The following is a 144,179-nucleotide window of genomic DNA, read 5'->3' as shown; positions in this document are numbered from 1 at the left end:
GAAAGGGCATGGCCAAGACCCTACAGTTATTTGATGTGGAAAGGAACTCTCTTGCTTCCCAGGAGAAGGGCATTCCTTACAGTTTAGTAACTTGGTGGGTAGAGCTGTCCAGAATTTTTTTATTGCTGGGGTGATACTGTGTCAATAGTTTTATATCTTTTGTTATTACTATTATTTCTTTTCATTTACTTATCCCATTGCTGTTTCCAGTAAATTGTTATCTCACCTTGTGTTCTTTATCTTTTGTGACACCCATTGGAGAAGGGAGGGGAGTGGCATGTGGTCTTTTTAGTGGGAGAACTCATTTGGAGAATACCATTTCTAAATGACAACAAGAGGTTTCACAGAAATTACTCTGGATATTGCAGTTGCTGGAGTCTCCAAATCATTCCACTTGTCACGAGTTCCTATTCTACTGGAAGCAGCAAAAGCTTTGGCCTATAGAACATGGCAAAAATCAGACACTGAGAAAAAAAAAAAAGGACGAAGCAATTCAATTCAAAATTTTTTAGAAAAGGTACAAAGAACAGCTTCAGTTTGGCAGTAGGGCAGACTGTTTGGGGTCACATGCAATCTGGCAGAATAAAATTGACTTGATGTGGAGGACTTTTATGAATTTGCTACCCTGCTCGACCCTGACATTTTTTGTTGTTGTTTTATGGAATTATTCACCAGTACTGACTTTTTGGAGCCACTATGCTGCAGTTAATGGTAGGGCTTTTCAGCCAGATGTTTATCTTCTTTACTGAAGTAAAAGTGTGGCAGTCATCAGAATAAAACAGAGAAACAAATGTTCCTCACAAATAAGTTCCTCTTGTGTTAGAAACTGGGTAAATTTGGTGTCTCTAGCCATTTTTGGAGTGTTTGGAATTCCTGCTCATGTGCACCTGGTGAGAGGTGGGGCAGGCCAGGTTGTGCTGGGTGAGGCAGTGCCCTGCCCTGCCCTAGACAGCTGCTGTTATACCAACTATTTCTTTGCAATAATTGGTGAAAACAGGATGTCTAACCTGAAACCTGAGCTTCAGTCTGTCCCTAGAAAAATCTCGTCATGCCACATTAGATGAAGAACCTTTGGGATTTTTTTTTAATTTCACTGGGGGAATGACCAGAGTTACAACTAATTTTCCTCTTGCACTTTTTGATCTGGATCAGGTGTCCAATCTGTTCATGTTTCTAACTGCATGAACAATTTTGCTGGTGCACAGAAATGCAGAGTGAGAGGATGAGGAAAAGAGTCCAAGAGGATAAATGAGGCAACTTCTTTTGATGGCAGCACCAGTCTGTCAACCTGGATGTGACACAACCACCTGGAGTGGCGTCACATTGAGAACTGTTTGTGTTTGTGACACCTTGGTCTGAGAGGAAAGAGACACCCAAAAATTCCACACCAAATTTTATGTCTTGACCTGATAACATTTCTGACTTGGGTGTCATTAACTTCTTTGAGAAAACTGAAAAAATGCTTCATGTACTTTATTTTTATTAAATCCCCGTTTTGTTTCCTCTACACTCTCTTTTCCATTGTTTACCCTGCTTTCTTTTAAACGCTGTTTTACTGTTTTTTCCCTTCTGTATTTTTTTTAAATTTTCTGTTATTTTCTTCTTTTAGTGTTTCTGATCAAGAGTGAGGCTTGCAGGTTATTGCAAGTGCATTCCAGTTTCAGCAGCCTCTTGGGGAATGATGTAACTCTGGTGAAAAATTGCTGGAAGACAGGTTTAAACATAGAGTAACTCTTAAACCATCATTATCCTGTAGAGTGAGCTAAAGTTATTGGACAAGAAGCACATGTGCTGTCCATGAGGATTATGGCAGGCCATATATAGGAATAACACCTGATTTTTTTTTCTTGGAGCACAACTGGTTGAATTCTGCTGCTGCATTCTGTAGCATAGAAGCAAAGGCAAACTTGAAAGCATAAAGACAGAAGGGTTCAGTAACAATAGATTGTGTCACTGTCCAATTAAGAAAAGCAAAATAAAGTTCCTGAAATAGCTTTCAATTAACACTTACTGCATCCCATAGTATATCTAGTTTCTTAAAGGGCCATTAATTGTTAATACACTGCAATTAGCCCTTAAGTATGTGATTAATATTCTGTTAGATGCTTATTTAATGTTACTTGGCATTCATTACCAATTAATAGATATTTAATTGAAGGCTGCTTCCTCCTTAGCAGAATTTCTGATCTCCTTTTGCCCCCTCCATGATTACTTTCTGCTGTTTGTTTTTCTTCAGACCATTGCCTTTAAGGCTGTAGAGTTATTATTCTACTTGTGGTTCACTTGGCTAAGCAGAAAAAATCAGTTTTCTGGTCTGTAATACCTATTCATATAAGTGTGCTGGGATTATACATGGATCAAATCACACCAAAATTTATTCAGCAAAATATATCTTGACTCCCAATATAAAAGGTTTGATGAAAGAAAGCAAAAATGTCATAGTGGTTGTTTTCCTGCTTTGTCCCCTTTTGTTCCTTTTTTTTCACACCTTTTTTTCCCCTAGCATCACCAGCTGCAATAGATGTGAGTTAGGCAAATGAGGCAGGGAAGACACAGCAGCAAATAAATATGGTAATATGATTACCTTATGGAGGAAACTTTTAAATTGCTTTCCAAGAAGATGAACCTATTTCAGCTGTGTGGTGGAGAAAGCTGATGCAGATGAAGAAATTGTGTTAGTTACCAATCATACCACCCTCATGAGGTCGGCACCCCATTGGTTGGCATTTGCATTCACAATTGTCCTCTTTCAGTTTAAAATCAGATAGCATAAAAGGAAATTGTCAAGTCAATTCTTGCATGTCCAGCTTGAGATACATAAAAGGAGTCCAAGTATTCAATAGCAGCAATAATCCAAACCTTGAAAATCCAGCCACCTTGAAAGTCTTTCCTGTTGTGTTAGCAAAAATGGCTAATCACTAAGCACAAAATAGTTTTGAAGGACCATTAGCTGCACTCATATTACTAGGTGGTCAATAAACAAGCAAATTCACTTAAATGTGTTCCAACTGCTGAATGAAGTTTGAATATATTAACTTCTCAGATTCATTTATAAGGTTCAGAAAGATGAGTAATAGAACTATCTAAGGAAAAAAAATATGTAGAAATACTTCCAAAGTAAGGATAAAGATTTCATTTTTCAACCAGCTTCTGCTGATGAACAGGATCTCTAGGTTGTGAACCATAAACAGTTAAAATGCATAATGTATTTATTAAAAATGTAATTATATACAAATGTTCTTAAACTTGGTAAAAACAAACCTATTGTTTTCCATCTCTGTTTTTTATGTATATGCCCTTGCACCATGTGAAATGCCTAAGGGAAAGTGAAATGCTGTTTCCATTGGCATTTTAAATTTCTTTATAAAGCACTTTGGTTAATACTTGAAATTTATAACAGTTGAAATTCAAAATTGTGATTTTTAATTAGAATTTTACACCTGAATGCCAGAATGCCCTGCTTTAGGAAGGTACTGCATTAACTCTTTACTTTAATTTTCATGTCCACTTCCTGATTTTTGTTCAGATGTTTCAGATTTTTTATTTCATCAAGCCCTGCTCTTCAATTGAAGAAATCTCAGAAATGTTTCTGATTATTTTTGAAAAATCATGGGATAATAGGATGCAAACATCACTTCTTTCTTTAAAGAGATTGTGGAATTAGGACCAAAATTAAAGTCAGAATTGGAAAACCCTCCAGATATTTCAATACCTCAGAAGAACATGGAACAAATAATTCAGCAAACAATGTGCAAGATGGCCAGGAAAGGAGTAGAGCTAAAGCAATAGAAGTACTGAGGGAGCCAGCAAGGGAAGACGCCCTCTTTGATTTGCTGCTTCTTAACAGAGAGGATCTCACGAGTGGAGCATGGAGGCCGTCTTGGCCAGAGCAACCACAAAGAGATCTCTGTTGGCAGGAGGAAAAGTGCCAGTAAAACTTCACACCTGGACATGAGGAGAGCAGACTTCAGACATCAAACAGACTTCTGACTTCAGGAAGGGTGCTGTTAGGAATTGTCCACTGCATTATTCATTTAGTGGAACACCCATAAGGACAAGTACAGGGTAACCCCTCAAGCTCTTTACACCTAGTTTTATCCAGAAGCCTATGCTTGGATGAAGGATTAGGGAACCACAGGAACTTATGTTAAGCTCTTGGAACCTCTTATTTTTCTTTTTTTCTCCTTTCTTTCCTTTTCTTTTCTTTTCCATGATTAATTATACCAAGAATGCGAACATATGAGGTGCAGGATAGACCTGAATGATGAAAAAACCTAATAGAAAAAGGTATGGTATAAGAACATTTGTTTTATACAAAATGCAGGGCTTCTAATTAATACTTAATTATACATAAACCTTTATTGAGGGAAGAAGTAAAAAAAATTTCAAATCAGGCTTGTAGAGAAAACATTTCAAAAGGAGAGGCTAGCACTTAGTTGAAGATGAAAGCCCATTTTTCAATCAGATTCACCAAACAATTGTTCCTGACACAACTGAATATATGATTAGATGGTTGAACTCGGAAGATTTTAAAGGCTGCCCCATGCATCTGACCATGCAGTCTGGCTCTATCAAGCCAAGGCAGGTGAGCAACTCATCCAACTGCTCTGTTGGTATTTTTTACTCTGAATTATTTCAAACATAAAAATTCATACCTTGAACTTCAGATTAATTTAATCACCAACACTACTAACAGAAGACAATGTGGCTTTGAGGGCCGGTGCAGCCAGAACTACTTTGCCTGTCTGCATAGCCAAAGCCAGTTTATTTGTGGGAAAACTGTTTTTGCAGTGTTTTAAAGAGACTACTCTTTCATGCTTCTGTTTAGGTCCTGCCTCCCAAACCTTGGCCTAGATACATTGTTTTAAGGTGTTTTAAAAATTTACTTTTCTCTCTACTAATAGATTGCTCACAATCAAATTGTTAATTGGAAAACAGAAGGCAGTGGTGTATACATTCTGTTGATTTTTACCTGTCTGCTCTGGGCTAATGGAGTGATTAATAAACTTTTCTTACTGAACTTCCACTATAAAAAAAGCAATATTATTCAGTGACTGACTCTTACCTTAGGCTTAAGTTCAACTCATTCCTGTGCAGCTTATCTGGAAAGGAGAATATTAACCTTAAAAGCCATGAGTAATTATATTTCAGCAATGCGTAATGGTATTTATTCAGTTCTTCACCCCCTTAGCAACTTCCGGCACCTTACCTTGGCATCTCCTTTTTAAGCTTGCATCTGACATTTCATTACCTCTGAGTATTCAAAAAATGCCCCAAATGGTAATGATTTCAGATGATTAGACATTTCAGACTAGGACTTCTAAAGGGCTGCATAAGCTTTGAATGATCTCATGTTGTTGCTTTATAGCTTCCTCTGACCCTTCTATTTTTATCGCATGTTTCATGGCCAAATTCAGCACAAGAATAGAAGCTGCACTTAGCTGTAGCTGTACTGAATTGAGATTTCAGCATCTTTAAGCTACCATTGTACTGACTCTTTCTTATTATATTTTCAGACTTCTTCTCCCCTGATAAATTAGTATTTGCTATGGAGCCTTTTAAAATGTGTCCTTCATAACCGAATCACAACAGAACTCAATTTCCCAGGAAATTATTAAGTAAAGTGGGAGGAAAAAAATTCTTTGAAGGCTGCACCAGTCTAGATTCTGAACTTCTCAACTGTAGCCATGTAAAGTGAGGAAAAAGAAGCCATAGCAGAAAACAATATTATTTTTTTTAGAAGATGTGGATTTTGTTTTGAAAACATTTAAGGAAAAAAAATATTAGGTTTGTATGTTTGCATGACTTTTCCATTTAAGCAAGAAGTACTAGATTTTGAGGAGATATTTATGTATAATTAACAAGATCATTCTGCACAAATCCACAAAGCATGTGTTAATGTAATAAAAGTCTGTTTTCTATACAATTCTTACTTGTGTGACTTGCTCATGCAGTGAAGATGTTACAGTTATACTGAGAGACAGAAAAAGAAAAAGGAGAGTTATTTCATATTATACAGTAGAGCTGAATACTTTGCACTCCAGATTCCCATGGCGGACATTTGGCCATTGACCCATCATTGGAGAGAGTCCAGAGGACAGACACCAAGATGATTAAAGGGATGGAACGTGTCTCCTGTGAGGAAATGCTGAGAGAATTGAGATTGTTCATCCTGGAAAAGAGAAGGGTTCAGAGTGACCTTATTGTGTGTGCCCTTCCAGTACCAGAAGGGTGCCTACAAGAAAGATGGAAAGAGACTGCTTACAAAAGCTTGTAGTGACAGGACTAGGGTAAGTGGCTTTAAACGGTAGGAAAGTAGGTTTAGATTGGATATTAGGAAGAAATTATTTACTGTGAGTGTGGTGAGGCAGGGGAACAGAGAAGCTGAGTCTGCCCCATCCCTGGAAATGTTTAAAGCCAGGCTGGATGGGGCTCTGAGGGACCTGGTCTAGTAAAAGATGTCCCTCCCCATGATGGGGTGTTGTAACAAGGTGACCTTTATGGTCACTTCCAACCCAAGCCTTTCTGTGATCTGTGATTCTATGATGCATATGTACACCAGCTACTCTGTTTTCCCCATAAAAAAAAAACAAAAAAACAAAAAACAAAAAAAACCAAAACAAAAAACAAAAAAACAAAAAACAAAAAACAAAAAAAACCCACCACAAAAAAACCAAGCTCAAAAGATAAGGAATCTCTTCTATCCCATATTTTCCCCATAATGGAGACAATAAATAAATAAAAAAAATGTGATAGTGTAATACTTCTCTTCTAATTATAATGCCCAGCTCTGTTTTTCCTAATGGCAGGCCTCTCCCTGTTAGAAGGGTGGCAGCCACACCCATCTCTCTGCTTGCTCTGTGCTCCTCTGATGGTGGCTTTTTCACTGACAGTTTTATGTCCTTCTTATTTGGCAAGCAGTTACCACCATCCAACAATCCCAAGGACATATGAGCATCTCTGAATTTCAAAATCTAATCAACTGTTTCCACCCACCTTCAAAATCTCAAACAGACAAAATTACAATGAACAATGGCCAGGAGACACTAAACTGCATCAAAACATACACAAAGACAGAAGTTAAAGTCTGCCTGATGCACTACCTCCCCATCCCCAGTATATTCATTATATTGGCACAGTATGGAAGCAAACAACCCTCAGCAGGGCTTTTTTTAAGAGGTCAGTAGGAGCACTGTGGGAAAAAAGAAATACGTATGTCCTTATTGAAGTAGAGGGAGTGCCAGCAGTTGAGTACAATTCATATTCTGTTCCACTTCACCTTCTCACTTCCTATACTTCTGTCTTTCTGCCTAAATAGACTCTCGATTTCATGGCAAGTATAAAATGCAAGGTTAAGGAGAAATGACCATTTAGCCTTCATTTTATTGTGGATTGTTCCAAGAATGTTTGCCTTTGTTCTGCTGTTTGCTTTTGGTTAAGAGCTGAGCTCTTGTGGTTCACCCAGAGGTGCCCTGGAGTCTTCTGTCCTTCCAACTTATCACCTGACAGCAATGATTGTATAGTGTAATTAAAAGTCAATGCTAGCTTTTGGGATATATGGTATAATAAAAGAACCATCTGAAATTAGGACTTAAATAATGAAGGGTTCAGGGACATGTAGTCTGGTATTTGTTATGCATTTTAATAGAGGAAGTTTGCAGCTAATTGGAGGCAAACTAAACCCTTTGGACACATTTCAAGTCACGTCAGTCCTTTTTTTTTCTCCCCAAGGAATCTGATAGGCCATGCAGCTTAGTACTGTCTTTTTCTATCTTAATTACCACATTGAATTGTGCTAATGTAGGTTTACTTTAGAGGCATGTGTTGTGATTATAACCCAGGCAAGAGTTTTCCACTACAGTTTTCGGAATCTAGTTTAAATACCTCTCTCTCTGCAAATAGTAGAAGAAAAAATTTAGACAAATTTGCTTCTCTAACTAATACATTGTAAGCCATGCCTGTGTCTAGAGAAAGCAGGTCACCTGAATTACTCTGACCCACTCCAGCAGCTTGTAAACAAGGTTGTCATTATTCTGTATTTGAGATATTACTAGATCTGTTTTTTTTATAATATTGCACTTTTTATTGTGCTACAAGCATGGTCCTTGCTGTGAACACACATTCTTCATAGTGGCGTTAAAAAGACACATCGCTTTTACATATGCTAAGCCTGTGAATTGAAATCTGTATTATTCAATTGTCTAATGAAAATACTTCATGACAACCCCATTTATTAGCTGCTTGTGGAATTTTTGCAAAGGTTGGTCAGTGAACCTAGTAGGGTGACCTTCATAATTCAGTCTGAAGTTAGGGAGAAGCAGAAACACTTTAAAAGAAAAGTGAAAATCAGACCTGTTGCATTTTGTAAATGTCAGGAGAAAATGCTGAGTAGTTCAAAAATCACAAACACTAACAAATGTCTCATTCTTCACCAAGATGTATGAATGCACGGTCAACTTTTTTAAGGAATTGGCAAAATAGTCAAGTTTAAAAAAAGAATTTTGATCTTGGGTTGTTTTTTTTTGAGGTTAACATACAAAAACTTGACCCAAAATATTAAAATTACCTCATCTCAAGTTTTTCCATGAGCATGGAAGCAAAGTGGTTTGTGTGAATATATACAGGCAGAATTCCAAGTCTGGAGATACTTCTCTATTCTACAGAATTGAGACTCTTTTGGCCAAAAAATCCACCATCAGCAAACATACAAATCTCAGAAATCTTGTGTCTTCCTGTCCTTCTCTTACCTCCATAAAACAAATGAAATTTATTTTAACTATGCATATGTACCAAAGATTTTAATTCGTGGGACTTTCATAGCTACCTAAGCTTATTCTGGTATAAGGAAAAGGCATGGCTAGAGAACATTTTTCTACTTCTACTTTCTTGAATTGTCCATTTACTGCTGCAGTAGTCCTCTGACTTCCAACATCATTGTGCACTGTTGTGCCATGTTGAAAGAGTTTGGATAACCCACATCTCTAGGATCACAAGACATATTTGCTGCATTTAGGTTATTTTAATTTTTTACAAGATCAGGAGACAGCATAAAACCTTAACTCCTTTCCCAAGAGGCTCACACTTCCTTGGCATCTAGGTGAAAAGTCTGAGGAGATTCCTGCCCTAAGTTTCTGTGTTTTAAACCCTCCAATTTTTATGATCATTTTCCTCAAAGAAGGAAGGCTGCTGTTGCTGTGCAGCAGCTGGTGCTTGGTGCAAAAAATATGTTGGATACCCTATTCACATCAATTTTTAGGCAATGTGCAGAAAATGACATTGAATAAAAAGAGGTCTTCTGATTAGTGGATGACACAGCACGTGATCCAGAAGAAACAGCTCTGGACTTGAAGAACTGAAGGACAGGAAAATGCTTTTATTGTTTAACTAAGAAATGACCTCAGATCTTCTCTTGCATTGTTGCTGCAACACGCTGCCTTGCTGTTAAGGCAGCATGATTTTTGGAAAGGGAGGGTAAGCACTTTTTCCTTGTCATCCTTTTCCTGGTTCTTCATTCTCTCTCCCTCTTCTTGTCTGTCCTCTGTCAAGTCCACAGACAGTCTTCCAGTTCTACTGTCAAAACTCTCATTTCATGGCCTCACAGCTGAGTGCTGAATATTTTCAATTTAGAAGTACTCCTTCTGTTACTGCTCTTTGAAAATATTTCTTTCAGGAAGAAACTAGTCTGCTCAAGTGTAAAAAAGGAGACAAATTTACTGGGGAAATAATAGCAAAACAAATGTGCTGGTGATATCTGAAAAATTACTAGCAGCTAGTTCTGGCTGAATTCAAGTAACTATAGCTTGTAGTAAAACATGATAGTTTTAGTATTTAGTCTGAGCTCAAACACTTTTCATACTTAAATCTGATATATTCTACATTTTGGAAAGAACAGTAGCTACCTTCAACACTTCCATAGAGGAAAAAAATACATTTCATTACATATTTTCTATTGATTAAATATAAGAATATAGGCCTTATTTTGATATTCTTTAAATTGAAAGTAATTAGAGATTAATTATTGTTTCCTTTCATGAATTCTTTTTATACTTTATTGGGTTTCCTTATTGTTACATGCGATTTGCGTTCTTCGCAACAGAATTTTTTTCCTGCTACGTAGTTTTTGAGTTAATTTACATATTTTTGACAAGTTAAATCATCCAATGCAGATCTGTTCATGTGCAGTATTTTCCATCATTCTTACCCTTTATTATGCTTACCTTAGCCCCTTGTGCCGTTCCTTCATAATTTGATAGCTCTATAATTCTACAATAATTTATGCTTCCTCCATTTGCATTGCCTTACCTGTTCCATTTTTTCCTTTGATTTGACGTGCAAAATCTGCCTAGCTTTTTCTTTTTTATTCCATCATCCCATTTTAATTTCAACACTGACTTGTGAGGTATAAAGCATTTTATATTTAGTTCTCCTTTTCATCTCTGACTGTAATAATTTGATTTTCTTTAACCAAGTAATATCAATTTAGTTGTTCTTTTGCAGATTAAACATTATTCTGGGTTTGTTTTTTTTTTTTTTTTTAATTTCTTTCCAGGATTTAGCTCAGCTCTCTCTCTGAAGATTAGGTAACTTTTTAGCACATAGTTCCCATATTTTCTAACATTTCAGTATCTGTTAATCTCTGCCTCTGGATTGGAGGCTGAAACTTGACTTTAAATCCTGAAATATAATTAAAGGGTCATGAAGATCAAAGATAATGAAGATGGCAGATATAACACTATGCTGTGAATATGCCTAAACTGTGCTTAGAGGTCATCCTGGAAATGCATCTTTACTTAGAGTGCTTTCATCTGATAGTTGTCTTTTCTACTGAAGTCTCAAAGTCCTCTGATATTCATAATCTTGTTCTTTTAATGGTCATAGAATGAATGAAGGCTGTCTTTCTTCTTTTTCTTTTTCTACTTGTGAAACTTTCTTCCTTTTAAAAGTAATGTATTTAGTCTGAACTAAGTCCAGGTGGCAAGGAAAATACTGGTTTGTATCAGTATATATTTTTCAGGTTATTTCACAGAAATATCTGTTCATAAGTAACAACACCAAATTGTAACTCTTAATTAGAGCTTTATTACAGAGCTCTTATTGAAAGTTATAAGTCTTTCTGAGAGTCTTCATAAGTAACCTTTTGAAAGAGTCACTCCTTGAAAAACAAAAGTTTTAAATTATATTCTCCTGCGTTGCATCCATGCCCACAGGTGCTTTAGGTGCTCATGTTCTCTGTGCTCTGGGGTCACTTCAGTTTTCATTCACATGATTTGCAGAGTGAGGCGTGATTTAGAACTTCAAATCTCTCTAACTGACATTAAGGGGGATTTTTAAACAATCTTTTCTGGATTCTTTTTCTTCTCACAAGTTATCAAAAGGTTGAAGCCCAGTTTCTTTACCCTAGGAAGCGGGAAAAAAAATATCAGAATGTACCTCACACTCTTTTTCTCTTCACTGCTCCCTTTGTGAAGCAGCTCTCTGTGCCAGTCACCTTGAACAGAAAAAGAAGGAGAAAGAACAGGGCTATAGTATCTGATGATTTTTGCCCATTTTCCACCTCCCATTTGCTTAATCTCTGAGAGCTGGGTAAACAGTCTTTACCTTCCTCTTTGTTGATACACAGGCTGAATCTTGCTTTTTTTTTTCAACAGAGCAATGTAAAAGACAGCCTTATTCCTGGTGAACTTCAAAGCAGTTTTTGAGATATCATTACTGCTAAATTTTATGTTTTATTTTCATATCTACTATGCAAACTGCTGGATGCTGTTTTAAAAGCAAATTAAATTGAATGATATTAAGCAGAAGAATATTCAGAAAAATATGTGTTATTGCTTCCCCCTTTTTTTTTTCAGAGAAGGATCAAAAGATCCAGATATCACATGTATTCCCTGGCAGAATGTTCTGAGGCACAGTGGTATGTCACTTTGAAATCAGATGTAAAATATAGCAGTGCTTATCAAATCAATACAATTCAATCTCAGGCTCGGAAGCAGAGCTTTGTATGAAGACACAACAAGTTCATGGAATTGGTCAGATACAGCCTTATATGCAAAAAGTGAGATCTGTAAAAAATCCAATTCCATGCTTGACCAGAAGCAAGTGACAAGAGAAAGAAAAAGAAGAATCCAAGACAGGCAGAACAGAAGAATCCAAGACAGACAGTATATTTGAGATGAAACATAAATTGGACTGGTTCTACCAGGCAGTTCAGCAGAGCGGCATTTTTCCATGGCATGAACTCAATGGTCAGATTCCTAGATATGAGTAATGGCCACAACTTGAAAATACTGTTTTTGAAGAGAAGAGCAAAAACAAGTGTACAGAGAAAATGAAATGAGAGCAACAGGAGCATAGAAGGGTCAACTGTTGGAATAAGGCTCAGTCTCATAATATGATTAGAAAAGGTTTTAGAAGCAGAAATATATACCCTCCCCATTTTAGCCACTACCAGACCTTTCTTCTTCTCTTGGCCTATTTGTGAAGCACCCTGTGTGCTGAAGCACCCTCTGGCAGTGATACTACATGGTGTGGTTTTCGTGTTGGTCCTGAGCGGGGCAAAGAGCTGAACACCACTGATCCTTGTGAGTCTCTTCCAACTCTGGATATGCCATGATTCTATGATATTCCTTCTGTTGGTGAGAACAACAGGATATGGATCAAGGATTAGGGTAAAAATTCTGCCAGTCACTCCAGCAAGGCAAAGCTCTGAAGGCAGCAGATCTGCAGAGATCCAAGGTAAATTGCTACAACCTCACCTACCCTCCAACTCAGCTGGCAAACTTTTGGGAGGACACACAGTTAGCCATGTTCTATGAATGAGTTGGCAAAGTAGCCACTGCAGTATAGACAACAGGGCAAGCAGTCTTTACAGCTTTGCATAATTTAGTTCAAGGATTATGTACAGCGTATATAAAAAAGTGTGACAGATGCAGCATTAAACTTTGAGGACTAAGGGTCAGTACAGCGAAATATACCACCATGAATATTAACCCACTCTCTTGGAGTAGCAGGTTTTTAATGAGTCACTAGCCAGTGACATTAAACTATATAGTAATATGCTATAATATTGTATTTAGGTGATTGTTATATTACTGCAGTGCAACATTACTCCCCAGCAAGACAACCAGAACTGAGACATAGGTGTATACATAGGGACAACGTCCAAGGCAAAATTCCAAATGAAATTTTAATAAATGCTCTTTCAGACGAGCAGTGAGTTTTAAGTGAGACTCCTGTTGACAAGGTCATTCAGTGTGGTGTGGAAGAATGTCGTAATTTGTAGACAGGCAAACTAAACATATTTTGGTTTTGAAAGCAACATTTGCTCAATTCCTCTATCATTTGGACACTACGCTCTTATTTTTCTATACATTATTTAAAAAAAATAGTGTGTCAGCTGTGTCATTTTGAGGTTAAGAAATCATATGCAACGGATGTCCTGAAAAATGACATGGACTAGCAATTTGTTAAATCTATATAGAGAGCTGCCAAGTTTAGAAAATTTGGATCTAGACCCCCTGGCAGAATATTCACAAAAGTGAGATAACAAATACAATTTTTTATTCTCTGTACTGCTATCCTGAATATAAATCAGCAAATATTACTGCAGCAGCCTATTTATTAATGACTGACATAAAAGGCCATTGGATCAAGATAAAAATCTGCTTTCCTTCAGGATTTATATGCTATTAGTATACTCATCACACACATGCCCATCTACTGCACAGGCAGGGGGAAAGAAAGTCTTAGAATTATTTACTAGTACTTAATATTTGCAATAATAGAAATATTTCTGCACAGAAGCCTTAAGATGTTTGTTGTGCTATACAAACAGACATTTGTTCAATTATATAGAAAAGGAAATTCATAAAACCCCTAAGTTAACTGGTTAAAATTAAGTCCATAATGTAAGGGAGTATAAAAGAGCATAAATAAGATTATTTTCCTTCCTTCAGGAAGACCATTGCCAAATGATGTATGCTTCAATGCACTGCAAGCTGTTAACAGAGAACATGGGAAAGACAAAGACATTTCTAAATCCATCAGGCAATCATAGCAAGCAAAAAATCCAACACAGAGGGGAATTATCTCAAATAGGATTCACTTATTTTCCTTTCTGGCTTCATCTCACAGCTACACAGCTGAGGTTGTAAAAGGAGAAACAGTTTCCTACCACTACAGTTAGATTCTGAAAAAGAGTTCAGTAGCATGAAGTAAAATCAACTTCCAAGAGTTTATCATTCAAATGTAATTTTTCACTTTACTTTCTGTACAATCAGGAGTGTCAGGAAAGGAAAAAAGTTCGGCAATGATTTTTTTTTCTAAACAAAGTGGAACTATCATATTTCTTTGGGGCACAGCTTAATTTTTTGATTATGTATATCAGTCTTTTAATTCTGACCCTCAGCAAAACTACTGAGTTTGACTAAAAACACTAACATGCCCCAAGAATTAGATAACATTTTAAAGTATTATCAACAATAATCAAATAAGGAACAAAGTCTGAATGAGAAGTTCCCTATCCAGGTGTTTAATTTGATTCATTCTCACCTATATCCTTCCTCTGGGGGCAAACTGCAGCTGTTGAATAGTATTTTGAATTAATTTTCTTCCTGAAAGCCCAATCATTAAAGTGTTTACCTGCTACTCTGTTTTATATTAGGGTAAATAGGGACAGAATGATAATTTTAAGCTTTAGAGGGAAATTTTTAAGCTTTTGTGACTGACAGAAGGAGTTGTATTTATGGTCTTGAAACATAATCTCATTTGTTTTTTACATGCATGATCAGATCTGGATGTAAACCTGCCCCTTCAAACACCTTTAAATCAGAATTTTTATTCCGACACATCGACTCAGAAACATATAACTATGCATATGTTTTTGCTGAGCATGGAAAAGAATTACAGGGATCAATGAAACAAGGAAGAAGTGGCCTGGGGACCAGAGATTTTACTCATTCTTTGCTCTGTGTTGTATGATAAGTACCCCAGGGCATGCAATAGCAGTGAAGGCAAGTGCCTGAACACATAACACTTGTTATTTCCTAGGCAGTGTGAGCTAGCAGTTCTCCACTGGTGCTGGTGTTCACATGATCTCTTTCCTTCTGCCCCTGAGCAGAGGGGAGGGAGGGAGGTTACAGACATGGGTTTTTTTAATGTCTGAAGAAGACCTTAATATGCTGTCATTTTGAACATTTAGTGAGTTAACACAAAGTATGTTTGAAGTCCATTACTTTTTTATATACTTCTTATTTTCACCCCTGATATGGGTATATTTTTTCACAGAACACAGACTCTCAGGTGAAATGCTACCAAATAAGGAAAAATGTTCAAGAAATAGCACAGCTGAACTATTATAACTGATTTTAAACAATCCTTGCTGGTGCTTATGAAAGTCCTGAAATAGTCTTCTTATCAGGTTTTATTTCCAATTCTCGTGTATGACGAGAAAGTAATAAATTTTTTTTTCCTCAAAGACATATTGACATTTGTAGTCTGTCACTTGGTATTGTCTCCAAAAACAAGGACGTGTTTTGCAATTCTCAGGTTATTCAATTTATTGCTGATAATTTACAGAAGTTTTCTTAATCTCCAACTGCATGAAAGTTCAGTCCCTTTTGTTTGTTTTTTTTTTTTTTTTAATTTATTTAAAAATCAAAACACCTTGAGTGGAGAAGAAATAACCAGCAGAGCACAGTTATTATAAAAGATTCACAAGTAAATCTTGTGAAGCAGCCCTCATGAAGCCCATGATGTAGCTCTCAGGGGGAGATCCTACTGTCATTGATTTCTTCAGTTATCTTTGCGGGGCATAGCATTAATCCATTTGCAAATCCAACTTTTTGGTTGTCAGGTTCCTTTCAAATGTGAGGGTAAACAGCAACAGAAAGGACAGCAAACAGTAATAAATGTAAGCCAGATTTACTTAGCACAGACCCCTGAAGATAAATAAATACACACTAACCGGCCCCTTCAAGATCAGAAGAAGCCATTAGCATAGTATTTCACAAAATTGAATGCAGTGTTGACTTATTTCCCAAAATAATCCAAACTTTTCTCTTTTACAGTGGGGACATACTAGAGTCAGTGCAGAACTGTGACTGCAACTTTTTTTGTATCCTTCAAGCTTTCTTGTGTGAGTGAAGGAGAGGAAGGAAGGCAGCTCATAGGCTATGAGCTAGGATCATGTATTCCTCATTAGAAATCTGTTTTGCTCAGAGAAATGGTCCATAGTAACATCATCATCATTTGTTTGCAGGTTTTATTTGGGAAACTACTCATGCTGACGTTAAAACATTTTCCCCAGTCTGGGAAGAGAGGTTAACACTGAATAGACTGAATTAGGCTAGTCTTGAAGCTGTTTTAGATTAGTTTATGCCATTAGAACAAGCCTTAAATAAGTTACATGTGGAGTTCCATCACCACATCATCTCCTCCTTGTTTTGGTTAAATTTATGAATAAAGTGCCTAATGGTTTCTGTGTCTTCTGAACCTGCAACCACTCCACTAAAATTTTAACTGCCTCTTCATTGGAAAAACAGGTAGATTTTTCTAATAAGATAAGACACCCAAACAGAGTCATTTTTTGAAAATATGGTAGGGACTTTTACAGCTTCACCACAGGAAACTAAGCTCTAAGCCTGCTCAGTTGCTTAATGGAAAAGCAAGTTGGAATTATTTCTCAGATTTGTAATGCTCTGTTAAAACAAGGAAGGCAGTAGCATATCACTTTTACTTCAGTGAAGATAAGATCTTTTCAGTCTATGATTTTATTAAGGAGAAAGCAGCAAGCCTACTATGAAGTCTGTCTGTATTGGCTGGAGACCAGGGAGTTCAGTGTTACTGACACAGAGCAAGGCATCTCAGAGGATAGGAACAGCTGAGATTCTCTGCCCTCTCTCTCTGCTCTAATGTCGTGACTCTAGAGCTGCTGGGACCAGGTCTGCAACTGATCAGTTCAATATTTTCTGACTGCCACTTGCAGTAGACAAGGACAGCAAAATTGCACCGTGAAGATGCAATGAGTTTATCTGAAGTCTTTTTTTTTTTTCTGCTTATTTTATTTGTGGGATTTTGCATATCCTTGAACATGTAATTTCCATTCCACTGGCATGTGCTGTGCATATATACTGAAATGCATTTAATTTTTCTTCAGATATGGATGCATACCCATGTAAGTGGATTAGGATCTTGAGAATTCAGATGGCATTTCATTTAATACCAGTAGCAACTCTGAATTCGTCAAGGTTACTGTTTCTTAAGTTTTTAACAAACTCATTTTTAAGCTGATTCTTTCCCATTCTTTTAAAGACTGTTCATAATTAAGAGAGAGAAAGCTTTTCAACTGAGCTATTTCTGCCCTTCCAGGATGCAAGCATTGCGAGAAAGAGAGAGAAAGAGCAACTTCTACTGTCTATAGATCTCATCTCTACATACTGGCTATCTCATAGATGAGATCAAATGTGCTGACTTAGAAAAGAAGGGATCATTTATAGGAAAGATAACTCTGTTTTTTTTCCGTATTTAATCTCTAATGGGGCCTGTTTTTGCAGCTAATAAAATCCGATAGAAGCATATGCACTAGATTTCCTCCACACACATCAGAATTCAGGTATTTAAATGGGCTTTTGCCCCTCCCAGCATCTTTTTTGATGCTCACTGGAGACAACAGAGGCCACCTGCTGCATGCCACTGCTCAACAGTTCACCCACTAAGACCCCTGAACTTTTCAGGCCAAAACTCTTTCACAATGGGCCATGTGAGTTGGTGAGTCTGCTTCTGCAATGCCTCTACATCCCTCTCTAAATGTGTTTGAGCACTTAAAAATCTTTGTCTTCAGACTCCTCCTGATGTGGCGTATGGGTTGTGAGCAGCACTCTCATAGCCATCTTCTCACAGAATAAACACTTGGATATGTGCAGTGATGTGTTGGGAGACAAGTAGTTTGCAGGGGTCAAGGCCTCTGGCTTGTTTTGAGAGACCATTACGTGGTATTATACATCTCTGAATTTTCCTAAGCACATAAACACAGAGATTTGAAATAAAATGGACTAAACTTTAAATTTTGTGCAAAGATAGTAGGAAAGGCAGAGGTGGGGAAAGGGAAAAGCAGGGAAGGGAATGGAAAGGCATGGAAGGATAAGTAGATTTATTGATTTGAGTGTTTAGTTACAAGGTAAACAACATGTGGGTAGTGTCTTTTTCATAGGATCTGGTCTTTTTTATTTCATGCTCCTCTTCCACAGGGATACACTTGAATAAGCAGGAATGCTACAATTAGGAACTATTGTGAATGAAACCACTGATTATTTTCCAAGGGGCAGGGCAGATAATCCAGAAAAACTCAAGAGATTTTGAGACATGTGAAAATGTAGGTCAGTGCATGCAGAAAGTGAATTGTCAGCAAGTTCTGGATAAGATGGATCTCCACTGCAGTTTAGTCTGAAATGAAGTGATAATGCCATCAAGGTTCCCCTAACACTGTCAGTAAAATACTTGTTCAAGAGAAGCACTCACTAGCACAGATAAGTAATACGTTTTTTACTGTTTCCAGGAAACACAGTAGTTTTCTGCCTATTTCAACCAGCTGAATCTTCTGTGGAACCCAATTCAACTGGCCTGAGGCAAGGGTAAAAAACATCCGTTGTTCTCAATCTTTGTAGTCCATACATTCAGGACCCTTTCTTTGGGATGTTAGAGGATCCTGTGTAGAGCTCTAGCTGGGGTTTAAATATACTTCTAAGCAGAACATGTCCAACCTGACCTCTTACAAAAATGAAAACCCATTGAAGTCTGAGAAATATTCTTCATCTGGAATGAAATGAGCTTGGCAGCATGTATAGCTCTGGCTAGTAATCTACATGTAAATCAACAGCAGCCCCATGATGTGAAAATCCTTCTGTGTCAGTAATACTATATTATAAGAAGAGGACGCTCTTAAGCCAAAAGATGTGGGAGAAAATACATATTGATAAAATTGTATATCTATATTTTGGCAGTACAAGTGCTCACAGTAAAATGGGACTCTGACTCCCATAGAATATGGCTCAGAATATGGCTCAGCCAACACTTTTCATTAGGGTTGCTCTCCCCCACCCTCTGTCTTCTCAAGTAATGATTTTAAACAGAATATTGTGATTTTAAATAAATATTCTCACCTCCCACAAGAATATACTCTTCTGTTTCCTTGTGTAAAGGTTGTAGCTATTGAAGAATTTGTTCTTTTTTGCAGCACATGCTTCACAAATTGTTGCTTTACTGTAATTTTTTCTCATTATCAAAACATAGCCAGTTTTGGGCTTTTGGGGGGGAATTTATGTGAATGTCTTTTACATTTTAAAAGACAGATGACAAGCTTTGCCCTTAAGTTTGTGAGCTTGACTGAATAGTACACTATGTTAGTTTCTTCCAATACATGTACTGTGTTATCAGAAAAAGTAAAATGTACCTGTTGATAGAAAAAAGCAATTTTCCATTTTTCAGTAGGGAGCGTCTTCATGAAGTTATTTTTTTCTTTACATTGCAACTCTGCAGTTAACAATCCTTTTACTGTGGAATAGCATTGACACATTCTTGTTGCTCTCCACAGGGGATGTTCACAACTGTCTGCTTCAGGCATATAAATTAGGCATCTTTAGTTTCCCTGAATTGCCTTCCTGCTTGTGCTGACCTCATTTCACAGACAGCAAAAAGGAGCTATGGCTTTTACCTTTGGTCCTCTGACTGGAGGCTGCATTAATTTGCCCAGGCAAATAGTTTGAATGTCCATTCCTCCCAAGTGAATTAATTACCATCCTTGCTATGAAAAGGTGTCCATGCCCAGGGAGGCTCCACACTGTTCAAACAGTGACCCGTTAGCCACCTGTTTGCTGGGGCTCTTCCTACAGTGGCTACACCACACGTCACAGTCATCACTTTCAGAGTTGTGTGGGCATCAGGTTTTCCCTCTGCTGTGCTTGAACAGAGCAGAACAGGAGAGGGCTTTGTGGTACAGAAATCTACACCTTGTACATAAGCCTATGGGATCAAATCCACCTCTTACTCATCTCATAAAGAATTAGCAATGGTGCTACCTAGACCTAGAACCATTTCATAAATAAGTCAAATTTGCCTTTGCAAATATTTAAAAAGTCTGATGGTATTTTTTTTTCTTTCTCCTTTCTTCTTGAAGCAGAGAATATTTGTTCAGGTCTGCCTAAATTTTTAAAGGGTCAAAAATTGTGTGGAAAGGGATTCCTCTGACCTCAGAGTGTTTTGGGAAGCACAAAAAGATTTCTTCCCTTATAAATTATGACCTACTGCTTCAGCTTGTGCTCAAACCACTTGTTTTTATTTAATATAATTCTCTAAGAACCATTGGGCATGGTTTTTTTTCCCTCTGATAGAGCCTACACTGGGCAAGCTCAGGAAGAAACATCTGTATCCATACATATATTGATCTAGACTGATATAAACTAAATTATTCTAATCTTTTATCTCAGAAAATAGTTACCATTACCTTAGTTATTCTAAGATGAGAAAAATGCAAGTTCTTTATATGTTAGATTTTTTTTTATGACCTCTAATAAAAGTTCCAAGATAACAATGATTTCCTAGTATGTCTGAAAGTGTATTGCACAATCAATTAAATTATTAAAATGGTCTGAAAGTCAGTATCTGTTTAAGCCAAGCAATCTCCTACACCTCACACTAAGGCAAGTCAAATGTCACTTTCCAGAAGTCACTGGAATTAACTTTAGCGAAACATGAGCAAATGAGATCAGACTGGAAACCAATTTCTAAGTTACTGATAAACTTCTGCGATTTTTATTTTCATAACAGGAGAATTACAAATACGCCATTTGCATGTCTGAGGACTTCCACCATATAACTCATGCATGAGAAACATTCCCTCTCACAGCTGCAAAAACAGTACACATCTGAATAATAATAATTCTAAAAGTCTGACTTATTATGGTTCTGACTCAGAGGTGACCTAATCCCTTAGAAAAATAAATCAAATGCAGCCATTGTAAACGTCAGGTGATGGGAATTAAACAGAATGAGTTGGTTCGAATCCTTTAGGTAATTAGTAGAGAATTCTGAGATACCTGATGTTTATAAAATCTTAAATATAAATATTTTTTATTGGAAAACATATTTTTATATTAAGTCTTTCAGTTCACTAAGGACTGAGTTGCCTGGTGATATAAGGTATTGTAAGAGAAATTTGAGCAGGGAAGTACTTCAAAATCAAGCTATGTTAAAACTAAAATATCTGTTCCCTTATGCAGTTTTCACTGGGAGAAAACAACTGAAAGATATATTTTCTTTCATAGTTTTACATTTAAGACTTTGAGGTTACCAACTGCAGCTTGAGATGGCTAGGGACAGATGTAAGTACTTTACAAGTGAGTTAATTTTAGAATATTTCAGGGAAAATCATATTTCTAATGCAGTTTTGTATTTCTAAAGGCAAATCAGAGTTGAAACATTTTTGTTTTCTATATACATATAAATATACCAAGAGAAAGGGAGATAGGGATATCATATATACATAAATGTAGACATAATTACCTATATATTCGTGGTGACACATATTTAAATACACATATATTTGTACACAGATATATATTTAGAGAGACATAAAGGGAGGCAAGAAAGATTCTGTTCTGCTGTTCGAAGTCAATACAAAGATTTTAATGGAGTTTATTACCTTTCATTAAAAATTGGCTGCATTAAATATTTTTATTTTTAAAGCTGAGAGGGGGGCTTAAAGAAACCTCCCCCCTCTAATCATCTCTATTGTCTTTGTTCAGCAGAGGCAGAATGTTCTTCAGGATTCAAGCTGGGTGTAAGGCAGATCTGTTGACATCTACAGGGTTGCAAACGTAATTCCTACGTGCCTTTGCAGAAGAATCCAGTAGAGACTGCTATCACCATCACCAGAGAAATGGTACTGTCAACAACTGCCCGTGCCATCAGACACTTATCTTTTGATGTTCAGTTACCTTCTGCTTGTTAACCTTGTCAAGGAGGGGCACAGAGGGGAGCACCAACCAAATGAAACCTGCAGTAATTACTGTAATTCGGAAAGAAATATATTCACTGGAGGCAGGCTGTTCCACCCTCACAATCAACCTTTCTGCAACTCAAGGAAAACACAAACATGGCCTGGCTCAGACAAATTAGGCATGAATAAATGTTGCACATTAAATGAGTTAAAGGACCTTGCTGAAAATTACAAGGGCTGCTTAGGGAAGCAATGAATCCCATTAAGGCAGAAACAGGCTTAAAAGCAAGTGGGCTTTGCAGAGAGACTTACATATATATTTACTGTACTTGGTTATCTCACCCAAGGCAATTCTGGCCACACCACTGCAAATATATCCAGATGATAATAGTATAATGTTCTTTGGGAGACATTCAGAGGGAGAAAAAGAGATCACCAGCTGGATGCTGCAAAACTACTGCTTCAAATACCAATACCTGGCTTGTCTGTCACACTTTCCATCAATCTAATTTCAGATGATTTACAAAAAGATTTAGAAAGGTCTTAAACAGTTAGATGATGTAGAAAGATAAGAAATATTCAAAGTTAACTTTTAAAAAACCAATCTTCTTCAATCAAACACATAATCTTAAACATAAAGCCACATACTCCTTTTTTTGCTGGCATTCACCAAAGTGCAATCCTATTACCAAACATATGTAAACAACAATAGCTGAAAGAATTGTCAATACATTACTAGTTCTCCTTTTGCTCATCAGTACAAATAAATGATCCTTTCTGAAATATTCTGTTTTAATATGCATTACCCTTTCCTCCCACTGTAATTATGGGAGAACTAGTGGAAATTATTTTGCTTTAAGCAGCAATGACAATGGGTTTGCCCCGTTTCTTTTTTTTTCCCCTCAGCTTTTTAATCAAAGGAATTAATGAAGAACAACACTATGATAGGTTTTGGGGTCTTTTTTGTCTTTATCCTTGGTCCACACTGAAAGAAACACTAAAAGCAGAAACACTAAAATCTGTGCAGCTTCCAATAGTGTTTGAAGGTGGAGTCAGCAGGCGACAGGGCAGAATGTCATATGAATGCGTAAAATATGCATATTTGTAAATATGTTTTGAATACAAAGGTTAAAGAGAGGACAAGCTGAGCTAAGACACAAAAGCATTATGAGAGGATGGTGGAAATACAGATCATAAGGTGCCATGTTCAGCATAAATCATGAGGCGTGTAATACATAATAAGGGTTATTCATCAGGAGCTTTGCAGCAGCCTGTAACATCTCTGCAATCAAGACAACAATAAACTCTACAAAGTGGGAGCAATTTCCATCAGAGCGAGAGTGTCCCCTCCCTCATCTTTATTTTTAAATGCATGATGATCACATGCTAATTGTGTAGACCTGTTACTGTGAATGACAAATAACCACTTCCAAAAGGACATTATGGCTAACAGCTCTTTAGGGGTCAATTTTGTTCCCCATCATTAAAATCCCCATTCTGCACAGAATTAGGAAGTATAGTCTTGCCACAGGAGCTTGTTGTCCAAAGAATAAATAGGGCATGTTGGATTAAGGGTGAGCAAGTGCTGTCGTGAAAGCGATCTGCCGTGCACAGACTGAAAAGCTAGCGAGGGAAGATGCTGCTTGGAGACATGGAAAGATTTGGGAAAGGAGCAAGGGGTTTCAGAGTGGCCAGCCTACACAATGCAAGGGCAGTTTTAAGGATTATTCACCTCTGAATTCACTCCAGGCTCAGAGTTATGTCTACAGAGCTTTTTGCTCTGTGCAGAGCTCGCTCTGCTGGCGCTCTGGGATGGCAGAAAGCTGTGTGCTTGTGTTACCTTAGTGCTGGGTTCCCTGGGGCAGGCTCAGGGCCCCTGCTAGCTATGCCAGCCAGCCAGCAGCTTGAGCAGGATGAGATTGCATCTGCTCTGTATCTGAGGAGACTGCCTGTATCTGCTGAGAAATGAAACACCTGTGGCTTTAACCCCAGCTTAGGTGGTGACACCCTCTGAGCAGTACCTGGCACATCAGAGATGTTTCGGAACTCCTCAGCAGTACACAGGTCCAGTCACCGGTGGACTATGATTTTGCCAGGCTCCCAGCTTCTGAGGGATATCTGGGTAACAAAAAGGAATAAAACTACCTGAGAAAAGAAATACAAAATAGAAAAGTGCAGTTAAATATCCCCTCAGTTCTGAGACTTTAGGACAGCAGAAAACAGTGCAAGCAAGCCTCTGTCGACTGAGGGTAGTATTTTAGGGAATACTAAAGCACTTTAGGGGGCTTCTCTTGCAAAATTTCCTTTAAAATCTGGGAAGTGACTATGAGAGCTAGAAATATGAATATATTCCCCAACATATTTAAAAACAAGGTTGTTGAAGATGGTGGAAACAGAATAAATTCTGTGTCCAAAACAAGATTGAATAACTAGTGTAACAATTTATGTGGCCAGTGAAGGTGCAGTTTATGACTGAGATCTGCACCAAAGTATCATTAATTTTTTTAATCAACCAATGTCATAGCAATTCGAAGTTAAAAGGGGGCCAATGGCCCCCAAGTCCAGACTGTAGCTTGTAAAGGCTGAAAATATGCCACTTTGGAAGGGGAAGAAGATGCAAAATACAGCATCAAAAGGAGTCCTCATCAGGTGGGTGCAGAGTGCTGAGCACATGTCGTAGAAGTCAAAACAACCTCAAGAGAGATAGGCTAAAGCAGCAGCAGATATAATGTCATGCAGCTGTGATGCTAGCCATGGCTTTTGTGTTTGTGGAAGGAGAGCTTTGAATGTAGATTTAAGTTATTGAGAACCCCTGAACTGAGTAGTCTGATTTAGGTACTTGCTCTGTGCTAGATGGAGAGAGTTCCTTACACAGCTGATGGCAAGAGAGCAATACCTGCTAGAGCAATTCATCCCCTCCTATGACACCTGATGAATTATGCATTTATGTTTGTTCTCCTTTGTCCTATGCTAGCCTTTGTCATCAAGTGCATCCAAAAATGTACCAGTTGCAACCTGAATATCAAGCAGAAATCTGTTGGTTTGGGTAGTTTTACAGCAGTCTAGATCCAGATTTTCACAGTCAATGTGATTGAATAAGAACATACATTTACTTACTTAAAAAAGTATACTAAAAGTATTATATAAATATTTCAAATGGTTAATTTCCTAATATCATTCATTTAAATGAATGCAATAGCAGTAATACTTTCATGAGGCAGCATGCTGGGGTCCTCAGCAGAGGAAGAACTTTGACTTGCTTGAGCAAGATCAGAGGAAGACACAAGATGATGAGAGGGATAGAGCTTCTCCTATAAGGAATATGGACTGTTCAGCCTGGAAAAGAAATGGCTTTGAGGTGACCTAATTGTGGCCTTCTTGTGTCTGAAGGAAGTCTGAAAGAAAAATGGAGACAGGCTTTTTGCAAGGGCATGTGGTGAAAGGACAAAGGGGTTGAAATAAAACTGAAGAATACAGATTTAGGCTAGACATTAGGAAGAAATTCCTTAGCAGGAGGCTGGTGAGTCAGTGGAACAGGTTTCCCAGAACAGTTGTGGGTGCTCCATCAGTGGCAGTATCCAAGGGGCTCTGAACAACCTGCTCTAGTGAAAGGTGTCTGTGTCCATGGAACTAGATGATCCTCAAGGTCCCTTTCAACCCAGACCATTCCACAATTATATGAGTCAATGACTACTATTTTATGTAGTTCTGAGGGACACTTTTAAATTACAACAAATTATAACAAGCCAAGTAGTTACTGATGCCCTGTTCAGCTGCCTTTCCCAGAGAATTTATGTGTATAACAGCACACTTCTAGGGTTAAATTTTATTTAGAGTCTTATTTTTAATCTCAAGCCTATTTAAGCAAAAGGATGGGATTCAATCCCACATGTTTTTCTGAAGTTTTAAATTGCTGCAGCACAGGTCTAGTGACAACATTGGAATTCGTACGTGGCAGTGGATTTGTTTCACTATTTAAAACGAAAAGTAGACTTGTCTAATGAAGAAAAAAATACAGTCAAATGTAGACCTTGTCAATCACATAGATTAACTAGGGTGGGAACAGTGCCTTCAAAATGCTGTAAGTAATCAAAAAGATGAGATTCTTTTGAACATTTTAGTGCTCAGGAAAAGCTGTTTTTCTGACAAGAAAAAATATTTCTTTCAAGATTCTTTCACCTCAGAACAGGAACCAGTACATCTTTTATTCATATTATCTGTAGAGCTTGTCGTTCTTGTATCTGTGTCTTCGGAGCATTCTCTCAACCACTGAAATAACCAAAAGTGCTAGCTGGCATTTTTCAGCTGATATCAGGTCAATTAAATGTGGACAATAGGAATTGAATGTTTATATAATAATAGGTAGCAGACCTGACATGTTAGGGTCACTGATTACTGTACCAATTTCCCTTACACTTTCATTGCTACTGCAGAATTCTTCATGCACTTACCTGCATGAAGTCTTTCTAAAGCTGGTGAGTAAGATTTGTTATCACCTCTGACTTGTTTTAGCTCTAAAATATCTCTCTTGGCATTCAGCACTGCCAGGCATCAGTGATTCTCACCTTAATATACACTCATCTTCACAGTTTCTTCAGTGATGAAACAGGCATGCACATTTACTCTCCATAATTTCAGTTCTCCACGTGAAAGCTGTTGGCTATTTGAGATGCTACCTTTTTTTCTAGCTCCTGACACCCTGACACCACTGGAAAGGTGCAAATATTGAACAGTAATAATAGGCCACACCTAGAGGAGACCTTCCCAGATAACTTGGGAATGTGGAGCATACACGGATAAGAAAAGGACATGTGTCTGTTGACCTGATGTAGCACAATACTCAATTCAATAGCTCTCAAGCAGAAGTAATGTAATCCATTAAAAGCAAAAAAAACCCAAAAACTCCAAAAGCACAAATTTATTTGTCTTGTCAAAGATTTCCGCAACGGAAAGAAAAATGAAAAGCAGATGGTGGAAAGGGAGGTCACTAGATTGTTGGATTAAAATAGATATTTTTGAGAGTGGAAAAAAAGAAAATTGCCATATTAAAATAGCTAAAATTTCTAGGGTATAAAACTGAAGAAATTCATATTTATGTCAATAAATAGGCATCCAGAAATTTACTTCAAAAACAGTATTTCATGTGTTTTCCCTGAGACAGAATTTTTTGTGCACAAGGGCAACAAAGTCTCTCTACAAAAGAACAACAAGCCGGTAGCATATGTGATTCCTTATCTTTTCCAAAATGTTAGATTCCAGGATGAAAGCAAAGAGAAGATCTCCCATCAAAAGATTCTCTTTTAATTAAAAATTGGATTAGAAAGCAAATCAAACTACAACCTCTAGCTATCTGTAGTAATAATGAAGGAAACTTTCCTTGGGCAGGAATGTTTAAAGCTGTGGTAATGACAAAGGAAAGAATATATGCAACACTGCATTTCCCCTCAACCTTTTTTTGAGAATTTCTGAGAGACCACATGCTTTTAAGTGAAACAGGCAACTTATTTCCTGTAAGGTTTTAGGGTCTCACAAATGCTTTCAAGAAGGAAGAAAATAGTTATCTCTGCAAAAAGCAAAGTGTTGTAAGTGACCTTATAAACCATTGAGTTTCTTTGTTGCCAAAGAAATCAATAATATAAGAGAGTGTTTGGATATCAGAGAAGCAGCACTCATTTATCTGATCTCTCAGTTCTGTAAAACGAGCTGCTGAGACTGAATTCTCTTGCATGAAGAAATTTAATTGGCTCAAAATGTCTATTTTTGTTCCTAGGAATTCCTTGAATGTTTTTAAATTTCACACAACACAGAACTCTAATATATAATTACATTTTCAAAATAGACATAATTATCTGACTGATCATCTGCCTTTCCGTCATCAATGACATAACTTACAGAACTTATGTTTGAAAATAAGCCTTTTTGAAGCTGATCAAGAGTTTTTGACTGATGAGGAAGATTTAATAAATATCTGGGGAAAATTAATTTATATTGGTTTAAAATATGTTTTTTATGCTAATTAAGTATTGGATGAATTGATTGTTTAAATTACTGGTGCTCTTATGTCTGAAAAACTCTGAAGGTATTTATACTTTTGTGTGACTTAAGTGCTTTTAAAATCCTTATGCTTGTTAAATAATGACATCTGTTTGGTAACACAAATGCAACATTGGAAATTTTTGTCCCATTAATGTAAATTTATATACAGAAGTGAAATTGATGCTGCTTGAGGGACATCTAGGAGATCGGCATGTGATCTTTACAATCATGAAAATATTAGTTGCAATTGCAGAATAGTATTTAAACAAAAATTCTGCATAAGGATTTTTTTTCTTTCATTTTTTTCCTTTTTTTTTAATGTCCCCTAAGTCTCAAAGGGGATTCACAGTGTGCTTTTTCACGGCTATAGTTTACAGTATCATCAGTTTCCACCTGCAGCTAGATCTTATCCAAACAATCACCAAGATTATTAATACACAGAACAAACAAGGAAAGATACAGTATGAATCTCTGCAGAAATTCTTTGGAAATGAATAAATACTCAGAGTAAATGTTGGCTGGTTTGATAATTTGGTAACTAACTTTCATGATATGAAAATATATCCAGTATGTCTGGATTAAGATCTCCAAAATAAATCACAAAAGGACTTCCCAGAGATTTCTGGGGATAATGGTATTTGACCTCTGGTGCAAACCCTAATCAGCAATTAATAGGTTGAATCTTGCTTTGTCATCCTCCTGAGCTATTTATTGATGCATTTTTCAAAGTCATTTATGATTCATATGAAGAGACCTGTTGTCCTTGTCTGGTTAAGATTCATGTCAATAAACTTCCAGTTGTTTCATGACCTTGTTCACTGCTGATCCCATACCACATCAACATTTTGGCAGAAGATCAATGTCAAGCATGTTTTCACCTCACAAACCCAGCTTTACTCGCTTTATTCAGTCTCTGATCTGCTGCCTGCAGATGTTTTGATGTTTGTCTTGATGTTTTTCATCATCTCTACAGGGTCTTTTCTTCCCCTCCAGCTTCTGTATCCTAAAGTATGCCATGCAACTTGTGCACTGGCGAGACCTTTTCACAAGCAAAATTTTATTGTGGAGTGTTTATTTTGCTTCTGATGTACTCAAAACTTGACAGAAAGGAAATAAACAAGCAAAATATGTTAACTAATCAGGTTAATATCTTTTTAGCCCTGGTCAAAAATAGTGAAATAAATATTGCTCCATTTGCCTTTTTGAATAATTACTCCTGGAGCATTTTGGATGAATAGATGTAAATAGAGATGGTGAAAGTCAATTTTAGAGACATACACAAAAAATTACAGCACCCTGCAAAGTCTAATAGCTGCATGGAAGGTGTGTGTTCCATTACTCTTCAAATCTATCGGCACTGATAGGTGGAGGACTAAATAAACACTTGCCAGAGGTTTAAAATGTTAGCTTACACCTTAATTTACTACATATATGTAGTCCATGATCAAAAATTAAGGTATTTCAACTCTTTCTCCACTATCTCATTAAGAGAACCTTTGGTCTTCACAGGGTTGGTGCTTAGCAAAGATTTGGCAGTCCTAACCTGCAGGATGTGAAGGAAATTCTTGTGACAGTTCAGACCCTGTTCAGGACTTAATATTTGCTGACAAGGATTAATTGCTTACAACTCTTTCATTCTTTGAAAATGAAGCAGGTTTTTAGACATTCAGCTCCATTTGGTGGCAAGAGGGGTAGTTTGAGATGGTAAGATAATAGGAATCCCAGCCTGGAGCCTGTATGTTTGAGAAAGGGTATAAGGAAAACATACTGACAATTCCTATTGGAAAGAGCAGAAAAATGTGTCTATTGAGATGACTAGCAAAAACCAGAGAAGGAGAGAGATTTCCATTTCTGTAAAGCTTTAAAATATTATTATAACTATCCCAATATGTATAAAAATATTTCTAGTCATTACCACCCCAAGTCATGGTGAAGGATGGAGTCAAATGGAAACAGAGAGACTGAAACATTGATTTAAAATTAGGTGTCAGTGAAAGCACAGACACTTTTAGAAAAAGCATTACACAGAAGAGCAAATTTTATTTATTATTTTTTAATTACAATGCCTGTAACTCTAAAACACAATACTTTCAAGTATTCTAAATGGTTTTCCTGGCTGTATTCGTTTTTTGGGCTCTGGAAGTCAGGAGGGGTCTAGACCTTCAAAACATGGGTTAGCCCAGGGATTGGGAGTGGGTAAGGTCTTCACCTGCAGAAAGTCAGTGAAACACATTGAAAGTCAGAAGAAGGCATGGATTTCTGTCCCTGTGTAAAGGAGCTTGGTTTCAGTACCATAAACTAACCAGAGGGGAATCTAGTTTTAAATCAGAGAAGATTTTGGCTCCCCATAAAGCAGGAGGGCTATAGCTCCACTTTTTCTCAGGCTGCAGTACAATGTCATTAACCATTCATAGTCTCTGCAAAATCAATGAAGCTTCACTAATTTGCATGAGCTGAGAATCTGGTCCATGTGTTTGGGGTGCAGAAGGGAAGAGTGAGATTAACTGGTGTTTCTCTTTATTATGCAAGACCTCCCTGCACAGTTAGTTAAATAAAAACCTCTTACAATACCTGTGCTTTTCTTGTCAATTAAGGCTTCTCCCAAAACAGGTAGCATCCTCTATAAGTCCTAAGAGCCATTTTCCTAAAAGGGCCATTTAATTTTTAAATCCCTTATCTGTGGAAAATACCAATTTCAGGACAAAGACAGAAATGAGCAGGCAACAATTTTATACTGAATTGCTTGCACTTGGCAGAGCTAATGAAGTATACACCAGCTTCTAACTATAGAAGAGTTGTCAGCTATTCTAGTGTGTATACAAATATATATCTGTGCATATGTATACAAACATTGTATTTGTAGCAAGATGTATACTTCATGTATATTTCTTCATCTTAGTTACCCTGTCTTAAGAGAATAAAATCTGGAACTCACATTTTCTCACACTATTTCATGCATGAAATTTTTATTTTTCTCTTTGCTGTATCTAATGGATTTCCAATTTATTTTTTTTTTTAATATTTGATGGGGTTTTTTCCTATAGAACTGAAATTTTGAATTTTTATATATACTCACAAGTAATTTCTATATGCAAGGTCACCTTTTCACGTGACTCTGGTACTGCATAAGTAAACACCAGAAGTTGCTTTGAAAATTCTCGAGCCTAGCAATAAACTCAATCTTTATCTGAAATTACCATATAATATAGGTGGAATTTGGAGTACAATGTTCTTGCTGACAGTGGGTATTTTGGCACAATTTTATGAAAGAGTGCCTGAAAGGCTGGTTTGTTTTTTTATTATCCATGCTTTCTATTTTTCCTTTCCTTATCGATTCATACTATAATGCAAATCAATGATGACTATTTAGGGGAGATTTAGTAGAATTCTTAACAGCTACTTTATTTATGCACAATTAGTTTAAAGGAAGAAGAAAGTTAAGTAGGCTAAATATGGGAATATTTTCCAGTCCATTTACTTGTAAGTCTCCTCCCCAGGGCATTTCAATAAGGACAATGCCTATCTCATTATTATGGCTATTGATTTCCTGGGTTTTTCTTTTGCCATTCCCATTATTGATGACCATCTACCCTGAATAGCTGGATCAATCCCAGTCTAACTGGAATTCCCTGATAAACCTTTAATATACCATTTTTAGTAAAGTATGAAGTAAATGAAGTAAGTATAGAAAATTGGTGGAATTTCTTGTAGTTTCTTTTGTTTGAGGCTTGCTTTGAAATTTTTGTGTTATTTTATAGTGTCTTGTGAACTTGGCCAAGTTTTGCTTAGATCGATGAGTCATTACTTAGATGAAAATCTACCATCATCATTAAGGACCTTCCCTTGAGTCTGTAAGAAAGATAGATTTAAATAATAATTAAGGTTGCTATAGCTAGTCATTGTTCCTAAATTTGTGTTATATCACAGTAAACTAGTATGCAATCAATGTATAGAGAAATCCCCAATAAAACTTGGATTACCACCACTATATTTTTTCAAAGGGAACATATTTCTCTTTATTTTAACAGGAATTTCTAGATTATATCTAATACCTGCTATATTAATATTTGTGTTCCATTATCACAGGTGGAAAGATGTGCAAATCTGAGGTAGACATGGTTAGGGATTTTTTAGGAATGTTTTCTATCTTCAAAAAATAAATAATATTTTGAAATGAAAGCTTGTGAGAAGCAGCTGGCAAGAAGGAATTTTCCCTTTTTTTAGGTGATAAAAGTTAGAACTTTTGAAAACTTTTCAAATTTTGTAGGTCTATGATTCTGGCTTTGAAGAAAAAAAATCAAAATTATCTATGGAAATTTAATTATAGTCACAAAATTAAATATGAGCAGAAATAAAAATTAAGCCTTTGATTAATCATAAATTGTCTTTTTCTCTCCAAAAGTGGTTGCAAGGGGACTTTAAAATTAGAGCAGAAAACATTTTGTGTGGTGAAATTATTCTGGGTTTCAGAGAATAATTTGGTTACTTTTCATCTTCTCCACGGAAGATTTAAGATCAGCGCATGGTTAGGTGAACAAGGGCAGAAAAATTACCTCACTTTTCTCCATCTCTGGTGTCACAAAATGTATGACATAGGATTTCTGCTGGTGTAACTTAAACACCAGAAGTATAAAGGATACTTCTCACTGTTTGTTAGAGCATGAGGGAGATGAGGAGTGAGGATTAATCATATCCATGCCTTTGTTTTGGATCTTTTCATGCTCCTTTATTGCAAATAGGGACAAAATGCTTTTTCTGCTCACTATATTCTTTCAGAAAAAGAAGTTAAAAAGTCTGATTATAGCACAACTCAGCACCCAAGGACCATATTCCTTTCTGTGAAATGAATTGAGCAGGGTTCAGAAGATGCAATTATTCTACCAATGAAATACTGTAAGGCTATAAGAAACATGAGCATGTGAGTTAAGCAGTACATATATCTAGCGTGTCAACACATTTCCACGAAAAAAGTGGGCAACTGTAACTAACCACAGAATTCAGAAAACCACAAGCTTTTCAATCAATCTTTTGATGAAAGCCATAATATTCTAAAGACATCACCTGGTTCATCACACACAAAATACTGCATGCTAAGACAAATGATCACACATTGAAGGCCACGCAATGTCCCCTTCATTCAAAAAGTCACACCACCAAAAGATACAGAGAAAATATCCTCTATATAAACATTATAAAAGGCTTTGAAAGTTCTGATAGTTTTATCAAATTCCTAGCTACCAAAGAAAATGAGCCAAACAGCTTTCAATCTCTATAGCTTGCTTTCATCTTTCTCAGAAAATATTTTTATCAGTAATTAAAAGGAATTGTGTTGGATTTTACAGAAGAAAATAAGAATATACACATATTCCTGAACTGCATTTTCAAGTTATGACCTTTTTCAGCTGAGCAGAGTTTTACTGATGTATGAAATAGAAACAATTAAATAGACTATCAGATAAATGCTACTCATTAGTAATAGTATTTGAAATACTGGACTGGATTGATCAAGGAGAAAATTGTTATCTATCTGTATGTTATCAGTTTAAGTTCTTTAAAAATACATGTTTGTTAAAACTGAGCATGAGATCTGTAACTATTCAGATTTTTAAATCTTTAAACACAAAAAGCTTATTCCAAAATTATTTAGTTCGAAAATTGAAAGATGTAAAAAAGGAAGAACAGGATAGAGAGTTGCACATACCACTCTCTTGTTTGTGATGTATTTTTCTCTTCTGCACTGAAAGTGACGATGTCCTACAGAATAGCTGGTCCATTGTCCAGTTAAAAGCATATCATAATATAAACACACAGCAATGTGTAAGACTAGGCGACATTCTCAACTGCATTGCTGCTTGTAAAAACTGTAATTTCTAAGGTGTCATGGTGGAAAAGGTGAAAATCCCAATGTGTTCCAACAGTAATGTCATCCAGCCTCAGCAATACCTGAATCTCTCAACGTTCACCGTTCTGTGGCACAGGCAGCCTTCACTTGACTCATGTATTGCAGGACCAGAAGACAAAGTGGCTTAATCCAACTCCTCTCCATTTTCACCCTTCAGTCAGTTAGTAGTGTAGCAATTTATATTTTGTCTGCCTAGAATCAGATTGGCAACATTGTAGTAGCGAGTAGTTTGATCCAACCATTTTCTGGTGGTCCATATCCTGGAATATAGAAGCATAGAATCGTACAATCTCCTGAGTTGGAAGGGGCCCACTAAGATCATCAAAGTCAAACTCCTGGTCCTGCACAGGACACTCCAAGAGTCACACATTATACAAACACTTGAACTCCATTGAGCTTGGTGCTTTCCTGGGTAGCCTGTTCAAGTACCCAATCACTCTCTGGGTGAAGAAACTTTCTCTGCTGTCCAAACTAAACCTTCTCTGGCACAGATTCAGGCCGTTCCCTTGGGTCCTATCACTGGTCACCACAGAGAAGAGATCAGCATCTGCTGACTCAGGTTCAATTTGCCATCGTCCAGGACCCCCAGGTCCCTTTCTGTGGCACTGCTCTCCAGCATCTCATTCCCCAGTCTGTACACACATCAAGGGCTGCCCCATCCCAGCTGCAGAATCTGGCACTCTTCTTTTCTAAAATTCATAGTCCTGCTGATCGCCCAGGCCTCTGATTTATCAGGATCTCTCTGCAGGGTCTCCTTGACTTCAAGGGAGTGAGCAGCTTCTCTGGTTTGGTATTATCTGAGAACAGAAAGGTGAGTCTTACCCTTCAGTTAGGTATCTCATATGAACTAGAAGAGCAACTGCTGCTGTGGCATGAACCCAATTTTTTAACCTGTTAAGTTGCAACTAAATGGCTACCAATGTGAGACACACACCCCTCTGATGAAATGGTGATGAAATGGTTACTCTAGCTAATTGGCATGACATTTTGTCCTACCCCTTCATTTTTATAGGGTAAAAAAGACCCTCAATGCACACCCCACCTCCGGTTTCTCAAAGAGTTTTGGGAGGAGACAAATTTAGGCCAGATTTTTTATTTTTTTTTTAATGTTAGGATAACTGAGTTCAATAGACTCAAGTAAGGCATAACATAAAAAAGAAGATGACAAAACTGTATCCTGTAAAATAAATACTTGAGAGAGAAGGATATAGACTATTGATATGATTTCTCTTTTCAATTTCAATGTTTAAAAAGAAGACTGCTTTTTGTATTAACTCTTTTCACTATGGGAGCTATGGAAAGCTTATATTCACCTTATTTGAGCAGAAAGTAAATCACTGAGGATCAATTGCTGCAGTTTGATATTAATTTTTTAATATTAGAAACACAACTTGCAAGAGCTATTGCAACCCACTGGTACTCACAAAATGACACTGAGCCCAGAAAGAACTTGAGGTCCAATATTTGAGTTTCTGAAGTCATAGCTCCTACTATCATTAATGTTGCAAGATAGAGAACCTTCATACAACTTCATTGGACAAAGATGGCATTTATAGGCATCATTCATATTTAAACTAGGGGAGTTATATTTATTTTCTTGCAATGTTTGTATGTGTGACCAAATTTTGATAGCAATGTTCTTTTTTGGATGTTTCTGATTTGATAGTTTAAATATTTTAAATACAAACATATGTGATAAACATGTTAATAAAAGATCTTTGTTTATAACATGCTTATGGTTCAAAAAGAAGACCTTTTGAAAAGACAGTCTGACTGTTTTTACCACAGTGCAGATATAAAAACTAGAAATGTCTTACAGCTATTTTACAGTAAGTTTGGCCAAAACAATTTTTGAGAAGACCAGTGAAAATCACATTATTGCAGGTTCTATGAAAAATGAAACCACTGGATCTGCTTCACATTTTTTATACTTTCCACACAAAGAAAATTTATAGTGATTTTTTTCCACTCTCCTCAAGCGAAAAATAGTCACTGCTGTGAAAATGCCAACTGTTCTCTGCAAAAGTAATGACTTTTCACATGGAGAAGAAAAGTGAAAATAAGTGATTCTTCCAGCAGGGCACTGGAAACATTATGTTAAGTTATATACAATTTTGTCCAGAAGTGAATGTACTTAAAAAAGGGAATTCATTGAAATATTATGTGTTACACAGATTTACATGTTCTTCTGAATAGAACTCAAGAAACTGCTGTTATTAGCCTTATTTCTAAGTTTATGGTGTAGTCATTAAAGATAATGGCTGAAACACATTAATGAGGAGATCAGCAGTTCCTGCACTCTTGATGAAAATGATTTGCTGGTTTTAGTTTTTATTTTAGTTGCTTATATGATTTTCTCCTCAAGCCTCATCCCTGAAATACAGGTATAGGCTGTCTCAGGATGATAGAGAAGTGGTTTGTTGACTGCTTTTTCTTCTAACTACTTCTGCAAGACTGGAGTTCTTCATTAAACAGACAGCAAGAAAATAGAGGATAAACTGCTGAGGCACTTTCCAAGAAGCTTTTCTTGCAGTTGCTACAGAGATGCTGCACAAACATAAGTGGGATTTTTATTGAGAGGGTGGATGTCTATATGATTGCAAAAAGGAAAAGAAGTTCTAGTATTAGAGGTTAATTTTGACATGGTCATTATAATGGAAAGCTTTGTACAGAAGGCATTAAAACAAGCAGACATGGCAAAAAATACCATCTATTTTGTAAATCAAATCAAAGACAAGAACTAAATAAGATTTGGAAACTATCACTAAAAAGCTTCAAAAAGTGATTAACTTTGCAAAGAAAGGACTGTAGGAAATAATTTCCGGTTCAAATAGGTTAGTCCTGTGTTACATGGTTTTCTGGGGTCCCAGGATGAGGGAAGAGATGAGACAGTTGACTCCATGCATCAGAAGGCTTGATTTATTATGATATGATATATAAGATATAAAAACTATACTAAAAGAATAAAGCTAGAGATTTCACTACCAAGGCTATCCTAAGAATAGAAAAGAATGTAATCTCCCAGCCCCAGACGCTGGGCAGGTGCTCCGTGATAGGCTCTCAACTGGAAACAGTCCGACGGGGCCAATCAGAGATTTTCCCATGGCATTCCACAGCAGCAGATAAGAATTGTTTACAGTTTGTTCCTGAGACCTCTCAGCTCTCAGGAGAGGAAAATTCCCAAGTAAAGGATTTTTCATAAACTATGTTGGTGACAGTCCTGCAGTACAGATACATGCTTTACACCAGAAGTTCTCAGCCCATGGTTCATGCAGAGCCATGTTGTTTTGTCCTGCCTAATCTCCTTTGAAAATTAAAGAAAAAAAAGTAAAACAAACAACGAACAACAGCAACAGCAACTCCCCTCCCCACCCCAAACTTTGCTCTCTTGTTAGTGAGTAAAAGCAATAGGACATAAGAAGAAACAGATTCCAGAATGCCAGGCTAGTGTAGAAATAAAGTTATCATCAGCTTTAATGTTTTCAAAGATACCTCCATTTCTCCATGCTCTTTTATTCATTATTTATTTTTCCCTTAGACAACACTGTGTTATGGTTAGCTGTCTCTTACTAGCAGAAAACTGTTAAAAGCACCAAGTGTGTCAAAACCAGATAACACCAGAAATAATACTGTCAAAACCAGATAACACCAGAAATAATACTATCTTCTCTCTGTCTTCTTGCTTTCACTTTTTAACCAGTGATTCAGAGTGGTGTCTTGATTAAATCTTATCTTCTAATGCCCTATATTCCTTTTAAGCTCTCTATACTTTCCACACTCAGGGCTGTTTCCTTGCTGTCTTTACTCTGACACTGTTCAGAAACCACAGAGGTTGGGACTATTTGAGGCCAGGACTTGCTACCAAGTCTTCCTTCTCCAAGCCCCCATTCTTATTGATCAGTATATGCAAAATTGATTTATGCCTGCTGCAGCAAAACCTGCTAAGTGATCTGAATAAGACCTTTTAAGGAAGCAGGTCAGGGTCTTTTCTACATTCCTGGAATAAATATAAATTAAAAATAGTCAAGTAGATGATCAAGTAGAATTAATTAAAACTGAATTATTTTTTTTGTAAATGATGAAATTATTTGGGATATTTATTGGACCAAGACCACAACCCTTCCAGCCACTTTATCTCCTATAAAACTCTCATGAAGTGCTATCATATTTTCTTAGCTGTTCTTCATATGATTGCAATATAAAAATATTCACCTTATAACACTTTAGTGAAATGTGTTCTTGATCTAAATATCTTTATTTTTGCTATGCAACTAGATAATTTTACTTCTGATTTTACTTCCTGATATTCTTTGAGGAATAAAATCCCTCTGACAGCTAAGAAAAAAACATAGACATAGTTCTTCTATTAATAAAGATGGTGCAAAATATGACTTGGTTATTCATTCATGAAACAAACAGTAGAAAATCCTTCATTCCAACTGATCACCAAAGGGGAAGAGCTCTGTTTCAATTTTCTTGCATGCGGATTGTAAAGTTAACCCATCCTTTTATAATGAGGAAATAAATGTTAAAAAAACCAAAACCAACCAACAAAACAAACAATAAAAGCAGGGGAAAATCTGCCTCAGTAGGATTCATCATATTATTTCCTAAACTAGAAACCTATAAAGTGTCCTTCACACCACAGCTGAGTGTACTCTGGAGTATTTAAGTCTAATGTAGAATAGCTAAAGCAGAGACTGCACCCCTGGCACCCTGACCTGTGTCACCTGCTTCTGGGATGTATTTAGGAAGAGGAAGGAAGGCATTCAAAACATCTCTGAGGAAGATTTGTCAGCTGACCTGGTCTGTGCAACAGCCTTGTTCCATCTAAACTTCTCCTCTTTTGTTCTTTTGGCCTTTCTGCATCATACCACAAGATCCACAGGGCTACAATGCTAAATAGACAGATTTTGCAGGACTCATTTTTTAGTCAATGAATCCCTATATTCTTCCTCTCTCTTGCTTGAAAATAATATTTATAGCAAAATGGTTGTACTTTAATAAATTTAGAACTACCTGTCTTAGATAAATATTGTTTGAATGACAGACTGAGCATAGAGGAAACAGGTAAACAAGGGTTAGAAATGAGCTCAAAGAGTAAATTTGATCTAACGTGGAACAAGTTGAACCTTGGAAGTCTAGACAGTCACTTATATTTGACAGTATCATCCTCTTCCTTTGAAAGTAATGGCTGCAAAAAACCACCATGGTATTTCACCATATAATAATGCACTCTATTATGTTAAAAAGTTAAATACATAATTAGAGACCATGTACAGCATGTGGATGATCACACATATGGCATGGAGTGTTTGAAATGTGTTTCATAGAACTTACACATTCATGTTAGCACCAGGTAATATGTGGTGTTAATCAGCATTTAAAAAAGTCTTATTTAAAGGGGACTTCAAATTGTGCAATCTCAGGACTGAGGTAAAAAAAAAAAAAAAAAAAAAGGCTTGCTAAAGTTAAAGAAAGAGTTGTCCTGACTCTTACTGGAGTCTGTGTGTTCTTGAATTACAACAGATCTGCACATCCCAGAGAGTGCTTTTATATCTCTTGGGCTATTTCAGCTAAGGTGGCCACTTTAAAAAAAAAGTTTTTACTAGCTGAAAACTAGAATCTCTGCCTTGTATTGATAACAGGAAGTTAAAAAATGTGGAATGTATACCATATTCCATTATACAATTGAAAAGAAATCAGAATGGATTCTCTTATCTGGCAGAATTATAAAGCTTCAATGCAAATAAGGAAAGGACAATTGTTCAAATAACTCTGCAATTACAGGAAACATTTTCATTAGTGAATCTTTCCTCTTCAATGATAGTTTGATGAAAGACATCTTTAATTAACAATATTATGTGTTTGTATATATATATATATATATAATATATATATATATAATGGCAAGTCTGTGTGATTGAATAATATTCACTGAAGGGAAAAATAGAAGGAAGCCTAGAGTTTTATTAGACTTACTAGAAAGTCATCAAAGTAGAAAATTGTCTTATGTAAGTGCCTTTTAAATTAAAGTAAATGACAATTATAAGATTACTTTTGTTTATCTTATTTTGAAATGATCTATTCAATCTTTTTATACATAAACTATTCTCTACTTTTTAGATGGAAAAGTATTAATGTAACAAAGACTATTTCTCTTAAAGTCTTGTTGTTAAAGGTTATTTTTTCCCTGCACATAAATGAAATTCTAGGGTCATGAAGCCAGTTAAGTTGCTGGAAAGTCCAACATATGAGGTGAGGCTGAGAGATCTGGAACTGAGCAGCCCATTGAAAAGAGGGCTCAGGGGAGGAATCATCTCATCAGTGTGTTTAAATTCTTGATGGGAGAGAGTGAAGAAGACATTTCAATTTTGCCCAGTGAAAGGACAAGAGGCTGTGAACACTAACATAAATACATTAAATTCCTGCTGAACTCTTTCTTGTGAGAGCTGTCAAACACTGGGGCACATTGCCCAGAGAGGCTGCGGAGTCTCCATCCTTGTGATGGACACACTGCAGAGCAACCTGCTCTAGTTAACCCTTATCAGCAGGAAACTGGACTTGATCACCTCCTAAGACTTCTTCTAGCACCAATTATTCTAATTTTCAACTATTGTGTGTTATGGTACATATGTGTTTTTATCCACTTAACAGAAAGCACATACAGAAAACTCACAATCCAAATTGCATCTTTTCTGAGGTGCTGAAATATGACAAACTTTCCAGGTAGTGTTTTCACTTGAAGATGCATGAAATCAATCAATTTTAAATTATATGTTATTGTTTCTAAAGATTTTAGTTTAAAAATAACACCAACCTTGAACAGCTTTTTACTTTGCATAGAGACACCAGAGTCTCTACAGGAATCCAATGTTTTATCATCTTCTTCAGGTAACATTTTTCTTTATGTCTAACCATAATTTCCCTTACTGCAACTTGTCTATTACCCTTCAGTCTTCCAAAGTGTCCCTCCAGGAATAGTCTGGCTCCTGATACACAACAAACTATCAACATTATCAGCAACTAAGCAGCAGGGCAAACTCCAACTCATGGCACAAGTGCCCATCAAAAGAGGTTAATTGGTGGTAGCAAAAATGTTATTATCAACTAACAAGGTGATTATTAGAGCAATCTCTTAGACTGTTCCAACTGCCAAGCAATAAAGAACTTAATCCAAACTATACCTTTGGACAATGGTAGGTGAGTGATGAATTATGAACTAAGATAGGCTAACCCCAACCTCTTTCACAGTTCCTCAGATTTATTATGGTCAGTGAAAGTGATAAAATGTAAGAGTTTTTAATGGAATGAACTCAAAAAATTGTGAATGGCAGAAGGACAAAAGATTAAGTTTAAATGCTTAACTTCATGTGATGATATGTGAGAAAAATAAATTATGGGACTTAAAATCTGAGACTGAATTTACTGAAGTGAGAAATCAAACATGAATGGTTTGACTTGTGAGTTCACTATGTCAATTAGGTTCAAGAAGTCACAGAGATAGCTCTGTGATGGAACATGACAATATTCCTGCTGTTTAGGAGCTCTACAATTTAATGGAAGAGATCTAAGAAAAGGAAAGGTGGACATTCTAGGCTAGAATAGATCAGTATTACACAGTAGAAGCTAACAAAAATCAGCTGAGTTTAGAGAATATATATGCAGAACTGCATGCTGAGATAAGCATATCTCCATCAGCAAGAAGATAACCAAGTTGTTTTCCAGCAGAGCCCCTCAGATTCATACAATTTTGCAAGACTACTGGGATATCAGTGCTCACTGCAGCTTGCATGTTGTGCACAAATACAAATGCATGAACATGCACACACACGTATTCATCTATGAGGGCACACATCCAAGCACATGGAAAAGAAATAGCAGATGTTTGCTGTTCTTCCTGCTACTTTGCTTCCTCCATTTCTGCACAGAAAGACAGACAGCATCTTGAGAGACTTGGTGGAAAAAATCTCCTGTTTTCATCACCAGGTTTAGCTCTTTTCCAGTATTCCATGGCCACTAAGGTCTGGAAAAATCAGTGGCAACCTGCTTTTCATTGCAAAGATGTAGTGGTGAGCTGGGAATCCTTTCCTTGGTTGCAGCAAAGCACAGACCCACTATAGGGAAAGCATTTATGGTGCAGCATGCTGTGCAGGGGCAAGATGGTCTTCAGAACAAAGAGAGCACTTTTGGAAATATTGGTATTACTATACAGGTTTTAATCCTTTTATTTAAAGGCATTGTTGCACAGACAGAAAACAGGATTCAGATCCAGATCAGGAAGAAATTTTTCCAATAGTGCCACTCTGTTAACTTCAGAAAAAAGGACTCTGGCACTTCCACTGAAAGTCCTGTCAGCTGCTAACAACACCAATACCTTCTGAGGGTGCTAGGAGAAGACATCATTTGAACATTCATCAGGAACAAACAGCATCACTGGATCATGCAGCTCTGGCTTTCAGACAGAGCAAATCAAGGCAGATCTCAAATGGTTTCTTCTGTTCTAGAGAAAATCATAAAAGCATCAAGGTCAGAAAAGACCTTTACAATCACCAAAACCAAGCTGGTGAAACCTCCAGCTCAGACAGCTAGATATCCTGAGGCATTAAACACCTCTGCCATTTCCCCATTCCCTGTCACTGCCACTACTCTCTGCATTCAACAAATCATGGAAATAGTCCTTGACCATGCTTTTGTTGCTAGTGTATTTATAGAAACTTTTTTTTTTTAAATCTTGAAATGTAGTGGCCAAATCAAGTTCTAGTTGGAATTTGGCCTTTCTAATCTTCTCCCTACATGAGCTTGTGACATCCTGAAAGTCCTCCCAAGTTATCTAACCCTCCTCCCAGAGTCAGTAGTTTCTCATTTTTTCCCTAAGTTCCAGCTGAAGTTCTCTGATTAGCCAGGCCTGTCTTTTTCTCTGACAACTTGTCTCTCTACATGTGGGCAGAGCCTGCTTCTGAATATTTAACTATTCTTTTTTAAAGCACATTCATCCTTCCTGGACTCATTCACCTTTGAGGACTGACTCCCAAGGGATTCTGTCAATGTTCTAAACAAGCAGAAGTCTGCCCGCCCTAAGTCCAAGGTGACTCTTCTGCTGGTGCCTGTCCAACTTCTCTCAGTATAGAAAACATTGACATTTCCTGGTCACCATGCCAAGACAGCCACCACACCACCTACTCACCCTTTTTTATTCACAGTGAACAGGTCTAGCAGGGCATCTCCTCTGGTAGGCTTATTCACCAGTTGTACTAGGAGGTTTTCTTCCACACAATTTGGGAACCTCTTGGAATCCTTCCTCTCTGTTGTGTTGTATTGCCAGCAGACATCTGGCTCTGTTCAGCTCATTTTTCTTTTTCTTTTCTTTTTTCTTTGCAAATCTAATGCCCACTGTACTACAGATTCCTGTATGATTTTTTTTATTAAACTTTTTGAGATGATGCATTATTTTTTTCAGTGGGTTTGTACTAAGTTTTTTCAGCCCAAGTCTCATCTAATGCAAAACATCACGCCCCATTAATTTCAGTTAAAACATATTGATTTGCATCAGCAAATCATCAAGCCAATAGCATTTACCTGAAATTTATTTTCATAATGCTTGCGTTGACAAAATCTGTGTATTAGCTCCATAATAGCAAGCATATTAGAAAAAAAGATGTAGCTCAGAAGATAAATATGATGTGAGACAGAATGAAGATTAGTGGGTCTTTGCTGAAGAAGGTTGAAAGCTGGTGAGAGTGCAAAATGTCAGCCTGAATAACTATTTCCCACCCAGTATGAATTTCAAGAGACATAAATCGAAATGAGAGAGAAGCTAACTTCTGACAGATGTTTGCCACACTTTTTTCAGTTAGCATATAATAAACATATGGAAAGCCCTATCAGGCACTATTGCTGAGGCAAAACAAAAGGATCATTCAAGAAGCAATCAGATGCTGCTCTACAGAAGTTGAATACTTAAAAGGGATGAGCCCTGATGGGCTAATAGTCCTGATGGGTAAAACTCTCCAATGGAAAAAAATGTTATGCTCTTATATACATTCAAATGTAAATATCCCTTCTGTAGCATCTATCTGCTTTTTGGCTTCATGAGGATACTGTTTAATTTCCTTTCTTTTTTTTTTTTTTTTTTTCACTACAAAGGAAAAGCAAATACTGTTTTGAAATTTCAACGTAAGAAAAGCAACATCTCCATCACAAAGTATTCCCCTCTCCTCTACCTGACATGTACAAAGAACTGACTTACAGAAGCAAAAGAGATCTGAGATGGGAGCAACTGGGTTGCATTTTATGTGGTATAATATGTTCAGATACATGAAAAAAGGCAAGTAGCCTTTCTAGCTGTCTCAGAGAAAGTCACCCAAAGCAGCTTAAGTCAAAATGCTGCTTCTGAATACTTCCCTTTAAATTAAGAGATGGAACATCCCCTCATGCTTTCTATTTCTTTCCAAAACCCCGAAATCACCTGTTTTCATATCAGTTTCTGAGGAGCAAGCAAAGCAGCTTATCTGTGTGCTTCCAACTGTACCATATGGAGACTTGCAGGTTTTTTAGCTGAATTATTCATCATGTTAGTGTTCCTGAAGTAGACTCAGGGTCAATTATTTCACTGATTTATTTTCCTGTCTTAATGTAGAGTGACACCAGATAAATACCTTTTGTCTTGGTTTTGCTGCATGCTCTCTGTCAGAGACAAAAACCCCCAAACACCTACCCAAATACATCATTACTACTTTATTGTTTGAAAGACTTCAGTTTCAAAAAGACCTCAATTTCTGTTTCCAAAAACTTCATTAACTTGAAAAAACAACAAAAACATCACCAGATCCTCTTCCATCACTGCTGCTTTTCTGTCTTTCCAGAACAAGTGTTGAGTCAAAAAACAACAACAAAAAAACCCCCAAAAAACTCCCAAAAAACACAACAAAACAACAACAACAAAAAACCACCAAAAACAACAACAACAACAAAATAACAGAAAAAAAAATGAAACAAAAAAATCCCCAAAACAAGCAAACAAACAAACAAACAAACCCCCAATCTCAGGACTCCCTTAAAGTAGGGAGTAACATTTCACAGCCATTTGCAAAGTCACTGACACCGGGATGTTGCTGTTGCAGAGAGATGGATATCCATACATGATAGGCAGGGTGGGTAGATATTCTAACTCATAGTGGTGAGTGGTGGGCTCTTAATGGATTAAAGATTAGTGCAATGCCAATTTGGAAATTATAGGTTTACTGAAATACAAGAAATGCTTTGATCCTGAAAACATGTACAGATGGATAATGAAATGAAATCAGAACAATAGAGCTGGCCAAGTTCTTGTCACAAAAAGGTTGGAAGAACATAACAGTAAATTTTAGAAATTCCATTTCTATATGTGCTCTTGGTTAAAAAGAGCCCAGAGCAGTTCTCTCTCCACCTAGCATGGTCCAAATCATAAGTTATTTTTATTATTTTGTTTAAGAACTTGTTCGTACTCAGCAGAAAGGAAAATCTTAGCACATTTTCTCTTCCTGAAAGCATGCAGTTTTCCCAAAAATATCTACTGTCTAATCAGATTCAAAATGATTTCTCTCATTTCAAAAAGAATCTAGTTTTAATCACAATTTATTTTAAAAGGTGCATTATTTTAAAAGAATTTCTAATACTGAATGTGCTCTTCGTAAAAGAGGCTTAGAGGGAATTTATTGGCAAGTGAAATATCCACAGAGGATAGAGAACAGTACACATAATAGTTTTGTCCTTGGACTCAAGCAGTAACAACCTAGTTTCCATAATAGAAAAGTAGTGAAAAAATAGTGAAGTGCTTTTCTAATGAATATGTGCCATATTTTATTTCCTTGTATAATGAAGCAAATATGTTTTGGTATGAGCTCTTGTTTGCTTTTATATTTTTCTGTCCCATTTTTTTTCCCCTATTCTCAACTATACTATTTCTAATATATAATATTGAGAATATGGCTTTAAAATACTAACGTAAAAGTAGCATTTCAGTAGCATTTCCATTTACACCAGCGAAATAATAAAGAAATTAAAAAATCAAATAATATTAAATCTTCAGTTATTTTTGTGGCATGAGAAGACTGTCAGCTGATTTTAAAAGGCTTCCCCATGTTCTACTGCACACCAGGCATATGACAGAATGGTAGGCTAGGACTGATTATCTAGTAATTCTCTTTCATGTATTTTCCCATTACTTAAGCAGCAGCATTTTCTGTGGCAGAACTGTATCCCCTGTGTTCTTAGCCTCATTGGCTGGCTGCAAAGAAGGTCATAAAATCGTAGCTTGAATATGGCCAGAAAGTAATATAAAACCAGAAGCTTGAATAAAATTGTAAAAATAAAATAAAATCGTAGCTTGAATATGGTCAGAAAGTAATATGAAACTTTTCTTAGTGGAATTTTACAGATTGTGAGAGTTTGAGAGTAAGAGGTTGCTTTGCTGTAGTTTTGAAAACTCTGGTGTTGGTTTGTTTTAGGATAGTCTCATAATCCTTAAACATTAACATCTTACCTTTGTAAGCATATATTTATAGTGGAAAAATAATAAGAGAAAGTGCCTATACAGAAAAATGCTTTATTTCATTCATAAAAAGGGAGAAAGTCCTGCTCCAGTCTTTTGTTCTTTTCAGAGAAACATTATTTACAAAAGTATGTAGTTACAGGACCAGGGAGAATGGCTTCAAACTGAAAGAGATAAGTTTAGATTAGATATTAGGAAGAGATTCTTTGCTGTCAGGGTGGTGAGTCACTGGAACAATTTGCCTAAAGAAGCTGTGGGTGCCCCTTCCCTGGAAATGCTTACGGGCAGGATGGATGGGGCTCTGAGGAACCTGATCAAGTGAAAAGTAATCCTGTCTAAGGCATACAGGTTGGAATGAGATGATCTTCAAGGTCCCTTTGGACCCACACCATCCTATGATTCTCTGGTTTCATAATTCGGTGATAAAGAGATGAATAATTATGCTACCTTTGTAAAAATGGAAACATACCCAAGCAAAATGTTTTTTTTTAAAACTCCATTCTACAGATTCCCCTTAAAAAATAGCATTGAGAAAGCAATGTTCTTAGACATCCTTTATAGTAATTTGTGACTGACACTGTAAGTGGAATTCAGAATTAACATCTCTGTGAACTCTGCTGGAAAGTGATAGAGGAAAACTTGTTTACTATAATCAATGACCTTAAGAACATCTGTTAAGGTAAGATGAGTAGAAAAATGTTATTTGGTGAGGAAAAGAGAACAGGAAATGGAGGGAATTTCTGAGGGTATAGCTGTCAAAAACCAGGCGGGAGTCCTGATTTCCATTATATTTTTCTAAGTATGCCATAGCCTTTGAACAAAAGCTCATTTAACAAAACACTCAACATTTTGTACTACAGAAAACTACTTGATACATATCCTCCTAGTTTCAGTTTATCCTTCAGGAGCTAACGCCTCCCTTGTCGGAAAACCCATGTCAATTTACTCCTTAGCAGATGTTATTGGGTTTGCTTTTTCAATTTTGACAATGTTTTGAGACAAATATTTATGTTAGCTGCCAGTGAAGAAAAATATGTTTCTTCTGAGGGTTGTAAAATATAAATGTTTGAGTGCCGAAATATACATTGAAATATACATTTTTGCAAGTCTCTACTGTCTGTACTAATGAGAATGATTTGCTTATCTAAGTATGTGGGGTGTGAGCACTGTTTAGCAATACTGTGATGAGCACAGTAAAGATACCTTAGTGCAAGCCTTTTGGTGTAATAACAAAGTCTTAGAAAATATGCTCATTTTTAATTGTTTCATTTCTGAGATAGCGTCTGCCCAAGGCAAGAGAGAATTGAGTATGTATTTCTCTGGTGTGTAAAAACATTTATTCAAAATATATGCAAATTAACCAGGCTTTCTCATAAACAGCAGTATTGAGCTGATAGTTAATGACAGTAAAAGCTGATAACTTAATGGCAAAAAAAAAAAACAATCCATGACTAATTAATAGGCTTTAAAACTTTCATGAGAACTGGATGTCTCACAAAAAATTCTAAACTCTTACAAAACCATTTCTTGGGCTTCAGAAGTGCTATGTTTTTATTTCACAAGCCAGGAAAGAGTCCTGACAAAAGGGACACACAACAGCTTATGACAGTTATCTAATGCATTCTATCTCTTGTACAGGAATTCCTGCTTCCAGGAGAAGATATTGGAATGATCTGCTGTGAGGCAAAAATTTCCTGACCCAATAACAGACCAGCATCTCTTAGGGAAATTGGTTAGGCTGACCCTGCAGATGCAACATGGAAGAGCAAGTAATATTATAGTAGGAACAAAATGGACAGGAGAATCTTAAGAGTATAGTTTGAGTTGACCTTGGCTAGACATCAGACAGCCACAGAGTTGTTCCATCATCCCCCTCTTTAGCAGGAGGTGGTGGGGAGAAAATAAGATAGAAACAGCTTGAGGGTCAAGATAAAGGCAGTTTCATAAAGCAAAAGCAAAGGCCCTGCAAAATAGAAAAGAAAACCAAAAGATCTTGTTTTCTTCTTCTTAGCCACAGGTGAGGTCTGGCCACATCCTGGCAAGTTGGGTTTCAGTCCATATAGCAGGTGCTCCTGAAGATAAATGTCCTAAATAATAAATGCCAATCCTACTTCCTATTTCTTCTGCTTAGCTTTCATTCCTGAGCAGACACCATATGGTTTGGAATGTCCCTTTGATCAATTTAAGTCAGCTGTCCTGGCCCTGTCCCCTTCTAAGATTTTGCCCACACATACACAGCCTGCTGGTGTGTGTATGTGTAGTGTTGGAGAGTCAGTGCTGATGGTGTTCCAGCACTGCTTGATAGTAGCCAAAATATTGGTGTCTTATCAACATCCTTGCAGCTACCAGTACAAAGCACAGCCCTGTAGGGGATGCTATGGGGAAAATTAATTGCATTTCAGCCAGACCCAATATGGATGCACAAATGTGTTTAGTGAGAGGAAAAAGATAGGAGAGCAGTGGTACTTAAGAAAAGAGAAATCTATAGTTAGGGGCATTAGAGTCTCTTTTGAAGAGGGAGCATATGTCTTTTAACAGAGCTTACTCTATAAAATTGAAAAATCATTGTGGAAAATTATGTAAGGTGATTAAGTCTGAAGATGCTATTATCTTCCTCCTCTTTGCCAGGAAAAAGTCCTGGGGATACTTGTTATTTACTTGCCTTCTTAGTTACATGAATGAAATAATGTTGTGTGTGATCTTTAAATGTTAAAAAAGCAGAGATCTCACTGCTGTCAAATCGCACTAAAGTGTTTATACAGCAGAGCCAAGAGGCTGTCCAAATAGGTTCAAAAGTAACAGGCTTGGAGAAACACTAAAAGATAAAGTGCTACCAGAAAGAAACAGTTGAGTGGAAAGTGGTAGTTTTACACAGGAATGTTCCAGGAGTAAATGGGGTCTAAAGAAAAATAACAAACGAAATAGCAGTGCAGCTTCACAACAGCCTACACCTTCCCCTTGCTCCTGTAGGATTGCAGCAGGGAACAGAGTGCTCCAAAAATGATGAGCTGAAATAGCTTCTGCTCAATCAATTCATACAGGTCTTGCCTCTTATTTTAATTTAGTGGAGGTGAGTGAGCTGAAGAGGTTTTAACACACTGAATGATAATTAGCAAGGGATGATTCTCAAAAAGTTTGGAGTTTCATTGCTTGGAACTTATCAGATCCTATTTAGTCATGGCATCTCCACTAAAAGACCCGGGAGAACAAGTTTCTGCAAAGATTTCTTCTGCTTCCTAGTTCACTTAGACTGAAAATATCACAAAAACCTTACTTTCCTTGCTTTAGTTGAAACACTGCAAGGAAGATTATTGATAGTAGTCATTAAAAGGGACAGGTGTTTTTTCTGGCTGTGGTAACAGCTGGCAGCATAATTCAATCCGATTAATATGTAAGGATTCACATATGGGTGGGTATTTTATGGATGGCTGGAACAAGTGACAACATTTAACAAATTACCTAAAATAGGTCTCTGGGTGTTTCTGTTTCTAGTGCTGAAAAAACTGAGGGTTCTATAAGCTTATCTGTGTTTGGAAATTGATTTTTATGCATGTTCACATGTGCTGTTATTCTTTACAAGCAACTGATACTTTTGAATTTTGTGATTCTTTCATATCAGTATAAAAAAACCTTATTTTTTTCTAATTAAAAATATTTTCAAAGTTTGAAACTGTCAAAAACCATGGCAAAACAAAGAAATCAGTAAAAGTCTCCTATTTGCAAAGTATTTATTTTAGAGTATGACCAAAATTACTTCTTCAGAAACACATAGAATGTAAAATTATAATGCATATATGATATATTGTTCTTTGAAAACCAGTCAAAAGACTTATGAAATTAAAGCAGAGAATCTCCTGAATGAGCAGCATGGAGGGCATTTGAGTGGGAGAGAAAGGAGGAACAACCAAACCCAGTATATTTTATCTGTCATGATTTTTGTGACAAAATAGAAATAGAAAGCTCTCCACAGAGGATTTTCTAAATGTGAGAAACCTAATATATCACCCTTACTTCTGTTGTAATGCCCATAAAACATCACACTAATATCTACTTCCACGTCATAGCGATGTCTCTCTGAGTGCTCAGCCCTTAAACAGGAAATAAGCTTATTTTCCTTTGCCTTGGCTTTCCTCACATAAGCATTGTTTTAACCTTTAAAACTTCTGCACTCCTGGGGTCTGAGGTTTGCAGATTTTTAAGCTTTTCCTCTAGGATACTATAAACATACTTGAAAAAGTGACATGCACTACATGTGGGGAAGCATAAGTTATACCTTACACCCCTGAGAGGGAAAAGCAGCTGCTGTAGGCAAATATTTATATGCACCTGAGCAGCTTCTCATTTAAGGACCTCTCCAAGTGAAGTGTGAGGCTTGGCTAAACACTCTCAACACAAATCCAGCTTTTTTTTGCTTTTGACTGGATTTACTTCTCCAGCTGCAGAACAAACTGTTTGGTTATAAATGTTAGCCATTAACTGTGGCACTTAGCACAAGGAAGATTGCACTCATATAACAATAGAAAAGAGAAACTACTGCACCTCTCCTATGTGGCATCTCCATGAGCCATTAAGAACGGAAAGGAATTCTGCGTTTAACCTCAAGGACACAGAGATTGCTTGATTTGTGTCTGAACCTTCAGTACCTCTGAACTCCTATTGGTTTATGTCATGTAGTATCAAAATAAATTGACATTATTCTGCCATAAGAGATTTTGAAGTTAGCCTGTACTAAGAAAAAACAATTTCAAATTCAGGCAAGCTGTAACCTGAAACAAGATGAAAGCCACATGGCTTTTTACTTGGCCAGTTCAGTATTTTCTGAGTGCCATCTCACCAGTTAATTAATTTATTTTCTTATAATGTAGGTTTTGATTAATCCTCCTCAGGGAGGATTGTCTAAGTCTGTCACTGTAACTCTTTATGGACATATTTTGTGAGCATAAATTGTTAAAATCAACATAAAAAATAAAATCTGAATTCAGCAGGACATTTTTGCCTGGCAGATGAGGTGTCTCATCACAAAAATTATATATAGATTCTGCAGTGGCAGACTTCTTATTAACAAGTGAAACTGAAAAATAAATCACACCCCCCTAGTCAGCAAATATTAGGACAAAAATATTTGCTTCAAAGACTAGAATATTTAATTACATTCACTATGGAGTTTCCTCCTTTCTAAATTTTTTAGAGAAAGTATACCTAAATTAGGTTAAAATTAAGAACATCCAATTATTAAAAATATTTAAATTAAACTGCAGAACTTTCTGAGGCTTTTTTTCATGATTACTTTAACAAGCATAGGAAAAAAATGTACCAGTAATTCACAAATATTTTGGCTGACCAGTTTCTCAATTTGTTCTATAATAAACATGCAGTCAAAAATGTCAGTTCTGCTTGAAAAATACTTTGTGGCTAAGATTGCTTTACACTGACAGATGTGCCAAGAGTAAACTGAAAGGCAGAAGATTGAATTTCGCCCAGTATAACTCCATATTCCTTGTTTACCCTGTCTCCCAGGTACAGCTGAGGCCTCTGTGAGATATCCTGGGTCTGCTCAGAAATGATTCAGTTATTCAAAAACTTGTCATAAAAAAAGTGCTCTAATTACATCTACAAGCTTACATTTCAAATTTAAGACTGACATATCCAATGTTCATAATTATCTTATAACTTCAGAGAAGACACTGCATTCTGGAGCACAATGGGAAAAAATTGATCCCAAAGATATATGAATAAGATGAAAGACAGGAGCAAAACATTCCTCCCTTTTGGGTCACATTAAAAAAAAGTTTACTACAATGCTTTTGTAGTTGATAGCATTTTTTTTTATTTCCTGTATGCTCATCAGAACAATAGGGATCATTTATAAAATTATAACAGCTAGCCAAATTAAAAAAAACTTTGAAAAACGCCTAATTTTCAATATAGTAGGATATTTCTAATAACCAAAACGATTTAAAAGTTCACTAAAATTTCCTTCTTTAAGAAATGTTATTCTAACATGATGATGGTTTTTTTATTACAAGAAGTAATAGTGAAAAACAAAAAACTCTTTTCATTTAAAATAAATCATTAAATATCTCTGCTTACCTGTGCATTTATTATTAGAGAGGAATTGATAAGTCTGTGTTACTGACAGCTTAATAGAAAAGTTTCAATAATACATTCATTAAAATACCAATTAAGACAGCATAAATGGCCAGGCTGAACAATTCAGTTTGCTGACCTTGGTAAACTCTACACAGATTTATCACATTAAAAATAAAATAACATAAACATATTGACTCAAATTATTAGAACTCTGGGTCGTATTTACTGCAGCAATAACTCTGATTTTGTGTTGTAGATGGTGGGTTACTGTCATAGATGACTGAGATTCCAGGTTTAAAAACTGAATCAAAAACTCAGTATTCACTGAGGTGAATATCCCATAATTTCTCTTCTCTGAAGCATTTCATAAAGCCCCACGGTACTACTACACAATATGTAAATCAGATTAATATAGGATCACAGCCTCCATGACTGTCAGTACAGTAGTTCCCTGCAGTATTAAAGTCCACAAAACCTGATTTTTAATATGTCCTGAACAATGAAGAAAATACAGGTTGCATGCAAAAATAGCTGCACCTTTTGGAAGGACAGCCAACCAGATGCTTTCATTTCTAGGCTGGCAACCATAGGGATGCAAAAAAAGGGGAGGTGTTAGTCCTGGGACTTTACACCTAGGATTTTCAGTAATCAGTGTTGCTGTTAGTGGTTCACTTAAGGTTTTCAAAAAGTTCTTGCCACTGAAAAGCCATAGTTAACTCCTAGTTTAAGTTTTACGTTGCACATGCTTATTTATAAGCCAAACTAACTGTGGTGGGAGGGGGTTTGTGTTACAATTGTTTAGTTTGATAACACCTCTTACCAAAGCAGAATTTATAACTTGCCTCATTGAATAGTGCTCTTAGAAAGGGTTATGCCTTTTTCCTGCTGTGCTGAATCCCTTTACAGTGTATGAACTCATCTCTGCTTCTCTGGGACACAGACAAGCTATATCAGGCAGCTCACAGAGTTCCTCCATGGATGGAACATCGGGGCAGAAATCACCGATTTCCACTTTGCAAGTCTACGTGCTAAGCAGAAATATTATTTGGACAATTTCTGTGTTACATTTTTCTTTGTATGCATAGAGAATTTGCTAAAGGATTGTTTCTACTGGAAGAAAATCATAACAAACCTTTGGGAAGAATGGAGGTGTGAGACCTTGCCCACAGAGATTAGAGCTGCCCCTAAAAGAGCAAGTGGTCCATGCTTTAATACATGTCAAAACTCAGAGGTGAAGTACACTAGTTAGGTTGTCAGCATGCCCTTGTCTTCCCTGGCTTTAATTTTGCTGGCCGTTTGAAGAAAACAATCACAAATTAGAGATGGATTTCTAGGGAAAATTTGGGAAATTAATTACACTAATCTTCTGAGATATGAAAAATAATGATTTTGATACAAGTTTTATGAAAAAGAACTACAAGTTATTTACCTCAAAGTTACTGGCATGCTTTCAAAATCAAATCAACATGGCATAGACAGAAACCTATTGGAAGTCAGCAAACATAATTTTGACAACTTAGAAGAACTTAATTTTAGTAGATGTTGTACTAAGCCTTTTGTGTTGCTCAAATGAAAATTACTGCTTTAGCAAAGCCAACATTAGTCCTTATTAGTAAGGATTAATTTCCTTAGTTAATGTTGCCAAGGTGAATAAAGGCAGCAGAATCAGTGTCTGCTGATTGAAATATGATCTTTTTCATTTTAATACAATTTTTTTTCCTCAACACAAGATTAGGTGAGAAAACTGTGCTGATTGCAATTTCTCTTTTATTTATGCATACATGTGCACACCCCATCATTATTGCAACTTGTTGGTTTTATTTTTTTTTTTTTTTTTTTTGTGGTTAATGGTATTGCAGCCTGGAGCAACTGAAGGAATCAGTTGAGTTGTGTAAATTCCATGTTGTTCAAATTATTATGTTTTTAAATGGAATTAATTGGTGATCAGAGCCTGGGGTTTGGTTGTCTGATTTATATACATGTTTTTAAATATGGAATTCATTAAAAGAAATAGGAATTTCTGCTAGATCCTGTTACACATTGTTGACTGTAAGAGGTATTAAAATCTAACAAGTCTGACTATTCAGCACATAAATAAACTATAGACAAAGGGAATTGCTTGAATCAAAATGAAATAGCTATGCACCCTTAGGAGACTTCAGAATTGATGGCAATTTTGTCATAAACCCATGGTCATTAGGTCAGACTAGCTGACCTAATAACAATAACAATTTCTTTGTCATGAGATTTATTTCTTTATTGAGAGCCTGCCTTCATAGGGGATCCTGCAACATCCTAGGGAAAAGTGAGGAGAAGATGACATTTCAGGCACAGATTGCTATGTCAGCTAAAGCTGAATCCAAGCACCAGGGGAATGGGTGGAGACTTCCACTCTAATGAACACCATCTACTCCATATACACAGAGGACATGTGCTTTGGGTGACCCTCTCTCCCTCAAGGTTGTCTTTTTCATTCACTCAAAGCAGATGAACTTTGTCGACCCGACTCTTCAGAGAGACTCCACGCAGGTATTGCAGCATTCCTGCTCTTTCAGGTTTACTGCACATAAATACACGACAATTTCGCATGCAGTTGTTTGCAAAATTTTGGTGAAAATGTTTTCAGCTAGGATAGAGGATGAAGACATTTTTTGCCTTTTCTCCTTCTTAATTCGAGATGTTCATTTGACCTTGAAAAGTTGTAGCTTCTCTTCTGTGTTTTGGGAATAACACTGAGTTCCTAGGATAAAATGGTAATGTCAGAAATTACAGCCTCATAAAACCCTTAATTCTCATCATAAAAATAATATATAAAGTAGAGAACTATGAGGGTGCCTTACATATTGCACTGTCAGGTTTAGGAGCACTACAATAAAATTTACAATGCCTTTTTATTTGATAGTCGGTAAAAAAGAAAGAAAATCTAGCTTAAAAATTGCCATGCTATAAACAAGTGAGCTTTCCTAGGGATGGAGGAAGGGAAAGAGGGAACTTGAAATTCTGGCCTTTGGGGCTTTTACAACATTTTTAAAATAATGTTGCTAAGAATCCCAGATGTTCACTCCAGGTGAAATTTTAAATACACAATAGGCTAAAGTGTTGAGATTTTGCTCATTGTGAGCCAAATGGTTTTCTTAAAGTATCTGAGGATACAGATAGCTCAAATAACTTTAGGAACTTCTGAGAGCTCAATCAGAGAGCACCTAAAAAGCTGTTTCAGGCAGGAGGCAACAGATAAAATCCCATGTGTGTTATGGCCTCAGGGAGTTTTCCCACTGATACTAATGAAGGCAAGTTTTTATTCAGTTTTTCTAGGAAACTTTCATCACCTGTTTTCTTAACAGTAGCAATCACCTTGTTTGTTACCACTTTCCTTTCTGACTGTGGTTTTCTTTCATGGCTAGCATGCCTCTCTGTACCCAACACGCAGAAGATATTAGTTTGTTGCAACTCCCAGCTGCAGGAACTACCTTTCCAACTTGAAAAAGAAAAGGTCATATTTCTTCTTCCAAACAGTGTCTGAAATGCTGGTTTCTATAAAATGACAAATATGTCATATATGACATAACAAACAAGTCTAAATACATCAATTTTTCAGCTTGAATACCAGAATATAACAGATTTCAGCATCAGTATTTTCTTAAAAGAAATCTCACTTAAGATGTTTCGTGTGCAAGATGTTGTATAGAAACTTATTAACAGGACTACAGTATGTAGAATATGGAAAGATATAGAGAGCAAACATAAATACAAACATTCAAGGTCAAAAACAAGGGACATACACAGAGGTATTTTAAGAATAAATGAGAACAATTTTTCTTTCCAGTTTAGTCACTCATCTTCAACTGACTATTAAGCCTGGGAGAGACAGGCTTAGTCATGTCCCGCATTGCACAGCATGCTGGCCACCAAAAACTCCTGAAGGGTTAGTCATCTTGCAAAAGCACTTTTTATTCTGACCTAGCTTGTGGTAAACTTTTATTCTGTGACTCTGTTATGGAATTCAATGACTAGAAGGAAATATATGTGCCACATGCTATCTTTACAATGGAGACTCTGTAGACTCTTTAGAATGAAATGTTGTATTACCTGAATGGTTTTGAAAGCTATCATTCATATTTGTTTACTTGCAAAACTGTGGCTCACAGGATTACATTATTATTATTATTATTATATTTTCTTCAGAGATTCACAGTGCTCTGGTAAATATTTTCATACATGGTTAGACTTTCATACATCATTATGTGGGCAAAAAGTAAGTCTATCAAAAATTTAAAACAACCGGTTGTTGTTCTGGAAGGCAGCAGATGCTGAACATTTCACAGATGCCTTCCTCTCATTTGTTTGGTTCTACCACTTATGTGAAGATAACTGAAACACATTTTTTCTGAGCCTTGGCAGTGCACTTGATCAGCAGTCTGGAGGCAGAGGAGTTTCAGTGTAATTGTGTCCAACAGGTGTGAAAGGGCAGAACGGGGCTTTCATTGGAGTGTTTTATGGATGTCTGCTAATTGCTTTCTGCTTCTCCCAGCATTCTCACAGGAATCTTACACAATCTCTACAAGGTGTGGTAAGGGCTGGGAGATCTGCTGTCTGAAGACATACTGCCTTTCTTCCATCAGCACAGCCTGACAGTGCGCCCATGGTCAGATGGGCTTGTTCCCAAAGCTAGAGGGCAGCTATCAAACTGTGGTGGAGTAGGCATCCTCTTTCTTTACTTATACCTATCATGCTTGCTTTATTTTTGAAGAAAAATGGTACTAATTAGTTCAGGTTGTATTTATTATTCTCTGAAGGATAATTTGTCACTTTCTTGCAAGGACTAGAATTTCAGTAATTTCATTTTACCTCTAGTACAGTAAAAATGGCTTACAGAAGGGTTTTAATCAAGAAATTCTGCCTATTCCTGTGAATTACTGGTATGCTATTTGGTTAAAGTTCTTAAGCTTTTAGAGTAATTGAAATGTTGGGTTGAATCTTAGAAAGAATTAACTACTGATATTTTTAGAAAGTAAATTAAAGCTTTTCTACTTTTCAGTGAATGAGCCTTTTAAATTTCTTTAAAGATTTATATGCAGTGTCAGTTTTAGACAGAGTTCTTGGCACTGTCAGCCTCCTGAATTTCTTTCAAAATATCATTTTAATGAAACGTGAAAAAAAGCAGCAAAAGCCCAGAAATAATTTTAGGTGACCACATTCTTTCATATAGTTGCTTTTCTGAAGCAGGTGCACAAGTTTATTGTGTAACTATGTTAGGCAACCATACTTAATATGAGCTATTGTATGGAGGCAGATAATAAAGCCTACTGATTTTCTTTGGTCAAGCACAGTACTAAAATTAACACCTGAAAATTCAAGACATGTATTTTAAGATATAAGCCTCTCAAGGGAAAGGTAGTCTCAAAGAAAAGCACTCCTAAATACTGTTAAATGTTCAGCTACAGCTAATAAAAACACTGAAATGCCGAGATAGTTCATAGATCAGTGCATACATCTATAGCCATTGTTCCATCACAAAAATGAAATCAAAAAAGATAGAGAGAAAATACAGCATAAGCTTATATATTCTTTCTAGCTAAAACAAGAGGGACAGCAGTCAGCAGCAACTCTATAAAATAGTTACTTCAAAGAGGTAGCTACTTGATTTGAGGCAATTTAAAATCCCACCTTGCAAAAGGCATGTTCAGAAAATGTATATTTATGATAGTAACTTTCTGTGTAAAGGTCATATAATTAGGGATCATGAAATGCAAAGACAACTTTTTTTACTGCTTTTATATTAGATGTTATGCTAGCCTGCTTTGTCAGCTGGAGAAACTTGAAATTAATCACTTTTTTCTTTGAGTTAATTTACAAGGAAAGGAATAGAAAGACAGCTTGGCATTGAATGAATACTTATACTTTTTTATTCTTGTTGAATTATTTTGTAAACATCCTTGTTGAATTATGAGGTTGTTTTACAAGATGAGAAAATAAAAGCACTCTCATTTTGTGTATTTTAGAAGAAACATTCCTTTTTACTTGTTGCAAATATCTAGTCTGAATATTTGTAGTACTAAAAAATTCCCTCTCTCTTTCAAAAACGACCACATTTTGGGCTATGTGATAGAGCCACACTGAAATATATGTGTTGGGTACAAAGAGGGGCAACTGCTCCAGGATGAAGACCCTCTTACAGCATCTGAGTTCTATCCCATTCACACAACATGATTTCTTCCTTGTGAGGCCTGCAATGAACACAAATAAACCACAAAGCATTTCTAGTCTCTTTGCTTTGCCATAAAACAAGGCTTATTTCTCTTCTTTGGCTACCCAGGTGAATTTCACAGTGCTAGGACCATTATCAGAGAGTATCCCTGTTAGCTCTGCCCCTTTGGACTCCTCTTTAAAACTCAATTCAAACTAAGAGAGTAGCAAAAAAAATTTCCAATCATCCCAGATGACAACGTCCTGCCATAGGAAGAAGTTTTATCTAAAATGAAACATGCTAGCTTACTGGAAAGAAAGCATAGGCAATGAATTATTCAGAGTTTCTAGTCAACAACCTTTTATATTGTGTTCTATCCCAGGATAAATGGTTTAGACTCAAGTACCATATTTGTCAACAGTAAACTAAACCTGCTGCCCAAATCCCACACTGACAGTGTTAAACTGCTTGTATATTGTTATGGCTGTCATTTAAGGCAGCTAAAGTACAATTCAGAGCAGGGCTGTCCCTGTGTTCCCAACTCATCCCCTTGTGTTTTCACTTCTCATGAGCTCAGAAAGCTGGCGGTGCCGGAAGAATTACTGGGGCTGAAACAACACCTGGGCACAGGGGATCCACAGAGAACTGTGCTAGTGATGCTCCACAAACCCTGGGTTTCCTTTATTTGTGCATAATGTAAAACATTACTGCAGTCTTTTATTTCAATGAGATTATTTTAGAAATGTAAATCCCTTGGCCGGGAATTGCAGATTGTAAAGAGATAAATCTATTTCCCTGATGTGATACTTCAGATGAGTCCATTAGACTTGAACCAGCAGGAAATTAGCTCAGTATTATTGCTGCATATACTGATTTTGTGCTTTTCTCTTATTTCTTCAGTGTGTTAAAAACAAAAAAATAATTAATAGGATAATATCAGCGCTTTAACATTTCAATACAATAGGCAATAAGACAATATGAACACTACCAACATTTTCAAATGACCTTGAAAATACTCTTCCCCTTTAAGCACCTTTAAATACATCAGAGAGTATTTAGAGGTAGATTTTGGGAACTTTAGTAAAGGAGACATGGGTGCTGTTCCACTATGTTAAATAAAGATTGACTTAGAGCAGATCAAATTGGGACCTTTGATTCAGACTTACAATCCCAAAAACATTGACCCTTTCAAATGTACCACTAAATCTGCAAAATCTTGAACTGAGAAGTGTTTTTAGGGTCAGCTAGGCCAAATTTTTCTTCTCACTGTTAAAGAAAATAGTGTCATAGGCAGATGTAAAATAAGATCAAAGTGCTTGGCCTCTTATAAAAAGCGATGGTCTTAGCACAGTGTTGGTGCCTAGATTTGGCAGCGCTTAAATTTCTATTCCTCTTTTGAAATGTTTTTCTCTATGAATTCATTCATTCAGAATCAAGCACACTTCTTCATATCTTAATAGATGTTTTATGATTGCCTTATTTTTATTTTAAAAATATTTATAGAAGGATTTACTTTTGAAGGCAAGTTACTGCACCAACCAGTTTTTAGCAGATATACTCAGACCCTAAGATTTTTACCAGGATAAAAAACCCAGCACGTATCAAAACAAAATCTAAATTTATTATCTTACCATGTTGTGGCATCAGTCATACATCAATTTCTGTGATGAGAATTATTAGAGCTGGAGAGAGCTCTGTTCTTTTTCTTGTGGGACAGACTCCCATATGCCTTTTCCATTTCCACAAGGTTCTCATTATACTGTCAGTGATTCTTTGTAATGGCTATGTTTCTGATTCCTTTCCTTGGAAGTGTTTCTATTCTGTAGGTGACTCTGCATTTTGAGAAATGACTTTTGGAAACACCTCCTTATAGATGTTGAAATTAATCTCATTTTTCTGATACAAATTTTGCATCATTCTTCTAAAATACCCCACACAACACTATTATAAAAAGATCCATAAAGAATAAAATGCTAAGATGCATATTAATCTCAAGAATAAAATATGAAATTAATCTGTTTGAAATGTGAAAAATATCCATGACTTTCTATTTAAAAATAATTAAATCAGATTTCTTATAATTAAGATGTGAATATTAGGAAATGCCAGATTTGACTCTGATTTATCCCTATGTACTACGTGTTGCTCTAATTATAGCAGGATTGTACTTGATAAAAATATTTTATAAATATCAACAAATCTTCCATGTGCTGGTACCCCATGTCAACAAACACAGAGACAGCAGATACAGACCAGATGGCCTAACTATGAATGTGTTGTTTACATAAATTTGTGTGGTTTCATTGTGTGTTGTGAATGTGTAAACCTGGTCCACATTCCTACACGTGACAGCTATCCAGTTTTGTCTAATTTTTAGTAGCTTGTTTGCACTGTTAGTAGTTGTTTCAGTTTTGAGACGGTTATTAAAACGATCAGTTCCCTCGTTGTATGAATACAAATTAGTTTAATTTTGCAAACTTTTCTCCAAACATGAGAAAGTAGCTTTGCTAATCAAAGCAAATATCTGTTCTTGATGTATACTACAAGCTCAATATGAAACTAAGTCCTAATCTAGAAGACACAACGATTTCCTGGTTTAATTCTTGTCACAGAATCATAATCACAGAAATGCTGAGGTTGGAAGGCACCTCTGGAGACAGTTTAGCCTAATGGTGCTGCTCAAGCAGGGCCAGCTAATGCAGTTTGCCCAGTACTGTGTTCAGCTGAGATTTAAATATCCATGGATGGAAACTCCACAACATTAATGATAACCTGTTCTAGAGTTTGACCACTCCCAAAGTAAAACAGCTGCTTCTTATATTTAAGTGATTTTTTTTTTTGTATTGCAAATTGTGCCCCTTGACATTTGTCTTTTCAATGCTCACCACTCAAGAGTCTCAATCTTTATTAATATTCTCCTATCAGTTATTTATACTTTGTATGGTTTATATAGGTAACTTGGTAAGATTCTGATAAGCCTTCTCTTGTCTATGATGAACAGCCCTGCTTCTCTCAGAGTCTCATATGACTGATGCTCCAAGGTCTTGATCTACTTTGTAGCCCATTTTGTTGGATTTGCTCCAGTATTTTCATGTATCTCCCTGTCTCTTTTACTGGGCGGACAAGAACTGGATCCAACACTCCAGTCAGTTCTCACTAGGTCTGAGGGGAAGGATGACTTCCTTCAGCTTGCTGGTAAAGTTTTTCCTAATGCAGTTCAGTATACTGTAGGTCAGCTTTTCTGAAGGACACATTGCTCAGAGTCAGCATGCATTCACCAGAACAGAAGACCCTTTTCTACTAAACTGTTTTCCATGCAGTCATGTGCAGTCCAAGCATGCAACTTGTGCTTATTTCTTCCCAATCTATAATCACTGGAACTTGTGAATGAAAGGTTCACTCCAGTGAGACCCAGTAGAAGCACATCACGACATCACCATGTTGCTGTTCCTGTTTATTTTGATCCATACACTCTCAACTAGCTTTTTTTCATGTCCAGACCCACAATGTGCTCTGACTTACTGGGATAAAAATTTCATTAATTGCTTTCCTGGACACCTTCTTCATTCTGTAAACATTTCTGCCATTAAATTGGATGGGAGTAGGACAAGCTCTTCTTTAATTGCCGGGTCATTCATCAGAAAAGGAAAGAACTATTTCAAACTGCAAAGAATCCCAGTAGTCATCAGTCAGATCAGAGGCTTCTTAACTCCTGTAAGCAGGGATATCCTATCTTCTGTTTGGTGTACATTAACATTTGGAAGAGAGCTGATTGTTTTAACTATTTTAGCCTGTGTGTCAGTGAGACACAGTGCAGCAATAATCCTGCTGGTTATTTATGTTTCTTGTCTTTGTTCCTATTTTATCATTTAAATCATTAAAGTTATCATTTAAGTTATTTCTTTACCTGCAATTTGTGAGCTTTAATTAATTGTGATGAGATTGGTTTTGTGTGACCTGTAATATATTTTATCAGTAATATATTTGCACTTTGTGCATCCAATTACAATATCTAGATTTTAGGTAACCATAATTAGCATTATATACTAATCATAAGGTTGCAAGTTAAAAGAAAATACACAACTGCATTCTAAAAATACATGATTAATTAGAGACCTTAAAATAAGGTCCAATTTACATTTTGGCAGAACAGGACACAGTATAATACCTCCATGTCAAGGGAATATTTGTTATTAGTAATTAACAAAAATTAAATGTGCCTCACTTGCAGGCTTCAAAATAAGAACTAAAATGAGGCACAATTGTAAACAATTTCATGCACCTAGCAAGAACAATAATCTCTTGTAGGTAAGAGCTTGACTGGGCTAGGAAAAGGTTCTCTTCTAGCAGCTGCCCTTCTTATTTAATTACCAGGAGTCTTTTCTAAAAATGGTTTTATAGCTCCAACAAATATTTTGCACAACATTGCAACAAAAAAAGTGGGTGTCTTGCATCTAAGGCAATTTCTGAAAACATGTAAACTTTTACTGAGATATTGATGAGAATCCCTTTATCCTTGCCTTACAATGAACTGATCCAGTGATCATTTAGGGTAATACCTAGATTGCCTAGGCCAGCTGCTCCAATTTAAGTGTAAAAATGTGCCAAAGTAAAGGACACAGTAATTTAGCAATTCAGAGATGCTGTATGGAATCCTGTGTGGTAGGCATCCCCCCACCACACAGGATTCCTCATAGCATCTCTGAATTGAAGGTGAGGTTGCTCCAAGATACTAATGCTAATGGCTAAGGCTCTGTGCACTCTTTTTTTTTGTCTGAAGCATGTGAGATGGTGATACTTAGTGGTTGCCTGCAGGCTTTCCACTACTTCGTGTTCTCTGGAGAACTGTCCTAAAAGTAAGTTCCTCTCTTTGCACAGAACACAAACATCTTAGCCTGTCCCCTGACTTTTTCATTTTAGATACCAAAGTGGATAGTCTAAATCTTACCCTTTGGCAACAAGGATTGCCTTTGGTTGCATAGCTGAGTGATTGAGTGATATGAGGAAGTGGGTATTTTTGAGAAGCTTCCCCCTTGACATAAATGAAAGTGCAAAGGAAAGAATGAGGACAGCATTTATTCTTGCATGGGCAGGGGTTAATCATGTCTTACAGGAGCAACTAGACCCACCCTATTGCTCTCTGCTGCCTGACTATAGAATAATGTGTCTGAAATATGCATCTGACCATGCTGAAACTGGGCCTCTGTGACAAGAAGAGTTCGAGGTCCATCAGGCAGAAACAGCACAGGAAATGTGGAGGCCATATCTCCAAAGTAACCAAAGTATTCCATGGAAAGAGGGCAGTTATGAGATCAGAATACTTGTAGCTGCCTTAGGTGATTTATGTGGACAATTTTTCTGTCAGAATTTAGATGACCACAACAGTAAAGGATTTCTGCATTCATGCCCTTGACTTCTGTACCCAGCCTCAAACTATCTCAAATTTGATGCCATAGTAGGTCATCTTTATCTTAGACTTTACCACAAGGAATGAGGTAATGTTTTCTGGTGACATAGTTGAAATAAAAAGCATTTTGTGATATTGACACTTATCAGAGTCTTCCTCATAAGGAGGAAAAGCCTGGAAGGTAAATGGGGGAAGGAATTTTGAAGGAAAAAAAAATCTGGGGGGCTGGGGAGGAAGAAAGAAAATAACGGAATGGCATAGAAAAGCCGGTCATCAATCAAGTTGTTACAGTCTAATTCTGGCATCTGTAAGTATTGCCTGAAGCAGGCAGTTGTCTAATTCTTTATTTTCATTATCTACATTGATTTGTTAGTGCTCCTTATTGATGCTTGATGTTATTGTTCCTTTGCATCAGGCTGCTACGACTTTGTAGTTTTGTTACAAAAAGCCTGCAGCTTCTCTCTCTTTCCTCATAATCATTATTGAGATGTATCCACCATTGTGGTTGAAAGAGGAGGGATTCAATGTCAGATGGAAGAGGGCTGAAAGAGTGAAGGGATGTTTAATGCAAGCAGGAGCCTGTAGTGGCTATGGGAGGTGGTGTAAAATAAGGCTCAGGGTGCAGAACATCAGCAGTAGAATAAAAAGGAAAACCCAGGTGGAGACATTCTCCTCTCCCAGGAGAAACTTTTATTTTTATGGAACCTATAGAAAGGAAAAAAACAAAATTAAAAGTGCAGAAAAAAGGAGGATGGCAAAGATAAAAACAACCCAGGACAATGAAACAGGAGAATCAGGCAAAGATAAATTAAAAAAAAAAATGGATCTAAAATGAAGTGAAGAAAAGCACAGAATTTTGCAATTCCTTTATAGTGATTTGGATTTATTGAGCAGGAGGTCTAAATCTATGGATGGTGTTTTGGCTGACAACAACAAAATATTTGATGTAGTTCTTGACCTTGTAAGACAGTTTTCAGCCACATGAAGAAGCATAACCACAGCTCTTTAACACAAGAAATAGAGACTGCAGTCTCAGGAGCTGCAGTTTCCCCATGCAGCTAAACAATATGTGGCACAGGAAGAAATCTACTTACAAACTAGCCTGCCCCATTCCCTGGAACATATTTTTGGCTTCTGTCACATAAGTATTGCTCAGTCAGTAAGTTTTCAATCATATTGGTCATTTAAGATACTGATTAATCCAGGAAGAGTTCACCTTTGAAATATTCCCAACAGTGTTGATGTGCTGACTTACTTTTCTTCTTATGACAGACAAAATTCTTCTGAATCACTTATTATCTCTGTGCTATTTCCAGAAATTATAAATTAACTTCAAGGCTTCAAAATGCGGTTGTGTGTCAAATAGGATTTTTATTCAGTGCATGTCTGACCACACTCAGAATGTGAAGAGGAACTATGAAGTAGCTTATTGAGTCACTGATCAAGTAGTTTTCCATTTGCATTTTGGAAACCTCAGTCTAAATGCCAATGTCACTAGGTTGCAGGTATTTTAAGGCTTTTCTTAAAATTAATGCTTTTTAAAAGTTCATCCAAAATAAGGTCATACCTTAAAAAGCAGCAAAAATCTTCTAAAAGGTTTTCCAAAACTAAACCTGGAAAATAAAAAAGAAAATATATTCAGAACCATTTCACCTTGATCTAAATTACTTGGTAGGGATTTTAGGGTTAAAGCAGATAGAGTGAGAAAAGAAGAAAAGAAAAAAAAACCAAAACCCAAACCAAAACATGGTAACCTTCAGAAGACATTCAGCAGAACCTGACAAAGTTTTGATTGAAGAAAGATTGATTCTCTAGAGTTTGAATGGTCAGACATGCACTGAATTTGCTGAGGTTCATTGCTATATCCTAGAAAGTATTTTCATCCCTTCTATCCTAATGAGCTTATTAGTAAAAGGCTCCAAGGATCACAGGTTGTCTATCAAATAAGATTGTCAGTCACACACTGTTAGCAACTCTGCTGTGATTTATATACCATGATTACAGAAGAGAGAGAGGTATGAAAAAATGAGACTTATTGTGTCCTGTGACCAGCGCAGTGGCACAAAGTACAATGTACAGCATTGTGCTTAGGGGGTGGGAAGGTGCATGTTCTGGATGAGGAAGCCATAGAAAATTAGATAGAATGGTACCTTTCCCCTCTTGCTTCCTCCAGTGATAATTATATTGCATAGAAGAAATTGAATTACCTGCAGCAGTAATAGTTATGGGTGAAAAATATGCTATTATACATGATTTAAAAGTGGGGTTACAGTCGACATGGGAAGGGGAAAGCTCAAACTCATCTTAGCTGCTGCTAGAAACATGCTTTTTCTACACTCCCTGTACTCAATGTCCCTGTACACAACTGACTGTCAGTGCAGCTCTGTGTCCAACAGAGACCTTTCTTTGATATTTTTGATTGAATTTTTCTGTAGCAGCAGGAAATATTGATAACTTATAGAAGAATGTAATTTAGGAGGAGAAAGTTGGGATAACTTGTTTATTACTGAAATATTTTCAAATTGTTAAAAAAGCAGGGTGATTTTAATAGTGCTTCTCAGTGAGACTTGCATCTAAAGGGAATGAAAATAAAGATTGCCAAAATCACAGTTAAATTACTAACTAAAGATCCAGGTGGGGCTGAGCTTAGCAGAGGAACCATACACACAAGTATCACATTAGTTATGGTTGTTGGATAGCCCCAAAAAAGTCTTTGGGGCGCAAAATTATCTTAAATCAAAATCATTCCCTTCCAGTTTCTCCTGACAGATGTTGCTTTCTCTCCCACTCAGTAATGGCTCCTCTCTTTCCCAGAGATAACTAAACACCTCTGTCAATGGTTCCCTGTTCACCATTTCCCTTCTCTTGTGGCCTGGCTGATTCCCATTGATAAGGATTGCATGGTAACTTAGCAATTGCAGTTGTACTTGAGGTTTTTGCTACCCAATGAGAATATGCATCAATGGAAGCCTTTGTGGGGGGAGTGACTCAGCTGGCACCTTGGTTACTATAAATCTCTGCACAGGCTTTGGTAGAGAACAGTCTATGCTCACCATTTGTGCAGCCGTTCCCATCATGTTACTACTGACAAGTAAATTCAAATCCAGCCAATAATCTTATTACTGGAGTATTTAAAGTAGATAGTCACTTCAGGGAAAGCTGTGTGCATTGAAATTGCTCAGAGAGAAAATTATGTGAGGCAGAAAATTTGAAATCATCAAAGTTAGTCTGTCTGCTTCACCAACATTCCAAGGAAAACAAGGCAAATAGGAAGAGAGAATAGGTTTTTTTGTGAGCTGCCTGCTCTGTTGTCCTCTCCCACTACCTTAAGCACAATAATTTTTTTTAAACTATCCTACTAGCTATTTTAAAACTGCAGAAAGAGAAACCCTATCTTCTCTCCTTAAGAAAAATAAAAAAACAAGATTAAAAAATTTGGACAATCAAGAAAGGATCTACTTCTGGGAAAAAACTCTTTAAAAACTAAGAGAATACCTTACATTTCTGAGAAGCTCTGCAGACACGTTCACCAAGTATTCCTATTCAGTATCTGCTGCATAATAAAAAAGCTCCCAGTTTGTATATGATGGAACAGAATGGGTCTGTGAGAACCCTGGCTGAAACAGAAAATTTATATCAAGAAATTTCAAAAGGATGAAAAATACTTCAAGATAGAATTTAATGTGTATTTAAAATGTTTTGATGGGATGAACAGAGAATGGCTTCAGGCCATGCAAAAACATATCATTAGGAGTTCCTGTTTTACATATCAAATATGTGTTTTATGCTGTGCTATCCTGCTGTCAAGACAAACGGTCATTACTTGTTATTTGTCTCCATATATCTCTTACTAAGAGTTTTTTTTGGTTTTGTTTTCTTGTGTTGATAAGCACGGAACATTTATCACAGTCAGGGCTTCATGTTTCAGCTCTTCTTTTTTAAATTAAAAGGAAAGAAGAGCATACATTATGGGAATGCAAAATTTTATAACCTTGTCTTAGAAAACTAGGCATTTAAAATCTGCTCCAGGAGTACCACTTATGTAGATAAAGCACATAGATTTAGTAGAGATCAAAACAGTTAACAGAGAATTAAAAATACTTCACAGTGTACCATCTTGCCAAGCTTTGCATATCAAATAAATGTCTTCATTAAAGCTATAATTAATGATTATTCTTATCTTTATACTGGTGGCATAAAAGCCACCATGTCTGACCCAGATCCCACTATACCCAGTATTTGAAAACAGGACACATTTACGAATTAAGATTTAAACAGAACAGCCAAACATATGCTAAAGGCAGGAATAAGGCACAAGACAGGTCAGGATTTACAAAACACAAATACATAAATTGGTTAACTAATTGGTGTGTTGTCAAAAGTGGTGAGGATGTGGTTTATCAGGTCAGATGACATGGCCTTTATGCGTTACTGTAAAAATGAGATATTATCTACTTGAAGTCTGTAGCTTCATTAGTGATATCTACTTTCAGATTACTTTTGAATTGAAGATTCCATCATGAAATCTTTGGAAAATGTATTTTAAGTTAAAAGGACATATTGACAAATCACTGCTGTGTTTATAACAACATCAACCTTTTTAAAATTAGGAAGTCTAAAAGACTTCTTGCTTTCATTTCAAATTCATTTGGGAACATGCTATTTTCAATATTCCGTTTTATCATGGAAAACACAACTTAAGAACTTAAGAATTTAAGGAGTAGGCAACCACTTCTTTGAGAAAGTTTTAAGTTCTCCATTTGGCCCCAAATGGATGTTGTTTATCTCTTGAACTATCTGGAGACTAGAATTATTCGTTATTTTTCCTGTTAGTCCCCAAACGATATTCTTGAAAGTGATACTTGCATTCAGACAAACCCTTCACCCATTTAGGTCTCAGGTCCTTTGATTTTCAGAACATTGGTTGTCTATGTTCTCCATCGTTTTGGGTGATTTCTGTTCTGCAATTTTTTTTTCTTGTGTTATCTATCCTTTGATAGAATTTTTCACCTCCTCTCATTTCTGATTATTGGCATATATATATATATGATGTAGATTTTTACTGTGCTGAATGCTTGCATTTCACATTGTCCTCAATGAGATTTGATGATCAAGAGTTCTGCAAATGAAAACATTTGCGACCTTTGCCTCAAAATCTACACCCAAGGGAATCCTGCTGCTATTCATTTCCCTTTCTAGAAACTGCATCAAGAGATTTCTCTTTTACTAATAATTGAAGTTTCTTGCCTTTTAGTTTGACTCTGTTGAATTTCTTGAATCACCATGAGCACACAGGGGGCATTGCTATATAAATCAAATAATAATAATATGTATAAAGGAAAATCACAAAGAGGAAGAAAAAGTCGCATGCTGTTAAAAACAAATTATATTTAGATATTGGGAAGACCTCCCATGGTTTAAGAATGAGCTATAGTATTAACAGAAAATATATAATTCAAACACATTTCATTTATTTGACATGATAACAGAAAGATTCAAGTGTCTGTGGAACCCAGACTTTGATTGTTTCAATTCACATTAATTTCTGAGAGGAAATGTTTAAAAAAAATTGTGTATAGGAAAACAATTAATGTAATAGTATTTAGTATAGCGTGTCCCAGTTGAATGCTTTTTTTTCCTTTGACATCTGCTATCTAATATCACTTCTGCCTTTGTAGAATGACCAATATTACTTTTTCAAGGTCCTTGAGCATATGCTTAACTGTAAACATTTGAGTATATCTAGGCATATGTTGCTTAATTACTTCAAAAAAATATTTGCTCCTAAGAAAGATTAAATATTTGAATTATGCTGCATATACAACTAATCCATGTGCAATTGTACAAAAGAGTCTGTCTGGGAGTACAGCTAGGAAGAGGTAAAACTGGCTGGATGAGAGATTCCCCAAGAGTCACTGAAACAGCTGCCACAAGCATATGCTCTTCTACATGCAGACCAAGTCATGGTGGCTATTCCTTCCATTTTGTGAAGAAATGAGGCTGCAGATTCGTTAACTGGACTTTCACTTTTGGTGTTACAAAATTTCTTGCCTGAGAGATCCTCAAGAGTCACTTCAGGATTAAAAGTACAGTAAATTGCCAATATATTGCACTGAAATAAGAGACTGGTGTTTTATTATATATGTTAAATTAAACCTTTGACACTGATAATTGAGTTTTCAGACCTACTACTTAAAATATATATTGAGGAAAATTTCTGGCACTAAAACAGTATAGTCAAGATAGAATTAACAAATGGAAATAAGAGCAGAAATAGACACATATGAAAACTAATGTTCACACAGGGGTAGGTGCCATGCCAGTTAGGGAGCTTTCCCTCTTCCAATCCCTTGCCTAATTTATTTTTTAATATGAGACAGATTCCAATGTCCACCTGAAGATTTCTAGTTTTTTGAGATATCTCTTCAGATACAATTCTTACAGTGAAATGAGTGAGTTGTTTTCTGTTAATATCAAAAATACCATCTTCAATCATAGTGTACTTGTTAACATAAAGCCCCTTAACTTCTCATAGGACAACCTCTAAGATATTATTTACAGGGAAAAAATTTCACTTGCTGTCTATACCCACAGAACTCTTCAAGGGCTTGAACACCGTGCAATAATGAGAGCTATATTTCCATGTCATTCAGCGCATATTCTCTTTTAAGTGTCCTAGAGAAGATGCATAACTGGCGTTTTGAAGGAGACAAAGTGTTTTCTTCTACTGTTACAATTTATGCATGAACATGTATTGACTCCTTATGGTGAGGTTTTCAATAAAAAGAGGAAAACTCATTGGCTGTATTTGCTCATCGCTTGTTTTCATATTGTTGTAAGGCAATGGAGTATCATGCCACTAGAGAACATGCAGAAGTCTTACCCAATATTTCAGTTTGGTGTGTGGTGCACTGAGGATGAATATTAGCAAGATCAGTCACAGTAACCGAGCAGGTTTCATGAGAATGTTATTTTCTGAACAATTTACAAAAGCTTTGCTAAATAAGGTTGGAAACCACTAGACTTCAGCTTTGCTTTCAAAACAAACAGAATGCTGAGTACTACGTCTGTAGTGCACTGACCAGTACACATTGCATTTTCTTATCCCAGGAGTGTTTGTATAAATATATCTATTTGGGGGAAACAGCCCTTGTTCTGACAGAGCACTATGGTGTGTTAGAACAGTACTTTCCATATGCTCTATCAAAGGAGTGGATGCAGCTTGCTCGTCTTTAGGCACAGGGTCTATAGACTTTTTTAGCTAACACACAGCTAGCTGAAGATCATTGCTTTTGTCCCTGACAAATTTTCAATGAATTTCAGGATGAAAAGTTTACTAGTTTTCATTATAAATGCATTTCTCATCTGCCACTGTGCAGAGCTGGTGAATGCAGAGCTGAAATTGGACTAATATAACTAATAGTGTATAAAATTTCTTCTCTGTTGTGTTTGTTTGTGTTTTGTTGGGCTTGGTTTTTTTCAGAATGGCAGCTGTTTTGCATTGAAATAGTAGCTTCCAGTCATCTGTTTGTTGTGATCTAGATTCTCCTCTCAAGTGTAATTCAAACTAAAGTGAACATCAGTGAATGAAATAAAAACACAAATAGATTTTATGGCATTGAAAACTGTAGTCTGTATTTCTTCCTTTCACTAAGACTGATTACCAGCTTCAGTACTTAGTTGTTCTGGAAAGGTCAAACGAAACATGGAAGAGGAACCAAGGTAATAAGAATGGGAGAAAGATGAGAAAGGCAGAAAGAGATAATGTGATTTACTCACCTTCAGTTTTTATGAAGTTTATGACGAAAGAGAAAAAAGGCAAGAAAATGCTGTAAAGGAAATCAGCAGTAACTCAGTAGTCACAGAGAAAACACATTCTTAAGGTGTACCTCAGCTCCTAAAGATATCTGTTTTGGCTTGAAATCATATGATAGGTCAATCATAATAAGTTCTTTTCATCTTCAGAAGCCTTAACTGTGGTGACAGTAACTGTTTGTGGGCTTTGTTAAGACTGGACTCAGATGAACAAAATGTTGCTGTTATGAATATCTAGTGTTCTCTAATGTTACTTCAACACAATAGACCGGTTCCACCATAGGGCTTTGTGTTATCTCTGGTTCACTATGAAGAAATTAGGTCAGACTATTAAAAATAACCATCTGCCCAGTGGGGATCTGTCTATAGGACCAACTCTTTACATCAAAGAGCTTTAATCCTTGTCACATTTGGATTTTGTACTGTTAAAGAAATATGACAGGAAAACAGTATTTTGAGGAATTTGCAAAATGTTTAATACATGGTTATTCTCATAACTCATTTAATAATTTAGGGATAGTGGCTGAATTTTTATAAAGAAAAAAATGAAGAGTGCTTTATTGAACAAACAGGGTTGGTAACATATTCAAAACTGCAAAGGTAATCTGAGGATTTGTGTTTAAGAGAATTGAATTTCAAGGAAAACCAAGGTTATGGCCATCCTTATATTTCCTCCTCCCCTCTCTCTTTTCTTTTTAATGAGATTGAAGTTTATGTGATACAAATAAAATCATAATGTGCTAGCAGAGTTTGTTGTTCATTGACACATGAGTGAGTACTTGCCTTTCCCCCTTTTAGCTATGTGAGTTGACAGTTTAAACAATCCTCCAGGACAGGACAACCAAAAAAGGCTAAACTTTTACTTCAAAAGATTTAATATCAATAGCTTTAAGGTATGTACTAGGTAGAGAAATTTTACCTAAGATTTGATGTCAGAAGTTAATGTTACATGTTGGTGAAGTTGATTAAATGGATGTCTTTGATCAGCATATTTTCACTGAAAAAAACCCCAAAAAGCTGTGTGGAGGGAAAAGAATACTTCTTTTTCTCTCCAAAGAGGATATCTTTCCTTTACTTCACTGTCTTTGTTGTGGTGAGAAGTGACAATTAGTTTGCTGGCTGAGGTAAGACTGGCTGCAGCATAAAGCATCTGGTTGCCACAGACTCCAGGAAAAAAATGGGTCAGCAACTAAATAACGTGGCAGCCCAGAAGAGAAGCCTACTATTTTGTTAATATTGTGGCAGAAATTTCACACTATATGAAGCCTTTTTCTCAATTGACTAAAATAGCTCAAAAATGCTGAAAAACTCTGCATATTGTAAGACTGGTTCAAAATGCCATAAAGTTAATAGACATCTCTATTTGGATCCTTGGAGGGAGATAGTGACTGATGTCAGGATCTGAAATACTGCCCAGTGTCTTCTTTCAGCATTCCATCTTCATTCACCAAAACATTTAATCACGTACTTAGTGCTGGAATGAAATGTGATTTATATGTGCCTAAGTACCTGGATAAACAGGGATGAAAAGTAGAAATACACATAGTAGTTATTGTCTGGTGTCTGCTGATTAATATGATACTTCAGACCATTTACTGAATTATTAATATTATCTGGGAAGAATAATTTTCTATGTTGTGTATCAGAGGAGATGGGCATGGTGCATATCCTCTTGAAGCCATCATAGATTATTAATATATAGAAAATATGTTTTATTGAATTGCTTGGAAAAAATGTGATGCACACAATTTCTAGTTCACTGATATTTGATTACAATGCTTTAATGTGTTTTTCAGGTTTTAAATTGAAGCATGGGAGCTTTTTCAAAAACCTTGTGTGATAAGGTCAGAAACACTGGGAAAAGCTTCTGTCATTGCAGTATCTTCTATATTTTCTTCAGACAGAGAGTTTCAAGCATTGGGTAGTTTTTTACCTCCTGGGGATCACAAAAGGTTTGATTCATGTAAGCTAGTAAGGTATCAAGAGCACCTTGGAGAAAAAAGATTTATGTAAGAGCAAAGCAGCAATAATGGTAATTTATTGTAGGCAGATTCTTTTTGAATGCAACAGTAACAGAGGGAGGGAAAAGGCCAGATCAGGATTTTGGTTCACTCACAAAACTGCCACGAATACCTACAGTCCCCAGATGTTTCATTTAAGGCTAGTTCATTTTCTTGTCTTTCAAAGACAAGCAGAGGAAAAGCAGAGGAAAATTTATAAACTCTTTTGTTAATATTAAGGTACTTACAATCTATTATTTAGTCTTACTAAATTTATTAAACTTAGACATGCCACATGTTCTCAAACAGACTCATAACACAGTCAGCACTAAATTTTAAAAAATTATAAACCAGGGCTTACTATGAGGATAGGCTCAGTAAAGTGAGATATATTATTAAAAAACAAGAACAACAAAAAACCCAACCCAAACCAAACCAACCAACCAAACAAACCAACCAACCAACCAACCAACCAGAAAAAAACCCAGAAAAATAACCCAAACCCCATGGGTTTGGAATTTTTAAAGAATTTTCAAGAAATTTATTGACTTTGTGCAAGCCTATTCCACTCCCACTCTCTGAAATCCAAGATTATTATGAAAGCATTTCTTTTCAAGAATTTGCATTCAATAAAAAGGAATTCTCCTTAATTTTCACAGCAAAATTGTGGGATTTTCAAACATTACAGAGTCCCTTTTGAAGTTAGGCATGAACAAATGTGTTATATAAATATTTCCTTGAAAATCAGGCTCTCAACAAAATGGCAATTTTCATGTGAAGGTTTGTATTCCTAGAAAATTTTACTAATTTGTTAAAAAAAAGGACCGAAAACCAGACCTATTTGTACAAGTATCTGCGAAGGAGTGATATTTCACCTGAAATGTTATTTTTTTTCTTTCTCAGCAGCATTTTCCACAAGGAATATTAACATATAAATATCTTTTATGTGAACTAATCGGAGCAAAAACTTTTGATTCTAAAAGTGGCAGCTTTCTAAAAATAAAGCTTTCATGTAGCTGAGGTATGAACTATTATTAGGGATGAAACGTGCTCTATGGTTCAGAGGCAGCCTCATATCAGCCCCCTCCAAGCATCCCTGCTGTGGATGCCCAGAGCCTGCTCAGTGGGGGCAGGCTGGGAAACATCAATTTTGCTTGTTGCTGTGCTGGGGGAAAAGATGCAGTAGAGACAGCCAGCCCATACCAGGGACTAGCACAGATCAGAGAAAAGTCCACAGAGCAGAAATCTACTCTTCTATTTATTACTATTTATGTACACTCAGATGAAAGAGTTCAGTCCTTCAAAGAGAAGAGAGCAGCGAGGCATATGAAATATGGCACTGGTGTTGCTAATGATACCAGACTGTTCAGCCAGTGGCTGTTGGGGTGCTGAGGTACTGCGTTATCCCTTCTACCATCATTCTTACAAGGGGCAGAGAAAAAATGTTGTTGACCTGTAACTTATACTAACTTGCTTTGGACAGATTAATGCTTTTTTTTTTAATTAGGTAGATACGAACAAAAAAATCACTCTGTGTTTAAATATCCACCTAGCAATGGAAAGTCAACAATGAACTGCATCAATACTTCAGTCTCCAAAAGGTCATTTGTATTTCCAGATGCTAGACTACAATAGGCAGATACATGAACTAAGAGACAAAGCTGGAGTCTAAACATTCATATACATGGAACTGGGATGCTGAGACTTGGCAAGCCTAGGTTGCACTGAATGCATTCAAGGTGCCTCTTCCATTTGTATGCAAGTGGAAGGACCCGTGGGACCTTCACTGGCACTAATTACATGACAAAATATAAGATCAAAGACATGAATCATTGCCAAAGTTGTCAAATGCTTCAGGATTGACCTTTCTGATCCTAAATTGAATGGGAGCATTAATAAGGTATGAGTTCAGTAAATGCAGCAGCAAGGACTCCATTTGAAACCAGAAATGTAGCATACAATATTTCTGCAGTGAGTATGTATAGCAAAAAATATTGGAGTGTACACAGAGCTGTCTTAGCAGTTTTGAAAATGTAAGAGTTATGTCTACGCTGCTTTGATTTCATTTACTGTATTCCTATGCAGATAAAATGGCATAACTGTATTCATTATTAAAGAGCTGGAGAAGCTTTTATTACTATCTCATTTAGAACTCAGAGATAAAATTTCAAAGTCCTATTTCAAGCAAATGTGGTGTATTTTAGACTGATCAAAACCTCCAAGATGCTTCACAAGATTAACTTGTACGGTATAAAAGCTGCACTGATAGCACAGTGCAGAACTGACTTCTTTTGAATGCTGCCATTTCTTGACTGCAAAGTGATCAAATAGGATCTTTCACTCATTGACTAGAACACAAAGTGAAAGCACCAGAGACTGTTAAAACTGCCAAAACTCCCCAAAACCTGTATATATGAAGTATTATAAGTAATGAGGTGCATGAAACACCAGTCAAGACAGCTAACACTACTGTATATCTTAGTTTAATAAAAAAGGCCATAGGCAATTAAGGTCCCTGTCTAGGTGCTTATCAAAATCCTGATATCCCTAATTGCTGCCTGATTAAGCTTTAACCAAGAGATAAAATCTTGGTCATTGATCATGCCTACCTGAACAGCATGAATTTCAGGAGCAGAGTATGTCCTTTAAATGTAAGAACAACAGAAACAGTCACCTTATTCTTTCAATCAGTGAGATTAGCTTTACAAAGGGCCCAGCCTCTCCTTCTGGAAGATGAAAGTGAGAGTTCAAGAGGCAACAGTGAGGGGAGTCCATGATAAACAGGAAAAAAAGAGATGCTGAAATGAATGAAATGGGAGGAAGCACAGGGCAGCAGAGAGAAGTGAAGCTGCATTCCAAGTCTGCTGTGTCCAAGTTAAATTGCCTGGAGATAGAGATCTCATAAAATGCATCCTTGGCTGCACCACTATTTGGCTTCTTTTGACAAACCAGCATTGCCAAGAGACATTAAGCAGTGATATTTGAAAACACTTTTCAGGTGCCAGGTTGTACTTTCCTCTGTGTTAATGAGAATTTGATCATCTACTGTAGATATAACATACAGAGGAGGAGGAGCAGAGTCTGTGAATCAGCCGTTTTTGTACCAAGAGTGGATCACTGGCAGAATAACAATAGCATATCTCTGCATCTTAATTAAAAAAAAAAAGAAATTAATTCACTGATCATTGTGAATTAAACCATTAAAAACTGGTACTTGTACAATCTTATCGAGCTATCTGATCACTTTACCTGGACATTGATGAGAAAATAAATCCTGGCCTGGAATCTAGACAAATCTGAGGCCTATTATTTCTACAGTTTAGCTGTTTCCTTATCAGAGAACTATCTGGTTGAGACACAACTAAATATATGTTAGAGTAGAAGCATATCTATGTGAATTAATTTTTCTCTTAGAATGCTTTTCTTCATTCTTTTTTTTTACCATTCTGCCTGGGAGAAAAACAATGCTCAGTTCATTTCCAGAACCAAAAGGACTCTGTCTTTTCCTTGAGTTATTCCGCCTCCTTTCCTTTCCTCATGCTTGTTTTTACCCCTCCATTCGCCTACAGCACACACACAAACCCTTTATGTTTGTGAGCTGCACATTAACCCAAAAGGTTAATGAGCATAGGGCTCAGGTGCAGTCCTTACTCTTGCAGCATTACCAACGCTGTGGTCATAGGTTTGGAATGGCATTCTGGAAAATTAGTTCTTTTGTGATGCCTGTGCTGAGAGCAACTCCGCTGTTTTTTCTGCTCCCTAACTGCTTTTTTATACTGAGCTTTCTGTCTGCATGAGAATATATTTTTTGCCCATTCCATTACCTGTTCCTTGCAAGCACAACAAAATTATTTGTGTGATCAACACCAACTGCAATATGGTGAATATGTCACTGCCAACAAATTTTCTTAAATATTTCTGTGCATATAAGTTCATCAGAAGGGCTGATGTCAAAGTGACAGATAAAAGCTTTGAATAGGAAAATGTCCATCTGAACTCCACTGAGTTAGGGATTTAGATGAACAAAACCCCTATATGGAAATATATAACAACAATTCAATCATCTTCCTTCTGAGACTGGTTATCAATGTAAACATCAAGAATGTTTAGATATATCTCAATTAAAATGTTACCAAGTACTTAACCATTACATCCCGAAGCAAATCTGAGAAATACTCCTTATGGAAAGAAGAACATCCATCTTCTTCTTTAAGCATGCGTGCAACTCAGATGTAAGGGATCATCCAGAGTAGTCTGGTGAGTCAAACCTGGAGGCCGGGGTTCTGGATTGACTGAGTACACGGCCAAGCATGGATATGGCTGCAATGCTCACTGTGTGGCTGTAAGCTCCCCTCAGCTCTCTTGTCATACCCCAGCAAGCCAGGTGTTGGCAGCCAGTTGAACTCCACTGGTGGAGAATGTGTGCAGGCCTCTGGCATGAGGTTTGGGAAAACAGTGATTTAAAGCCAAATAGTAGTTTTATTTAAGTACTGGTGATGATGATGATCTTGTGCATTGTGTTTAATGAAGTCCCAAATTTGCAATGGACTAACATCAATTCATTAATTAAAAAGTTCAATACACAAGTGTGTATGTCCTTTATAATCAAGTATTTATCTAGATGATCTTGAAACATATTAGATGGAATTTATCTCAAAGAAGTATGGGAGTGTGGAAGGGAATCTGAAGTGGGAGTGTTGTATATCAGTCCTTCTGGGCGGGAACAACTCCAGTACAGCAAGTCCTAAGAGCTATGAGAAGAGTGATGAAAAAGAGTCTTGACTTTAACACACAGAGTTCACATAAGGTGAAGAAATTTTGAGGCATCTATATCCACACAGCTCATATTTTTATTTTCTGTTAAAGCCTGGAGGTAAATGTATATTTAACACATGGTTATTGTACTTAGATGCTGGTTATATCTTCCTGAGAGGTCAGTGGCATTTGCTGAAATTCAGGGCCACACCCTAATTTAAATTAGCTGCTCATTTTGTAAGAGAGAGAATCACACCTGCTTAGGACAAAAAAAGGCTACATGACACTGTAGGACCACTGGGTCACAGAGATTTAGGAAGCAGCATCCTTCTAAGACAACTAAGTGTACAGTGACTGATGCATCTAAATACACAAAACTCTGGAAAAGATGGATACAGTGGCTTTTTTGAAAAATGCATTTATTGCTTTAGAAACACATAAGGGATAAGAGGCTGTAATTTATGTAACTACACTGCCTCAAGCTTAGCATTGTGACAGCAGCTGTGGCCTTAGTACCTCAGGACCTTCTGACAGAGTGAGAAAGGAGAGATTCCCACAGCTCCTCTGGGCAAAATACTTCTTCTTGACTTCTGCTCACAGGAGCAGAATTTGGCCTTAAGCGTAATCACCTGGAGACGCTTCAGAAAATAAATGTGTATGTGCTTCCTCTGAGCAATTTGTCTGCAAATGTGTCAGTTGCTTAGCTTTAAAGCTTTTGTGGATGTAGAGATGTATAAGTACTTCAAAACATCAGAGGGAAAGAGAGTAGGAATAAACAAATATGAATGGTGACTAGTTCTGTGCAAAAGTACAAGGGTACTGTGCATTGATAGGAACTCCTTTGTTGGAGAAATAAGGCAGCCTGCTGTCTTGCACAGCATGGTGAACATCAGCTAGGAGGAGATGTGAACATGGTGACTGAACCTGTGGAGGCTCACAGTCAATAAAATGAGGCATGAAAAATAAGTAGTTCAAGAAGCTTTAACAAGAAGCTTTATTATATGAATATTTTTAATATTCAGTTTCCTTGAAATAAAAAAGTAAGCACTGTACATTATGAGCCAACAAAAGCTATTACAAAAATGTATAACTTAATTATAAAATCTACCAGTTTCTATGGTTGATCAGAATATATAACAATAATAATGTCTCTCAAATTACATTCTTTTAGTCCTTGTCTCATTAATGAAATCTGTAAAAGGCTTTGTAAATTGATAGGTCTCATCTGGTTTAACAGAGGGGAGAGAGACTTTTGTAGTATATGGCACTTTTCCATTAAAACCCTATATCTTATTCAGTCCTTATCTAGAGTAGATACTGCATCAAGTGATGCTGCAATCTTGCAGTCCAAAAACCAATCCATGCCATCTGACTATTTGTTATTCTTCCTAGAATCCAGAAATCTTTCTCAAAGTAAAATGTTTCAACTGACATCTTTTCCTGGTCACCCTAGTGGTCCTGTCTGAAAAAAGCCAGAAGTCTTCTGTTCCAGGATGTGAAGACATCCAGCTTAGTATATTCACACAAAGCTCTACCACTTTGCCAAGCAAAGACTTACCAGCTCATGTCTGTTTAGAATCCTGTAGTCTCCTACCTTCTGCTCGTGTGCTGTTTGGCACATTATTCCGAGTTTGGAAAACATGAGCATCGATGGTATCCAAACCTTACTAAGAAATCAAACCTTCTGTAGTATCCAAACCTTACTGCTTCTTCTGCTCTTCCACACTAAATCAAGCTTAATCATAAGTTTTCTCCATTTATTTATTTGGTTAATTGTTTATTTGTTTTACCTGCCCTTTTGTGTAAATATCTAAAGATTTTTCTGTGTTTAGTCTCTATGTATTGCTCAGTCCCTCTGCTTCTTGGACTCCAATGCTGAGGGTAAATTTCTTTAATTCATGACCTCTTTCACAGAACTGAATCTATGCTGAATAAAGAGCTCCCCTTGTAAAGGGACTGTTCTAGGGTGATTATTATCCCCATTTGTGTGTGTGTAATTTATGCTGGATATTATGTTCTGTGCTTTTAAGACTGGCAGAGTGAGAGTTTTGTCTTGGGCCTCTTATCAGCCACTCGGCGGGACATACAGATAGCACCAGTGCATGATGCGGCTTCTCTGCTTTTTGCCCTGCTTTTTGCTCTCGCTCTTGCTTCTGCTTCGCTTCTGCTTTGCTTGCTCTTGCTTTTTTTTCCCTCTTCTCATTAGTTAATTTAGCTAAACAGTCCAAATTCCTCCCTGGACTGTTTCCCCTCTCCTGTTTGGACCTCCCGACTGCTCCGGACTGGGATTCAGAACACCGAGAGAGAGGTTACACCTTGTGGCTGCAGCAGCTGCCCCAGTGCCGGAGGGACTGATAACAGCAAACCCCCAGGAGAGACCTTCTGAATTTGTCATCTTTTTTTCCGGGCGGTGAAAGAGCGGTGTCATCAGATATTGTTCATTGTGTGTGCTGGGGGGTGCTGTGCTTGTCAAATAAACAGGTTCTTTCCACCTCTCTCCGAGGAATTCTTCCGGAACCAGTTGGGGGAGGGGCTGCATAGGTTTGTTTTCTGGAGAAGCCCTTATTGGAGATTCTTTCCCAAATTTGCCCTAAACCAGGACAGGGACATAGTAGCACCTAACCATAAGTCACAGTTAGACAAGGTAGCTTTTCTAAAATAAACTGGTCCTTAAGTGCAGCTGTAGATAAAAAAGCAAATGTATTGAATCAGAATGTCATCTCAACAAAGTCTTTGTCAGTTAGAGCACAGAAGTGACCATCTTTCTTCCTGAAACCTTCAAAGCATTTGTCAATGTCTCTCTGCTTCTAATAGACTCCATCTCATGGAGCAGAGTCCTGTATTATTTCTTTCCTTGCCCTTTCCTCAAACAAGCATCATTTCTCTTATGTCTGCAAAAAAGTAAGAGAGAAATCATTGTTAAATGTTAATGTTTGGTGAAGGATATTCCACCATCCTTTCCACTGAACATCTGCCCTCAGGAACAAAGCCTTTTCCAGTTCTGAAGGTTCATAATTACTGCACTCCAAACAATGGAAATGCTCCTAACTTCTTGCCTTTCCAGGGATTAATGTGTTCTTACTCTGAGATCACCACACTTACAAGTGATGGTACTGAAGTCTGAGCAGTGAACATGAAAATACCACAAAAATTCATTCATTCTCCAAAGAGCAATCCAGACTTCAAATCAGACTGACATGGAAAATGATTCAAGATCTCTAGATATTTTCCACTTTAAGTAATTGGTGGAGAGGAAGGTGTGAAGAATGATTAGGCCTTCACCATTTTTCCTTTGTATTTTTCTGCTTGATGACCCAAGTCAGCCCTAGTATTGGTCCTAAAGAAAATAATGCTATGTCTGAAATGAACTTGAGAAAGTAAAATAAGGCAATACAAATACTATCAGTCTGTGTGGGTTTAGACAAAACAAATACTGTTGATCTAACTTAATATTTTTTATGACATTATGGATTTTGTTGGTAAAGGTATTTCTATTGATGTAACACATTTCTGCAAGGGATTAGGTAAAGAAACAGGCCATTTCAAGAAAAAAACAACTGGAATACTTTAAATGGTCTTAACCATGACAGGCTGAAGTCTTCAAAAAGGTAGCAAACCAGCATAACACACAATATGTTGTTGAGCATGGTAAGACAGTCTTGATCATAAAGAGCAACAATTATATGCCAACAGCAAATTCCCTTTCGTGGGAAGTGATGGCAAGAGGCTTAGCAGTTGAACCTTTAGGCTGGACAGCCTGACAGACAGATATCTTTGTTTTCAGCTTCATGTATCAGCATTTCCACTTCAATGATTAATAAGAAGCATAGAAGAAAGGGGGAAGAGTTCAAGAGATTTTTTTCCTTAAATGAAAATTAAGTAGCTTTGGCCTGTGTATTCATTGACCCTCCAGCATATGATCTGGACCAGTCCAATTAGCATGTTATACACATTTCTGCAGTTCAGTAAAGCACTTCATTGCACGTACCCTATTTCACACATATTCTACCACCTACACACTGAAACTGAAGATTAACCTCCAAATCTCACTGAAATACAAAATTAACTCCTAACATGGTTTCCATTTTTCCAACTGCTCCTCTGGGCATGTAGGTAATGTAGTAGCTTCTTCTGTGCCATCAGAAAAAAAAAGTCCTGAAAAAAGTCCTTGCTCAAGAATAATTCATTTCATAACCTAGATTGTTAATTTCAAAGCACAGAAGGATCTCTTGTACTTTTTAGGGGCTATGCTCAAACTATACACCTATATGTTGCTCACGTCCAGCACTGATGTTCACTGTATTTTCAGTTTTTCACACAATTCTCCATCCTATTTCACACTATAACTTCATGTAACATCTTTCTCATGCAAGAGTTCAGCAGACTAGAAATAAAGAAAGAAATACAAGAAACATATTGCACTGAATATTTACCATGCAGAGCTAGGTAATACGTTGACTTATTTTTCCAGGACCATATTCAGAAGAAAATTAAAAATAATTTACAAATTATTATACAAATATTAGCATACATATAATATTAAGATACAACTATAAAAATATATATGGCTAACATTTTGGGTAACACAGTGTTGAATAGGTTCAATAATAACAGATCAAGAATATTCTTCCCCACTCTGATGATATACCTAAAGAATTTGACATTATATAGCTACAGGCAGCTGCTTCCTTACCAGAGGAGAAAAAATAAACCCTTAAACCCAGCAGGAAAGATGAGATTTAGTGGTACTCGTATGCAAATTCAAACACATGTTTAAATCTTTGCAGAGCTGAGGCCTAGGGTGGTGTTTTGGGTTTATTTCAGAGGAGCAGACAGACAGTCATCTTGTTGGAGAGACATGGGATAATGGCAATGCATCGTGCCATCTGTTGGCAAACCACAGTGCTGCAGCCAGAAGCTGTGCAAAACCACCTGGAGCTGTTACCACCACAAAGCAAATTAGAAAAAATCATAGGGAGCCCTCAAAAACAAACACACATATAAGAGAGCAATAGGCAGAAAATCTAAATTTGGTTTTCTCTTTATTTGCTCACATCTGCTAACTGAACGCATTGCAATTTGATTACACAGCCAAATTACCATTTCCTCATACAGCCACTGTTGTGAGATTAGTTTCTTCAGAGTATGAACTTTCCTGAATGTCTGCAGAGACACTAGGATAGAATGAATGGGCATAAACATACATTTTCATATAGCTTTTTATGATCTTGCAGAAAAGGCATCTTTGAAACAATAAAAATTACTATTTATATATTTAGACATTAAAATAACTTACTTTAATAGAAATTAATGTAACAATTCCTGTCATCATATCTGAGGAAAATTCTGGAAAGGAGCAAATTCTTAAATTAAGCCTATTTTTGAGGATGCTACAAGACATTCTGCAAAAAGGCTTCTATATGTTTTTAGGAGCTGAAGACATCCATAGAGAAATGCTGTAGATAATTAATTTCACATAATGTCTGTTCATTCATTTTGTGGGACTGGAAACTTGAGTCATGCCATTTAGTTTGTGGATAGCCGAAGCATTTACTTATAAAAAAGCAGTGCATCTCTTTCCATGAGCCAAGAGATGGCCTCTTGTGCTTTTGATATCTTCCCAGGCATTTTGATTCCCCTTAGGCCTGCAATCCTGAATTGCTTAGACAGCTCTGTCTAATGTCTGTGAGGGTTCTTAAAGTAAGAACCTTCCTCTGAGCTCACAAAGCATCTGAGTCGTACATGTGCTCTCTGAGACTGTCACAAAAAACAGTTGATGCTTTAAAGTGTGACTTGAAAATTCAGTCAGTAAAGTCACAGTCCTTTTGCACATTGCTAAAAGATCACCAGGCACTTTCTCAGTAAAAAAGAAGCCCAGCTTTTTTCCTACTAGAGCTTTTCTAAGAGGGTCCTGCATCAGCCATCACAGATCATGATGGTCAGTGTTCCTGACCACATAACACGTTCATTTGGCTGTCAGGCACATCACAATTTTCTCCTTCTTTTGGAAAGATGGTCTTGTGGGAGTCATCAGTGGCAGAAGATGGCATGTGCATTCACCACAGGATGGAGTTGGCTGAGTTTGCCATCTCATGCTGGGGAAACTTCTGGATAGGGAGTTGAGAGGCCTCAGGAAGTCCCTGTCTTCCTGGAGTTGAGGGTTTGGGGCTCACCAGAGCAGGCTGTGCTCTCATCAGTCTTGAGCTGTTGGTAAACTGCACATAACACTTGCAGCTGTGTCTGTACTTGTGCATCATCTGCTCTCATTTCCTGAGTAAATATTTAAATTTTTAAGCTGTAATATGGGAGGAGCACAACATCCACTCCTTCCTCCTATAATTGTGAAGACAGAAATTATCTCTATTCATTGAAAAAATAATGAGACAATCACCCACTTTCACTAGGAAGTCTGAAGCTGTGGATATCAAATGGGATAAGGGGGCTCTTCAAATCCCCTAGAACCCTGTGCAAATCCAGCATGACATCTTGCTCCAGCCAACGTCTTCCAAGTTCGTTTGCACCCCTTTTGAGCCCTGTACCATTTTGTCCTATGCAGAGCAACTGAGTTTCCTCATATCCAATTCAGAGAGTCCCAGTGTGCAGAACACAGAGCATGATTCCACTGGCGGGACCAGCAACATAAAATTTTTCTAAATATTTTACTGGCCTCAAAGTCCCTAGGACTGTCTACATTTTCTCTCTACAGTTATGAAGTTCAGGGAACTTCATGTATCAGGAAGCTTAAGTGCTGAGATTGAGCACATGTTCCTGACATAATCTGCCCTTTGGGCTTGTGTTTTCCTTCTGTGCAAATGAGAATGGGATGAGATGAGGAAGTGCTGCTGCTTTTGTAGACATTTATTGGTATAGATTTGGGGTGGAGCCAGTGCTTATATCTGGAGCCAGGAAATTGAAAATACTCTTGAGATCTATAATATATTCATAGTCAGAAATATCTTCTCTGAATGGGAAATAGGATTCCCTAAGAAGACTAATGAAAAGTATATAAAACATATAGTCTCTTAATCTCTTCCTGTGCCATAAGAAAAAGTAAACAAATCTTTTTAACTCAAAGGGAGCTGAAACAGTCTTTATAGACAAGAAAATGCAGCCAAGGTGTACGTAGCATTAGGTGTGCTTCTCCTTGCAACTTTACAGCTGAGCTACTCTGCTTTTCCAGCAAGATTATTTCCTCTTTTTGCAACATGGTAGATTTCTTTTGGAGACATAAAAGAAGTCCCAGATAATTACAGCTGGTTTTCTTTTAATGTCTGCCTTGATATTGAAATACCCTGTCTTTATATTTCAGGAGTAGGTCTGAAAATCCTTTGGTCTTATGAGATAGTAGAAGCCATGACAGCACTAGTAACGACAATTCCATCTTCCACAAAGAAATAGATAAATAAACAATGGAGTTAATACAAATACCTCAGTAATATCCCTCCAGTGGATTGAATTTGGCTGTCTGCTGTATGTCCATCAAGCTTCTCTTTTCCTTCACCTCCTTCACTACACCTCCTCAACAGCACAAAGAGAGAAACAAGATGAAAAGCTTGTGAGTCAAGATAAAGACTAGGATATTACTTGGCAGTTATCACCATCTCAGATTGGGGGAGATTAATTTAAATTATTGCCAATTAAAAGTAGAGTAGAATACCAAGCAACAATGTCAAAACCAAAAGCTCACCTTTCCACCCTTATCCCTTCCTCCCATACTCCATGTCAGTCCTTCCTTCCCAACTCCTCTACCTCCTCCTCGTCTGAGCAGAGTGGGGGAATGGGGATATGTGGTCATGTGGTCAGTCCATAATAGTTCTCTCTTCCTCCTCTCAACTTGCTTCAGCATGGATACTTCCCAGGAGCTGCAGTCCTCCACATACTGCTTCAGTGTGGGTGCTTTCCACTGGGTACAGTCTGTCAGGGGCAGACTGCACTGTAGAAGGTCCTCCCGCTGGATTTATTACTTCATGAACTGTTAAAAAATGGGTCCTTCTCCCTGACTGCAGTCTTCAGGAACTTTTTCAGTGTGTGTTCTCTCCATGGGTTACAGTCCTTCAGGACTGTACTGCTCTGCCATGGGTCTTTCATCACCTGCAGATCATCAGGAAAATTTCTCTTCTATGGGCTTCTCTCCATGGGCTGAGCTCCTGCCAGGAGCCTGCTCCAGTGTGGGATCTCCACGGCCTGTATCTTCCTTCAACATATATCCACTTGCTGTGGCACAGCTGAGCTGTGGTTGTGTATTCCAATAGAGACTTCAGTGAGCTGCAAGGGGACACCCTGTGTATCCATGGTCTTCACCATGGACTGCAGGGGAATCTCTGCTCCTGCACCTGTAGGACCTCCTCCTCGCCCCCTCACTTGACATCTGCAGGGCTGTTTCAATGACATTTCATACTCCTCTCTCACAGTCCCTGCTCAGAATTTTGCCCTTTCTTAAATATGCTTCTCCAGAGGTTGCCACTGCGTTATATCAGGGGCTCAGCTGGGTCCTGAGGTGGCTCTGTTGGATTGGCTGGAATCTGCTGTTTTATCACAGGACAGTGCCAATCTCCTTCCCCAGAAGCCCTCTCTCTTACCCCCTGTGCCCCACACTTGGACACCTCCACCCAATATGATCCAAATGGTCGCTGATACAGTCCAAAATCCTACCATATCAGCACCTCTGCTAAGTTGTCTCAACACCAGCAGTCCCACAAAGTTCATAGATCTGGCAGCCTCCCTCTGTTTGCTCAGAAAATGAAAAGATCAGCAGCTTATTCACACAAATTCTGTATTCCCAAAGTCAATTTGAAAACTAGCATGTAGTTTTCAATAGCAGGCAGGGATGACAATTTGGCATTTGCAAGTTATTGCTTGCACTTAACAGGACTGGGATCAGTTTGAGTTATCTATCATTCCTTTACTGCAGAGTGTACAAGGCCACTGTAACACATATGGAAGAATTTGTTGCAATTCAAAAATACTAATATTTTCTTCTCCTGATATATCTGTTTCAGTGTCAACTCTACTTATCAACTAAAATGGCAGCAGACAGATAGGTGGGTGTTGCTTTGGGTTTGAAACACTGTGAGGCTGGATCTGTCATAGGGATGTGCTATAATCTCTGCTTTCCTCAGCTAACTTCTTAACTAACTATAGACAGTCATATATTCCGTTAAGTAGGACATTTTTTTCAGCCTGAGCTGTGTTATCTAAGACATCAGCTGCCACTTCCCTGGATATTTAATGCTCCAAAAAGCTGCATGTATAGGTGAAATGTATGTATGTTCACAAGGCTTTATGTATGACACCTCTTGTACACTACGAGCTATCATCACCATAAACTGTACAGCTGCAAGGTGTGCCACTAGCATCCTACAAAGACAAATATGATTTTGTATATAGCAATTATGTTTTACATTACCTTAAGCAGAATTTTCTTTCATTCCTCTGAAAAGACACAAGAGCAATGAGAAGCTCACCATGATTAAATTATTGTAAGTCTGTCATAAATAGAGTTTAGAGATTAGACAATACCTGGCTGAGGGGTGAATATGACATATGTTTCTAACAAGTTTTGAATGGATAGATTAGAACTGAACAAAGAGTAAACAGAATTAATGGCTTATTTAGGCATAATAATATTTCTTTTAAGACAATAGTCTTTTACAATGCCTGTCAACATATTAGTGCTTCAACGTTTTGTATTGTTAACATTTTACATTTCATTTCATCATGCATCAGTTTGCCCCTGGGTCATGATCCTGCACAGTCTGGTACTCCTCAGTCCCTCTTTTTTACAAATATTTCTTTATAGCTGCAGTACTCTGTGAGAGACATCCATTTTAAATTTAGTGTCATTTATGGTAACATACACATTAGCCAAAGAATTAATGTATATGCCTTATTCAGGGAGTTAATTGTAACAGTATAACTAAATCTACCTCTTTTTCTGACTAGGTTTAATAAAGAAGACACACACATACACTTCTCTCTGGAGTATTTAGCCTCTTCTAAACATAAGAGAGGTCATTGATCAGGGAGGGGGAAGTACTAAATCAACATGCTAGATGAAATGTCTTTGTATTCCTCCTTCATCACTTACTCCTTCGTATTACATAAGTACATAAATAAATGATAAACCCCCCTCAGGTTTCTCCCTGAGCCTTTCTCTCTTATCATTTGTATATTCTGGCATTATCATAAAGTGATAAATGACTGCTGCAGCATTGAATTTATATTGTCATTTTAGTTGCTTGAAAGTGAGCTTCCATATAATACCTTCATAAAGACTATCAGTGTAAGAAATACAAACACTGTTTAGCTGCTCAGGGGAAAGCTAAAGTCCCCTAGTCCTGGTTTAAATTATACCTAGCTTTTAAAAAAAAGATGAGATCACACATAAAACCAAGGGGGAGGAAGACCAATGAAACCTGCAGAAACACACCCTGTTGGCAACCCCCTGGCTTGCACTGTGGAGACAGCTGCTCTCCAGCCCTCCTGGCAGAATTGTCCTGGGAAGTGCTTCAGTACAGATGGGAAGGAGGGACGAAAATACCCCAAAACACTAAAATATCACCACTGACCATATACAAGAAGACTGCATACATGTTAAAAGTGAGATGAATAAATGCAATAAGCTATGTGTTAGGCAAGGGCCTGCATTTTTATTGAAGATAAATTATACAAATGACAAAAAATATTCTCTAGTTCCCTATTTTTCATGGTAGTTCTCAAACTAAACTTCACATATGTTTTCTTAGCACTAAGGCAACTCTCCTACCTCATATTTAATCTCTAAAAAAAATGTACGTAGTACAAAACTAAATTTTAAAGCATAAATGTTTGCCCTGCATGTACAATGTATAAACATGTTTCATTAAAGCACATAATCTTATTGTTATTCTTGTGAGAAAGTTGATATCTGTTCAGTATATATACACAACATATAGATGGAGATATGCTTTCTATGTTCCTTTCTTGATAGAATCAGATGGTCTTCCCTTCCTTCACTGTCATCTCTAAACCTCAGCCTCCCCATATAATAAAGTTGTAACACATTTTCCTCGTGTTTGGCAGCAGCAGCTTGAGGGATCATTGCACAATAAACCAGCTACCATGACTTATGTGGGCCTGCAATTAGACTTCAATAGAGAGGACATGGCTAGCTTGGGTAAGAATCAATCTTAACAGTGTAGAGCAAAAAAACCGACAATTCATGTTTAGTTTCACCAAGTTCTTCTCCTCTGTGAGTAGCCTTTCTTAATATCTATCTTACTAGAGCTAGATTAAGTATCCTAGTGCTGTATTGTATTATTTTATTGCTACACATTCAAAGGTTTTCCAGATCAAAATTTTATTTATTATTTTGCCCCCAGTGCAATGTACCTAAAGAGTAAATGTAGAAAACAAGAAGCAAGCATATTTCCCTTAGCTAATCCTCCGTCTTTCTCTGAAGATTTTCTTCAATTCTTTCAACTTATTTATCACAGTCAGCACACTGGAGCAAGTTCTGCTGAAACTTGCTTCCATAGCTAAGCTGATTTTTCTACAGGGGTACCAGCTGATGCATTTTTGAAGGTCCAGACACACTTCTCCCTTTATTTTTTTTGGGCAGTGAGGAATGTCCTTTCCTGCCTATGTGAATGCTTTGCCATTTCTCCCCTAACACTTTCTGACAATGCGACATGGGTGACACAGGGCAGATAAATCTGTCCAAGGTCCTTCCCCAAGGGGCCTGACACCAAGTGCAGGAAGGGCCTGTGGGTGTGTAGGTTGCTGTGTTACAGCCGCCCTAGAGTCAGTCAGTCATGCGGATGCTCTGAGCACACAGCAAGGAGCATTTGGTGCACTTCACTGTCCTCTGGCCCATGTTTCAGTGACCAGTACAAAAATAGTGCCAGTCCCTTTGGGTCAGAAAGTATCCCTATGAAACTTGCTAAAATCTTGTCTGGCTGGTTTGACATACTTTAATCTTTATCAGGGTCTTGATTACTTGATAACTATGTATAATTTGACACAAGTGTATTTCATATACAACTCCATCTTTACAAGAACACACAAAGTTACAGCTGGTTGATGGGGCTTAGTTGAAGTTTTCCTGTACTCCTTTTAAAGATGTACAAGGATGGCTCACAAGAGGACAGAAAAAACAGCAAAAAAAGAAGAGCAGGAGGCAGTCACTTGGTCAATTTACAGCCTACAAGACTTCACCTTTCAGAGAAAAAGATTGAAGAAAACTTTGCAAAGGGAAGCTCAAAGAATTTCATGTCCCCTTTGGCTCATTCCCTATGAATATCTATGCAGGAGATAACATTTGGCACTTAAAAACTAAGTAAATGGGAAGAGCTTAAGTGATTGCTTTTCTCTTTGAGCTAATGTCAGGCTGTTCTTATTAACTACGTAAAATGGGTTCCGTGACATGAATGTACAAACTGTAATCAAGTGCATTGATCCCTGCAGCTACCCAGAGGTAAAACAAGTGGAAAACAACTCCTTATTCCAAGTAGAATTTAGCAAATGATATGTCTCAACAGCTCATAGCTGGACATGGGACCCAGAGAGTGTCTGCTAACAGATATATATTTTCGTTATCCTATCCATATCTGGAATTGTCCTAAGGAAGGAAAATTTTGTGCTACCTCAGTAATTCCTGAATGCCAAAAAAGACGATAAATCTAAAATGAAAAATTATTTCAGCTATTTTGAATTTTTAAAAAGGTGAAGAATGTCCTGGAATAACTGCTCTGTAAACATATGAATGGCAAATTTTACTGTTTTTCAGTGAAAGCTGTTTCTGGTAAACAGACACAGCTGCTTGGACTCCATGCTTGCTTTTCCTGTTCTGTTTTCCTCCCTTATAAAAAACATTATTAAATTCAATAAATTCTTACCAAATTGATGTTTTTTCTTTGTTAAGAAAACATTCTGAAAATAGTTGCAAATTATAATATTTAGAGTATTCAGGTAATTAAGAATATTTTATTTCCTACAGTTGGAACATCTTGGTTAGAACTCATATGTTTCGATTTTTTTTATTATTATTTTTGGGGTTTTGGGTGCTTTGTACCCTAGCATAGCTTTTTCAAATGTTCTGGCTTGTTCTGAAGGTTGATGCTTCCAGCTGAACTTTGACAGGTTGGTAATCTTTATTTTGGTACAGCAGTAGAAGTTGTTTAGAAAAATACTTTCCTAGTTTTTCACTCTGATAGATATTCCTGTTTCTTTCTCTATAGCCATTCCTTCCTTTTACTATTTTCTATTATAATAATTCTGTTATTACCCCTATGTGTGAAGAAGGACTGTGATTCAACTCTCTAAGGTTAGATTAACAAAAATAGTATTAATAGAAAAACAAACCCCTCGTAGCCTTCTACAGCTTTACAGCTCTGCTTCTCACTGTCTGAGGAACACTCATGTTGTCTATGATTTCAGGGTTCATAGCCCTGGCCTGCTGGTCTTGAACAGACTATCCACACTAGGATTTATAACCAGCTTTGTAATGGCCCTTAAAATGTCATCTGAATGTAACTGTGACTCACTTCATTTCTGTATTTTGGAGACCTGCAAAATTCAGTTATTTATACTTGTTTCCACAATGAAAGAAGGATGTGTTCATCCATTTCATTCCATCCAGTCTCTAATGCACATGTATTCTGCTACAAACCTTTCTGCTTATGAAACAGGATATCCTATAGGCATGCCGGAAAGATATCTCTTTTAATAATGTCTCTGTAGTACAATTTTTTAACCAATATCTTCTGGAGAACATGTATATTACCTAGATGCTAAGAAAAATTTAATAAACAAAGCAACAATAATAGCAACAACAACAAAACGAACAAAAAAAATACTCCAAATGCAAAGAACAGTAAAAAATCAAACAAACACTAAAAAACCCAACAAAACAAAGCAACAACAAAAAAATCCAGCTCTGAAAGGACTCACGACATGAAGATGGTCAATGACTCTCTGTCCAAAGGGAATCTGGTGAGCATTTAGCAGGGCATTTTAAAATGCAACCCAGTATCTTTTACCATCAGGTCCCTTTATTGCAAATGTGACAGTCAGACACAAAGCTTTAAAAGCAGAATGTTGTTTTGGAGATCCTAAATACTGTGTCAAATTTTCTGCTTACTAAAAGTATGCAGAGATTTTTTTTTTTCCCCTTTTTGTTTATGGCTCAATTAATTTTTGGATGATAAAACTGTTTGGACTTGTGAGACTTAACATTGTGAGTTTTCCACAGCATCTGTGGAAATATGTGTTGCAAAGAACACACACTTAGGTTTTCTTGGATGAATACTTGCCTAATTACTTAAAAACAGACGGTAAAGGTATTGTAGCTCTCAATCTTCAATATCAGCACAGACATGCATTATTAGATTTGGTAGGACGCTTTTGCAAAAATTGCTACACCATACTAGCAGTTTTGCTCCTGTCTGGCAAAGGTTTTTGAGCATGATTTTTAAAGGCTAGCTAAAATAAAATGCATTTAAATAGGTTCATTCAATAGATAGAAAGTTAAAAGGCATTGGGGAGATGAAAAATTAAATTTTATCTCAATAGTTTGTATTAACTATGCACTGGAGTTCATTTTTACTGATTATCAAAAACAGTTCAACAACATGCTTTATAATTAATCATAATTTTGATAGCTTGGATGCTAATGCCTTATTTTGAGTCATTATCACTGACCATAGCAGAAATGCTGTAAGCACAGGCACCCTTAGAACACAGCCATATTAACATTCAGAGCTTCACATTGAAATGTACCTTAGAGGATGGGGAAGAACATAACAGCCTCTCAATGTCCTGAAAAACAGAGGTTTGTGCTTGTGATTTGAGCATTCTGAATAATATCTCTAAACACGTTGCTCACTAGCTCTTGTGCAGTGGCTTTGTCTGACCAAGGCACTTCAGCAGTGGGCTCCTTCCTGTGCTTGGTTGCTCTGCAGCTGCCTCCTGCTGCCTTCACACCTGCAGCCATTCCCCTCCACTTTCTGCTAGAACAAGAATGGATTTGGCAAACTTGCTAACTGCTTAGCACCTCCATTTGGATAGCTTTGAGTGCGAGAAACCCTTTGCTCTAACTTGTAAAGGACCCAGCTTTGTCCTTTCTGCCTTAATTTTTCATATAATTGAAGTAAGGCAGGAGAAGTGAAGTGTCATGCAAAAAAGTTCTCCAAAAGCTAGGAAAAGAGGCCTGCATTTTGGTTCTTATTCCAGATAAGTTTTTACAGGGTTTTTTGCTCTGTATTGGGAAGACTCATGAGATTGGCTCTGAAATCACATGCACAGGTTATGTGAAGGTATTGGGCATAAAAGAACATTGAAAAGTGTTTCATATTCAGTATTATAGAATGCAGACAGGCAAAGAAATACTATCTGGTTCTTGAGAGATACTTCTGCCTCCCACAAAAAACAATTTAATACAACATGTCATGAATATTAGTAAAAATGGCATCCCTGTTTTTCAACAAATAACAGGAGTACTTTAATTTATATGTGTCTCATAACTATGGATTCAAAGTGTAAGTTTTTTTTCCCTTTAAGGTCTCAGGCAGGTAAGTTCACATACATCGTAAGTGCTCAGTATCATTGCACAGAAGAGATGATTGCCTCTAAGCCTGTATTCTGCCTTGTGCAGAAGAGGAACTGGAATCTGGCACCTCTTCACTTGTTCCCCTTTTAGTCTTGAAAACTAAACCAGAACTTCATTAAGTGTTATGACCCTGAGCCCAAAAGACTCAGGGTCAGAAACCTTCCCCAGAAAGATCATTTTACAGAAACCTCACTTTTTTACCCTTGAACTTCTTCAGGCTGCCTGGTTGCTTTCGACACAAACATTTTCAAGACCTATCTCTTTGAGCTTTGCAAGCCCAGACAGTCTCAGTTTGCATGTGGCTGTGCTTCTGAAGTTGGACTAAAGCTCCTCATCAGAACAGAGAAAAATTTTAAGAGATTCTGATATTAGAAGCATACTCAGAGCATGTATAAAGCAAAGAAAATATTTACTTTCTTACAAACGTAACCAGATGAGGAGGCAATAGTTTGTTTATTTATACTTCACTATCATAACCATGCAGTTCTAACCACTTTTCAGAAACCAGGATACTGAGGTTTAATATTCTGATCAACTGGACAACGTTCAAGAGCATACCTCCCATTTATGACCACACTACTTTGTAAACTGTATGGGAACAAGTCTGAGTGTGAGCTGGTGGGGAAAGGCTGGGGGAAGAAGTTAAAGTTGAAATAGATGAAAAACATGCTCTTTACTTCTCCAGCAGAAATAATGCAAAATTTAAATTGTGCAGGAGACTTTAATAGAAGAAAGAGTCTGATGGGATAAACTAAAAATCATGATGCTCAGCTGACAGCAGGGGATTTAGGTTCTAACATCTGCTCCCAAGATTCATTCTATTCCCTTTAATCTGGTGTATCACTTGAAAAGGACTGTCAGTTCTAGGAGCAGGAGTTGGCACATAGGACTTCCCTGCTTTCTGGCAGTTCTTCGTTCTTCCTGACATTTTACTGTTTTTGATGTGACATATTACAAAACATGCTCCTGTACAGTCAGCTTCATTCCCAAAACATCCTTCTTGACATGAAATAAGGAAAAACCATTCCTTTAATCTTTAATTTTTGTCACTTTTGACCAGACATTTTCCTTGATCTTTTTCAAATGGTATTGTATTGTTCACTGATGATTTCTGTCTGTGGGTCCTTGAGATCTTGAACACATGGAGTTCTGGGGAAAAGGAAGTGGCGTGCTGCTTGACCTGCACACTGTTATTTTCTTCAAAAAGCTTTGAGATCACATTATCTGCAGGTGTTTTCCTTTGGGAAATAAGAAGCTTATTCCTCCCAATAAATGGTGTGTTTCTGGACTGAACAGAGAGCACCAGTTTTATGAAGTTAATTTTCTGAAAAACCATGGAAAATAAATCAATTTTCATCAATCAAACTGAATCAACTTATACAAAGATGTCATACAGGGAATTATAGGACTGCATATGGCCAATCTTCACTTTTTCAAAATAAAACAAATAAACTTCTGTGTATTTTTAAAACATATCTGTAAATGCAACAAATTCAGCTCTGGGGACTTGATATTTATTGCCAGTATTGCAACAACATATGTTGAGTCCTTGCTTCTTTGTGTTTTGAAATTAACACTGATGTATTAAACTGGCTTAATGGTAGCATATACTAAAGAGAAAACTGTTTGCAATCTGCTTTCTGTTTGCTTATGGGGGCCAGGTTTTCAGAAATGGCCACTAATGCTGTAATCATATTTGTCCATACATTTATTTCATATATAAAATTCACAGCTGTGTTTCCAAACCATCATTTAGAAATGCACATTACTGTGGATGTTTTTACATACTAAAGTGTATTTTGAGGATGAGAAATGGCATGGAGAGGGAAGAGAAGTCTTTCTTGATCCCTATTACTGTTAATACAGGAATGAATAGGTATTGTTGAGGCAAAAGGGAAGAAAGATTCATCACACTTAAAAAACACCAACCAGCCAACAACAAAAACAACAAATTAGTATATCTTCAGGCAATACATTAACAGGCTGCAGATGTCCTGGCTATATTCTGCTGTGGAAGCTAAGAATTTACACAGGCTCATAAAGAGTAATTAATGGGAAAACAGTCTATAAAAAAGATTTGTATTGAGTGGCAGACTATTACAAAGTCATGGAGACAGGATACTGAATGGAAAGAACTTTGGTCTGACTGTTCTCATGTACTTTTCTGGGTACTGATGTCTAGATACTTGCAAATTATGCAAAAATGTGTGGCTAAAAGTTGGGTGGAATGTCTGTAGATGAAAAAGAAGTTAAACACTCAAGGGCTTGAGATCTGTCCTGAAACTACTTTGGGACATACTTTCCTTCCCAGCCCTACTGTGTCTGGGTCATGAAATCCTGTTACTTATAATCCTTTTTTTTTTCCCCTTGCAATTCCCTCTTTTTATTTTTCTTTACTTTCCCACAGTTTCTTTGCAGTAATTTCTCAGATTGCAGTACAATCACTATGCTGTTGTGATGAAGAAGTCCCTCAGACAGGAAGATGTGCAGAGAAGACTCATGTAGATGACAGTAAAGTCAGTCCCTTCAGCAAAAGTTCAAAAAGAACTGATTAAGCTAAAGTGAAATTCAGTTCTACTAGATAATTTATTATGGAGCTTTGTGCCTCTCCCTGAGAGTACTTTAAAAAAAAGTATTTAATTCCACTTAAATTTTAAAATACACAACTTTCATTTGAAGCACCGGCAATCTTTTTCCAAGGAAATCCCCAGAAAATTGTCTTTCTTATCCTATTGCATTCTTACTTTCATGAAAAATGAACACACCTTTTGCTCCTGCCTGGATTTCTTTTCATTGCAAGCATTTTTAATTCACAATTATCCTAAATCCTAATGTTATTAATGCAAAGCAGAACTGCAATGGTACTAAAGGAGAAGGGTGTAAAACCTGGATGGCTGGAATGAAGCCATTCTCCTGTCCTGTGCCTCAAAAATACTAAAAGAAGCAAAGAGATGTGAATGGTTGGCTGCTACTGCCTGACAAGTAGCTAAATGGTGAATAGTGTATGGTGTAAATTTACATCATAGGTTTTCAGGGTGCTGGAAGTTTTCAGTTCTCCTGGTAAGAAAGGATGGAAAGTACAAGAAGTAAAAATATCTACTTTCGGAGCTCTCAAGCATTCTTTGAGAATGGGATAGGGGGGAAGAGGAACAGGCTTGTGCTAAGCCTGAGAGTTGAAGAAGAAAAAATATGTGTGTTTATCACTCTAGAACCTTGTACAGTACAGTAAACTGAACCAAAATCTCAACCAAAAGTATTTATTAATTACTCTGAGACAGAAATGCAACATAGAAACCTTGAGGCTTAGGCAACAACTGGACATTAGAAGCACAAGAACATATTGTACAGTACTCTGCTATTTTGTTCTATTTTCTACATGATGCTGCAGAGCCATTTGGTCTGTTTCAGTGTTGGCTCAGAATTTTCTCAAAAGGCTACAGCTGGCTCAGTGACTGTGGCCCTTTGGTCTCTGCATGAAGGCAAGGAGGGCATAGGCAGGCAATAGTTCTAAATACCTGGTCTAGAGTTAAAAGATCTTTTGTTTCAACTTTCACCACAGGAATGATGAAAGAGATTTGAGTTTAGGTATTTATCTTCTATTGTAGTGTTTTTTCTGACAGAGCTTCTGGAAATCAAAGGTAGATAGATGGTTGTCAGCATTCCTGCTTCAGTTCCAACACACTGAGTCATATATCATAGCTTGAAAGCTGTTATCAAGTACCTTGATAAAGTCAATTTGGTGACAAGTTCTCAAAGGATGGAAGAAAGGTCTCACTTTGTGTCTGAGTGCATGTGAGGGTGCTTCTCACTCAATATGTGAGAGGAAGAAGAGGTGATTGAGAGAAATATGCATTTTATAGAGGTGATGGGGCTCTGAATAATTTGTTCATGAGGAAAATGCATTTGACACATGCGGGTTCTGAAAGAAAGGTACATGATACACATGCAGAAAATATAACAGAGCTAGACAGTTTTTGTTCATTTCCCAGATAGCTCATTTGTCAAGCAGACTTATTCAACCAAAATTATTTGTTAATTTAGATTGAAATTGGCAGCTAGATAAATAAATGTGCTGGTTTTGGCTAAGGTAGAGTTAACTTTCTTACAGTGGCTGTGGTTTTGACTTGTGATGAACACAGGGTTGATAATACAGAGATGTTTTTGGTATTGCTGAGCAGGGCTTACACACAGCCAAAGCTTTTTCCACTTTCCATAGAGCCATGCTGGCAAGGACATTGGGGGTGCATGGGATGCTGGGAGGAGACACAGCCAGGACTGGTGACCCAAACTGACCAAAGGGATATTTCAGACTATATGACATCATGCTCAGTACATGAAGTGTGGGAAGAAGGAGCAAAGAGGAAAGCAGGATGTTTGGAGTGATGGAGTTTGTCTTCTCAAGTCACATGTTATGGGCCCCTGCTCTCCTGGAGATGACTGAACACACACCTGCCCATGGAAAGCAGTGAATTATTCCTTGTTTTTCTTTACTTCTGTGCATGACTTTTTCCTATTAAACTGTCTTTATCTCAACTCATGGGTTTTCCAGCTTTTACCCCTCCAATTCTATTCCTGACTCTGCTGTTGGGGGATTAAGCGAGGGACTGTGTGGACTTGGCTGATGGCTGGGGTTAAATCATGGTAATAAAGAAAAAGTTCTGTATGAGAGAGAAATTAGAAAAACCCTGAACATTTGTCTTTCCTTTTTAAGGGCAATGTCTATAATTTTCATAAAACACCAAAAGCAAAATATTAATGTTTACAGAAACATTTTAAAATTAAAGAAATTTCTTTCAAATTTACTTTGATTTTTAAAATTGTTTTTAGAGGGGTAAAAACCCCCAAACAATAACATTTGAATCTCATCTATAAAATTTTTTGAGTTTACATGACAGATACAGGATATGTCATAATAAAATTCCAGATATTATCTTGATATGAGACAAAGAAAAACTTTATGCTTATTTCAAAATTCACAGAAAAAATTACATTGTCAATAACTCCTTAAAGCAGTGCATAATAAAAGGATAATTTTTTAAGCAGATCCTGATTTGTTAAAAGTTGCATCATAATTTGGAAATCTTTGGTTTACATGAGCCATGTTTACAGTGTTAGATCAATTATTGGTCCCCATGCAGAAAGACAGAGAAACAAAATAAAATGGGAATTTAACAAGAGAATATGAGATATCAATTTAGTTTAGGCATTTTGCTTTCACTGACTAGAAAACCCTTTATGGTAAATTTTATTCAAAGTGTTTGAATACAATGCAAGCAATGAAATTTTGTATATTTCTCTCCATTTATCAGAACATCTTAGTTTTCAAAGCTCTTTAGCAATTATTCTGCTGACTGAAGTTGATAGACTTCATCAGTTCTGTAAAGTTTGTTTATTTCAGTTTTGCTTCTGATGATGATAAATAAAAATACCCAAACATATAAACAAGTGTGAAACTTAAGCATCATAAATATGTTTTCCCTTTAATATTCTTTTGCTCTCTTTGCTTATTAGGTAGATGACTGGATTTATCTTTCTCTATAGAAGATATTTTTCAAAACAATTCTGCATTAGAGAATACTTTCTGGAGATTACAGTATGATTTTTACAAACAGACAGAAAAAGTCTTAACAAAATGTATCTGGGCATCAAAATGATCAGAGATGATGAAAGAAAATTACACCGTTGTCAAAACACTATTCAGTACTTGACAGCATTCATTTTAATGGTAGAATAGAACAGCTTGTTTGACCAAAAGCTACAGAAACTTTTTATCTATTTGACACATTATTTTTTTTCGCTACAAACCAGCTTTGAGTGAGCTGCCAGCCATTAGTACCTTGTAAGAAGAAAACAAATATCCCAGACAACTATGAAAGTCAATGCTTCAAGTTTTTCAAACCAAACTCTTCAGAACACATTTATTTGGGAAACCTGGTAGAGAGTTTCTTTCTATGCATAACTTGAATAAAGGAATTCCTAGCTTGCTCATTGTGCTGTTTTTGGCTGGGACAGTGTTAATTTTTTCCTGTAGTAACTAAACTAGTATGTGGCCATTTTTTTATTTGTGCTGAAAACAAGTTTTTGCTAGCAATGAGTAGAACTTACACAGAGTCAGAGCCTTTTCTGCATCTCACCCCAGCCAGCCAGTGAGGAAGCAGAGGGTGCACAAGGAATTGGGAAGGAATACAACTGGGACAGCTGACTTCAATTGACCCAAGGGGCATTCCATACCATATGGAATCACACTCAGCATGCAGAGATGTGGGAAGAAGAAGGAAGGGAAGATATCTGGAATGATGATATTGAAGACTTTGTCTTCCAAGTCACCATTACACTCTCCAGGAGCCGGCTTTCCTGGAGATGGCTGAAGAGCTGCTTGAAGCTGGGAAGTGATAAATTAATTCCTTGTTTTGCTTTGTCTGTGTGTGCAGTGTTTGCTTTACCTATTAAACTATGCTTATCTCCATGCAGGAGTTTTCTCACTTTTGCTATTCTGATTCTCCCCTCTGCCATGGCACAGGGTAGTGGAAGAGTGCCTGGGTGGAGCTTAGTTTCCAGCCGGGGTGAAGCCATGCCAGATGTTGTGTAACCCAACCACTTTGTAGGATATTGACTATATGAGAAGATCTACTGGACCTGACCTGTTGAGCTTCCCATGCTCTGCCATGGAAAAACAGGAGGATTACTCAATTCATAAATTCAGCCAGACGAGAGTATCCTCAGCACAGATGCCACATAACAGTACTGCACACTTTTCTAGGAATCTAGGGAGTTTCCTCCACATCTTGATTTAGCAAAGTTTACTGCTGTCATACCTCAGATAGGTCTGTTACATGAAAGTTAGGAAAATCCTAAAGAAATGCAGAAACCACTCAACAAGTTTCTCCATTTATTTTTTTTTCTTTACACTTTTGTTTTCAGCACTAACTATTCATAGTACAGTACCATGCATGTTTGTCTGTGTAAGTAAATTTCCTTTGTTACAAAAAGATGTCATGATAGTGCTTTCAGAGGACAAGGCAGCAGCAGATGAGAGGAACATAAGGTAATAATTAGAAAATTACAAGCAGCAGTGGTGATAAACAGTGGGCACAGCTGTCTGGTTACTGTCAAGCTTTTTGTGAGCAGCAAGACAAAGGTGTGTTTTAACAAATTGCTTGGTTACAAACATTTTACATAAATGAAAAGGAGGAAATGTCACTTGGAGGGAGTACCACTTTTGAAGGAAGGAAGAAATAGCATACATTTGTGTAAAGTAGTCAGTCAAGACAGTCATTAATTAACAAGTCCACAAGTCTGCACTCCTACCCATCCATACAACAGCCTGCAGACATTTTCCCAGGCCACAGACAGTGGAGGGTCTTCATCCAATGGCCCTTGCAGGGCTGGATGGGGGCAGATCCAGCTGAGCTTCCTGCCGCGGGAAGTCCTGGAACTAGAGCATGTTGTCTGCTGGGAAAGGGGAATGGCTTCTGCAAAGGTCCCAGAATGCTGAGTGGGGGAACAAAACTGGGTTAACACTTATAACATCTAAAATATTCCAAACGGCAGTAATTTGTGTAAATAAATGTGTCTACAGAAATGAAGACAGAAGTTCCATTCCACTGGACATTTTAACTCTTTAAATTTGGCTTTTAAAATTGCAAATGTCCACATCTTCTATTGAACAAGAATTCAGAAATACTGAACCCATTGATTTTGTATAATTTTGTGTTACTTTAATAAAATGAATCATAAAAAATATATTAAGTTAATTATAATAATGAAATATTATATCATAAAAGTAATAAGAAGCATTTTACTGGCAAAACAGGAACAATGTTTTTTAATTGAAAGCAAAATTAAGTACCAGACACCTTCAAATAAATTATTTTTTAGAAACAGTGTTGACACTGAAATCAGCTTTAAATGTAGGAATATTTTTTACTTCAGTTACACTTGTGTTCCCATTAAGAAATTCTATTTATTTTTTTAAATTTACACATATACTTATTATTTTTTAGCATGCAAAGAATAAATTTCACCTGTTGAGGAATTTTCAATCAATAAGTAAATTAAAAAAAATCCTAATTATTATTTTTTAAAATTCATATATCCTTAAGCTCTTTATATTTATATATGGGTGCTATTATTGACTGAAGTAAATTGGTTTTGAACAGTTATTGCATAACAGCAAGGTTTTTATTAGCCCAAATATTAAAAAAATTTAAAATAAATTAATATGAAATTTAATACTTTGCACACATCATCAGTATCAACTATTCTTTTGCATATGTTGGTGTAACCGTTCTTTACAGAGCTTTGGCTTGAAAAGTAGGTTACCTGAGTCTTGCTGCTCTAAGTAAAGCATTTTTATGAACAGAAGGTTAGTAACTTCATTTAATTCTGACTTTTTCCCCCCCCCCTCTTCATTTTGAAGTGGCGTAGAGAAATCAAAGCTATCATGATTTTATGCCAGGGGTTATAGTAGAAGATTACTTTTGCAGGTATGGCCTTTATAAGTTTGCAGTCAGGTATTTTTCACTTCAGAGTCCTCACAACACACTCAGCTTATGAAGATTTAGCATTCTTAGAAACTACAAATTTTGAAAAGTGTTTCATTTTATGGCTTTCTATGACTTTAATGCAACTCTATCTTTACAGTACCACTTATAGCATCAGAAATGGTAAGTGAATGTTATGGTCATGATGGAGATGTCTTTTTCTGTAATATGTAAGGGAGGATACAGTTTAATACCTTTAACAGAACATAGCTGGAATCATGAATGTATGCGCTATCTTCAGTTATGAAATTGTGAAATGATGCTAATAAATTCAAATTCTAACCATATGTTTGTGCCACTTTTTCATTGGCAAAATGGAAGCAAAATTCTTAAATGAATAGGGAGGAGACAGGGATGTCTTACACCAATTCAAATTGCTTTTATGTGATTTCTGTGGTTCTGTGGGTTACTGTTCATTCTTGCACATAGCAAAAAATGTTACAGAAGCCTAGAATGATCAACACACATTATTGTTAAATAGGGGATATGTGAAGTTTTAACTACTGCACAACAAAAGACTGTGATTTTTTTTTTCAGTATCTTCTTTTCCTCTTTCCTTTTTTTTCCTTTTTCCTCTTTCCTTCCTGTCATTAATTTTCTCTGAGAATTGTAATATTTTGTGATTTTACAGGAGTCAGTCGCCACAACTGCAATGGATACATAATTAATTCCCCTGGAATGGTAATTGCTCATTTCTGATTGAAGCACATTTAGGTTGATGGTGTTCAGAGTTGTATTTGACATATTGATGAGACCATAATAATTTATTTCAACTTTGAACCCAGAAAAATTTGCAAATGGATCTTCAAAATATGCAACAAAATAACATGAGATCTGAATGGGGTATTGTAAACACAGGTTCACTTGGACAAAAGACAATATTTTGGGAACAAATGCAATAAATTCTCTATGCTTATTTCTAAACCTCCTAATTTCTTCCCTCCTCTAGCAGAGATTAGGGAAGGGAAGAACATATTGTCTGAATTTTCCAAAAGCAGCCGAGAGTTAATTCTTGACATACTCTATACAAATGATGAGAAGATACTTGAGACAGATTATATAGATACCTGACTGTACAGAACTGGTTTACACTCCCTGATAGCACCTACAAATCTGCTAAAAGTTCATTACTTGTCCTGAAAAAATGATGAAAGAAACCTTATAATGCAGATGCTTTTAGCAGGGGGTGATGAGCAAGCAGGGAACTCCACAAATAGATCTGGTCCAAGAAAGGAAATGCAATATTATGTTGCCTTCATAGGGCTGAAGAATTAATAGAAAAAAGGACAAGGAAAAGTGGCATTCTCATGAAAATAATGTCTGAAAGATGTTAAAATGTTTTAAAAAGCATGGAATATCAGGATGAAGGACATCATCCCAAAATACTGAAACTCCTAGAGTTAGACTCTGGGACAAATTCACATACTTAGAAACACTCAAATTAGCTCAGAGAGTTATGTCCTGTATTATGGCTTCTGTAAAAGGGTCCGGCACATTGTTCCTTTTTTTGCAATTACAAATTGGTACCTTCCTTTTTATACTTACAAATCCACTCACTTTTAAGCATATGGTTTGACAATAAGACTGGACTCAGTAAAAGCTCAAAACTCAGCACAAAAGTTTTTTTCTGTTGAAACAAGACCTAAGTTACCAGCTGGATGTCATGAAAGATGCAACATTACATTTTTAAAACCAATTCTCTTTTCCAGTCAAATTTATATTTATCAATTCATATACATAATGAATGTATTTTTTTCTTTGTCAGTTTTTGAAGTGCCATTATTTCCTGCTGTCTACATCAGGCACACTCTGCCTTTTGAGAGTGACAGCTCTTGACACTGTACATTAGTTTCATTATTGACATAATGCTGAAGTAGCTTCTGAATAGAAAACTGCCAGTATAGTTTTATTTTTTAATCTTCTGTGTCCTATTTTTCATATATATGTATGAGAAAAAGCTAAAGGAAACAGAAGATATAGCCACTTTAGCTAACAAAATAAACACCTTTCATCACGTTAAGACATGTCAAAGCCACAGCAAGTGCAGGGACTAAAACTCCCAAGTGAGGATATAAGACCTAACATGTACAAAGACAAAACACAACGTTCCCAAAATAAGGCATTGTCTTAAAGTAACAATAGCAACAATACCAATTAGGCAGCAACTGAGGCCCTTTTGATGTGAGTTGAATGCTGTACTACACATTGTGTGCTTGATCCCTTGAAGTCCTGAGCAGCCCCATCTCCTGTGGGCTGGTGCTCAGTATCTTACACAATCTGGCACCTGGGGAAGGTTTTCAAAGGCATCAGTACCAGCTTGGTGCCTAACTGAAGCTGACTTCCAAAGAAAGGGATTTGGACTTCTGACTGTCAGTTTGTGCCTTTGAAAACCTCTCCTCTGAGGTTAGCCAGTGCTAAATACTGATATATTTACAAAGGAAATTAATTCCTTTCCACTTCCTGTTAATTCTTACACTCCAGTTAGGCTAAGAATAGTCCCTGCTGTAACCTAGAAGAATACACACTTTTTGGCAGTCAGCTTATGCAAAAGGCTTATTTTTCTTCTTGTTATTTATCATGCCATCTGGCCTCATGTTTAAGATGGAAGTGAAATTAAAACCAACCTATTATTAAAAATGATCCCATCTTTGACCTTGAAATGCTCTATAGCTCCATGACCCCAATACTTGGAGCTTGTCATTGGATAGCTGACATTTTAGAAACGTGACTGAAGAATATCCATTGCAATTAAGTTTATACATCCTTTATTTTCATTTGAAAAGAATGTGTTAATTAATTAAAATTTGAAATTTAAAAAAAGGGAATTTTAAATTTAGATTTCTTTATCAGTTCACAGCAAGCTTTATTTTTTCTTTTTAAAAGAGAAAACTTATCTTCTTTACCTGGAGAAAGACAAATACTAGAATTAAATTGTAATGTCCTTATATTGTAAACACTGCAGAAAATAAAAGTTTAGATCTAGATAGCAGTGAACGGGAAGTACCTGTGTGCACTTTTCAAGCTAAGTACGCCTAACTGCTAGCTTTACATCCCATTTTTAAGAGACAATTATTGCATGCATACCAGTTGATGAAAACCATGTATTTTGAAAGCCCATACAAAATGCTTTTTTCTTGAAAATGGGCCAATCAAACAACATAAGCTATGGTCTCCTAGCAAGTATTTATTTTGCAAAAGTTTTCTTTCTCTGAGCTTTTCCTCAAGACTATGTTGTAGCTTTTATTTTTTCCTTCTTCTCTTTTTCGTTGTTAGAAACACAGCTATAATTTCTTCAGAAACATATTGTAGGAGAAAATAATGATACTATTTACAGGCACATGCCTCTTTTGTAGGGTTTAAAGGGTTCCAGTCACAGAAACTGAGTCTATTGTCTGTTTAGCTGTGGCAACCACACAGAGGATTGTAATTCTGGGGCATATGTTTCCTGAGTAAAAGGTGGACATTGGGTCTCTCAGTTCTTAAAGATTTAAGTCAACCACATGATGTGGATAAAGAAGGCCACTTGATTATCTGTAGTAAAAACAATTTGTAGGCCAAGTGTAATACATTTCTCTATGAAATTGTTGTGAAAGCCAAGCCTAATCCTTAGAAAGAGGTCTGTTCTAATCCATTCTTTATGAAATCAAACCTAATACAGGTCTAGTGTAAATCCAGCATCATGAGACAGACATGATGGGTATTAATGCCGTGCAAATAACTGATTCTCCAGTGTGGTGGAAAAGGGGGGAAAACCCAAAACAACAAAAAAAAAACCCTTATTGAATTCTGGGCAGAATACTTCATGTGTTTCTCATGAGTTATTCAACTACCTCGTGTGATATAATTAAAACAATGAAAAATTCACCAATAATAGTGACAATATTTTTTCTATGTGCTTGGAAGGAAGGAAAGTGTTCATTTCTTTCAACACCAATTTTATGATTAGGCCAAAATAGAATTAAAACTCATTTGGAAATATAGAAATAGTCTTCCTGTAGTAAGAATTTATCCTGAAAAGACTGGCCATTTTAATTTGAAATTCACTACCATTAAATCTACATTTTCAACTTGTATTCTGAAAATTCATTTTATAGAAAAAATTAGGAAGAGGGTTGTTGTTTTTTCTTCTGTTATTCAGAGTCTAATACTTTCCAGTAAATTCCTGCAAAAGGAATACACAAATAGACCTTTGGGCCCATACTGACTCACAAAAGATGAGTTCTTTGTCATGGAACAAATTACAGTAATTTGTAACTTAACAAAATACTTCGCAGTAATTAGCAAGAGGAAATCCCTAGAAAGTTATCAGTACAGAGTTTATTGGATGACTGCCTTTAGTAACTGATTCAAGGATCCTTGTATTGACAGGAGGACAACTTTTTATAATACATTATTGATAGATGTTGGAGCTGAATTTTGTTGAATTTTATTTTTAACCATTTTCTCTATAAGTTAGTGTTAATGAAATACAATTTACGGTTTGTTCCCCATAGGACCATCTATTTCTAATTAGCATGTGATTATAATGCACTGTGTATTATGATATTATTTATGGCATTTAAGCAGAATGAGAAGAAAATGAATAGACCATGACTATTTACTGATGTTGTTCATTTACAGTCTTTGTTGAACTTAAAAGGTAATGAAGCCTAAGATAATGCATTGTCTGGATGCAGTTGCAATTTTAGCATACTCAAGGAAGTATACAGTTGAGGAAAACACTTCAAACACTTGGGAATATCTTCCTCTTTACTTTCGTAACTGCAAGTTTTGCCTTTCAGATATTTTTTAAAAGAATTCCCATTTATAATTAAATTAAGAATTAACAGCTGTTGTAAACATCCTATAGACATGAGTTGCATTTATTATTGAGGGATGAAAAAAAATCTCAGATGGTTGTGACTGTGAGGAATGTATTGACTTTACTTCTGCAAGGCTCAGTTGTTGATACAGTTTTCTATATACATTTCTGTCTTATTAACAATTTAATTATTGTAGTATGTCTCAATTTTAATACAAAGCCTAACTAGATTTAGGAAGGCAGATGTGTCTATTTGTTAGTTGGAGTAAGATTTGGTTGTTGAGGAAGATGCAAAGCAGACATATTTTCATGGAAGATATTACTCATGAGAATTAGAAACATACTTTAAAAAAGGGAGATAATTACTTTTGCTTTAATGTTATTACTTAGATAAAGAGGTGAACTTCCTACTGCTTACAGATATTATTTTAAAAAATTATTAAACTCAGACAAGCATTCCAATTGATCTAAATTTTAATGTGATGTCTATGTCTTCTTTAAGGTGAAATAGAAAATGGTATGTTCAATTCATAATCTGATAGCTACCATTTCTTGTTTTCAGTAAAAAGCTTCCAATCTGAATAAGAGACTTAAATATTACTGGTTTAATTTTCTGCATAAATAAATGTCAAGGATGAGAAACTTTTCCATTTTAAGTAAAATTCATACAGGAATTTGAAAATCAGATAAACCAGAGAATAAATATTTCAGATTTATACCTATTTTCCTTCCTGTAGATTGTTTTCAGGTGAATTTTAGTGACATTGATTAAAAGAATTTTATGTCTAAAAATACGAATGCAAGCCTTATAATTTTAACTGGAAATTCTTCACCTGCATTAAAAAACCTGTTATTTAGAGAGCATTGTTCACACCACTCTTAATTAATTAAGGTTTCACACATCAAAACAAGCTGCCTGTTAGCTTGTGGTTTTGGTTTCTTGAGTAGAATTGTAGAAACACAGAATATCCAGAACTGGAAGGAACCCACAAGGATCATCAAGTCCAACTCTGGGCTCTGCATGGGACACCCCTCGTGTCACACTGTGTGCCTGAGAGCATTGCCAAACTCCTCTTGAACTCGGTCATGGGGGCTCTAGGGGCTGGGACTACTTTCCTGGGGAGCCTATTCCAGTGCCCAACCACCCTATGGAGAAGACCTTTTTTCTAATATCTAATTAAAACTTCCCTTGATACAGCTTTATGCTGTTCCCACAGCTCCTGACATTGGTCACTACAGAAAAGAGAATAGTGCCTGCTCCTGTGAGAAAGTTGCAGGCTGTGATGAGGCCTCCCGTCAGTTTCCTCTTCTCAAGAGTCAAAAGAAATGATATGTTTATTTTTTTTTTAATGTGAGTTTTTCATAATTATAAGTGACATTAGTAAGTAACATATAGTAACAACAATTGCTCAGGAGAAATGTTGGAATGTTTTTGGTTTTGCATGAGCTATCGAGGAAATATGATTAAGTAACATTGGTTTGTTTTGACATGCCATTAATATAATGCTTGAGCAATAATACCATAGAGATGGAGCCATGGGAAATTTTCAGGTAGCTCAGTGGCTTCATAATTACAACTCATTATCCTTGTCCCAATTTTAAGTAATTTAATCTTCCTGGATAAAACTTCTAAACCTGATTTTTTAAAAATTTATTTTGAACTTGAGTTTATTTTAAATAACAAGAAATACAAAAAAAACCCCTTTCATTTGTTAATGAAAACCAACATTGGTGTAATTAAGAATGCATAATTAAAACAGATTTAGACTTTGTTGATCTAAATTGACTTAAGCATTTAAATATTTAAAAATTAAAGATTACAAATTTTGTCCTCTTAAGGAGAATCTATTTTCATAACTTCAGTGCATTTTTAACAGTGATAGGAAGAACTTCACAAGCATCACAGTAAGATTTCAGTTCCCATATTTGCTTTGGTAACTTTCTTGATGTTGGAAATACTATTAAAAGTTCAAATGGGATGAAGCAGTACCCTTGAGAAATCCACAGCACTTAGAAGAATATAGGTTTCTATACTTAGAATCTCGTGCCTTAAGAATATTCAAAGCTGAATATTTCACTCTCTGTGCATCTTGAACCTGCCTAAGTTCAGTCCTGACATAGCATTTATCTGACTCTAAATGGTTTAAAAAAGATTTATTTTCAAATATTGGCCTTAATGAAAATATTTCCAGATTTTTTGTCTAGCTTATATGGGATTGATACTGAATGATACACAGCACTGCTTCTAAATTAATATCATGGAGGTTGTAATGACCTTTGCCTCAGATATATAAGAATGTAACAAGAATTGTTAAAAATTTTGATAAAATTTTAACTGCTCTAATTTTTCTTTTCCTTGGTACCCCAGAAAAATGTAAATCCTGATTTTTTTTTTTTTCTCTAACATTTGCACACCAAAGTTCAAGCATAGGATAAATGTATCAGATTTATCATCACAAAGAGACCTAAGGTGCTCAGTGGAGTGTAGTTGCTGGGGGCAGCACAGAGATTCTTCAGCAGACTGTGCTTCTTCTAAGGAAGTTTCTAGATTGCTACCCAATCCCTCAGATCAAGTTTTCCATTATGGCTGAATATGCTTTCCAAAAATCAAGACTTAAAATTGTCATAAATGCACTTAAGTCTTTAAAATAATATTGGTCCTACCCACACTTTCTAGTCTTTATCCTTGGGTTTGGGAAGCTTCAACAGACCCACCTGCTCACCAATGCTTTCCAGGATAGAAGAGAATTTGGCCTTTGTGAGACTTTGTAGTGGATATGGTCAAGAACTGTCAAATTGGAGGAGGGTAATCCAAACTGCTCTTTCATCTGGAGCTGACCTATGTTGCTGTTTTTCTGTTGTTGTGAAGACCTCTTAGGAAGTGCAGCATAGCATTTGACATGTTAAACCAATAATTTGATTAAGAAAGTAATAGATTGTATACATCTTCAGATTAAACCTCTCTAAAGATATCTCAAATTTACTGATTTTAGATTAGTATTACTCAAAGAAGAAACTACTAGTGCTTAACTTGTCTAAAGATAGTAGAATCACACCAAATACCTTACAGTATTTCAGCTGTCATCTCATTACAGCCCCTAAACAGCATGAGTCTCTTGTAAATCCTGTGTCCAATTGGCCATACTCTGATATCTTAAAGTATGTCTACAGTGCATGGGAAACGTAGGTGCAGCATCATGTCTTGTCCAGGTGGACATTTGTGAGACACTGAAATGTTGAAAGCTAATGACTCAAATAACTGGCCATTTGTGAAAGAAGTAGGGCTGCAGCAGGACCCTTGAGAAATTATGTTACTCAGCAGAGTATATTTATTTATACTTTGCTCTCCTGTCTCTACACTTTTCTCTGGATATTGCCTCATGTCTCCAATTGACTGTTAAAACCCAGCTAATTTTAGAAAATTCCTAAAAAGCTTGCTTTCTCCCATCTCCCAGTTCAAGGCGTTCTGAAGTATGACTGTAACATATGCAACATGTAAGTATGTGGGTGTTACAGAAGTTCTGAAGCATTGTTTTTATTTAAGAAATGAAATGGCAAGGAGCTCAAAAGCTGCAATTTCAATGGCTTTCTTTTTTTTGGTGCTCTAAAACAAGGTCTTCATGGAAGTGTTTGGTGAGAGACTAAAAGGGCCTTTGGACACTAATAAGTCCTGACAGCTAGCAGGATTCATAAGTAATTTATCAGTCACGGGTCATCTGGAGATGGTAAGTCAGGTCCTGAGGAGGACAGCTGCAAGTATGTCTTTTATGGAGTGTAAAAAAATCCTTGATGTAGTGGAAGTAGAAAACAGACCTGGAAGCTCTATACAGAATACTTTAGGAGATGTAATGAACATACTTTAAAAGTTTATTCTAGTCTGAAAAAAAAGTACTGGTGATATGTTTCCAATGAGCAGAACCTTTTAAATAGGAGCTTTTTCAGCTACTAGAATCTTGAAACAGGCACAAGGTTCACACAATGTATCACATACAAATTCTAAAACCCAGCTAACCCCCATCCTATTTATTACAGTTAGAGAAAAAAAGAAAATTCTAAAAGGGGGGGGTAGGAGAAGTGGCAAGGATTGTCAGGCTAAACAGAACATCTTATCCATTAAGCTTTGTAGAAACTTTTGTCACATCTTCCCTTTAATTTTCAAATAATTATTAAAACAATGATGAGTGTACAGGGATTCAAAGAACAAAGACTGCTGACTCAGAATAAATATACAGAAGATTAGACACAATGATGTTAACGTGAAGAAGAGAACAAGTACAATGACAGTTAATTTCAGAAGCTGTAAAAACAAATTATCTGCCTTTTTATTGCAGGCTTACCTAATAAAATATAAAATGTGGATAATATCACTAAGATATGAAGAAAGAAAAGTCAGGCTTCTTTTTTCTTTCCTTTTATTTCTTTTTTTGTTTGTTTGTTTTGATTTGGTTTGGTTTCTTTTTTTTTTTTTTTTTTTTTTTTTTGTTTTCTGTTTTAAAGAGTTAAGAAGAGGAGTTGATGGAAAGTATTCCTCACGTATTTCTAAGTCAAGGTTACTTTGCATTTAAAAAAATATGAAATTATACACTTGGAAAAGACTAAGATCTGTCAGACATTGGCTCTTGAGTAAATATGACCTTATTTCAAAAGGTAACATTCCTAACTGCTGTAGTTAGGGAACAGAATGGCAGTGACATTGGAATTGTTCTCGTGGAAGAGACATAGATTTCCACCAGTTTTCGTCCCTAAAATTGCCTGGAAGACATAATAAGGGAGTGAAGAAAGGGAGCATAGCAAGAAAACACTGAAATGGAAAAAAATAAACCTTCAGGAAATACTTTACTTTTAGTACACATTTCTGGCACTTATTTCTCCAGTAATCTGAATGCATTCTGTTCCTAATCTTTGGTTACTCAAGAAAAGCTTTGCCATATGATATTTAGTATTTTCTCCCCATCTGGGAAGGACTTCAATATTTCTGTCTAGTTTAGGCATTAGTACTTATTTAGTAAATAAAAATTTTCCAATATAGAAATTGATATAGTTCAAAATTTTATTTAATATATTCCTCTGTACAGATGAAATAGCAAGTAGAGTTGAGAAATACAACCTGAAACTTCTGATAAATAATATACAGAAGACCTGCATGCTTTCATGTGAAATAGGGATGGAGCCGTGAGACCAGGTATGAAATCACTGGTTCATATAATAATTTAGGCAGGAGGGCACCTCTGGAAATCAGCTAGTCCAATATCTTGCTTGAAGCAGGTCCAGCTAGGTCAGGTTGCCCAGGGCCTTGTTCAGTCAAGCTGTGAGTATCTTCAAAGACAGAACCCACAACCTTAGTGAGCAATGTGTCCTTGTCTTCAACCACCCTCAGGGTGATTCTTTTTTTATTTTTCCTTTTATCATATCATATGTCCCTGTTTATAGGGGTAGGATGTAATCTGACTGTTTTTCTATTGCAGCAACAATTAAACGACAAGAATGCAATGCAAGATCCTGGAATTTGGAAAAAAAAAGTAATGAGTAAGAAAGGCAGAAATCATCTGCATCCATGAAAAGATGACAAAACTGCTTCTCAGCTGACTTCTTTAATTCATCTTTATTTTGTGTCAATGAATCAGATTTTCATTACTCCATTAAACTTTTTCAACAGCAATATTATGCAGTGAGTGCTTTAATAAAAAACATGTTAAAAATGTTTACAAATGCAACATGACCATTCATTTTATATTGCAAAAGCTTTTATATATATATATGATTAAAAAGTGTTTCCTATCCTTTAAGGCACACTGTAGTTTAAGTTTCCTAGTGTTACAAAGAATTTCTTACACTATAAGGTTAGGTCATTTGTGATTGCTCAGAAAACTGAATTATTATTTTTCTTCTATGATATTTTCATCTTTATTGTTATCTGAGAGACAAGACCAGAGTAGATGCGCTAGCTATCACATCTAATGTGGTTACCCTTACATTTCTGACTAAAGACAAAGATAGTCTCAGCCTAACATTAACTGTGTCTGAGATTAAAAAGCAGAAAAGACTAATAGTTTCAAAAAACAGTCTCTTACAAACCTTTGATACTTTGTTGAAGACCTATGCAGGTGAAAATGCATAATACAACGGATGTGGAAATGAAACTGCAATAAGAGAAATGTGTGTAGTGTAGGGGGTTTTTTAACTAATGCTACCAATTATTCATATTTGCTGTGCTTTAAGCTAAACTTGACTGACAAAGCTGACCATGGAACATTTATGATTATTAACAAAGGTTCTTGACATTGTTGAGAGGTGCTTGATACTGATGATTTGGAATTTACCATCTCTCTGTTTTCTTTCCTGTGAGTTCTATTGCAGTTTTTTGTTTTCCAAAGAAAAATGTGGCTGTCCTAAGACTTGAATTTGCATGAATCTTCATTGTGAAGAAGGAGTAAACTTTTATGGCTCAATCTTCATATGTTTTCCTCACTCATAGGATTTAAATTCAAATTGCAGGGTATTGTAACCATGGACACAATTATTGGTACCATTTCCTCTGCAGCAACACGGTAATGTCGGAACATCAAGAATAATGCTGCATATTGTGCTTACTGTAATAAGCTGACAATCAGTCCTAAGACATCTGTATTCACCGTACATATGCTCTGAGACCAATTTCATTACATCATGTTTCATGTGGAAAAAAAGGGCAGCCAAGAGACCAAGACAGGGGGTCACTTTGTGACCCAGTCATGAATACAAAACATTTATACAACATCCTTCACAGAAAGTCATAGGATGATTTATGGCTCTAACTAAATTAAAGGCAACATCAATCAAAAGGAATTTAATTTTTAATTTTTTTAACTGCAACCCATTCAGTTTCTGATTATTAAGAGGAAGTCGGTCTCCTAAATTTGATGCATAAAGGCAAAAACCTTACTTTCAAACAGATGTAAAGCCTATCAGTCATCACAACTCCATGCAAAGTACTTGCTACATTTAACTTTGGGAACCAATTTGCAGGGGACACACATTTGAGAACACCACGTTTTAGTAAAACAGATTCTTAGCTTCTCTATGAAATCATGTTCTCTCCCCTAATAACTGCTGCATCTTCCTGTGGGGGGATTCAATATAAGAAATTAAAGGTAGTATAGAAAGTAACCTTACCCCTCAGGAGCTGCAGCTGAGCCAGTTCTTAGAGATTAGGAACAGGCCTGACTTTAACAGGCTGCAGCTGTCCCCAGTAAGAAGAAGAGTGTTATAAAAGAGTGGATTGGTTTGTTGAAGGGGAACTGGAGACAGTTGGCTCCTGTGCGAAGAAGGATGAGTCAGTGCTTAGAGGAGCTACCTATGAGAAACATCAAGGAGGTAGCAATAACTCCATAACTATGGAATCTTTGCAATATAATGACAATAGAACCCTTGTGATATAATAACAACATCTTCCTACAGGTTTTCTTCTGATGCCTCTTTCTAGTAGAATTATTGTATATAAGAGATGTGTTTACTAGCTTAACTATATTTCAGGAAATTATAGAAAAGCCTCTGCTTTATTAGGTAAAGCAAAATATAAAAGACTTTTTGGAGACCAGCTCCCTGTGGTATGAAGCCTGCACCAGCAAAAAGGACAGGTATGTGTAAGCCCATTGAGTTACAAATGTGCATCACTCAGGTTTTTAACATCAGAAAAATAATTATAGCTGATTTTACTTACTCTGGGTTGGGGTTTTTTTATGGTTTAGGGTTTTTTTTAATAGTAGATGCTGCAGGAAAGGCAGGAGTCTTTTTTACACATTGCATGTGTCCAAGTGTTGGCAGTTCAGTGGTGTAGCAGGGCTGTCTGTGTGAGAAAAGACCAGGAGCTGCTCCATACCCAATCCAGCCAGTTCCTGTCAGCTCCAACACATTCACCACAGGGCTCAGTGGAGTCCCTCAGTTCACACAGTGATGCCTCTGGGCAAACATAGTTAAGGGTAAAAAACATTACACATCAGCTGTGAGTTACATGAAAGAGATTAAACGTGAGAGAAGCAGCCCCACTGGCACAAAGGTCAGTGGAGAAGGAAGAGGAGATTCTCCTGGAGCCCATTATGGTGACCGAGTTTGTTCCCTTGCAGCCCATGGAGGACCACGCTGGCACAGACATCCCACTGCAACTCCTGCAAGAATCCACAACACAGCAAAGGAAGATCCCTTTCGAGAAGCTGCAGCCCACTCAGAGCCCACTGTGGAGCAGGCTCCTGGCAGGAGACGTGATCACATAAGGGAAGATCTCCCAGAAGAGGTTTTCTGATGGGACCTGTGTCCTGTGGGGGACTCACACTGGAGCAGTCTGGCTGTGAAGGCATGTACCTGGTGGAGAGCAGCTATGCCGGAGTAGTTTGTGCAGAACTGCCTCCTGTGGGATAGGCTCACGCTGGAGCAGGAAAAAAAAAAAGCATGAAAAGGATGCTTGCATGGCTATGGTCATTCCACATCCCTGGAATGCTGTGGAATGACCATAGCCCTCTTTTCCCAGAAAACTGCTATGCTTGGATGAGAGGAGAAGGTAAAGGAGCAGTGATTGAAAGAGTGAAGTTGAACCTGGTATGAAGCAGGGTGTGGAGTTTTGTCAGTTTCTCACTCTCATGCTCTAGTTTTAAATGGCAATAAATTAAATTATTCTCCTTCAAGTTCAGTCTCTTTTGCCCTTGATTGTAATTGGTATGGAATTTCCCTTTCTTTATCTCAGCCCATGAGCTTTTTGATCTCATTTTTCCCCTTCTCCCATTGTGGAGGGGGAATGAGAAAGCAGCTGGGTTGGCACCTAACATCCAGCCGCACTCAATGCACAACAGTTTTAGAACAATTTTAATAGCATGTTTTTGCTATTGAAAAATGTTGATATTTCTTTTGCAGCTCATACATTAAGGTTTTTAAATGACTTTTAAACAGGAATGTCATTAAATATCTGAGATGAATTCCCAGCTGGTGTTTGTGTTTTCAGCTTCATCCAAATCCATGGAACTGCAGCCGTTCCCATCAGCACAAAATTTGATTCCCGTATTTAAAATTCTTTTTCCTTATATGTAACGACTAACAAACTTAGAGCTTTTGTGTCTCTCAAACAAGGTAAGGACTTCAAAAAGAAATCTGGAAGTCTAGAATATAATCAGCTTCCATTGAAAACAAATGTCTTCTTCACACAGGAAAAATCTTAAAAAATGACTTTTAATTTATATTGTTTTTCTAAATCATTATATGGTAGAATCACCTGGGTTTGAAGGAACCTTAAAGATCTTCTAGTTCCAACCCCCATGCTATGGACAGGGACATCTTTCACTAGTGCAGTTATATTTAATAATATTTTTACTTTTTTGAGCATGAACCATTGGTCTTGAGTTGAACTAGAAATTACCTACATTTATACTGCATATGCATAAATCACAAACCGTGGTTATTTCTAGCCTTTACCACAAATTGACCTGGCACTGGATGATGTTACAGACACACACAAGAGCAACACTAGTACATATTGACTTCTATTTAGCTGAAAATGGTAATTTTAAACTAGCATAAATACATTCCTGATTAAAATTCTCTGTTCATATACGATATTGTGCAGAGACTTTCAGAGCACAGAGAAAGCTTTTTGTAAAAAAACCTGCAATAATAGCTGATACACAGATTTGGAATGCATTTTCTATGTAATAAAATTTAAGTTCAAGAGCAGGTCAAATTCTTGTTTAAACCTTTTAGCATCATTTATTACTTCCAAGTCTCTTGTGCTGTATAGTCATACATACAAGAGGATACTCAATATTTATAATGTACATATTTATAAATTTTACAGCTGGGAAGAGACACAGAAGAAAAAAGACCTAGACAACTGGCAATTCTCCACATGCTCTTTGATGAGTCTAGAAATGGCACAATCATGTTGCAACTACAAACCACACAATAACTGAAAGCCTTGTGTTTCATTGAGTAGCTTCTTGCCTGGTGTCCCTTTCCTTAGATAACATGCTCTTCTCAAATCAATAACATTCTAGTATCATCCAATTGGCATTTAAAAGAGCCTGCTGTGAAGGTTCTGGCCAGGACAGAGCCAATTTTTGCAGTTACCAGGAGTGGGCATGGCTACGACCTAGAGCTTATTCTATACCACTTGACATAATTTTCCTGGAGTGGGGAAAGGGGTCCCTCCCAGATCTGCTGTAGCAGTGGTTGGGCTCTGAGGGGTGTAGTGGTGAGTATTTGCGAATTATTATGTGAATTATTATGTGAATTATTCCCTTCTCTTGTATACTAGTGGTGAGTATTTGCGAATTATTATGTGAATTATTCCCTTCTCTTGTATACTTCTGTTATTATAATGTTGCTATTAATGTTCATTTTCTTATCTCATTGCTGTTTCCAGTAAATTTTTCTTATCTCAACCCGTGATCTTTACCTTTCTGTGCCTCCAATTCTCCTCCCCAGCACAACCTAGGGGAGAGTGAGGAGGAGGGAGAGTGAAAGAGGGGTGCATGGATTGCAGTGGTTTTTGTGTGAACACCAAATTGGAGAATACCATTCCTAAACCACCATAAGTAAGTAGAAAGAGAATAATTTTTTCAGTAGCCTTCATGCTTGCAGACACCAAAAGGCATCAAAAGGAAGACAGATTCAGAAAGACACTATGTGATGTTCAGCACATTTTAAGAAGGAATTATAGGCTGAATGTTTGCTTTACTATTTAAAGGTTCCTGAACTGGATTATTTGGTTCAAATTTGGTCTAAAAAGTCTTAGAAATAGAATAAGTCAAACAACGCTCCAATGAAATAGCAGGCAGTTGCTCTGGCTACCCTCTCCCAGAAAAAAAAAGGAGGGGGGAAAAAAGGGAGAACTTCATAGAAGTTGCTTTCCAAAATACACTGGAGTGGAAGCTTTATTTTCTATTCTCCCTTTACTGAGAAGTTATTACTTTGTAAACAACTATATCTGGGTTAAATATTTCAACATGACTGAAGCACATTTTACCCGTACAACTAATTAAAATATTTTGTGGAAATAAATAATATTTTAATATACAAATTGAATGTATTTTTCTGACTTATGATAAGGAACATTTACTCTCTTAAATGTCTGAATGTTCCCTTTAGGCCATGTAGGTTTTAATTATTCTGCTCAAATTGATTTGTCTCAGCCAATCACTGAACACAGATAAAGCATGGAAACTTAGGAATACCATATAATTTTTTTTTGTTGTTCATTTATGCAAATCTCTGTCTGCTGATTAGCTAATGGGAGCTATTTTGCATTCTCTCTATACATTTATTTCTCAAGAATTACAGTGAATTTGCAGATTTCTCTTTCATCTACTGTTGTCCATTTGATCCTACAGGGTCTTCTCTATATTTTTTCAGTAACTAAACCACATAGTTACAAGAGAATGTATAATAATATCAATAAAATATGAAATTCCTGTCTAATAAAAATAAATATATAAATGGAAAGAAACATTCAGTCATTTGCAACAAGTCTGTTCTTTATAAAATTAGTATTAGGTTCTTTTAGAATTTGTTTTCCTTTCTTTCTCTTCCATGTGATTTAGATAGCATCCCTATCTTGATTTTTTTTTTATTAGCAAAAGGCCAATATTTTGAAATGTTAATGAACAAGGAAAAATCATATAGAATTAGATATTTTCCAAAAAATTTTTTTGCATCTCTGTATTCTTCTGTTTCTTTTTCATTATCTTCCACTCATTTATAATTGACAAGCAAAGTTTTTTTCTCATTTTAATAGTACCAAATTTAGATGGTTTGGCATTCCAAAAATGTTGAAACCTGATAATTCATATGGTATAACTAATAAGTATTTTAAATAGAGTTCCTAAAGTGTAATGCTCTCTAAAAAAAAATAAAACCTATTTCAATCTAATATTTTTTAATTTTTAGACACCTGTCATGTATTTTGTTATCAGTCCTATGCATATGTAAAAATACATTTAACTCCTAATTCTTCAGATGACCATGCATTCAAGAAGGATATGCAAGGATAATCTCTGAAATATTACTTTCTTCTATCTTCTTACATGTGCCTTTAGCAGAATTAATAAATAAAGGCAACTTTTCTCTTTAAGAATATTGTGACAGTCCCTTGTGTGATCCATGGCCATATCAGCTTGGAATATTATTTATAGTAAGGCAAAGCCTTTATCTGAGATGGAAGGCCATGACCCCTCAGAGCAGAGACAATAAATGAAATGGATGCTTTCAGAAGGGAAGGAAGGAAATATTATGTACCAGGGACCAGCATGATGCGCAATGATCTCAGCACAAAAATAGTCTACCTGCTATTTGGTCTATCTTATCTAGTTTTATTATTTTATTTTATTCCTCTGGCTATGTCACAGAGGAGAAATTTGAAAAATTCAGAAGGCAACAGAGAGGTGGCTTGGCTGGGGCTGCCAGTGAGATTCACAAGTGTGAGTGGCTGCCAGAGGAAACATACAGAAAGATTCGTCACAGTGCACCTTGAGAAGGCAATAAAGGCTGTCAACACTGATGGAAATAGAAGTCAAAGCTTTAGCAGCAGATGATGGGTATTGAAAGAGTAGACAATGGTCTTCACAAGTAGTCAGGGACTGCTCTGTGCATTTTGCCTTATGGATGACTGAATACCAGGCCCCAAAACGTTCCCTGGGTTCTGCTGATGTAGTGGAACAGACAAAGCCTAAGACATCTCTTAGGTCATTTTCATGGACCTGGCAGAATTTCTACCTGCAGGTATGACTGCCTGGGAAATGCAGGACAACCAGGACAGGTCAGAGAGTAACTCTGAGCTGCCATTAGAAATAAAGTAATGGAAAAAAACAATGCACAGTCAAGCTAAAAGAAGAGGCTGAAACAGTATGTCCAACATACTATAGTCCAAAACCAGCAAAACATAACAAGCAGATAGCGTAGCTTGCAAGCTTAAGCTCCTGTGGCAGTTATTAAAGCTGTTAATAAAATTGGGTTTTTTTAAATTTTTATTAGTTTATAGGATGAAAGTCTTACCTGTGTGAATGCCAGGATCCTTTACAAGAAGGATGCATTTTAAAATGCTCAACCCAAGACTAACTCCATGCAGGACACAAACTGTATTAAATTTCAGTGGATTTGGGTGGAATTTTTAGCCTGAATATTTTGAAGCTGTGTGCTCACTTTCCAGTGTTCTCCAATGTCACCTTGAGCAAATATGCCCAAAGGAAGCAGATCATTCTGTGAACCTAAATTAAGGTTGGGGGTGGGGGGAACCCACATAAGAGCTGTCATTATTTCTTTTCTAAATTGAATGCCTCCCCATGGAAATGGTGGAAGCCATGTTGTAAGGAGCTTTTAAAGCAAAATTGAACAAAAGACTAAAAACATTACAATGAGTAGTTCTGAATCGGTGGATTGCATAACTGTTGGTTTATTCCTCTCCAATTTTTTCAAATTGCTATGTTTTGCAGAGATACTAATGTTCTTGACAAAGAACCACTCGTTATTTATTTCTCAGCAAAATATTGGCTTGTGTGACTGCAATCAAATATAAGTGAAGTGACACTACCTCAATTTTTACATGAAATTACTGACCAGCCTTGGGAAAGTGCTGGCTTTAAGCAGTTTGCACAGTAATTTTAGTCAAGTTAGAGTTCTAAACATACTATTAAAGAAAGTTATAATGCTATACAGTCAAATTAATATATTTTCTGGATGGATCAGCATGGTATGGTGCCCACTTGTTTTCTACTTTGGTTACCAGAGTAAAGTTATCTCGGATCAGAGTGAATAGATTTCTTTTCCTATTGCTTTTTATTCTAGGTTATTTTACAATTAAGAGTGTCACTGGCCTTCAAGTTTTTAATTTACTCGCACTAGGAAACACAAATAATATTAAGAAGAGATTGATATTTAAAACTAGCTCCTGTTATTTGTGATATGTTGGAAAATATGCCTTTAAAATTTTCCCATTGGGTCTGGAGGGAAAATGTTAATCCTGGAGGAAAAAATCTGCAGGTGATCCTGCATAATGCTGTCTCACATTAAAGAAGATGTTAGGGCCACAAAGTTGTAGAAAACATTAACTAATTTTAGATGTATATAAATAAGTAAAAATCATATAATTTTTTTTTTTCTGTTCTCAAGGAAGTATTTCCTTGCATTTGAAATACTTTTGTAATGTTTACGTATTTCTCTCCAAGCCAGTAAACCAGAATTGAATGCCCTAAGGAAAAATTAGGTTAACCTGTGAGAGGAAAACAAGTTTCCTGTGAAAGGAAAATCAGGGCCAAAGGCAGTAGTACAAATAATGCGGAAAATTATGTCTCAATGAGAATAAAAAAAACCCCAAACATATGGAAGATTAAAAAGTCTATATGGATTCTTTTCAACAATGTATGTGCAAAATCTTATGGGGAAAAGAAAATCAGATCAAAAACTTAGGGTTTAAAAACGTAGAGAATGAGTTTTATATATTTTCCTCAAACCCCAGAAGAAACAAAGCCAACATTAAGTTTGTGAATCACTATAAAAGACTCGCTACTATATGTTTGAACTAATTTTCTCTGTTTATAAACATCCACCTAATTTCTGCATCTGATTGCTTTTATGTCACTGCTTGGTAGACTCCTGTGCAGTTCTGAGTCTCTTATGTTCATCTTCCTCTGAACCATTTTTTGCTTTCTACAATCTACAGTAATTAGCTGCTTATGCTTATGGTTTTTTTATGGTACAGTGTTTCTCCTTTCAAGTAATTCTTCTCTCCCATTTATTTAAGAAGTTGACATGACTTCTAGCTTTGATCTTTGTAGACTTCAATTGGACAACATGCTTCTTATTGCCATCTCTCTTTTTTAGCAATTTATAAAAATATAGCCTGACCAAAGTCTTGAAAAATAAGTTTTTTATATAGCCTAACAGCTACATTTAAGATCTTAAAAGACCCACCAGCACAAATACCTAAACCCAATTTTCATAAATTTCATACTCAGTTTTGTTTTTCTGACTTTTCACTTACTTTCTAGACATGGTAGCTATGCTTAAAAACTAAATCACAAATAGTGATCACGATGCTCTCATTTCTGTGAAAAATATAACGTTGTATTTAGGACACATTGTATTTCTCAAAATAAGAATCAAGTGTTTACTACAGGTGAAAAAAATCCTGCTGTTTTGTGAGATTGTTTCATTTACAGAGGGGATAGCTGGAGATGTAAAGGAGTGCTGACTTCTGGCCCAGAAAGTACCAGTCTGAGGTTTTCCATAGACACACACTAAAGAACCTGACCCTTCTTTACTCAGGGGTAAAAGCTTACTTATTTTCCTGTTCTGAAGCTGGAGACAGGAGCAGACAGGCTTTGTTCTTTCTTGTTTGCTCTTCCTAAGGAAGACACTGAATCAGGGGAAACATCTGAGATGGGAGCCTGCAATCCCTGCTGTCTTTGGGTGTCACCCTGGTTCTCATGTATTCATTGATGGTTACTGACTTTCAGTGATGAATCACTTAACAATTTCAAGGAGCTTCTCTGAACTTCTGGTATTGCCCCAATGTGCAGAAACATTTTAGACAAAAAGTAAGAAACATATACTACCTAAGAACTTTAGAAATAAATTTTTTGCAAACTTCAACAACCTCAGCTTCCATTGGGAAGTCTTTTCAAATATTTTTAAAGGGAAAAGAAGAAGAAAAAGACAAAAACCCAACATGAAAGCTTAAATAAATTCATATTAGCTATTAACTAGGGAAATTTAAATTACTTTCCAAATAATTATTGGAGCCAAAATCTTCATTTTCAAAGGAAGAATAACAGCTATATAATGTTCACCTTATATGCAATGCTTTATAAAACTTTATTAATCTGACACTTAAGATAAAAAATCAAAGTAGAAAGTAAAATAAGTTTAAATTCTATACTGGCTGTCCTCTAAACCTCTCAAACCCCTATACTCTATGCATTAAGTGAAGATTTGTTCTGCCAAAAGCAGTACTAACATAACAGCTGCAGGCTGACAGTTCGCATTAACTGTTGCAACTCGGAAGAGCGTGACCCCTGTCTTAGACGTCGCTTGTTCTATCTTATCAGACATAATGCAGACGAAAAAATTGTGCTACCAAGAAAATCCCAAGGACCAAAAAAGTCAGCAACAGCAAAAGTGCTAACCTACATTTTCAGTCAGCTATACAGGAGGAGCTGAAACATAATATTCAACAACCATACAAATCCCAGCTACTTCTGTGAACTTAACTCATCTGGAGAAGTGCTGAAGTGGCTGTCTTGCTACAAGGAACTTACCACAGTTCTGCTTTCTGCTGGTCAATTCTCTCTCAAGTGGTACTTGATCAAGAGCTCACAAGGTAGCCCAGTAAACACTATTTGACATGAATAGGGAGAGGCTGCAGGCTCTGCACTGCCCCAGCAGCACACAGGGTCTCAGGGCTTTTTTTGGCTTGCTGGCCACAGCTGTGCTCAGACTGGTTTATCAGCTGTTGACAGGAGCAGTGCCCATGGACTGCCTGGTTTAGCTTTTCCCTGTGAGTCCCAGTTCAGCACCTGTCTGAAAATGGTTGGGAAGCAGAGGGTGAAAAACAGCAGCCTTTCATAGTAATGACAACAACAACAAAAAAAACCTGGCAACAAAAGGAAACTAATGGGAAGACAGTGTGTTATGTTGAAAGAAGGCTTAAAAGTGACATAAGACCAAGAAAGAGGAAACTCCTACCTATAAGTATCTCAGGATGACAATAATTTGTTGGAAACACCAACAGTTCTTACACCAAAGCCACCAAGTACCTTCCCCCTCTTTTTCCTGAGAAAGACTTTCAGTCTGATGGTTTCACTATCAGTTTTGAGATCCACAGGAAAAATTGAAGGGTGAGCATCAAACAAAAGAAACAAACTAATAAATATTCTTTTCTAATGTATTTAAGGATATTTCTAATAAGGCTTTTCTGCTTTAATTTGTACTCTAAGTAATAGTTCTGTCATAGCTGGACTAGCAATAACTTATGTTTTGATAGTATTATAAAGATTTTAAAATTTATTGTAAGCTCTTAGTTCTGTGTAATAGCTCCCTCTTTCCTTTAACTGGATTTGCATCGAATATGTCACATAAGAGAAGACAGTATATTTGTTAATATGTCCTTGGATTTAGAGGTAACATATATAACGCTTGGTTTATTATGCTTGAAGAGGAAGTAGTAAAACAGAGGCAGCTATGAAATATATTTAAGGTGTAATATTAATGATTGTCCTATGGGGTAAAGGCTAAAAATCAGAAGAATTGTTACCTTTACTACAAATTTTGAAAACTGTCACTAAATATGTGAGTGATAATTTGATAGAACCAATGTTTGAAATCACAATAAACTTGATTCCATGAACTGGCATGTATCTTTCACCTGAAAAATAAGAGTGACTTGGGTCACTATAAAAAGGACCTCTCTAATAGAAATCATTCCTATTTTTTCCTTGACTCAGGGGCTGTTTTTGATAAAAACAAGGCATTGCAGGAGGGGAGGGAATTAACTCTCTTTTGACATCTATATTCACCAAAAATGTAAGGCAGCATCTAAGCATCACATAGACACAACAGAAGCATCCCCTTGGTAAAGTGGTTAAACTGTGTCATCCTTTTGTCTGACAGACACCCTTTCTCACCTTGCCTTGCCTTGCTTTGCTTTGCCTTGTCAGGCCCTGCACTGGGCATCAGGAAAGGAAAGAATGGGTCAGGAGAACAGTGATGCAGAATTACTCTGCATGAAGAGTCTCTTTTTACTATGGAGTAAAATAGATATAGTGCCCTGTTCACCACCTAGTAGCAACCTCATTATTGCTATTCATTTTTCCATATGAATACATTTATTTTTCTCCATCCATTCATGACAAAGACGTTATTATCCTCTTTTTTGACCTCAAATTTTCTCCTCAGTCCACCTCATCCATTTCATTGTGACCTATTCAAACCTCAGCACCCAGCATCATTCTTCCTCCTTACATTTTGTTCACCTGGTGAGGCAGAGGTCATCTGCAAAGTACAAAATAATGTCTCAATCAGAAACTCTTCTGTTTCCTTGGTAAAATTATGGGGTTTATTGTTGTTGTGATGGTGTAGTTTAGAGGTTGCTTTATTGTTGGTGATTTTTTTCCCCCCAGATTTGATGACACTTGGCACAATAGGTGGATGAAGACATAAATGGGGATGGAAAGTGTGTTGGTTGAAAAATGGATTTTTTAAGGAGCTGAAGCAGCTTGAAAAATTGATTGGATGCAACAGTACTCTGAAATAAACAGGAAATAAGCTAAGCCCAGAGACCTAAAACATGGTGTTACTTGCCACTTTCCTCCCTTGCCAGCACAGCACAAATATTTGAAGACATGTAATTCATTTTTAAGAGTGTTCCATGCTACTCTGAGAAAGCTTTTTTCAATCTTTTCTGTTCCTATTTCTAAAAAAGAATTCTGAAATTACTTACTTGGATTGGGAGGAAGGACATGAATATCCTACACACTAGGTAAATGCTTAAACTTTTAGTCCCTGGCTATATTCATTTATCCAATATGAACAGACTGAAAAAGATTTATCAGAGAAGACAAAGTAACCCACAGCAATATTGCTTAAAGCCTTGAAGTTAGTTTTACTAGGAAATAAAAAATGGAGGTTCAGGTGTCTGAAAATAGCAAGGAACCAAATGTCTATCTTCCTTATCCTGCATGAGTATTGTATTCATGCAATTATTGGCTAAATTAAATGACTGGACATGCTGGATTGATCCTAACTGGAGAGCTTAATCCATGTCTCACCTTGCTATTTTGTTGTTTTCTCTCAAGGTGTTTGAAAATGAAAGAAAAGTTCTTTTATTGTCAAGTAAAAATTGGGGGCATCCAAAGCACTTACTCTCTTCCATTACAACGATGAAAAATGAGTACAACATTTTTCACAGAGAAGGAAAGAAATAAGCCATAAATATGGTAGAGAACCTGCAAAGTGCTACCAACATAGGAAACATTTTGCAATTTCTTTGCTCTTATTTTTATGTGGGAGTAACTACATTAAATGCAAACTACATGAAATGCAAGTCTTATGTGTCAGAAATTGTCTCAAGCAGTTATAACCTACAAATGACAGACAGCAATTGTGTCGACAGGAGGGGTACCAGAGACCCAACCAGGGTGCTGTATTAAATAGCTGTGTTAAATGCTCTATTCAATAGACTGTCATCTCAGCCTGTTTCTGCCTGACAGTGCCTCCAACAGCATCAAGGCTGTCTTCATCATTGGTGTGAATTTTCACCCAGGCTGAAAGTATTAGTGTGCAAGAGAAAGGTTGAATGGCCAAGCTGTGCTACCTTAACCTGGGAGAATAATAATAATGGATGACAGAAATGCCTCGAAAGATGTATTTCAGATGTATTTCAAGCATTTATGCTGCAATGCATCATAAGACCTTTTGTGTTGGTCAGTCTGAAATGTTTGCTGGAAACTATGCAGAAATCCTAAATATATTGTCTCCTGATGCACTTAGCAGGAGTTTCTTGGTGTTTTGTTGTCACTTCAAACACAGGTAGTTGAAACCTTCAATCATCTAAAACAAAGCTGGAGAAAGAACACTTTGTGTTGGTACTGATGTAGTAAAGTTTTGGCATAAACTTGTCTGTTTCCTGATCTGGCTGCATTTTATGTCATCAAAATAAAATCAGATAGCTCATTCTGAGAGCAGCCTGATCTACCTGAAAAAGTCCCTGCTCATTGCAGGGGTGTTTGACTAGAGGATCTTAAAAGGACCTTCCAACTCAAACTATTCTATTATTCTATTTTGGATAATGACAGTAGACTGTAACAGACAAAATGATTTTTAACGTTAAATTACTAGCTACAAAAAAAAAAAAAAAAAAAAAAAAAAAAAAAAAAAAAAAAGGAGAGGTGGAGGAGCACAATTAGCACAAGAATAATTTTATTAGGCTAAGGAGAGCAAGGTGGCATATCTGTTCATTAGTATTTTTTTTTTTTTTTTTTTGCAAAAACGCAAACAAAGCCCTTTGGAGAGAAAATAAGAAATCTTTATCACTTTGAATTTTTCTGAGCCATCTTGTGTGAGCTAGAATACATGAAAGATGTCAGCAAAGAAAGGGAGTTGAAAGGACATGAAAAGTGAAGAGTTCAACTGTTGTCTGGAATGATAGCTATCCAAGTAGTGCTGCTATTCAAGTGATTCTACCTGGTTATCCAGTAATACTTTAACAAGTACACTGTCTGTTCCTAGTGCCCTAGCAGCAATTTCCCTCTATCATATACTTCATATCTCTTTTAATCTTCATGTTCATTTATGATTTTTTTCTTTTTGGCAAAGGCACAAGTATTCATGCAGCTCGTTGACTATCCTTCTCAGAATCTGTCACTCTAAGACACCTAGGAAAAGTAGAAATTAATGGAAATATCACTTCCCTTGCTAGCAAACTGGATGAAGAAACTAAAAAAATAAATATTTCAATTTGTTCAAAATCTTGTAGCAGTTTTCATTTCTGTTATTTACAAAGGAAGAGGGCTCCAGAGACATAACTCAAAAGTTAAAACAGTGAAGCATTAAGGAGTATGAAGTTGGAAGTAAATGTACTTGTAAGTAGTTCTTTTATTTTGACAACAATTGATATTTTACTGGTAGAAATATGTCTGATGCAGAAAAATAATTTATAGATTAAACTAGAGAAAATATGCGCTCTTCTAAGAACATATTCAGAAATGAGATGCACTGATGAAAAAGGAAACTTTCATCCTATTAAACCTGGAACAAAATATATGGATGCATTTTTGCCAATCAGAACAAAAGTGAAGTCGTAATATAGGAACCTAGCCCCACACAATTACTTCTTCTCAACCAAACTATAAGTCTATTTTATTTTAACTTTATATTTAGCTTTTTAAATAGGGTTTTTTTCTATAACCTCATAACATGGTTATTAGGTTATAGAAAAAATGGTTATGTTAGGATCCAAACTGAAACTGCTAGCACTGGAGGAATTGCTGTTTAACCACACATTAGAAAACAAATTCTGCCACCAGAGTGTTTTAAATAGCTTTAAATATCTTGAAGTATAGTTTTAAATACCTTTAAATATAAAGGTAATATACCATGTTTCTTTTCTACTTTCCTCATTGTGCCTCATCATTTTTTTTGCATCACATATCTGAATTCTCTTCCTTTACAAAGATTATTAGTTTGCTTATTCTGAGACAGCTAAGTGTTGAATAAAGGTCTTGGGCCCCTGAGAATGTCTTAAATATCGCGTTGCCCAATACAAGATTTATTCTCCACAAAGCCTCTTTTCAGATCTGGGGCTAGTGAAAGTTAAGCACCTACAAAAAAGAGGTCAGGCTACTGGTCTTTAACTCAGGAATATGGAAAATAGTTATGGAACATGCTGAGAATTGATCTTACCTCTTTCCTCTCCAAGACTGCTGATGAGAATTTTCCTGTCTAATCTCAATGTATAGTGATTGATGGAGAATTTTCATTTCTCTCAGGTTGATTATTCCAGTTATTTTCTAAAAGTTACTTTCTAAAAGTTATTTTCTAAAAGTTATTTTTTAATATCAAATCTAAATTTTACCCCTGGATTTTTTCCATTTCTGGTTTGTATTATTTTGCTCATTTCATGTCCTCTAAACTAAAAATGTATGTTAAGATCACTCCAAAATGAGACAAATCTGTCTATGCACTAAGTTGTTTTTCATGACTCAAGCAAAGGAAGACCTTTGAGAGAGTTGTTCATAGCTTCTCTCCCATGAACTACCATTTTTGTGAACTCTAATCCTTTTTGGTCCAGGGACCGATTTACTTAATATTTTTAGCACACAATATTAAATAGGTAAAAGTTAACCTCCCCACAGGGGCACTTCAGTTATATCTGTCTAATGCATGTAGTTTATAGGAAGGAGCCTAAAAGTTAAGAACACTTTCATCCTAGGCAGCTCTTATCAGGTAGTAAAAGAAAATTGACAACCCTTCCTCTTCTGGAACGCCCTCTTCTGGGTCTTCTGAGGTTGTAGAGGATAATTCTGTCCTTCTTAAAATCATATATGTGTACTTTGCCATTCTCCTATAATGAAAATACTACATGCTCAAATAGTCAATCTGCTATATTTTCTCCAATTCAACAAACACCAAAATCTGGCTAATTCAGAATGCATCACATGGATTTATCTTTTCTCCAGGGCAGTCTTAATGCAAGACTACTTTTATTCTTTATGGCTTGATGGGTTTCATCCTCAGGGCTTTGGTTAACATTATTACTGTTCCTTTAGAAAGTTTCTTTTTTGAAATTTTATTTGCCTTTTTTATTTAATTTCATGAGAAAAAAGTCTAGAATCTAATAGAGAGTGATAATTTTTCTATTTTCTTTTTACCATCTTTGAAACATACTAGGAAAGTAGCTGTGTGCAGAGTATAACAGAAATGTCTAAGTTTGGGTTTAGAAGTAGAGAAAAGAAATTATTCTGCAGTCAATTCCATACATTATTTGAAGAGTAATTCTGTAGAAATATATTAAAACTATCCTTCTTTTAGCCCTTGTTAAATTCTATGGAGTGGGAAGATAGCAGAATACTCTAGGTGGTGTAAACAGGTTTCAGAATTTTCATGGGTGCAAGCCTATTTGTAAAATAATATGAAGCTTGAAACTGTTAGAAGTCTTTCAGATACCTGAATGTCCTCAGTTTATAAGATGTCCCAAAATTCTTATTATGGAAGAAGCATATCCTACGTAATTACAAACTAATTCAATGAGAACAGAAACAATGTTAACGGAATGTTCTGTTGTTAACAGAAACAATGACTGCCATATCTGCACTCCCACTCATGAGAGGGTTAAACCCTCATGACAGCAGAGATGGGACAGCATTGAGTTCTCCAGATTTAAAAAAACCCCTAGGCTCTTGCATCTCTAACATTCACCTGCTACAGTTAAAAAATCCCAAAAAACTAAAACCAAAACAACACAAAAACCAAACCAAACAAAACCAAACCAGGAAAACCAAAAAAAAAAAAAAAAACCCTCAAAAAAACCTCAAAAAAATTAAAGAAAACAAAAAAACAAAAAAAGCAAAAAAAACCCAAAAACAAAAACAAAAAAAACCCAAAACAAAACAAAAAAAATAAAAAAAAACCAGAAAACCCCATCAAAAAAAACAACAGTAAATTTACAAAAGGTGCAGTATGATTCCTGCTTGTGTTAAATTGGTTTGTTGGGAAATGACTGCTCAAATGCCTTCATTAATTCCAGCAACTAAAAGGAAAAGGGTCTTCTGGTAAAGAGGTGTCTGAGAGACTGCCTGCGATGATGCTGTCTCAATCCTGTTGCTCTTACTGGGCAATTAGTTGTGATTACCTGAATTCTCTCTCAAAAGACAAGCGTCCTTCTGCTCCTTCAGTCCCAAAGAGATTAAATCTGTTAACTTTAGTATACTGATAGACTTCATAAAAAGAAAGTGTTGCTGTGGAAGAAAATTTTACAGAGATGGAGTATTTTTCTGTTTTATATAACAGAAATGTATAACTAGATAATGCTAGGATGTTATTGGGAGTACTAGATAATGGCAAATTAACTAGATAATGCAGACTATCACTGAGGCTCAGGCTCACTTTGGCTTTGACCATGCCAAAAGATAATTGGCAAACAAATTTACAGAAAGATGTTTAAAACTCTCTAAACCAAATAAATGAACTAGCACTAAAGAATTTACTGGATAATTACATTTGTTATTTTTTAAAATGAGTTATTAATAATAAAATATAAATTAAAAAAATGAAAATCCCAGTTGTCATATTTTAATTTGGCTATTTTTCATAAGCTTGAAGACAGTAACTGCTGGTTTTCAATATGGTCTGGCATTAATTAACTAAGGCATTGGGCCTTAGTTAATTAACTACCTAACACAGAGAAATAGAAAAAACTAATATTAAAAGTAAAGATATAATGCCATTTTTTTCAGTAGGCTTCTACATGTACCCAGCAGGTTAATATATACCACCAACATAGATTTTTTGCTTTCTTAAATATCACAAGAAAAAGACTAGTTTGTGTATTTTCAACACAGCCATACAGAAAATTATGGAGTAAGACATAAACACTGACTGAAATGCATACAAACATTGCAAGAAGAGCAAATCTAAAAGAAAAAGGCTTTTTTCCTTCTGTTTCTGAAATAGGCCACCTGTGCTTATATTTAGGGCAGGCCAGGAACAACTGTCACTTTTACCTATGCATGTGGGTTAATTCTTCATGCAATGCACTTGTGACCTTCAAACTACTGCTTTGAGTGGCTTACAGAGAGCCTCAGTGCAGAATATTCAATGTGCCTTTAGGTTTGTGTTTCTATCAGAAAAACACCTGCCACTAAAGGCAGTCAGATTATATGCTTATAACACTTTATGCTATTTTTAAAGGTAACGACAGAAACAAATTCAGAAGAAATTTAAAATTAAGTGTAGCATCTTTTATATCTTCCAAAATATCTCTCTATAAATTACCATTTGTGAATGGAGTTTGAGTGAGAAAATATCATATTTTTTGATGCAAATATTGGGAACCTTTATTTAGTCTCAGTGAGGTTTGTGTTTTTTTAGTTTTTTGTTTTTTGTAAAGTAAATCAATATATACAGTGTCAGAAAATATCAGAATATTAAATTTGTACGCAGATTTACTTGAGGTGGAAGTGGGATTCTCAGCTTTATCTGGGTAACTTAGGGTTTAAATCCATTATCAGTACTAAATGTTACTGTGATTTATTCAATAACCTACTCATTAGACAATCTTCTCTCTCAAAGCAAATCCATGATAATCTCTTCACATCATATTGCCAAAAGGCCAATCTTAATCAAATCATTTAAGTATAGAATGATCTTTGCTTTCTAAGGCGAGATCAGAAAGAAAATACTGATGTCTGTTTGATTCCAAACTTGCTGCCTGTGAGAATGGTGATGCCTTTTCTCTTTCATGGTCAGTGCATACAAACGGCGAATCTTAAAGCAAGATGCTACAAGATCCAAATGCATGGGCTGATTGACCAAAAGAAGAAATCAATTTATACTTCAAAACCCATGACCTCGGCTTTTTCCATTTAGATTATTTTCATTTTGAACGAAATAAGTTTGACAGGTGCATTAAGAACTTGTCTATACTTTTGTCCATATAGGTTTAATTAGCCTTAGAAAATAATGAAGGTCTCACATGAAATTCATGCTGTTTTCTGCCCATGAATACTTACCCTTGTCTCTCAAGTTAAGAAAGTATATGTTATTTAATATATCTCACATTACTTAGAAATCATCTACAATTGCATCAAGGTTACAATCTTGGCCATTAACCACTGATAAACATAGATAAAACCCACAAAAGATAAACATTATGGTCCTGCTTGCTGTCTGTACCATGTTTATATTAAAAAGGCAAAAACCCTCACCCTACCCCAACATTCCCATCCCCTTAATAAAAAGATGATGGTTATTGGATGTGTATTTGCTATCAAAAATTGTTAGCTGCTATATGCTCTTTTGGCTTTTCCAGTGATATTTCCAAAATGTGTGAATGAAAAAAAGATACTTTGATTTTATTTGTCCTTGCTGCTTGCTGGCATGCTCAGGGAGTAGCACTTCATGCAGCTCTACCTATGCTGTAATTCTCTATTGGAAAAAAATCCCAGCATTGAAATTTTCTCTACAGAATCAGATTTACCTAGAGAGGGAGGGAAGGACTCAGGAGATGAGTGAATAAGAGTGTAGTTTTCCAGTTGCTCTCAGCAGAATGAGACACTCCTTGTTATGCAGTCCATGGCAGGATGTAACTTCGTGCCACCTCTCTCTTTCATCCATCAGTGAACCCTTTCCAGCAGATGCACAAACAAATTTGCAATTGAAACATTGCAGATGAGTATGGATTACCTGGCAGCTCAGGTGTCAGAAGCAGTTGCTGATGGTACTTCTGTCATATTTTGAAAGATGGAGAACAGAAATCTCATTCCACTAAAGGACAATTGATTCTCTGTGTTCTGTTTTCCAGGCATCTTTCTGCAAGAGAGTGAGCACTATTGATTTAGACTTTTTTAGGTATATTTATCAAAAGCTTTTTCTTTGCAGCATCAATAATATTTTACACAGTGAAATTGAAGGGAGCTAATACCAAGGATGAACCAAATCCAGTTTACAACACTTTGCTACCTGTGAGTGCTTAGTGCGTGGGAGACTTAAGATCATCTGTTTGATGATTTCTCTTGCTACATCTTGAGTCACTAACTAAGGGCATCTCTGAAAAGGTCACTTGTGGAAGTTTTATCTTAAGCTGTTTTGTCCAAAGTATACACCAAAATGTCTGGCATTGATTTTTCTTGCACTGCAACATTACTCCCAGGAGTAAACTATCAAAGAACCTATTGACAGAAAAATGCCACAAGTCTGTGACTACAAAGAATAGAACTACAGACAATTTCATTTTTTAATATTACCTGTCCTTAACACGCAAGGAAACTGGACAAAACCTCAAAGTGACTGAGATGTGATATACAAGTTTAAGATGTTCAATGCTCTTTATGGACCAAGACTCCATCAATTGAATCAAATACATGAGGTTCACAATTAGATGCAGTTGCTGTACTTTAGACATATCCTGTGTGGATACTCCTTGGAGGAGGCTGGGAGAGGAAGAGGAGGGAAAATCTGAATAGTACTCCTATGGTTATTATAAAATATTTAAATATAAAAAAGAATTCATACACTTTCTAACAGTTTTTTGAGCAAATCAAATTCTTCAGAGATTTGTACTGTTCCAGTATTTGAACATGATGACAGCTGTACCTTGCAGAGGAAAAACCACTTCCATCTGATCTAGACTCACCCTCCCAAGCCTTGTGATTATCCCTCTGCTGCATTCTAACTTGTTGAAGGAGAGACAGTTTGCCAAGTAAGCAACTCTATCACTTATGGAAGTCTCAGTGCGATGTAAGTTACACAGTGCATATACACAGACACACACAACAGTGAATTTACACTTTCTGACACCTTAAAGGCTTTTCAGAAGTCATGGCAGCTTCAAAAGTGTCTGCTTTCTAGCAGCAGGGATACTTGTATAACTTTTTGTCATTTCTTTCCCTTTGTAGTTTTGCTGACTGCTACAGCTTTTATTCCTGAGACATATCAAAGAGTATAGCTAACAGAAGTCAAAAGAAGGTAAATTCATAATCACATTCAAATGTGGTGTATAACACACATTTTAACTTATTTTTTATAGATGATTCATATTTTCTCTTGCAGTATCTTATATTTCTCTAACTTGATAGCCTAACTGTAGATGAGAGTCAAGAAGGAACAAATCAGTGTCTTAGTAGGAAAAAAATGAAACTTTCCTGCTGCTTCTGCAGAAGGAATTTAAGTATATGGATTAATCCATTTTGTCTCTCAATGTATAATGTTATATAGGAAACCCAAGCAGGATGGATTAATCCATTATTTTTCCCTCAACATCTTATATATTTTAAATTTATTTATGGGTATTACAGGAGGAGAGAGGAATGTTATCACTAGATGATGACAGGATAGGTTCCTAGCATAGATTAGTAATAAAGACCTTCCCTTAGTGAAAGATAGCCAGCAAAATAAGCACATGTGAGAAAATTTCTGTCGTTAGTACTAAATGCTAAACCCTTCCTCATTTGTTTCCTTCAGTACTTTACCACATTTTGTGTGACCTCCAGAATGATCTTTTGAAAGCCAGGTTTGTACCTGGGTCTCCTTGTGAATGATGTACTGCAGAAAAGGGAGCCCTTTCTGAGCACAATTTCTGTATTTTGCCATTTCTAACACATCAATCAGTCACAGCAAACAGTCAGTCTCCCCTGCCAGCAGTCCTGGTGAGTAAGGCAGGGATTTTCAGTGTCAGGTCAAACACCCTCGCCGGCTCACACGTATTAGTGTTGCTCTCAGCAGGAGCAGCACACACACCTCAGGCTAAGGTTCCCTTCTACCAGCACCAAGCCTGAGCTCAAGGTCATTAATTCAGCCCATGGTGTTCATCCCAAACCAGCTTGACAACCTGGTTACAGGAACAAGTCCTTCATGGAGGTCAGGACTGCCCACTGGGGAGAGAGGCTGAGGCTTATAAATTAATCTCTCTTCACCACTTGTTGGTCAGAAAGAAAAACACACTGAATGATACAGGAGAGAGAGTGATTGACATATCAACAATTCTGTTGGGTTACAGTTATTATGGGCAATCCTACCTGTGAGCCTCGTGGACTGGGATCTTCTGATCAAGTTGGAATAGCTCTGCATTACCATTTTAATAATTTTTGAGCTATCAGTTTGGAAAATTTTTTGGAAAAGGAAACTTCATCCTTACCACTTTCCAGATCCAAAGGGAGAAATTACATCCACCCTTGCTCGAATTTTAGTAGCACTTACCAGAGTTGATTTAGTTCCAGTAAAATATAAGCAATACAATTGTCATTTACCAACTTCTCTGGATTAACTTTGAATTGTTTCTAAAGGTAATGTATCAAAATATTTTAAAAGAAGATGAACTTTCATAGAGAAAGGAAGATCTTCCATTATAAAGCATTAGATCTCTTTTTTTCTCTTTTTTTTTAAATGTAAAGAGGTCTAGGTCCCCAAGCACCTGTAAAACAAAAGAGAGAGGAAACATCAAGGGATTTATGGTTTGCTACCTACAAGTTTGAGATCTCTTTCTTTGAACATATTTCATTCCATTCCCTGTAGGATTTATTTGATATTTTCTAGGCCTTTAGGGACAGTAGGGTTGAAAGGTCGTTGCACTACAGTATGAAGCCAGTAGGGCAGGAGACATGAGCTGTTTTGCTGATTTCAAAATAGGATCTGAGGTTGTCAGAAAAAAAACCAAACTGTTTTATTACCAAAGGCAGAATCAAAAGGCTATTTATCAATGGAGGATAAAAAATGCATTAGCACATTCTGCCATTAAAAAGTTTGCATAAAGGGCATTTCCTGTGGCAGATATATTGCAAGCAGATCTATAGCTATGCTGCAGTGTTTTCCAGTATGAAGAAAACACCAAAGAATTATAATTTATAAATATTTATCTGGATGAATCATCAGGGTTTTATTATGATTTCTCTAAAATTATAAAAAAATCATCTTAATTTTGGTAAAAAAATTCAGATTTCATTATATCTTAGAAGACGAACTAGATTGTTAATAAATGCATCCTTACAGACTCGAGTTGTAGTTCAGTAAATTTCAGCTATCCCACCTTGTTCTAATTGCTCAGCTACTCTAGGATGGCACATGAACAATAGGATTTAATTTCATCTGCTACAACTTTTCTGTTTTGGGACAGAAAGGGGGAAAAAACTTAGAAATTCTGTTCTCAGTGATTAAATTCTAATAATAACGAGTTATTATGAAAACAGTGAAAGAAAAGAGAAAATTTGACCCAGTACCTTCTAAGCTCTGAAATTAGCAGTTGCCAGCAGCTCATATTACTTCTTGTGAAACAACTGTTTATGAATATTTTGATGAGAAATCAAACTCTGGAAGGAGATATGAGTCCCATAAACTCCAAAAGACAGTCAGTAAAAGATCTGGAATTATCTTCAGTTCTTATACCCATTTCAACCCTAACTTCCTAATGCTTTTATTTAAAGAAATCAACTTTTGGAATAAGTATGTCTTTGGTGTGTAAAATTCCACAAAGTAGATGCATAATTTGCTTAGGAATTTGTCAGTGCAACACATCCATAGTCCCCTCTCTTTTTTTTGCTTGTTTGTTTGTTTGTTTGTTTGTTTGTTTGTTTGTTTGTTTTGTGTGGCTGTTTGGTTTTGAGGGGTTTTTTTGGCGTTTTTTTTTTCTTTGTTTGCTTCTTTGGTTCTTTTTTGTTTCAAACCTAATGTGTGTCCATCTGTCAGTGTCCTGTATGCTCTCAAGTCTGCACAGCACATTCCCTGCTTTTATGTCAGCTATAATCCCATGATACTGTAAAAAGAAAATAGAAGTATCATTTCAAGACACAGCTCATTGAACCCATTTTAATTAAAACTTTTTGAAATAGATTTTATAAACTTCCTAATCTTAGCTGCAGATTAGTTGCCTGTTTATCGGATGAATGCACTAGGCACATTTTGGTTTGCATACTTAGAGATTACAGCCCTATTTTGTCCTGAAGGTATTTTATTTGATGAGGTCCATTTTAAGCAGCCTAATTCATGAATTAGCTGCCAGAGTAGGGCATAAACCCAATCTAATTTGAGGGACCCACATAATTTATTCTGCATGATGAATTCTCCCAAGGAAGCAGCAGAGCAGAAATACCTTTCACCAGTAAAGAGAAAGCCATCAATTTAGAATGGCAAAAAACCCCAAACACGAACAAAAACAAACAAACAAACAAAAAAAACCCTCAACAATTTAGAAGTACACAATTCTTAGCACAAAATATTTAATCCAAAAAAGCATATGCATAATAATGATTAATTCCTCTTTTTTTTCAAGGACCCCTTAGAAGTGAGAAATATCCAGACAAGGTAGCATTAGTGTAAATCATTAACACAATTTCTAAAACTTTTCTGTATTATATAGGTAAGGAGGAATTTTGGAAACAGCATTAATCCAAGACATTCCAATCTGGATATACAGGTAATTCTTCACTCTTTCTGCCAAGCAGAGCTAACCAAATTTCATGTGCCATCTGATTGTTACAGCCGCTTCAGCTGGACTTGTTCCCTGCCAATTTCAAATCCAATAAATGCAGATGCATAATTGTACATCAATTTTCTGATTTACTTGTTTTGACATTCATCTATGGCCTTCAGTAGCTTTCAAAAACCCTTGAGTCAAAATGGTCTGAATCTGAGAATTAAAGCTTACAGAGCTCCAGGCAGTCTTCCCTCTCTTTTTGAAACTTTTCTGAATTTTAAGTAGAACACAGCCTGCTGCTTACTGGGACCTTCTTTAAGTTGTGAAACATCAAAATTAAAGTATTGCAAGAAGCAAATCATTCTACTTAGTTACGTGCACCTGAATATTTAGCAGTGCTATGCTTTCAAATCTTGCTCTAACAGATCAGTGAAACATTTTTCATTTGTATATAAATATAAATACATGTTAAGCTCTTGTAGGTTTGGTAATGCTTGATATAGTTCATGATATCTTCTCTTTTTCTTCTTTTTTTTTTATTAATCCTTTTTACGATAAGCTCCGCTCACAGGACCTCCAAAACTGGGTGAGATTCAGGTGTCCATCTGCCTGCAGCAGTCAACACACGAGGATAGAGCTGATGAATAAAGCAAGGACACAGCGATTCTCCTTGAACTTTCCTTAAAGATTTTGCCAGTTAGAAGTTCATGAACTGGCTGTTCCATGCAGACTTCAGTGTTCAATAGCTGTGCTTGAATGGGTTTCTTCATGAAGCCTTTCAGAAAAAATGCGGAAATCACTGCCACAAAATGAGCAAGAAAATTGTGTGGATTTTTTAATCTTAGTTTACTCTAACAAGACTTGTTATTTGAGTAGGTATTGTCAACATCTTGAACTTTCAAAATATGGAGAAACATTATCTAATACTCTACTCTTTTCCAAACATATTGTTTTTAATGTATCAGTTTTGTTGCTACGCAGATAATTCTGTATAATTTTCTGTTTTGAGGGACCAGAGCTGAGTCTATGACTAAGATAAGTGTATTTTCATCTTTATTCACAAATATTTCAATATCTTTTTCCTGAGAGCTGATAACAAATTTGGAACTCATCAATGTGTTTCCATGTAGAGCTGAAATGTTTTCTCTTGTGAATATTGCTTTGCATTAACTGTCTTCAGGTTCCATCTGCCCTTTTATTGCCTAATCTCTCAGTAACATGGCAGATTTTTGCACCTCTTTGAGGTTAATGCTCAGTGACAAGCCCAAATACATTCATTTCCATGAATTCTTTCCTCTCACTTGTAATGTGTTCTCTGCAATAATTAGCTATATCCTACATGTCAGAGAACCTATAAAGATCATTAGGGCAACTTGCTTGGAACTGCCCTTTGTGAAAATTGCTACCTTTTCTTTAGCATGTTACTGATTTATGACAGTGTTAACTCCTCAAAGCTGGGCTACACTACAGTTTCATGGGAAATGTTGTACTTTTCAGTATTAAATCCACCTCTAGTTCTTACACTTAATACAACTGTGGATGTGGTTTAAAAAAGACATAAGACAGAAGAAAGGCAACTTTGTGAGACAATATGTCCATTTAGAAATAAATAAATTATCCCTCTGCAAGGACTTAGATCATGGTTGTCTGTTTCAGATAGTGTCAAGGCCACAGAAGAAAGTTGGTGCCATAAGAGAAGCCACCAGCAGGAATTTGAGATAAGCTCAGAAGGGAGGAGTTATGACAGTAAGTTGCTAATTTCAGGCCTGTCAGAGGTGAGATCTGGTTAGCACATCCTGGTTAATGTATCTGGACAAAAGTTCCCACTGCAGCAAACAGGGTGGAAAGAAAAATCTGCTCATACACATATCACCCCAAGTTATGGGACAGATGGCACCTGCAACCACCAACCACCCCTGAAGCACCTCCAGACTCTTTTCTGGGGCCTTCCACCAGAGGACTGTGTGTGATCCACAGCATTAAAACTCCCCCCTAGGGCAGGTAGCAGGGATTTCCCACCTGAACCTGAACATATATTAACCTCTTGAACTCTTTATTTTGTAGGCTTCCCCCATACTCAATGTTTCAAGACTTGGGACCATCACTTCTACCAACAGACATCTAAATTGCAACAATCAAATATCCTCATCAGATCCACAGGTGCTGATAACTTTCCACTATCCACTCCTGTCCCTTCTTTCTATTCTTTCTTCCCTTACCCATATCCTTAAACAATATTTTCATACTTTATATTGTCATATTATTATAGATAACAACCCAAATGGTTTTACATACTTTCCACTGCAACCAAACTTTAAAAAAATATTTCTACTATCTATATCTATCTATCTATCTATCTATCTATATCTATCTATACCTATCTATATCTATATCTATATCATCTATCTATATATCATCTATATCTATATCTATATCTATATCTATATCTATATCTATATCTATATCTATCATCTATATCTATACCTATATCTATATCTATATCTATATCTATATCTAATTATACTTTTGTGGTATTTTTATTTTTATTTATTTATAAATACTGATCATTCTGTGTCATTTCTCTCTATTCCACCCCAAGACCCAATCAACAAGAACCCCAGTTAGCCTTGCCTTCAGAGCTGGTTGCAACACCCTCTCAGAGAAGTCAACTACCAGACCCTGCTACCAGACCCTGCTACCAGACCACAATCATCCCTCATTAAACAGCAGAGGGATGATTGTGCTGAAATGCACACTGAAATTTTAACTAACCTATGTATCCAACGACAGAGAGTTAGCTGTTATAACATCATGGTTGGCTTTGAGAAACTGGAGGAGGAGCAAGGGAAAAAGTATTACCTAAGGAGTCAGATAAATCCCACAGTATAGCAAGTCACAATTTGATTTGTTACTGTGAGCGAGAGACAATCACAGAACTGGGGGTTTATTTTAAAGTATTACGGAATTAATCATATTACGACTTCCAAGGGAGTTCCTCTTTTTAATAAGATGAGGTTCAGAATGTTTCAGAGCAACTGCTTATTCAATAATTGCTTAGTACTCAGCCCTTCATAACACAAAACACTGTCTCAGACTTTTAAATCTATTATTAGTGCATAGAGGAAAAAATAATTAGAATTCTGAAAAGTATTGAATTTCTGGTTATGCAATAAGATATTAACATATCCGAAATCAATGGATAGATGAAAACATAATTTATATATGTAAAACATAAACTTGTAAATTATAAACTTAAGGTTTAAAACCTTAAGAAATTAAGAACTCATGTCTTAACTGGGAAAAAAAAAATTACTTCCTCCTACCCTCCCAGTGCACCAAGTGAAATAAATTGGAATACTCCCACATATTTTTTGCAGAAATTGAGTCTTACGTCTAGTGTCAAAATATAAGCCAAAACCTGTAAATTTTGCTCAAATTGAACAAGGAAAAAAACCTTCATTTTTTTGAGATCTGAAATATACCATTTTTAGTAACTTTAAACATAAGCAAAGGATTATAGATTTTATAAAAAATTATAAATCTATAATCTATAAAAGTTATTATCTATAAAATTATAGATTAGTTATAATCTATAAAAGTTATAAGTTATAATCTATAAAATTTATATATCTTACATATTTCTTGCTGATTGAAGTGTTGCTAGAGTTAAATAATTTTAATTATTTTGTTGCCTTCTTTGTTGAAAACCTAGGCATAAAATAAATATATATATATCTGCAAACAGGTCACTGTATTAAAAACAGACAGATACAAACAATCAAATTAACAAAACAAAAAAACCCACCCAAAAAAAAAACCACCAAAAAGCCTACAAAGCCTACATGGAAAAGGAGCAACTGAAGAATGCAAAATCTATTTAAATTTAATTATAGTGAACTTTACATATTCCTGGGCACTACACTGTGTGGATTTAAACCTCCTTGGACACAGACAAGGAAATTAATAATGTTATGCAACCATTGGTTGGTGCTCTGAGATTTTAAGTTCTGGGGAAGCACAAGACCACTGCTACAATCTCCAGCTTAATGAAAACCATGAAGTTCACATCCTCATTTTCATAATTTCCCCTTCAGTACTGACAGATGAAATTAAATAAAAATGTTGCGCATTGGGCCAGACTGAGATCTTGTTGGAAAGAAGTATGAGCAAAAGCATTAAAAGTGTTTCCTTGCTGTTCAACAATTAAAACATTATTTGTTCACCACTAACTGTGACATAAAATAAGACCACAGTTAATTGTCTCCCAGCTCTGTGGGATTAACACAAAAACAGAGAAAGATTTTTTATGAGAATTCAGAAAAATCTTGAACTTGAACAGAGAGGAAAAGAGAGTAAAATACAAATCTGATTTCACACATTTCTCAACTCACAGATGCACAGATGCTGTTTGTGTCAGGTGAGCTTTCTGTTGTAAAGGTTCATTTTACAGTTTCACAGCTCAGCAAAACGAAGGAGTATGGCAGATTAAGTGTCACTGGTAAATTGAACTTTTAGTAAAGGATAAACTCAGAAACTGTGCTTCTGTTCCGGACTTGTAGGTTGAAAAATAAATATTACAAGGAAAAACTTGGTCCTTGCCCACAGACATTCAGCAGAAGGCTGGGTTAGGATGTACACATCTGACAAAATCCCCTCCTTGCCATCACCAGGCGAAGTGGCTCAGAGCAGGGTGACACGTTGTGACAGATGCAGCTGGCAATGGTCCTTTAAGCAACTCAACCCACTCATTCATGACACACATGCACTGCCAGGGGCTGGAATTTCATCTGCTGGCAGTGCCACACTTGCCCATCTCTGCATGTCCAGGGTTTGATGCTGCCCCACTGCTGCACTCTGGCCAGGCTACATCTGGCCAGCAAACCACTGGGGCCACAATCCTGACCTGCAGTGCAGGTGAAAGAGTTGGTGCCGTCAGAACAGAAAGGGCATTGTTTAAGGTTTAATGCAAAAAAGCAATAAAGCAACAAAAAATATGATAGAAATGAAGTTTTCTTAGAACCTTACTTGGCTGAGGGAAACAAAAAAAATTCCTCTCAGCTTCTGCTGCTGGGGATTTTTTATTCATAACCATAATTCACAATTTGCTGTTAAAAATATATCATAATCCTCTAAAGTCCTTTTTCTTGAAATAGGGAGACACATTTTAAGTATCTGACAGAATTTCTGGAAAAGAAAAGAACTGCAATAGAGTAATTACTAGTTATTAATTCTTTAACAGATTAGTATTTCAGAAAAGCAATGTAGTATCTCGGTTTGTTACAGTAATATACAGTTCATAATAGAATGAAATCACAGTAGAAATTATGATATTAAGTAGAAAATGAGCTCAGAATGACACATGCTGACTTCTCCAATCTGATGTGTGAACTGAAGGCAAAAAAAGGTGAGTTCTCTAGTAAGACAGACAAAGAAAGAATTAAGCATTAAGTTACCTGAAAGGGAACAGGAAAATATTTTTGTCTTTTTCTTTAATTTTTGAGTTTAGACATTTTTCCTTTGAAAGGAAATGAGTGTTTCTGAGGCTTAAACCTAATTTAAATTCTAAGTTTTCTGAACTCCATGTGCATCTCCCTGTACTGAAAAGAACTGAATATTGCAGGCACTTAATTCACAGGGTGTTAAAGCAAGACAAAGCCATGAAAATGCCATGGTGCCATTTAGTGAAAATTTATCTTTCACTGGGAATAGTTGAATTACAACTGAAATGAGATTGGAAATAATCTTTTCTTCTATAAACCTTGCACCTGGAAGACAATACATCTGTTTAATATCTTGCTACTTCTCTCATTCTATGTTGTACCTGAAACTGTTCTAGCAGTAGTCACATGGGGCTTCTCTTATATTTCTTTTGTTAAGTTAGCCCAATTATTATGAATGTCACCTAT

This window comes from Serinus canaria, chromosome 2, assembly GCF_022539315.1.
Source record: "Serinus canaria isolate serCan28SL12 chromosome 2, serCan2020, whole genome shotgun sequence".
In the NCBI taxonomy this organism is placed as follows: Eukaryota; Metazoa; Chordata; class Aves; order Passeriformes; family Fringillidae; genus Serinus; species Serinus canaria.
Note: the sequence above shows the minus strand (reverse complement) of the source record.